Source organism: Dromaius novaehollandiae, chromosome 1 (genome assembly GCF_036370855.1).
Source record: "Dromaius novaehollandiae isolate bDroNov1 chromosome 1, bDroNov1.hap1, whole genome shotgun sequence".
Lineage (NCBI taxonomy): Eukaryota > Metazoa > Chordata > Aves > Casuariiformes > Dromaiidae > Dromaius > Dromaius novaehollandiae.
In genome coordinates this window covers 114124349-114267558 of record NC_088098.1, presented here as the reverse complement: position 1 = coordinate 114267558, position 143210 = coordinate 114124349, and the positions used below count along the sequence as shown (strand labels likewise).

Sequence of the window (143210 nt, the reverse complement as noted above, 5' to 3'; positions counted from 1 at the left end):
TTGTAGAGGCATCTCTATGAACCTATAATTTCAATGAGCACTAAATACATGCACAGCATAGGCAAGTCAATGTTAGCCGAATGGCATTTTAAATGGCTCCATATGCCATTTCAAATAAACTACTTTGTAAATGTACACAATAAAGACCTCAACACTTTGCTACTGCATAATGTTCTCTTCAGTTTTATAGTGATGCAGACTATTACACAACTCAACAACAAACTCCAGTTCCATTTACAAAACACAAAATCATGTATTTGTTTAGAATTTTGATCATTTCCTTCCCACTTGGTTGCAGACTGCGTAAGCTATAAACTCTTTGAGAGGATCTTTTTTCTGCTTTGATGGCACTGAACTCAAGGAAACTCTAGTCCAAAACTGGTACTTCTTCAGTAATAATTAGACATTGATGAGCATGGTTAATCTTTTTTATCTGTAAGCAGAAGTCTTAATTGGTTTAAAAGTGGATGAGGTACTTTCTCTGTACACATGTAGCATTTTTCATTTCATACCACTTCCAGGTTGGGACTGCTTAGCTCACAACAAGCAATAAGGAAAGCCTGAATGAATTATAAAAGGCCATATTAATGAAAGTTGGGAATGTGTCGATCTTGGTGTTGCTAAGAAATACATATTCTCCCAGTGTTGAATTAGACACAGAGCTGTTGAAGCAACTGGAAAAAGAAGGGGAGGAACCACGAATTACAAAAGCTCTTGTGCAGGAAATGAATCCTGAGACTCCTAGGAAACTTCATGCTGTTGCTGCTTTTGATGAACCGAAAGCTGTGCGACATCTGGCTCAGTCTACCTTAGCAATTAATGCAGTGCAATAAGAGCAGCACTGCTAATCAAAGCATTTGGTCCTGAGGCGTCTCATGTCCCTGTTATAACCCAAGTTGAAGGTGTTCATTTCAGACTATATATAATCGAGCCTCCAGGGCTAAGCAACTCTACAGCACATATGGTTTGGCACTTTCAGAAGGCAACAGACCCCCTCAAACTCTGCTTCCCCCATTCAGCTGCAGCCCGTTCTAGCCCTACTGCACTGTCCTGTGGTCCGTTTCCTGTCCATGCGGCACTGCCGGCATCAGTTTGTACATGCCATCATCTATCTTTTAAGGAGACTCAATTCTATTTCTGTTCCTGCTGGTGCTGCTTCTGAGCAGCACCACAAGCTTGCTTCTCTGTCCACCTCCCTACTCACAGCTGGACAATGTGATCTTCAACGGGCTATGGGCTGAGGGCAGAAACCTAATTCTGTGCCTGGGCTGGAGGGACACCTGATGTCTGTCGTCCTGGGCTGCTTTTTCCCTAAGGATGAAGACAGGCAGGATTTCCTCCTGGGTGGGCACTTTGCTTGGGCTCCTCTGCCCAAGGCTGAACAGAATTTCTGGGCCTCAGTGATACACAGGGCCATGTCAGCCTTGGTGTGCCGGGCCAACATCCAGCTTTGGGTTGTGGGAGGTCACAATCAAGTCTGTCTGCTGTGAGCAGACACTGCGACTCCATGTAAGCTTTTGGGAGCTCGTCCCTGGGATCACAAGCGGAGATACTGCCTGTGGCATCTCACCACGTAAGCCCTACCAGTCAGCCATTACCCAGTTTGGAGTGGGCAAGATGACCAAGGATAAAGTAGTGATCATGCTCTGTGAGATCATCCCCCAGACTTACTCCTTTTGAGGAGCATGAAGAAATCATGAAATCCTCCCGCCCCTGGGTGCCTGCATTGCAAAGGCTACTGGCTTCACTGACCTTCCCATCCTGAGCTTAGCTCAAGGAGATTCTGACTACATTAACTACCAACATTACCTACTATTACATGGGCCTTTGTGGATCTCCACAATGTATTTATTGACATCTTAGCATGCTTCAGCAGAAAGATTCGAGACACCCAGGACATCTTCTTCCAGATTCAGATCCAGTAGGTGTTCTGGTATCTTTTTTTCCAAGCGGGCATCAAATGGTTTGCAGTATTTGGGTGCCTGTCTGCATCAGGGGAAGTGGTGCCCACTGCCTGTACTGCTGGGTTTTGAGACCATACCCTCAGCACAATGGAGCCCATGCCTGAGTTCACTGTTCCCTCAGCACATGCATGGTAAAGTCAAGCAGCTGTTTCTTGCTAGGAGAGCCCTGTGTGACTGACTGGATGCTGGTCTTCTCAGTGGCCTCTAGAATGTGGAGTTAGTTAATGACTCTTACTGATAAGGGCCAGAAACAAACTGGTCACCTGGGAGTGGATTGGGGGGCAGGGAATGGGCAATGATGTACTTCAATGTTGATCTTTTTATCAGTGTGGTAAGTGTAATGCCAAAACAAAAAGTGTTTCTGTCACCGTTCTCCAAGGCCTTTCCTCAGAGGTTTTTTCCTGCCTTCCTACACCCTCCTCCAAGATTTGCCTACTCCACTGCCTCACTGCTGAGTAAAGCTTAATCCACATGCATGGGTGAGCATGGTTACTTGGATTACACATTCCTTGGCCCTCTATGATTTAGACTCGTAACCCCATCAGGCATGCACATTTGAAATAGACCTTCCAGGTTCATGTCCTCTGAAGGGGATCTATCTTGCACACACCAAAATCCCTCTGAGAAACAACCCACCAATGGGGAAATAAAGGCTGTTGAGGGGTTGCTTCAAACCCACACTGCTGTTCCTAACCAAACTGCTAAAGTTGACTCAATTTCTTTTTTCCGGGTGTGAGATATTCAGTCTTTCCTGTCTTCCCCTCCTCTCCCTTTCCACCCCCCCCCCTTCCCAGGAGGTAAGAAATGAGAGCACTATCCTCATAATGCCAAGTGATTTTTCAGCAATGCCTTTCTTGAAACTAGATCAAGTCAAAGGAGCTGAAACAGAAGTCAGCTCAGCAGGACTATAGATTTATTTTACCTGCTGTTGTTTGCCTGCTAAATAATTACAGATTTTTTTAACCTTTGGACTGCCATGAGTTTGTTCATCATGACTACATTCCCCATGTGAAAAATGTAAAGAGCCAACTGTTGAATTCACCATACACACCATCGAAAAGCATATGCTGCATTAGGTCTTCTTACTTCTATCCCTGTTGTAAGACTCGAGGCTTTAAGCGATGCAGTCATTACAGTCAATGGAGAAACAGCCAGTGGAGTCAAGCAAATGCGTCATCTTACCCCGGAATTTTTACATTTGGTTACAGGAGTTGCATACTAAACTCTATTGACTGGAGTGAGAGAGGAGACAGCTAGCATAGCTGTAGGTAGAACAAGGAACTGCAGTTATTACAAACACTTCTCGTGGCAGTACAAACAATAAAAATCCTGGTCAGAGAACTATTACCTTGGCCTCAATTGGAGAAAATGAGCACTGTCTGGACTCTGGATTCATCTTACCTCCTTTCCTCAGTCTACAATGTAGGCATCTGCATCTGAGCTGCCTCTCTGTTGACCATCATGAGTCTTAAGGACCCACTCAGTCAGCGTAAGTGTAACCCATAGCGGCATGGTGGACATCTGAAATGAGGCAAGGTAAAGTGGAGTAATGAAGGATGTTAAATCAAGGGGTCACTAGCTCTACAACAAGGACTGTGGTTTGGAGTTTGGAGCAAGATAACCAAATTAGAGGAAAGCATTTAGGAAAAACGGAGGCCTTGTAAAACAATGATAAATATATTATCCATTCATATCAGCTGGCCAGAAAAGTAACCCCAGTAGGTGGATTTATTGACAAAGGAGTCCAGTTCTAGGTTAGAAGATATCAGGAATTCCTATAGGTATAAGTCTTAAGTCTTTTGTCCCAAATACCTAGATAGTGCAGACTGTTTTAAGCTTTTGAAGACTATCTCAGAAAACTTCATTTGACAATAAACCTTTATGGGTACAAAACTGTAACATTCTCCTCTTTTCCAGTTTGCCTTTAAAAACACCACCTTCACCTCTATACCTACAAACTATTAATTAGACAGCTGGTGTGTGAATGCTGCTTATTGCACTGGAGAAGAAATTGTACCTCTCAATGTTAGTGACATGAGTTAGGTGGCTAGTCTTCCCACACTTACTTTGTGGGCAATGAGACAGAGCTTCCAGACGAAGAGTCAGACAAGGCAGACTTAACACTTTGAATAACGTGTCATTCATTGCTGGGTGCCTCAGTTGACATTGGATCCTAAACTCTCCCAGGCAGGCGCAGTCTCTGCACCATGCATCTCCGTATTTGTAAGCACAGAGCATCACAAGCTCTGGGACACTCAGAAAAAAATCTGTCATCACTGAATAGGAGTTGCACTTTAGAAATACAGAAAGAGAACTATCAGCTTTTGCAGAATAGGTGCTAATCACCAGTCTTTGGCATACACTGGTTCCAGAGAACCATGATCATAGTTTCGGAGGTAGAAACGGAAGTGCAGAAGAAACCAGAGACTGACTCACAGTTGCCAAGACATCCCACCTAGCTGATGACCCGCAACAATTTTGCCTTGTACTACAAAATGATTTTGCCTCCTGGTACCTGTTCTTGAATCAGCCACACGGAAACCACACATCCAAACACTGTGCTGCGCTGAGGCGTAGGGAGAGGCAAAGAGAAATTCTTGTTTTGTTCGAGCAGATCAAAACCCAGCTGAAAAAGAAAGATTGTATAAAACATACGCATTATGCTGTCTTGTTCATTAGAGGAACATTTTCAGACTGACACATCATTACTCTACATTAATAAGGAAGCTAAACCAGAAATACTCACATGTGACACCTTATGGAAACTTAGGTTAGGAGACAGACAAGAAATAAATAGAGTAATATGCACTATTTAGTTATCGATGTTTCAGGATCCTGTTTTTAACCTCTTAAAAATACATTTACACATCCCCACCAGTTATCCATGTAATTTCCTTCTAATGCTAGCAAGCCAATAACCTTCCCCATCGTATGGACTGTGAAGATTTCATGAACTATCTAAAAGAAAGGAAAGAAATCTTTGCTTTGCACTATGCAAAGTCTCATTGCAGCCACATCTGGATGACCGCATGCAGCCCAGCTCACCACCTCACAAGGAGGCTATCTCCGAGTTAGAGATGGTGCAGAGAAGGGCAACGAAATGACCAAGGGGATGGAGCAGCTGCTGTAGGAGAAGGTCTGAAAAGGCAGGGACTCAGGTTTGGAGGGGCCTTGTGGGGATATCATCAAGGTTTACAAAGGGATGATGCTGTATGCAGGACTGTTATTGACCAAATCGCTCAGAAATCGAGGGCATCCAGTGACACTGATGGGCGATCAGTCCCAGACAGACAGAAGTATATGCTTTTTTGTACTGCAGGCAGTGAGCTTGGGGAACTCGCTTCCTCAGGAGGTCGTGGGGCAGGCAGTACCACCAGGCCCAAAAAGGGGCTAGAAAAATTCATCAACAGGCCCATAAATAAATGCCAAAGGGACTACGCAAGGATGTACCCTCTAAGAGCCCAACACTGTGACTGAGAAAGCTCAGAGGGTCTGAGGAGACAGGACTGCCGCTGGCACACAGTCGCCTCAAATGGCATCTCCTGCTAGCGCTGTCAGTGTTAAAATGCCGGGCGGACGAGATGGCCCATTAATCTGATTCAGGAGGGCATTTGTCATGTTACAAATAACCTTCAGGGGGAGGGAGAGGGTGTGCAGAAAAAAAAAAAAAAAACACCCTTCCATGTGACAGCAGAAAGTATGAGCGGCAAGGAGAGCATCTGCACTCCTGGGAGCTTCACCAGTGCTGACCAACTCAGGAGCTGCTTAGTTATACCATTAAGGCATCCCCCCCGGGCACTCTCTGCAGCCTGCCAGCGCTGGGGAAGCACTGGAGGCTGATATTTCAGACTGGACTGACAGCAGAGACCGCTGGCAGGGTCATTGTGCTGCTACATTCTCCCACGCTATGTGCATTAGAAAATTAATATGGAAATGAAAATGATGGCAACTCTGGAGTGGGAATAGCCATTGAAGGAGCGGTATAACACTGTGGTGCTGACGTGTGGAATAAAACCTGATGAGGGAGAGGTTAGATGTACGTGTGGGCTGTGGTCCTTTCGGTGAGCAAATTTAAATGAAACGGTGGGCAGACAAATGGCAAGAAAGGCATGCACCTAGATGCCACAGGGGTTTTTACATCCATTCCAGGCTTTGCTGAGCTAATGGTTTGCTTGTCCCCTCTGTGCAGACTTGGTGTGTGACGCGCTGTCTTGGCCCATCGCTGCAGCAGCCCAGTGTATGGCAGCACGGGGCGCTGCTGGCCTGTGGAGCAGCCCTGGCATTCAAATCCCTGTCAGCACACCGGTGCTCCGATGGGATTTGTAACCATGAGGAAGAAGGTGGCTTTACAAAAAGAGCACCAAGAAAATAATTTGCTCTCCTTGTAAGCCGCTGGTCCTTTTGCTGGTGGTGCCTAAAGGCAGTCAGACACAACACCTGCAGTTACTAGGCAACAGCCAGGAGTCATCTGCTCTTTGGGCTTGACCCTGAGGACCTGTCATCTGAGACTTTCTGGCCCTGAGAAGACATGTGAGGGCTGGGGGGGGGGGGACAGCAGGCGATTGCCGAAGGAACTTGCAGAGGACAAATCCCTGCGCAGTGTCTCCCTTTCGGTCCTCACCACACGGCATTTGCCGCTCCCTCGTCAGTGGGTTGTGACAGGACCCCGAGGCGCCCCAGCCAGAGGTGGCCACAGCCTGGGTCTGTCAGGCCAACTCAGCCTGAAATCCTGTAACCGAAGCCTCTCACTGCGCACAGCAAATCTGCTCTCATGTTCCCGGGACGGCTTTCCTGGGTGGAAATGGGCAGCGGACAAGCAGGCCTGTTGTCCCCTCTCATGCCCTGCTGCTCTCTCCTGCCTCCCCCTGCACCAGGCCACACAGCCATGCAGTCTGTGCTGCTTCATCCTGCTAGAGAGAGAGCTGGGCCTCCCTGGGTGTCCATGTATTTGTCTTTCACGGCATTTGTGATGCCGATATTATGAAACCCTACAGGCACTGGAAGCCTTCATTAATGCCATGAGGGAATTAAGCAATTAAGTGTGTGCAAAAAAAAAAAAGAAAGAAAAAAGAAAAAGAAAGGTGCAAACAAACAAAAAAGGTGACTTAGCTCTTAAAGACTGTCTCCAGAGATAGCCGTGGTGCATCTGCTTGCTTTGCCTGCAATAGCCTGTGAGTGTACACATCAGGGAATTTATCAAGGTGCTGGTGCTCTACAGCCACCCTCCTCCAGATTAGGACCCAGCCAACCCTTTGTTTCATACAGCCTGTCTTGTCTTGCATTTACGAGATCATGCAGCAGACAGGCAGCTCCGCACCGTGGGGAGCCCCTGCCACGCTGCCGGCGTCACAGCTACAGGCAGCAGGCGCGATTTCTGCACACCTCTTCTCGCAGCACCTCTCATAAACCTGCCTACGATGTGCTTAATCAGCTGTGGGCAGCCAATGCTATAAAAACCCTCCAGGCCTGGGGCAGGGAGGGAAGAGCGGGGTCCACAAGGACACAAGGGAGAGCTAAAGGAGCCGAGCTGAAACGCTGCTCTGGCTCAGAGGAGCAGCTCTGGTGCAACACTTTCTGATCCCACAGCAGTACGGGAGCAGAGGCCACCAAAAACCTCCAGACCAAGAAGAGACATTTGCCAGGCTGAAGTCAGAGTGTCGGGTCCTGGATGGAGCGGTGGACCTCAGCTTGGGTGAAAAAAGCAGGCTGCTCTGGTTTGGAGTGTGGTCCCCGGGCTGCCCTGAACAGAAGAAGTGTTGGCACAGTTGATTAATCTTCACCCTTCATGCGATAAGGGAGTGTCTGGGGTCAAGTGAACATGAATGGCCCTTTTAACACAAGCAGGCTGGATACATGCATGCAGCAGCACCACCCAGGTGGCATCATGCCGTCTGGGCCATCCTTACAGGGAGCCTGCAGGAAACTCTGCTTGCCAGAAACCTGCAGGGGGGAATCTCCTTTCCACAAGGAAAAGGTGTTTTCCTGCCCTGAGTTTTTGCTGCAGTGCTGCCTGTGGTGGGCAGGACAGCTGGTGGCATCTCTGCCCTTCTGCTCATCGCTCATCGGTTAGCAAGGCAGCATAATATCCTCAAGCAAACAGGGAAAAAACAAGAAAATAAAAAAGGACCCCACCCCCTTTTTTTTTTAAGAATTGAGCAGCACCAAGCTCAGGATGTTGCCCCAGGAGCAGCAGGTAATGCTGTGATTAGAGCAAGGCAGCACGACAAAGCAGGGCATGTGTGGGCTGCTGTGCCTGATAGCTTTCAATGCTCCCAACATCAGGATGACTCACTGTGAGCGGGTGGGAAGACAAACCTGCGGAGGGCTAATAAACCTGTTCGTTAAGTGGAGAGCGCCCGTAGATGGGGTTTTCATTAAACCGCTTAGGAGAGGCAGTGTACTTCCATGGAGCGCTTGCAAAAAAAGAGATACGGAGGCATGAAAGGACAACTGTTTTGACAACAAGCCTGCTTTCCTCCCGGGCCCAGGTAAGGAGCAGTGACTAAAGGGCTGGGTGACAAAGAGCAGTGACTCGGCTGCCCCTTGGAGACTGGGGCAGGCTCCTTCCTGGCCAGGTGCTGCAGCAGCATTTCCAAACCATCCACACCTCCAAGGAACTGATGGCCACCAAAAAAGGGGGGGGGGGGGGGAGGATAGAAGAAAAGGTGCTTTTATGGCAGTTCTTGGCCACAGCAAAAGCAGTGATTGCTGCTTGCTAAGAAGCCATGTCTTAGCTACAGTGTTTGTTAATTCAGCAGCAGCAAGGCCAGCTGGGTTGGGCACAAAACGGCCAGGGCGATTAGAGAGATGTGGGTTTGAAGAGAAAGGGTCAAACTCCTCGCAGGGAATCACGTCATTTCTGGACTACCCACACCTCCCAACACCTGCTGACTTATTTTGGCACTTAGAGCCTCTGCAGGGCTGACGAGCCGAGGCCTGCAGCACACACGGTGACTTGCTCCCTTTCTGGACCCACTGGCTCGGAGGTGGGCGGTGGATCCAGCATTGTGTAGATGCAGCTACAGAGGCATCAGCATAAAGCTCAGGGAAAGGCAGGATGAGCCTGCCGTGCAGGTGAAGTCACATTACTCACACTCATGGCAAACATTGCTGAATGCAGGCCATGCAGCGAAGGCGGACAGAAGAAATGCCAAGAAGGGCAGCAGCATCCAGCGCTGAGGCTGCCCTCAGGCTCAGCTGGGCGCCGTGGGAAGATGAGGAGGTGTGCAGGCATGCACACATGTGCAAGGGGTGTGCGTGTGTGCAGGTGTGCTCCTACGGCCAGCCCGTCCCCTTGCTCCTGCAGTCACGTCTAAGGGATAAGCTTCCTGGTATAGGAGGCTTTCTTCTTGCAAGGGCCCCACAATGAGGGTCTAAGCTTTTGTGTTGCACGCCCCCAATTTCATCCCAGCTCTCTTGGGATTTTTCCCTGTGTCACATCCTCCTCTGCCTTGACAATGTCTCCTATTGCAGCAAAAACCTTTGAAAGACTGGTCCAAACGCCGTTCCTGGGGAGCACTGCTGATCCCTCTCCCAGCACAGACACCCTCCCCTTCAGCCTGCCCCGTTCCTGCCAGTCGGCTCTCCTCTTATGTCAAAAGGCCTCACACTTGTCTCCAGTCTCTCTAGCATAGCTAACAATTTCCTGCGTGAAACCATAGCAGATGCTTTACTGAAGCAGGTAGCTTGAGACAGCCTACATTTCCTCTGCCCAGGAAAATACATAATCTTACGAAGAAATGATGCTATATGGCCAAGTAACGCACGATGGCTGGTAGATTCATAGTCCGGTGTCAGACTGGGAAGCCTGCCTCACCGCTGCTGGCCTCTGTGCTTCTGCCCACGGCCCCTGCATGGGGGCTGCGAGGGGGCAGCCAGCACAGCCCTGCGCTTCTCTGCCTTCGAGCTGTATTTTAGGAAGGAAATCAGCAGGCATAATTATGCCCTGCCAAAGTTTCAGATCAAGTCGAAAAGAACTGCTTTTATTTTTTATTTTTCTGGGACCTACACCTCACCAGAGAACTGCAGGAAAGCATTATAAAGCACCACAATGGCAGAGGCCTGGACTCCGGTAATAAATGAGCATCGATAGCATCTGTTTGGAGTGTTTAATTGGGCATGGTAGGAGGCTTTCAGGTACACTGAAAACACATTTACTGTAATGCTCAGACTGAATTGCCGCAGATTATTTCCTAGTATTTAACCGAATGGTTTGCCTTGGCGTGAAATAAGCTGCTGAATCATTTAAAGCCTTGTGAGTTCTCCTACATGGGGAATACAATTAGCAAGTCAGTCAGAGCAAAACTCGGTTTTAGTGGAATTTTGCCGCTTGAGAAACGGTCGACCGCAGTGAAAACTGAAGGGCCATACAGAGAGGCGGGCGTGCGACTGCAAGGGCTGCTTATGGGGTGCAGGACTGAGCTTAGGTAGCTTCTGACTACTCCTTCCCAGACTGAGGGGTACCTGCTATTTAACTATCTCTTGGAGCACACCGGAGAGGTTGTGAAGGGTTTTTTAAAATTTATTTATTTCTTTTTCTCCTCCTCATCAGGGCAACAAAATTCAGCGTTGCCCACGCCTGGAGCCAGCTCCGTTTTTTGCAGCGGCGACGTCCTTCGCAGCCCGGTGCCGCGGCGTGGGCAGAGGCTCTGGTAAGGCGGCCCAAGATAGCTCCCTGCTGCCACCGTGACTCACGGGGGTGGGAGGCGGCACTTCCTCCACGGAGGCACAGGGGAGTCTGCTGGGAGGATTTTCAGGCAAAAGTGATGATACATTTTTGGTTAAAAAAAATTATATATATATATATATATATACACACACACACACACACACACACACACACATATATATATATATATATGTTTTGCCGAGATGTCAGTGGGAAAGACAAACAAACCCAAAACATGTATTTCCTTCAGAGAATAAAATTTATAGTAGCGAAAACCTAAATGTGATAGAGAGTGTTCAGCTAGTGTTGATACTAATGAGAGAATGGGTTCCTTTTTTTGTTTTTTGATCATGTCCTTTTATCCCCTAATTCATAAAAAATGCGGTATCATATATCTCTTTAGCTCCAAAGGCCTAGATAAATGCAACCAGACAGATTAAAATGAGGTTTTAGTTAACAGACCCTTTCGCATTTCAACTGTTTCCACAGAGGAGCATGTACATAGCATCTGTCAAGCAGTTTCACCAGAAGCCCATAATACCCACTTGAATTTAAAATACACACTTAAGAAAAAATTGCATTGTATCTTAATAACCATGGGGGACTTTGGAGATCATGAACACGAAGAGAGAGGCGGATGTGGTAACATTGAGCATTAGTTCCCTTTGTAAGGCACACAGCGGTTCGTGACCTGTCACGCTGTAGCAGTTGCTTTTCCCACCTCGAGTGGGCCTTTCTGAGCAGAACCCATCAATCATAACAAATCAAATTGCCATTTTATTAATGAAACAAACATCCACTGGAGATAGCTATTTTCACTAACAACTTGCTAATACATTTGGTAAAATACCGCACATAATGCTGGCAGTGGTCTAAGTGATGCTTCAAAGTTCAAGCAAAGGTGCTCTTGTGCGGTAGCAGGGTCAGCTGTGAAGCTGTCAAATTTCACCGCACAGAGAGGAAAACGGGAAAAAGTAGCCAGCATAAGCTGTGCAAAAGTCATCCACACATCCAATTCCTTCCGAATAGAGATTCCCAATGGCATCCCTCCATTTACAAAACCAAACTCAGTGCTGGTAATGAAAGGTAGATATGAGAAAGCGCTCCTGACGTGGTCTGTATGTCCACGTGCCTTGCAGTATGGCTGGGAGATGCATGTGAGCAACTCCTTGTGACAGGCCACGGCAGCAGCAGCACTCCTCTTTCCGATGGCAGCTTGAATGCATCCGCATCACCCAGATTCACAGTCCCTGCTTGGCCTGAGAGTCACTCCACACATTCATCTCACCACCAGCTGAAAATACGGTTTTTATGCACCCCGAAGAAATGTTTCCTAGCCACACATTTTCACGCTGCTGCCTGAAAGCATTTCTGGGCTCTTTCATTTCAGTCGGAGGGACTGCTTTTAGGATTAATAACTCTGGCAACCTGTATTTATTGCCCTTCTCTCGCATGATTTACACAGTCTTTTCAGCATAATGCAGTCAGTGCTCAATTGATCTTGGTTGCAAGCTGTTATATCTAAATCACTTGCATCTTTCTTTTCAACAAATTTCTAACCAGCTATTGCAGCATAATACGTATTATTATGTGGTACAGTTTATGTGTGTAGAATATTTTTATCATCTCTTTAGCTTCTTTCTTTGTCTTGTATGCTCAAGAGAAAAGATGACGGGATCAGGCTATCCTGATGCCCATTAAGAGGTGTCGGAAGCAAAGATTTTGCTGAGGCAGCCCCTACTCAGACATATGACAACAGGTTGCTAAGAGAAAACCTTTATCATCCTTCCCTCTTTAGCATATACAAAGGCTGGGAAGGCTTCAGGGGGTGTGTTGGCTTCTGTCTCTGCACAAAGCTCATCAGAAATAATGAACTTTTAGGACAACAGGATAACCTTGATTGGATTTTGAGTCCTATTTTAGGGCCGAGGAGGGAAGAGATTTATACTTGCATGTCATCACATGCAAAGACCCCTGAGACCAAAAGGAGCAGCAAGGGTTTATTAACTCCCTGCAACTAGGAGGCCAGTGCATCACACTGCTTTCCTGCCCTCAGGGCTGCCTCTACGCAGCCACAGCCGAATGGGAATGAGCTTTGCCCTGACAAAAGCAGCTCCATTCTACAAATGCTGTGGAAAAAAACCTGAGTATCAGCTTTTCTATATCATGCTGCCTTCGTGCATGGTCTCAGTCTGTCGGTGCTGCTTGACATGGGAACCTGGAGAGCACTGCAGGACAAGCCATAAGGAAAGCAATAGCAGAAGTAATGCTTAATGCATAAGTGTCTGTTTGGTTTTGCGAGGCTGGCTTGCCTGCAGAGAGAGGACTCCTGAAAGCCAGGAAGCACCGTCTTAGGGTTCAGCGTGATTGCTGGCACCAGTGGGAAACCTTGAAAATGAAAAATATTGTAGTTTTAATGGAACAAAATACTAACATGATGGTGGAAAGTGGGGAGTCTTCTAGCTCCTTAAACTGTAATGATTACAAAATGTGAGACTCCCGTATCTCTGAATTACTGCTCACTGAGGCACTTGAGTGAATCAGTCTCTGCAAATAGCTATTCCATTTTAACTTCTCAGTAGGCATCCACTACCCCAGCCTCCTGTTCTGGCTCTGAACACAAGAAGTGGCTGCTACTGAATCGTAGGCTCTGACATCTCCAGAATGCCTTTACATGACAACAACAACAAACAGCATCAGTTAGTAGGCGGGGGAAAAAAAGGAGAAAGCATCTGAGGGGAAAGGATGTTTTTGCCTTCCAGTTGCTGCACACGCAACAGTGTTACATCTCTAAGACAACATGTGCAGGACTCGGTGCCAGTACACCGAGATGAACCACCTACCACTTCTCATGAAACTTGATGCAAGAAGGATCCACTGCGATTGTCTAGTGACGTGACGAGGCTGATTATTTGAGCCCAAGTTTAATTTTAGCAGCTGCTGGCATTCAGGAGATGTGGGCAGTTGCATATAGCGCATGCTAATGACAAATAATGGTGTTGGATGATCCTTCACTCCTCTTTACAAATTGCAGTTCCATTAAACTAATTAAGGAAAGCCTTTGGGTATCAGTGCTGAGAACTGCGGGTGCGTCACCGCTTCAGCCCTGTGCCGCCTCCTGGGCTGTGGTCCCAAGGACATTTCTGCCAGTGGCGAAGCCTCAGCTACGCAGGGTCTGGCCTTTGTCATATGCGGTTATTTGCTCCTGGCCTCACGCAATGTTCCCCACTGGGTCCGAACAACAGCTCGTGGAGACACATAATTAACAGGATCATAGAATTGATCCAGCTGAAAAAAATAACCCTAACAAAATGTGTTGCGAGAGTTATTTTAAATTATTTATATATTCTATACATATATATTTATATATAAATATATAAAATTGAGAGGCAGAGCCCACATATTTTTTCAGGGACTTGCCTGAGGTATCTATCTCAGGATGAGAAATGAAGCCAGTGGACCTGGTTAGACAGGTCAGGGAGTTTCTTCGGCTCTGCAAGCTATAGTCCTGGAGTAATTTCCCTGTTTTTCTCATGGCTTCCCCATTACTTGGCACTAAAACACTGAGTTGTGTGATAGTGTAATGGAAATCTTTCTCTAATTAAGAAAAAGCCCTGCTTCTGAAGCCAGAGGTAAAAAGATCATAAATCTTTTGAAACAGTTCATTAAGAAGATGGAATTAACCACAAGTGAGGAGGAAATTTTAAGAAGACACTCTAATTTTTTAATTCATATTATTGATATTGCGATCTTCCATTTATTTCCTTTTAATTTGTGTATGCACATAAGAGAAAATATGCCCCTTCCCTCAACTTGTCATGCACCTACACCTAGGATTTTAAGAGAGAGAGAGACTGAGAGCGCAATGACAAGGTTAGTGAAGAGAAAGCTGCAGAAATATCCTGTCACTGGGAAATGTGAGCACCTCTCCAGTAAATAGAAGAGAGTTTTGTAATACACAAGACATATAGACCCTATAGCTTCATGTATTTTTTCTGCATTACTTCAGTCAAAGTGCTTCAAGCCCACTGCTTAAAATGTCAGAGAACAAATCAAGATCATTGAGAGGAGAGGGTTGCAGATGTACCCCTGTATCACATATGAAAAGCGGGACAGGGAGCTCTTTCCACAATGTTTTTGCCAGGACGAATGCTACTGTCTGACACTTTCCCCCTAGGGAAGAGGAAAGTGTTAGGACTTTAATTTTATTTCAAATAACCATCATCGCTCTAATTCAGCTCAAAGCTCAGAAACCATTACGAACCATCTCCAGGGCATGTCAAAGCAGAAAACCCAAGCGCCTGTTTGGAAAGGACTGGAATAATTTTCCTGTGCTTGTGAGAAAGCCTGGATTGAAAATAAACATTTGCAGCTGATTCACAGCATCCTTTGCCTGGTCCCTAGCAGACAGTTCGTGCCTGCAGCGAGGAAGGTTGATGCCCTGCTGCAGTGACGAAGAGGAGGAGGGATGGGAGCCCACGCGAGGATGCGCGAACCAGCCGGAGAGCCTCAGAAATGCTACGGAGCAGCAGCAGACAGGCAGCTTGCTATTGAGTGTCACGGCAAAATGCATTTCAACATTAAAAATAATAATAATAAAATAAAACAGGTGAGTGGTTCTTAGTTTTCAAGAGCGGTTGAGTCAGACTCCTTGCACACTGAGATCAGACACCCTGAGATCATTTTGTCAGTATGTTCCCCACCTCCACGGAGGCTGCAGAGACCTAGTTAAATAATGAACTAACCTAAATGTTATTTCCCACAGAAAGGGGTGGGGGGGGGGGGGGGAAGGCTGTCTTTAACAGCTAACTTTACCATATGACATTGGGCATGTCTTAGGCTGGTAATGTAAGAGGGAGTTTTAACAACAGTTACAGATGATCAAGGGTCTTTCCCCCCCCCTTTTTTAACATTCTGTTACTTGCAATTCCTTGGCAAGTTTCTGTTACATTATGCTTTTCACCTTGCATACTAAAACTGAATATTTTAAATTATTTCCTTACTTTCAACTTGATAAATCCTTTCCAGCTTTTTTTATGCTCATTTGCACATTTGCATGTCATCTTATTGGATCTTTCTGGGCTGTGGTCTAGCGTGAAATATGACCAAGGTACATGCAAAGTCTTGGAACACATTCATCATTATTTCTCTTCTGGATTTAGTTTTCCCCACACCCACAGCTGTATTATTCATGTGTTTCTTGGCTGGCCGTACCCTTACTAGCATATTTGGATATGAACCCTTGATGACTCTACCGAGATCTGATCCACCAAGAAACTTCCCGCGTCTAGTTGCCAAATCCCCGCAGCAGTCACATGCTCTTCGTGTGCGTCTCCTCAACTCGACACACCAGCAAACAGCCTTTTTTATCTTTTTCCTTTGAAAGCAGCCTGGTTCTAGCTCCGTTCTCCAGCACAGCTTTGAATGTTGGCTTGGCCCCTCTCTTTTGGAGATCAAGAAGAGGATCGGAAATAGCCCTCGAGGGGCCTGGCGCTGCTGCTGCTGACTTGTAACGTGCAGGGAAATGCGAGTGTTGTGCTCGGCTGGCTGCTGGTGCCCCAGCTCTGCGGTACCTGGTCATACATTTCCTTCTCACACCCACAGGACGAGCATCCTCTCCTTGTTCAGGAACAAAATTAGATTTTATTAGAGTTCTGCTTTCCTACCAAGTGTGCTTGAATCCATTGTCAGAGTGACATCAGCTGGAAAAAGCTGGTACTGGAACACAACTTAATTTTCAAGAAGTTTCTTTCCAGCCAAAAGCAAGTCGTCATCGTCCCCTCCCTCTCCCCACGCTGCACAGAAGACCACCTCAGTCCAAAAATGTCAGGCAAATTATAATTTTCCATAATCTGAAACCAACCAGTGACCTCCTGCTTCAAAAGAGCTACCCAGATTAATACCAGATGAAGTTCTAGCTTAATTACTCATTTTAACTGTAAAGTCTTTATACAGAAAATTAGCAAGAGAAAACTAGAGAGCTACAGTAAAACTCACCCATTCTTTGAAGGACAGAGTTGAGCACAAGGGACCTGAGTTTCTTCTCTTTCAGTTATATAGGAACAACGGCTTCAGCATTAGTTTTCATGAGGGTTGGAGGTGGCAATTATCATACTGGCGGGCTGGTTGCATGATGTGATTTTTTTTTTTTTTTTTTTTTGTCTTTCTAGCTGTATTAATTGTATTTTAATATTATACTATGAAAATAGGGTTTTAATTAAAAAGCAAAGCAGCTGCAACACAATATACTAATTTATTCAACCCGTGTTTTTAATGATTTCAGCTTCTGCCTAGCAACATGTATTACTAGGCAAGAACATACTGTATTTCATATGATCTTGGCATAAATCAGGATTATATTTCTTTCGGAAAGATATCAACAATTCCTGCAAAGTAAATTACTCCAGACAATTCTGGCATATACAGACAAGCAGGAAATATATCAAAATTTTTCTTTGGAAAAAGAGTATTCACACTTTATTGCTGAATATGTGATAGGAGGGGTTTGAGAAATCCTTCTCAAAGAGGAGGACAGGTAAAGCAATCCTAGGAGACTTAGATCAACAGTAAAAAAAAAAAAAATCCATTTTTCTTAGGGCAGGAGACTTTTTGTCATGTTTATAGAAATTTGCAGCCTAAAATCTTCTTTAGGTGCAGTTGAGCTTGTCTTTTGGGAAAAGCAGCTTACTTGCTAATACCTATGAACTTTGCTACTCTCAAATCTATTATCGATTTTCTGAACAGCCGCAGCCTTGACAGGAGAACTTGTGATGAGGATTTTGTAAGTTCTGTAGTCCCAGCAAGTGGCCGGAATCTGCAGTGTCTAAGGCAAGCTTTGTAAAGGCAAATTGCTGCCTTGCCACCGACAAAACTGAACACACTGAAAGGTGCAGGAAACAAAACTTTCGAGATATATGCTAATTTGAGAGCTGATAGAAATATCCCATGAAAAATTAGTCTGCACACAGCATGTCTTTAGGGAGGAGGAGAAAATCTGGATCAAATATCGTACAACCTTTTAACTTTATTTTCCACGGAGTGGGGAGAAAAGGCAGGGAAAGGCGAAGGGGAGGTGAGAGAGAAAGGGGGAGAGAGAAAGGGATATCACCACCCGTGGATCCAGCGGCGTCCCGTTGGTCCTCTTCGCCCTGGGTGTAAATTTTAGCGATGCGCGTGCAGTAATTACAACTCGAGCAGGGTCTGACCCTAGGTTCCCGCTGAAAAGTTTGGAGCCAAATCAAGGCAAATTAAATAAATAAATTGTAATGACACGTGTGCAGTAATTACAGCTCGAGTTGGGTGCTTCCGAAGAGGGACCCCGAACAAAGAAATCCCTGGGCAATTATACTTTCCAATCTAAGCTCTCCACCCTTCACGCAGTAGTTTGGATCAATAGTAATATTTAGGTCTGGGGTCTCCTGCTCCTTATTGGGTCCCTAGGTAGGTTGTTTACTGTTGTGGTTTCTGCTCACAGATGTCTTCATTCTTCGGGTCCTGCCCTTATCTCTCAAGGCCCTGACAATTTATTACTTCCCCAGCAGTGACGGTAGGTGTTATTTCCCAAGGTCCAGACAAAGGGAATATGATCTGGACCCCAAGATAGCCCAGACCTCCCAGTCAGCATTGTTTCCGCAGTGAGAGGAGGCCCTGCTCCCTAGGGTCCCGGCGCCCAAGCAGGCCTCACTTCAATGCCTTGACATCCTTCCTCCCGGAGCGTGAAGCATGGGAATGCAAACTGCTGGTAACCCCCTTGTCTTTCCTGCCTGCACCAGCTCTGGGGCCCTTTCTCACTGAACTAGGGAGTGCGGCCTAAGGCTTCAGCAAATTTAGCTACTCATGCTAAGCAAGTTTTATAGAAGTTGTGCTAAGCGGCAATAATTTACAGTCCAGGTCCCAAAGTCTCTGCCCGATCGTGGTCTGGTTCAGCGCAGGCTCGGTGTGTACCGAATGGTTGCAGGGAGACCATTTCAGGGGTCGCAGCAGCTCAGTCCTGTTCCTGCCGGGAACAGATGGCTTGTTCGGGGTTATGGTTTGCTTGCACCTTATGTATCAAGAAATGTTTAAGGCAAAAGTTCACTCATCTATCTGCCACACTGTGTTTCACAGAACTTGCAAAAATTTACTCTTTTGGAGCCCTTTAGAAGTAACTGGCCCCTGAGTTGAAAAGTTGTTGGAGGGGGGACAGACACACCTCTCCCCATTAAAAAAAAAAAAAAACCCTACACTACAAGTGTCACCTAATTGATTTTTCCCTTCATTCTTACACAGCTCACAATAGGTCTGCTGAATTAGTCCCAAGGGCCAAGCTCAAGCTCCTCTTACAGCTTCTTGTTGGATAAAGTTCAAGTCAGCTTATTGATTAGTTTATGGTTACCAAATTTGCTAGCCAAACCACCTCCCTCAATTCTGCCTCCCTCAGTTGTTTTTAGTGGACAAGAGCCAGAAAAGACTCAAGTTACACAGCCAATTTCACATCCTCAAAGAATGTCTTTAACCTCCTTTCGCTGATCTTAATTAGTAAATCCAAGTCCCAGTGTGCATATACAGCCTTCCACACAGGCAAGCTCCTGTGAAGCCCGGCATGCTGGTGTGCAGGCAGGTGTCTCAGCCCTTAGGAGACAGGTAGTTTATTTTATTTTGTGAAGAACGTGGCTTTGAAATTCCAATGTTTCATTCCAGAAACTCACTTTCATGGAAAAGAAAAATAAGTTACAAGTGACTGTTCACTGTTTTTGTCTTAATCCTGAAGTTTAAACAGAACTGCATCCTATGGATGTCCTTACCCCTATCTCATCCCTTGTATTCTCATCCCTTAAGACTGATTTTTTTGTGTGCATTGTTTGCAGTTTTTACTACCAACAAAAGTTTTTTTAAACACATCTTTCTCACTGTATTCTCTAGCTAAGCTTTTTGCAAACCCAGGTCCCATGAAGCAGTTGCTGCACACTCCTTGAAAATGAGAATATTGAAAAACCTAAGCCTAATGAGAGGAGTAGGGAACAGTTAACTGACATTTTCACCCCAAAATACTTCCCTCTAAATGGGAGAATTTTCAGACAAACAACAAATCTGCACATTTCTAAGAAACAGTTTGTTCTGTGCCCTCTATGTTTGCTTCAATTATAATTTAGAGAATTTCTGCCTTTTGCCTTCTGAGCTGGGGATACTGCACTTTCATTAGTGAATCCTGAAATGTAGCATATGTAAAAATCAGAAATACAGCTCCTAAATGCTAATTTCTCCATTTAGCTTGTAATGCAGGTTGCAAAGGTAAGAAAGAAAATGTGTCATAAGATATCAGATCAGTTATTGACGGTGCTATTTATTTCTCTGCTAAGGACTCCTAGCTCATTTAGATCATTAGTAGCAAATACCTGAAGGAATTGAGTAGACAAAATTAAATGTTTCCACAAGTTATCACACCCACTGGAGCTGTTCTGAATTAAACAAACACTTTTCCTGCTTTGTTTCTAAACCATCATTTTAACATTGGCAACCTGTAAGTGACTACAAAGAATAAACTGAATTTTTATTAATACCTACTGTCCAAGAGCTGTTTTACAATTCAAGAACTGTTAGGTCAAAAATAATGCATTTTTGTAGTTTTACCTGGTTTTGGTAACAAAGACAGCTATTTACATGAGGAATTCCACTCATTTTTATTAAGCAACTGCATTAATAATTTGCTTACAATTATGATCAATAATTATCTTCAGATTTTTCCTTTCCCATCATAAATAGTTATGGTGATACCACCTACAAAAAGAACATAACTGAATTTTAAGTGTGTCATGAACTACAAACACAATCAATTCCTCTACTCATCAAGGTAAATGAGATAACAGTTTCATGGTTACAGATGTATCTTTTGATACCACTACCATTAGCATCATTTAATTTTGGTTTCCAGAAGAACAGTTCAAGGAAAGAATAATTATAATTAGAGGCAGACGTTCAATATGTTTCTCCCTCCTCAGCGTTTTTCTAACCTTAGTTTCAAATTATTAATGGCTAAGATGTCAATACTCTAAATTACATGCTGCTAAAATTTCAGTTTGGTGCCTGGTTAGATATTGCGTGCTGTAGACCAGAAATAAAGATGCTGTATAACCAAGTCATAATATCTGTCTGCTATATTCGATCCCACTGTTACAACTCTAGAAACCAATTAATCATTTCTGTCCTTTAATTATTAAGTAATATTCTGTTTAGCATCATCCATAGTATTGCTTTTCGAAAAAAAAAAAAAAAAATTACTTGGTACCAAACCAAGCATCTTGCAGAAGCCATGATACAGCCACATTAAAAGGATTACCTTTAATAATGTGTATGATCTTGCAAAACAAAACATCCCAGTCTAGCTGATACTCCCCAGAAACCTGTGTCAATTGACCTTGTAACATGCTGCTTTCATTATTAGGCAAGGAAGTCCAGCAATATTATTAGGCAACATCAGCTTATTTTGCTTGGGATCAGTAACAAGCTCTCAGTTTGTAGTTACCTATATTGGTCCAGTAAACACTTTGGTCTGAGTATGGTAATCTGAAACTAACCCACACTGACAACTAACTCACACTGACATCAAGATACTAATCACTACAAACACAAAAGGCCCTCATTTAATAACATGCTAAACATTTGCAAGTACGCTTTGAAAGCCCAACAAATTATTGAAATATCCTCAAAAATTATTTTCAATCACATGCTACTTTTGCTGATATAAGTGTTATAAAATCAAGCAATCTGTTATGTTTAAAGACAACTAAGTATTTCCATTTTGTATTTCACAATCCAGACAGATGAGAAAGTTGTAACTGAAGACATATCCTAAGCTTACCCATCCTTCAAAGGTATAGGGACAAGGATTTCTATTTAGACACAATTTAAAAATAAAGTAACAGAAAGATGACCAAATTCTGATTATATTGTTAATAACAGCAATATCAACAATTGCAGAAGCAGGCCCCATGAGATAAGTGGGACTATTTGCACACATGGAAGTCTTTGGAATGTATTTAATTTGTAAGTTAACATGAACCTTACCAATTTAAACACTAACAGCCTAAAAAAAAAATCAATTATTTATAAGAGGCATTATTTTGTTATACTGCTAAGTCAGTACTTCTTTCAAAGCACAATTCTGAGATTTACAATTAAGATTCTAAAGAAAGCTGTCTCAGAGATGAAGTATACTGAGCTCCAGTTTAAAAGTAAAAACACATAGCAAAGTACTGAGTCAAAGATGTCTTCAGAAAACAAGACAAATATTTTGCTTTCTTCCTGTAAATAATTTGTGTTCTTAAAAGTAATAAAAGTGAAATGCATGCATTAACCCTTAAATTGTTTATACCTGAAAGCAATTACAGACAACTTTCTGAAAAACTAACAAATCAACAGGCATCAGCTGTATAACATTTTTATTTTACTATATTGACATTTTATGCACAAATATTTTATCAGAGTAAAAATAGAAAATAATTGTTTCATGTAAAATTACCAAAAAAATGCAAACCACAAAAGAAATACATAATTATTAGCAGAGTATAAGTGTCTTTATTTAAAGAGTAAAAAGTATGCAAAAACCCTTCTGTTTTACAAAAAAATTGGGAATATTCTTTCTATGTTTTCCTTCTGGCAGCAACAGAACAACTCTTGACAATATATTCTACATCTTTTATTTCATTGAAGACATCAAGTTAGTGACAGATTCCTCCCTCAACTGCAGAAAACGTGACAGCAATTTTATACGGTCTGAAAAATTCTTTTGTTACTAAAGAGAACAAGGTGAAAAAGCAGATGATCCCACAACAAAGAATCCAAAGGACCATCATGGCTACTGAAAAGTTTCAAAATAATAATCAAATACATTTACAAATAAAACGTGATATCGGATCTCTCCCCTGGTGGCCTTATGATGTAAAGAGAATATTCAAAGGGATGAAGTAGCAATATTGCCTTCCAATTTTACTGTTAGTTTATCCTACTAGAGCCCATTTTGATTTAGAAAGCTAATATTTTAAGATCTCTTCTTTCTGTACTGTATTTTAACTAAGAGGTTTTAATGAATTCTGCTAAATATAACTAGTAACTTGTATTAGACTTCTGTTTATTAACAGAGCGGTGTTATATAAATAGTTGTTGCCACTGAACTAGCAGCTCCATTTCATTCCTAGTAAGCAAATCTGCATCTCTTTGTATAAGTCACCTTAAACACTTGCCAACTGGTGCAATCAGATTACTGTAACAGCAACAGGAGATTGATGCTTGACCTCTTCTGACAGATGCATTGACATGTTTTGCTCGAGACTTTGAAGATTTTTTTTAAATGGAAAAAAAAAAAGCATACTCAATAGATGGAGTGCTTTAAAAGCTCAAGAATGAAAACAATATTAAGAGTTAATGAAAAGAATCTAGCAAGAAAAAGTTTAATTGGTGGTGATGAAAAAGTAGGCTAGAGAAGTATATGCAAGTACATGTCAATCAAAAACTATCCGCAGATGAATATCCACCTCAAAACAAACAGCTTTGTCCTCAAAGTATCTTTAAAATAAAGTCTCACACGTTCTCTGCTCTCCAACTGCAAGGATGACCATTCCTTTTCAGATCAAGAGCAACAGCCCAGTGCTCCCACTACTCAGTATAATCACATTTTACATTTAGAATCTCACTGTGCAGAAGTAGCTCAATCCCTCACGGAACAAAAGGTTCTCCCTTCTCCACTTGCACTTTGATTAATTGTCAAGTGTTACCAGAAGGCTTTCTAAAAATGTTATTTATAGAAGTTAAAAATTATGCACAGTGATGTAATATTTATACTGTTTAAGAACATGAAGGGGCAAATTCAAAAACATACCGTTTTCAAACATCAAAAGAAATAGTCTAATAGGCATCAGTATAGAAGCTCAAAAACGGCAGCCTGTTTTTACTGCACGTCTAAGTTTGCATGAAGTACTCTCTATACCAGTGTCTCACAGTTCAGAATACATTCCACCTATTTCTATTAATCATCCAGATTTTAAATTGCACCTGGCTCTGGAGCATGCATTTGCTTTATAAGGCTTCAGAAACATCATTTTAAGTTCAGAAAGAAATTAATTTTAAATAAAAATTAGGTATCTTCATATTTTAATGTCAGATTATACAATAATTTGGAAGTCAAACTTCGGTCCTCTGTAAAACTGTTTTTAACTTGCATTTTGTTTCTAAACAGGAAGAGACTATTGACTGTGATTAACTTAAGTCTTCAGTTACTAAGGTTGACTACCACAGGTATAAGCACCTTGACAAATACAGAACTGAAAAATCCCACCAAAATAACCTACTCTTTGGGTGAAGGATATTTTTTCAAGTTTTCAAATCACCCTGACTCGGGGTGAGGTGGGGTGCATTTTTTCTATTTTTGTTTTGTTTTTTTGCTAAATAGCTAGCATTAACAAGTCTTTCAAAACAGGTTAAGTACTTGCCCTCATATATGCATATTATCTACATATTACAACGAAATACTCATAATTGGCTTTTCACCTAAGCCAGATTTAAACCTGGATCTCCTTCTTCAGCACTGATCTTCAGTTTGGTCTAGTCTTAGCTTCCTTTGCTTACAAACACAGAAGTGATTTTGAGAACCTGATGCTTTACAATGCTTACTGTGCCTTTCTTTCAGCTCTGCTTGATTAGATGAGAATAATGAGTACGTTTAACTTTGAAAGCATCAAATTCCATTTGGCAGTTCAGCACAGAACAAAAGAGTGGAAAGAATCACCCTGCTTACTGTAGGTACTTCATTTTTCTTAAAAGCACTGCAAAAACTACTTTGTAGAGCTATGGACACAGAACACTGACCAGTTCAGCCCTTCTCACCAATTCCAGACTGCATACCATAGAGGCCCAGTCTCAAAGTTGCAGAAGTTGTGGTAATCCCTTAACTTATACTGAAATATATGCTGTTAAAAGATCCAAATTTATGGGAGTCCCAGTTCTTTGTAGAAAATCATGCATCGTATTGTACTGTCAAGAAAGAAAAGAAGCTTCCAATTGTGACAAAGTTAAGAGCAGCAACTGCTCCACTTATATATGAAAGGCCTCAGGCTCCCACTTTCAGGTCCTAGTGCTTAATTATCTTTCTCTGTTTGCAGGGATGCTGTAGCTAATGCTACTGCTGTGACTGGCTGTGCAATGCCATGGAGCTGCATCTTGGCCAGTTTCTTCTGCTCGCATTCTGTGACCAACCGATTCAACTCCGCTGCACTGTATCCGATGAGGGTTTTCAGGTCACACACAAATTTGTACACAAACCTCTTGCCTTGCACTTTGCAGATCATGTCTCCATCATAGTAGTATCTGTGAATGAAAAAAAAATATATATCCATGTAAGTTTTCAGCACCTGTAACTTCCATATGCACTCACTAACCTAAGGATACTCCAACATATCCATACGCCAAAAATCGATCTTTTTCTCATCAAGATTCTCATGTAATTTCTTGTATCAAGATAAGAAAATGTTGTCTTCCCCTCATTATTGTCATTTGCCTTATTTACTCTTTTCCCTACTTTTCCAAGGATAAAAAATTCATGTAGATAACAGTTTGAAAATTAACACTGCTTTCTATGCTACTGAAAACAATCAGAAGGGAATGATTGCTCTAAAGATAGTACAACTGTAAAAGCAGGCTCTACTTTGCCTCGTGTACTTCACGTACTGGCAAAACTACATCCTTTGTCTTTATTTACAACTAAAAGTGACTTTTCTTTACCTATGAATGCCTTTTATGTCACAGAAGAGTTATAACACTGAACAGAGATGCAGTAAAGATACAGCTTTTATGACCTACTGTATTCCAGAGACATTATAAATCGTTAGGTAATACTAGTAAGAACAAAAGAAGCTGGCATTTTACAGTTTTATTCTTCTTGTCTCACTGGAGGCACTAATAAAATAAACATTACATTTCTCATTAAGAAAACAAAAGATGGCCATAACTTGGACTTGATAATCTTAGCAAGCTTGTGACAATTTTGGAAAAAATATCACGATTTATTTTCCTCAAAATCATCCTCCAAATACATATGAGACAGCCCAGATTTCTTGACTGTCTGAAAGCCAATCCTCTGAATCACATATTTGTAAAGCAAAGAGGCTTCTCATTCATCAAAGTTAGGTTAAATAAAAGACTAGCTTTTGTCTCCTAGCTCTAGTGGAAAATAGATAAATATGAACCAACCCAATTTCTTCAGACACTGAATTCAGAAAATACCATAGCCTTTGAATTTATTACTTTTAGGAGTCAAGATCTAAGCAGTAGGTAGGACCAAAGCAAGAACAGATGAGAGACACTATGTAGAGAAAATTTGGACAAGCCTGCTGGTTAACACTGTCATCAAGGAAGACACAGAGGTCAGTTATGGAGTATAAGAACTGTCAAAAGAGCTTGCCATCGGGTGAAGAAAACCTGGTCTGTCTGCCAAAGCTGCCCTTTCCCCCTTTCTCCTGTGTGCCCTAGTTATACAAAAGCTTTCTCTTACAGTCCTTCTCCCCCCACACTAACACCCATGCCTTCCTCGACTGCTCTCCACATTCTTCTCCATGCCATTACGCGTACTATTAGCTGCTACCCCACTTCCATGCCACACTTCTCTGTGCCAGCCCTATTTCCGAAGCACCTTCTTGTAACCTGCCTTAAGACAAGTGACTAGTTGCAGGACCTGTTGCTGTACCATGTCCATCACATTCAGCCTCCTAGTGAAGCACAGATTTAGTTACAACGGGATAGATAACTCTGTAACTTGGAGGGTCGGATGGTAACATGTTCAGCTTTGAAGTACAGCCTTGCAGGACTGGGCATACTGGGGAGAGAGGAGCAATGCACTGATTCATCATTTGTGTGGGAAATACAATACAGCTTAGAGAACACTTAAGCATGGGGATATTGGGCAGAAATTACTGCTGAATGCGTAAGAGGACCATACACAGTAAAAGTGGGGAATTGTGAGCTAAGTTGACCTGGGTGAACTTTAAGCATCTGTTGAAAGCCAGACTTTGTAAAATGTGGCCATAGTATGTGTCAAGTGCCACAAGACAGCAGTCTGCATTTATACAACAGGCCAAAATCATGGAAAATTCCCCTATATCATGCTGGAAATACTTGAGGTAGAAGTGAGTAAATATGACCAGAGAATAATTTTGAAAAATACTGTGCTGAATGCAGTTCTGATTACGGTGTTTGCTTACACAAAAAACACAAATATAGAAAAATAAAAACAAATAGTCACTCAAATTTAGAAATTCTTTGTTACTAGAATGTTTCAAGTCGCATGAAAATTTTCTTTCAGAATAAACCAGGAGACAAATTCATTTTCAAGTATCACTTCCCTGCTAGATAATTAAACAGACATTGATTTTAGAAAGTATGCCTTGCAGTAGGTAATAATTCAAAAAAAGTTCTCCTCCTCTCTCTCTTTAAAAAAACCAAAACCAAAAAAACCCCACACCCAAAACCAAAAAAACCCCCACACCCAAAACCAAAAAAATCCCCAAAACCAAAAAAAAAAAAAAAAAACCAAAACAAAACACACACACCTGCCCTGTACTTACCAAGCACTATATGGAGCTTCAGACTGCCTAGTTTCCTATAGCTGGGCAGAAAACCTAGCATCTTTCTCAATATACCAACATTATTTTCTATATTAATCAAAAATTAACACAGTAATTTCAAAACATTAGTAAAAAAAAAACACATTTACATTACCATTTTTGTTTTAATAAAAGTTTAAACACTGACAACAGTGTTTATCTCAGTAGTAGCAAGTGGCATTAAATATCCCCTCCGACACTCAAGTGTTAGAAAATATGTCAATATTGATGCAGCTGCCAAAATGGCAAGACTTTGAAGAATGTGACTTCTGTGATTCTGCGACTAAAATATAAATGCAAAACTTCTCTAATAGTGATTTATGCAAATTACTGTGCAGACATCTGTTTAATATCCCAGTGATAAGAATGTTATTCCTCAGTTCTTCAGCTGCCTTTGAGATCTTCTGCATAGTTTGTTGACAAAAAACAAGAGAACATTACAAAATCATTTACATGATTTTGATGTTCCAGAAATTTTGCACATATACTTTCAGTATACAACTGCACAGATTCAGTAAAACACACTGGGAATATAGGGATGGCATTGCAACGATACAGGCTGGGAACTGGCTGACTGGGGAGCAGCTCTGCTGAAAAGGCCATGGGATCTGGGCCTACAGCAAGCTGACCACGAACTAGCAGCAGCTGTGGCAGCAAAGACAGCCCGCAGACTCCCGGGCTGTGTATGCACAGGAGCAGAGCCAGAAGATGGAGGGAAGGGATTATCCCATTTTACTTGGCACTCATGAGAGCACATCTAGAATACTGTCTCCAGTTTTGGGTCCTCCAGTACAAGACAGATATAAATAAGCTGAAGGTGGTTCAGCAGAAGGCTCTCATGATGGTTGGGGCTGAAGCAACTCTCTGAATGCCTTCAGAGAACTTGGAAGAATTTCCAAATGCTTCCAGAGGCCAAAATAATCAGAAAAAGAAGTCTAAAATTCAAGTACTTGCATTTTGTTCCCTAGGCACATCATCTACAGTGATGTAATAGCACAAGTTCCTTTTATCAATGTCAAAGTACAAAATCATGATGGAATTAAGACAGCCTGAAACATTTCAATTTGTTCAAATATAGAAGTTCACTGTATGGGAATCATAACACTGGTTGACATTTATCTGTTTATCAACTGTATTTCGGAATTTAACATCTGTACCGTAAGAATAATGGAATGAATCAATGAATGTCTAAACTCAGAAAAAGTTCTGTTATGTATAGAAAAAAAAGTTACATATAGGAAGTTATTAATGATTAAATAATTACAGACAAGTGTCTTCTTTATACCATAACATAAGCTAGAGGTACATAAGTAAACTGTAAAATATAAAAGTTAACAAATCAGAGTATTCACACATTACTGTTTCTTTCACCATTAACGAATACTGTTTGGCACATTACTGAAAACATAAATGCTGAAGATATTCCAAAATGAAAAAAAAGTTTTAGGAAAGAGAGTTACAGAAGTTAATAATCATGTCACGGTTCAATAAACTTAAGAAAACAAATATTTGAAAATATTCAATAATTATGGTATTATTCCCCTACTTTTTTTTTTTTTTTTTAAATAAGCCTACCCCTAATGCTACTGAGATCTGATGGAAAAAGTAGCTTCAGAGAACTCTGTTTATCCCTTTACTAAAGAACATGCAAGTCTCACATTATGACAGTCAAAAATAGTCAATTAAGTGGAAGCAAAACACTTCATATATGAACAGTTTCTAAAGTTGCTTACCGCAGAGCCCGACTAAGCTTCTCATAGTTCATAGTGGGTTTGTTTTTGCGTTGTCCCCATTTTTGGGCAACCAGTTCAGGCTGATTCAATTTAAACTCTCCTTCATCACCAACCCAAGAAATACAGTCCCGAGCATCTTTGTCAGTAAGAAGTTCTAATAAAAACTGCCATAATTGGATCTGGCCATTGTTTCCTGTTGAAATAGAAATAATGATATCCATTTTAAGCAGTCCTTTTTATGTTCCCATCACGGCTAAAAATTCTCAGCCACCACATTAAAACAAACCAGCACAGAATGTGCTCACAGAAGAAAAACTTGCACTTACTTAATTTCTCCTACTTTACAAAAGAACAATGACTTCCAAGTTAATAAATACTAATTGATTCAAAAAGAAAATGAGGAATATGGTAAATTAAGATTTCTCATATATACATTCTAGAACTTAAGAAGAAATTTATATAAAGTTAAACATAGTCATTTAGAGACACACCCACCCCTGAAAGGGAACAGACTTAGTGAGAGGTGATTATTCCTCTTCAGACATACATACATGCAATAGAAGTTTTTGTTTAAAATATTTTAATCTCCAGGTTTCTACTTGAAATACTACAAATATCAAAAAAACTCAGCTTAAGCCAATACGGTATCTTCCACGTCACTAAAATTTCTATTTTACTTGAGTATCTGAAGTTAAATGCCTAAATTCTCAATGAGGTGTATGTAGCAGACCTGATGTTTGAAGGGAGAAACCCACACCACCTTTTCCACTGACATCAGTTCACAAAGTCTTGGCCAAAGAATCCTGTTTCACCATCACAGACTACCACAGAATTTAAAAAAAAAAAAAAGTGGGGGGGAGCAGGCAGAAAGAGAAGGGATTTAACAGAACAATTCACAAGAGTGGAGAGAACCTGAGGGGAAATGGCAGCAAGAAAGCAATGCAATAAGTTATTAATGAATCAAAGAGCATGCATGAATAACAAGAATTCTGAAAATAACCTGCAGTTTTAGTGTGCTGTTTTCTAGAAGGTGCATTAATTTAACAACAGGAATCTGAAACCTGCTAAATTCTGAGGTCCCCAAAGGAAAAGAAAAAGAAAAAAGGAAAAGAAAAAAGAAAAAGCAAGCCAAAAGGGCCAGTAGTGGACTAGGCTAGGATTCTGCAACGTAGTTTGTTTCTTCCACCTTCTGCAAACAAAAGTGGAAAGATGTTACAAGCTTGAGTAATGCTGTAGAGTGGCTTGAAAAGACAGACTGCTTAATGATAGGAAGAGACAGACAGTTTTCTGCGTCTCATCTACTGTGTAGCACTTAGGCTAGCCCCACCTGCTCCAAGTCAGCAGGACTCAAAAGCTGTGGGACCACCTTAGCATAGTGTTTATATGAGCTAACCACCCTGGCAGGTTTGCACATGCCAAGGCTATACTTTGTAGATACAATCTCTTTGTGCCACATGGATTTTTTCTACAGTCATCATATTCAAAGTGACAGATATGTGTCCTGCAAATCTGTAATTCAAATTAAGTAAGTGCCTACCACCTTTGCATTTTTAAATAATGGAAACAATACCTGTTCTATTCCCAGGGGAACTTCTATCTTCCCCAGAGATCCTTGGAGCTCTCTGTACTTTAGCTGCCTTTGCACTGCTGTTTATTACTTTAATGGTGGTTGGGGTAGCAGGCTGTACAGATGCTGGAATAATTTGCACAGCTGTAAAGCAGAAAACATTGCAAAACATCAATTATAAATTGCTGGCAGAGAAACATCAGATGCATAGGCATATATTATTTATTATTTGTATTATAACATCTAGGAGCTAGCTTTTTTCTTTTGCTAAAAAGAGACATGCAGTATTAATAAGTCATCATACTAAGAATAATTTAAAGATGTTTTTACCTCTTACAGTGGAAACAGTGGTTTTAGAGTTGTAGGAGAGATGCTAAATTATAGGTAAGGCATTAGCTTCTGTCTATTATCACGAGTATTACACATTTCTGTGAAAGAAGTCTCATGCCTGTATTTTCCTCTTCAAGCTGTTCCCACACAATCTGCCCTAATGCAGTTTTTTCTGTAGTCACTGAACAACCCTCCAAACCTGCTATTCAAGCAGCATGAAATATCCATTTTCAAGCATGAAATATCCGTTTACTGCAATGGTGTAAGAGGGTGCCAAGTCCACACTCTAAATGACTTTAACTAGACACATACCAAGGATGTAACACATGACCTATCTATACTGTACATAAGCTGTTTACAAAAACAGATCCATTTTACTAATGGATGATACTGTACAGCAACCAGAAGAATGAGTTTCAAGTAACCTGAAAATTACTTTCACATAATTTTCTCTTGTACCAGTCCTAAGCAAGTCTTCTCTTTCAGGTTCCCTTTCAATTTTTGAAATGGTTTTCTTCTAAAAATCAAAACATTTTAATAAAGCTATTCATTAATGCAATACGTAACACAGAAAACTCTCAAGGTCTCAGGTATATATCTTAGAAATCTTGTGTATAAATAAATACACACACAATGTGTGTGTCCATATATATAGAAACCAGAACATAGCAACTTCAGTTGTTGAAGACTAATGCTTTTCATCACAATTACAGAACAGAGTGGAAAACCTGTAATCCAAAATGAAAACTACAATGAACCTTTCAGTCAGTAACAAAATACCTCAAACCGAAAGTTTTGCTTTAAAGCTTAAAATACACTTCTCCCCACAAAAAACCTATTCTCTCTAGTGTTTTTCTAAATCTTGTATCATCACAGTGCTGAAACCAAGGATTCCATTAACAGTTAATTGTGTAAATCAACAAACTACTCACGCTGATCAATAGTAACAGTTGCTATTTCTCCAGAGTGTTCTTGGCTAGCCAACACATCTGAAAATAAAAAGAAAAATAGTTACATTTTTATTCAACCCATAGACTTCAAGTCAGCTGAAGGTCAAAAACTTTTATATTTCAGAGAAAGTTAAAGAAGCCAAAATCTGATAACTATTTGCAAATGACATGCATAATCCATGATCTTATGAGTAAAGACATTTAATGTTTGTCATTCAATTTTCAGAAATAAACAGATCTGTTGATGCTGAATTCCAAGGTATCTTTTCAGTTCTTTATCCTCTAAAATCTTTAGAGATATAATATAAATTAATACCAAGACTCAAGATGGAAATCATTTTTAGCCTGCCTAACTATATCCAACCATGGTAGATCTGAAAGCATATTAATGCACATACAATGCATTACTCATGAGCTGTGTTGTGTACAGTCTAAGGATTTCATTATATATGCTTAATACTATTCACATCTGTTGAGACAGAGGTGTACATTAAATAACTCAAAATCAACATTTAATTAAAAAGTTGTCAAAATCAGAAGATGCACAAACTAAGAATCTTCATTAGAAACAAAGAATGAATTGTAAGTCACTGTTTCCTCCCTATTAGTTATGAAGTTTGACAAAGGATGGGCAAATAATGTTTAATATAGAGACAAGCTTCATAACAGCAGGCATTCTCACTAATATCTCCTGTATTCAGTGCCCTCATTTTTACTGCTAATACTAAGTGGAGGAAAAACAACTGTTCACCATCTGTCATCTTTAAGAAGAAAAAAAGGAAAAGGGGTGAGGGAGTAAAATCAGTCACGAAAAAATCTTCCATACACTTTCGAAGAAGCTCCAAATGGCTCCAAAGAATTTCTCCCCGTGGGACTCGCTGGAAGAAGTCTTCTTGATTGAGGCTACAGAGCTCCCGCCCGGGAATGCTGAGCGCGTTGAGGTCTATGTCAGTCATGCTGAACTCCTTCATCACCCACACCACCCAGTGGAGCACCTGGTCTGTCGACCACTGTACGGGATCTAGGGAAAGAGAAAGAAGAAATGCCAATACATCCGTTACATACTAAAAGGAGCCCTCCTCATCGAGGATACGTAACTATTCCGTACCATAACTGGCAATGAGAACTAAATGCAAGCAGCTATCACCTCACAGAATTCAAGCAAGCTTAGCCTAGAACTTGTTCTTTTATGTAACTTTCTGAAGGCCTTTTTAAAGCTTTATTTGGGAGTTCTTGCTATTTATTTTTTTTAAAAAAGGGCCTGCTTCTAGGCCAGTCAGTACTGGTGTTCAGTCAAAGTCCACTGATGATACGTTTTCAATTATGCAATAACTTTTATTTAAAATCAAAGTAATGAATGTGAAGGATTAATTGTAGTTATCGAGAGCAAATCTGAATGGGTGGAAAGTTGACTCCTTTTAAAATGATGATAGATTGGTGTGGCTTGATGGGGAGAAGGAACAGGCAAAAAAACTGAATTTTTTTCAGCAAATGCTTTTGCATCAGAACTATGCACTGAATTTCTCAAAACATAAAACATCATTATTTTTCTTTTTCCATAGGTCTTTAGTGTCAAAAAGAAGTTTCACACACACATCAGGCTCCTGTTCCTCAAATATGCTGATCAGCATGTGATTATGGTGAAATATTAAATTCTAGACTCAGGCATGTTATCTCAGTTTCTAAACCTATTTAAAATCACATTTAAGAGATCTGCACAATGTATAAAAACAACAGTAAATGTAATGTACGGTATCTAGCAAGACCATATTAACTAAGCCATTAAACTAACTTTACATATAATAGGACCCACTGCACACCTATCTTCAAATCAAACAACAAAACATCAAATTTAGGGATTTTTTTTGACATTTCAAGAGAACATATCATGCACAACATTTAAGTGCCAGTACAAAATATGTAAAAGTATAAACAAGTCACACCATACAGGAGCACATAGAAGGGGTAACAAATAATCAAGTCTAGATATGTGAAGTAAAGGATTTGCCAACTCAAGACATTTTAACATAAATCTATTGTTTCAAGCTGTATTAGTATGAAAAAGCTGAAAAGAGTATGGGTAAAGGGAAACTAAAGCAGGGATATTTATTTTCACTGTCAAAAGTGAAAGACAAAAAATAGGAGCAAAACAGTTATATTTTAAATTAAGATACCCCAAACAGATGTCACCTTGACATGTTTTTATTGTAAGCAGCAAGGAAAGCAAAATTTTCTAGGTCTACAAGCGTTATCTAGGAGCCACAATTTCCACTTTGCCTAATAAAGGAAGATAACATTGCATCATTTTTCATTACTACTATCTAAAACTATGCAATGTAATCCTTTGAGAAAAGCCAAACCAAAGGGTTTTGGTCTTTAAAAATCTTAACAGGAAATGCAGTGAGTTTCATCAAAAATCTGCTAATTTGCTCTCTGACAGAACATGATCTGCAGAGGAACACAAATCATTATTTTCCCTAACCACAGTTAGGTTTCCCAAACCACAGTTTGTGTTTTCTACTGCTCCCTTTCTTGACTTTATTTCTCACATCAGTTAATAATCTTATTCTTCCTAGGGATCTTCACAATGATACCAAACTTTTGAATTCCATTAGCAGAAATGCCTTTAACAGCTGAAAATTTGTAGTCTCTGGTACAAACCACCAAAAATATGTAACAAAGGGAAAGCCACAACATTTTAAAGACCTGTTAAAAACTCATTTTGAATTTACAGCAAAAGAGATAAACCTGCAGGAATGTAAGGAGGGAGACATCAAGGTACTAACTTCTTTGGTGGTGATTATTTGCTGATCAGACTTGACTTTTAATACCAGTATACACTACTTTTTGGATTCGAGGTCAATAAAATGATTAGCAATTTCAGAAAATGTTACAGACCTCGACTACACAACTCTAAAGGAAGCTGGCCTCTCCATTTTTTTTTAAATACATGTTAAAAAAAATCAGCCTACTTTTTTGAGGACTAAATAAAAATTTTAAGAGCATTTTACATTCTCAGGAACTTCTGACTGCATCACAACATAGAATTTAGTGGTGCCCCATTTCAACTCAAGTCCATGCAATGGACAGACAGTCTAGCATATTTTTCTGATATGAAGTGAAGACTATGGTTATAGAGATCTCTGTCACAACAAACTAGTATGATTTTCCTAGAAAAACTGCACTCCCATGACACAGAAGACGTTAAACTTCTAAAGCCACAATTGTGTGGGGTTTTTTTTCCTCTTTTTAAAGCCAGGCAGCAAAATTAGTAAAATTTATTCACAATATTACTCAACGTCATAACAACATGACCTTAAATAATTTTCTTCTTGTATTAATGGGACAGCATGGGGACAGATTTCATGGGCTATTGATAATGTATGACATCTCTAAAAGCATTCTGCATCACACCCTTAATTAACAGACATGATAAAAGCTATTTTGGAAATGCTTGCCAATGAGATCAACAAAAAGCATCAAAAAGCCATTGCTTTAATTATCAAAAATAATTTGTCAACAATTTTAACCTATTAAGTGTCCTGTGACTTCACTGGCATTTTTATTGCTTCCAAGCATCCCCTTTGCCAAATATACTCCAATTCTGCAAATCTGCTTACGTAGTACAGCTTCATGTGCTGGACACATCTTGACAGTACATCTCAAAGAGTCACAAAAAGCAACTCAGTTGCATAACCTCCTGAATACAATATAGCCCTAAAACTGCAGTTACAGCTCAATCTTGAACATACACTTAAAAGACTTTTTCTAAGGTAACAAGAAATTAGTAACCTGCTCAGTGGCAACAACACCAGCTCAAAAGAGAATATGATTTACTTCACATTCAGGTAAGATACAGGTATCTTTACGTAAAGATACAGATATCTCTACATTGAATTCTTAATCATGTTTTTCCACTGTGTTCAAGCCAACATTTTGCTTTCCATGCAAAACCCAATTTTACAGCATGCTCAACTTGCTGCAGCCTATCAAATAGTTTGATGCAGGATCTTTAGATTAAATTCCTCCCCTCTCCAAGTCCTGAGTGCTGTTCAAATTCAGATCCATATTTGAAGAGTTTTACCATTAACATACACATTTTAAAGAGAGGAATAGGAAGAAAAATGATTTCTAAAAACTCCAATTACAAGGAAGCTGTGGAGCGAACAGCACTATTTTAGTAAAACTACTAGAAACATTGATTCTACTTCTCTTTAGCCTACTCTTTTGCAGAAATATTTGCATTGCTTTCACCCATACAATAAGAAGCCTTCTCTGAGGTACCAGAGCACTTTAATTATATAGCCAATGTTAAGTAACACACATTTACTAAAAAAAGCAAAATTCCAAATGAACAAAAGAGCATTTCCCCTCCAACCCCATACACACACAGAGTCATGTACTAAGTACCATAGGGAATTCCAAGGCGCTCTTGCTCCTTTCGATAGCCTTCCAACGCTGCAGCCCATCGTGTCACTTGTTCAGAGGTCTCATCTGAAATTGTTGTTATATGTTTTGTTCCATCCAAGGTTATTACTTGAGCTTCTTCAACAAGGTGAGCTTCAGCCTCAGCATGATGAGCATCTGGATCAATCACTACTTCCACAGTCTCCACAGGCTTCACAATCTCAAGGATGTTTAACTTGGGCTCTATCCCTAGGTATAGGAAGAACAAACATAAAAGTTAAAGATAACAATGCAAACACAACAGATAAATATTGTTTTAAAACTTGCTGATTAAAAAGTGTTAGCAAACTTAGGAAAGAAGCATGACAAAAGAAACATCATTTAATTTCTGTAAGTACCTTTTTTTCAGTAATTTCAGTCATTACTGAAGTACCTACTTTCAAGTACATACTTTACAAGTGAACACAAAACTGTCCCTCCTTCCCTCCCCCAGTGTTCTAGTTTCATATTTTAGATAGGTGAGAAGGATCACCTATCTTGTTCAAGATGCTCTGTATACCCTTATGTTGAACAAAACACTTGTTCTTCAGAACAGAAACACGGTGCGTCAGGAAAAAATAAAAAAGTACTCGCCTCTCTTCTCCAACAAACAGGTGTTAAATTCAATCTTTACAGTATTTCTCCACTTTCTCTGCAGCCTACATACCCAAGTTAACATTGTTGTTCAAAATGCCCTGTAGAAGGCAGTGTATTTAACAGAGCATGCTTCAGATTGATTTTAAGTTTAGCTTTATCAGCTGTTTATTTTGTGGTGTTAGGTCAGTCACTCAAGACATCTTCAAAAACTGCTGCATATGTCTGTATCTATTGTGCAGCAATGAAGAAAGCATTCAATACAGATACTAATGCTTTATATCACTGCCATCTCTGTGGTCTTCTAAGGTGGCATTTTGCCCTACTTGTACCTCACCAAATCTGACATTGCTTAGAAGATTTTTCCAGCCATGTGAGAGATACCTTCCCTTCGTCCCCTCCCCAGCTCCAATGCTATTATAATATACTAAATAGAAATCATTTCTTTCCATTTTTGTGGCATACAGGTTGTTTGTATCATTTCCATTATAATACCAAGAACAACTATACTTCAACAGATCTCTGTCAAACATATCTGCACCTTCCTTCAGCACTTCCGGGAAAAATCCTTGAACAGGGTATCTTCATCTCTGGAAATGCTCAAAACCCAACTAGACAGTCCTGGGCAACCTGCTGTGGCCGACACTGCTTGAGCAAAGGGATTGGACAAAACAACCTCCAGAGGGAAAATCTGTAAACTCTTTAAATTTAACATGACTTTGAAAACCTTGACTAGAGCTAGATATTCATTCAGCAAGCTTTGCGGGACATCACACGACCAGAACAATTTCAGTTTGATCTTGTGCCATAACATACTACTTCACATCCCTGCTGTCTGATCTATATTAAAGCTTAGCACAACAAGGTTGGTTCTGGAGGTGACACTGCCATGAAAGCTAAAAACACAACCTATTCACCACTTAGGAGGAAAAACAGAAGTAGCATTGAATAAAGTCTTGTCTTTTTCAGACAAGAACTCCTATTGATTTTAAAGAGATTCAGCTTGAGAAAAATGACAAAGAGAACAGTACAAAGATAGTAAGTACAGTTTATTCAGCCTTGAGCTTTCTACACAAACTTGCGAGACACATGGGATAAAAAAGGAAAAATACAACTCTGGTAGTACAACACTGGTGGTAAAACCACTATTTTGCTGTTATAGCTACTGTTTCATTCTGGTCATGAACATTTATGTCAACTGTACTTCTCACATTAGTTGATTTCAAATCTAAAAATGCATGGTAGGAGAGAGAAGATGTCAGTTAGAAAACACTCAGTGATTGTAGACATTCTGATTCAATAAAAGGTTTATTTTTCTTCCTGATCAGAAATTTCCTGAAGATGCAAGACAAATGCTGAATGGAAATGCTACACTTTCTAATAAAGAGACTATTCTCCAGTGACATACACTCAAGCCTTCATGGATGAATTCTATTTAAAGAGAAAATAAAGCACTCGCAAAAAAACAAAGAAATCACTGGGAAAAAAAAAAATCACAGCACATCTGGAACCCATCCTACTCCTGACATTTTAATTCAGAAAGATGGAGAAGTTTTCCAAATAATATTTGAAGCACAACAGCCCAAATTTTGTCACTGTACTCCCATTCAACCTTCCTGAACAAGAAATACAGACAAGTAGAGGCAGACTGTAAGCCAGGGCTTCCATTCACTTGGTTGCATTTGATATGAAAGTTTGATCTGTCTGGCACAATATCATACCTGTAATTACAACATTATCAAAACTAACTAAAGAAATCACAAGCAAGAGGAGTGCCATTTTTGATCTTCCAACTAACTTCAATTCTTACTAAAATTTGTTGGACAACCTGACATTTTAGGAAACAAAACCAAGCTGAAGAATAATGTAGAGCTTTGGGTTTTGCTTGTTTGTTTTTAATGAAATATACAAGATGACCTGAAATTTTTTTTGTATTACATTAACATCTGGACTCCAGATCATGCACTGATTCTTTGTGCATTACACAAAATAAAAATTCAATCTCTACTCAAAAAAGTGAATAAGCTAGGCAAGATTGTCAGTCTTACCAAGAATCATGGAGGAAAGAAAAAAAAAAAACCCAAACACCCAGACAATGGATAAGCAGAGGTGGTAAAAAAACCATTCAGCATCCTAACAAAATAGCTCCAACTCACTGCCTACTTAGTCATGCTCAGGTGAAAGCATTCAACAGGCCTCACAACTATAGGTCTCATAAGGGGACTTGGAGAAGAGGATAAGGTGATGACTTCATATTTTTGCTATGCATGGAAAAAATGGAAAAGTGTTTACGAGAGCAACAGACTGCAGAGATGAAAGTTGACATGATCAACAGAATGATGGCTTAAGTGGACACTTCTCACCAGTAATAGGCATATAACTGATAAAAGCACATGCTATAGGACAAAAATTATGCTGGCTGAAAGAAAGGAATGAAAATGCACTCTCTACAGCAAATTGCAGATAACACTAGCAGCAGTGTAGTGAACAAACATCCAGTCTGCCAGTCAACAATAGTCAAAAACAGGTATTCCTTATTTTGGTCATTTGCTCATATTTCCGTGGCTCTGTCATATTCTGAAAAACTTGACAACCATCCTGCTGAGAACCATGCTGTCTACTGTCTGTTATGTGGCCAAATAGGGTTTATGTTTGCAGGGTTGACAATTCAGCATCTTTTCCAAGCAATAGAAATAGTTTAAGACAAGTAAAAGTCTCCTCAAGTATGAGAAACTTCTGGTGTTGCCCCTCTACAACCCTAATTTAAGAAGTGCAGTAATCTCTGCTCAAAAATCCTGTTTCTCCTTTAAAGAAATCCATTTGAAGTGCATTTAAAACATAGCTCCACATTCTAAACAGTCTACCCTGAAGTGACACTCAAATATGAGACTCCTGAGGCTCCCTATTTTATTTACTACTTAAGCAAAACATAAAAGGAACATGTCATTTTAAATCATCTTATACAGACCTAGTTCTAATTTTGATTACCAGACTGCAAATATTGGAGCTACTCTGATCAGATGTTGATGCAACAGAATTCAAACAAAAGATTCTGTGGCAGAGAGAGCAGAGGGAAAATAAAATAAAAGGGATCGTAAATATGTAAATTAGTAATATACTAATATACATAAGTAATATGAAATTAAGGATGTGAAAATAGATTTAGGCAACCAATAAGTGATTGACTAGATGAAGAAACAGACATAAATATAAAGCAAATAAGTAAGAACACTTGCATAGAGCAGCAAGTGTTTTGACTAGGCCATTAGCTTATGAAGCAAAGACTTGTTTTAAATTCAGACAGGAATGGATAAGGGAAAACACTAAAGGTTAAAGTTGAAGTTTTTGATCTTCAAAGAATAAGCAAAGAGAGTAACGAGAAAAAGCTTTTAGAAAGAAACTGCTATTGCTCCAAAATAATTCACTGTCTGTCAAATAACTACATGCCAAAAAAAAAACCAACTGTGAATCTACTGCTTTATCCATAATGCAAACATGGAGATCAAAGTGATGAGTCTCTATAGAGGGATCCGCTTACAAGTAAAAATGTTGTGAAGTAACAGTCTGCCACCTACCTTACTGCAATGTTAAATTAAAATAAATTCACTGGATTTGGCTGCATCTCTTCTCAAATCTCTCCCTTTACCTACTTTATAAGAAAACAGATGACCACTTTCCACTGTGTGGAAACAAAGCCTGTTTTTTGTTTCAGATTATATTCTAAACATTTCAGGAAAATATTATGTTTCACACATGCCTTGAAGTGAGTTAAGATTTTATATTTTCTGCAGCTTTATTTCTGATAATTTGTAACATTTAACTGAAAAGTATCTTAAAAAGCTTTTATAAATTATTTCTCATGATAAATTTACAGCCATTTTGCTTGGCCAGCACAGAAATTGTAGAACTCAGTGTCAGAGAATCTCACACATATCAGAAGTATAAAGAGGTCCAAAAAGGAGAACAAAAATTCAAAAAATTCGTGGCCATCAAGATTTGTAGATGTAGCCTCCAGCACAAGTCCCTTCACTGCTAATTGTCTGAAGCTAGAGAACATACTAGAGTAAGATCGACCCTGGTTTTGCTCTCTAAATACACAGCCAGAGACAATGCATTAGTCAAACTGCACCTTTAATCTAAACCAACATGGTTCATTATGCTGATGAATCCTTCCTTTACATACTAAAAATTAAAGCCTAGTTATTGCAAAAAAACTCATTAGAAACCACAGTCAAATAAGGAGCTACACACTTAAAACAAGACTCAGACTTCAGACACCTAAATCCAAAGAACATCTCATGCTTCACCACTGCTTATCCCTGAATCTCTGTAATTACCTGTAGCACAGCTGTGTACACATGCTCAGAAATTCTCAGCAAAAACTGCTGATACTAAGCTCTTGCCTTAGTCAAGTATTCAAAAAGTAAGTGGAACTGTGTCTGTCCAGGAACACATTAACTCTACAGGAATGCTCTGCGTGTGTGTAACATACTCTGACAAAACTGAGTCCAACACAGACAAAGCAACTACAGACACTCTCATTTATAAACACTGCCTTGACAAGCTTAAGTTTGTTTTATTCTGTACCTAAATGTCTTGAAAGCCAGGCTAACTGAACTACCTGTTTATATACCACCCACCCAAACAACAAAGAGAAAGTAAAACTATACCACACACCTGCATAATTCAGGTCTCCCCCCTCCTGCTTAAACCAATGATGGACAGAGACCACTGTTCCCTGCTCTCATTCCAGCCCTTTGAATTTGTACCTCCAACTCCTATAATTCATCTGCAAAAAGCATGGTAAGAACTTCCATTCAGCCTTGTCTCTACTCTGGTGATTAAGAAGACAGAAGAAACAGAAAAGATTTCTTCAGGTGACAGACTGCCAGCCAGACCTTCCACCACTGCTCTTACTCACAGGAAATTAAAAAGTTAAAAACAAGTTTAACCAGAATTATAATGTTGCCTATACAATATTTCTTGCATAGCAATATTGTTTTGCAGTCATTTTGACTGACATACAATTCTTCTTTCACAATATTCTTTAATCACAAATGCAATAGCATGTTTCTTCATTAAACAGTCATTCAAAATTACTGTAGTACAAACAAAACAGCTACTCAACTTCTTTCAGAGGAGATATTGTTGGGGGAAGTTCTTCCGAAAGAGACTTCAACTTAAGCCATACACCCAGCACCGAGAGTTACAACTTGCAAAGTTTAAAAAAAAAAAGTCGATAAAGATTAAAGTAAGCAACTAAAAATAGGGTCAGAAACAATTTTACCACATTTCAAAAAAACCTGCCCAACTTTGGACTGCTTTAGCTGGAAGCCATGTAGATAGTGATGTTCATTGAAAAGAACAAACCTGAACCAGTTAGCTAGCCTCAACTTCTCGACAGCGTCTCCTCATACCCATTGCTGGTTTTTAGCATCTAAGCTACACTATCTACTGTAAAGAAACTACATAAGCTAAACATTTGACCAAACAGACTACCAACATATAGCCTAGCATCAAGATTCCTGTCCTCAGGAATATCAACCCTTACAGTTTAAGGGTGACAAAATGTTAATGGTTATATCAGTCAGACAGGCAGGATAAATCCTTAATCAGCTATAACTTGCTTCTGGATAAAAAGAGACCAAAATATTTGCTATGGAAGTCTTCAAAATTAAAGCTTCTTTCAAATTCTTTGACATACAATGCAACACTGTTACTCAGATCTCCCTGTACTTGTAAGAGGCTTATTTGAGAGCAGTGTAGAAACCAGGCTGCACTCAAAACAAATGTTGTCACAGTGGCAGGAAAAACATATACATCTCCATTCTTCAAACCAAGAGAAAGGAGTTAAGCTAAGACGGAGTGGCAGAATGGTCTTTCTAATGAAACAAGCAAGGGAAGTTAAAAAAATACCTCCCAACCCTTAAAACACTAAGCAATAGCAGCAAAGCCCACCTACTAAATGTACTGCAATCTGTTGACTTTTGTGCTGATACGTAATCCGCCATAACTTTCATTATGATACTTTGGATGAAATACTATAAAGAACTACACTGAATCATATTCCAGCTGGTGTTTATTCCTCTGTATTTATAGATAACTAATCAAAATTTGATATAACACTTGAACTGACATAACAAATTGCCTCTCAAAAATTAAGAGAATCCAATCCACAATGAGGATTAACATCACTGATTATTCCTTGCTTAATTCTGTAAAAGACAACTGAGGGGAGGGGGTCAATTTGGGAGAAACCAAAAATCTTTCAGATACTTCATCCACAGAACAGAAAAGGAACAGGGGGGTGGCATAAGAAGCTTTTGTTTTCCTATGGCTCCATATCCTAAACAACAACACAAAACTCCCTTTTTAATGGGACACTGCAGTCAGAGTAACAAAACTTTCTCCCTGGTAGTGATCTGACCGTTTCTTTAGTTTATCTGTATGTCATTTGTTTTGTGATCTTCTGCCTTGCCACACTTTACTCAATTTGAATAGTCACATTTCTTATGAGCTGCTTAAGTGTTAAGTATCAGGACTTGAAAAATATCACTGAGGACTGTTCTGAAGTTATACAAAAGCATTTAATATTTAGGTGTTTATTTTGAAGAGGGAAAAGAAGAAAAGGCTCTTCGGGCTATTTGGTCATGCACCTCAGTTTTACAATAAAAATACTGAAAACATAGGAGAAAATGAAGGATATTATTGAAAGATCCTTATCATTACCTGCATCCTTGTGAAAACTGAAGTCTGAGCACTGCACATTATAAGCTACTGGGCATGAATTAAGAGCAGTTATATATGAGGAATTTAAAATTCAGCCTAGTACTTGTCATTTAACAGCATTAAATGTAAACCCTTAGCCCTACCAAACACTGTTAATACAAAACATAAAGGCTTTCTTCAGTCTAATCTATTCTGAAACTACAAGAAAACCAGATGTGCTCCCCAAATTTTGCTAATCTGCTTAACTGACATAACTCAAAACAGAAAAATCAAAGATATCCTACTCCAGTAGGAACTTGTTGCCATTGCTTATTTGCAAATACAACAAACATTAGAACCACTTATAGCTGTTTCCAGAGTCCCATATGCAGTTTCTCAGTGAGTGACTGCAGTTCTTTCACACAGACAGATGAAGGGGACACAGTAGAAAAACAGGGCACAAAGCAACAAACAGAGCTACTAATTGCTGAGGATTGGACAAGGTGAAATCCTCATGTGCCTGACACAGCAAACAAATAAAGACTATGTATCAACAAATACCCACCCAACTGGTTAATGCTCATCTGTGACAATGGTTCATTTCAAATTCTCATCCAAAGAAAACAGGTAACAGATGGTGAAGCCAGCCTTTCATACCAATTTTCAGATAGGTGCATGTACTCTCATAAGCCAGCTATTCAGGAAGTACACAAGCTCACACTCCTCATTAAGACAGGACTGTCATATAGCTAGATAAAAATCTTTTGCCTGCTCAGATGCTTGGTCTGATACGAATAACTATTCGCCCTTAATGAAAGCCTCATACTCTAGACAACTACCACTATTTGACTCAGGTTTTTTTTTCTTTACTGTGAAATCAGTATGAAGTTATTGTAAAAGAAAAAAGACGCATCAGTCCACCATATTTATTTTAATTACTACTACACATAACCATGGTATACAATGGAAAGGACATTCTGAACCTACGTGACAGTTCAGTTATTTTCTTCATATTACTGCTAGAAAGAGTAGAAGATTGATTTTGATCACAAGCACTCCAGCAATATTACTTTGTCTGTACAATAGACAAAATTAACTACTTACCTTGCCTAGATATTACTTGCACACTGAGTTGAACTGTTCCATCTGTTTTTACTCCTTGATCAAAAAGGCTGCGATCTGGATCCAGCTTGAAAAAAGCAGGAAAAAAAATGCATTAGTCTCAGTTACAAGAAATGTTTACTTTCCTTCAGACTTTATAAATACTTAATATCTGCAGTGAATTTTCTAAAGAAGGGTGCAAATATTTTTATCACTAGGTAGACACAGTACACAACACCACGAACTTCATCAGAATTTGAAATTTGTCACCCTGTTCTGATTAAGATGGTGTTTCACCTACAGGGACGTTCTCTCAGTTTTTAACATCTTAATAAATATTCTTGTCTTAAAAGTAGTATTCTTCCTGTTATTTCTGGAAAGGCCAAATATGTCTAACTACAAATAAAACATCCAACTGAACACCAGCTGAAATACTTGTACTGTTTAACGTGTGGTGGTGCCTGTAGAGAGTGTGGCAGGGGTGGGGTGGAGGAGTAAAAGAAAGAAAATTCCATTGTGGGGAAATCAGCAATCTTTTTGCTGTAGTCCTTCCAGTACATGCTGATCAAAGATAACTATCTCAGCTGGCTTTTCCTTTAGAATCAGATTTCCTCTGAAACCTTAGATCTTGCTACATAGGCAGTGCTAACACCAATTTAAATTAATCTTTCAGTCTTTCTGGCATGGTCTTGTAATAGTTTTCTGTCATTGCATAAGGTTCTTCCCTTTTGCCCAACAATCTTAGTGTAATTACATCACTCAATTTATTTTACTCAGATATATGAGTAAAATATATATATATATATATATTTTAAGCAAAAAATAGTACTTATATTCTTCTCTGTATTATACAGTTTAAAATGACATCTCATCTGCAGCAACTACACAGAATTCACTGCCTGATGTCCAGAGGAGGCAGGGAAGAATGTCAAAAGCTTCAATTTCTACTGGAAATCATCTCTTCCCCCTACCAAATTCAGTCTTTTTTCTTCTGTAAGACTACCTTTTTCCATTCTTAACCTTGTTAAAATGGAAATGATGGTTAGGAAAGATGGTTAGGGTGGGGAATCTCTAATCCCACTTTTTAAAAACATGTTGAAAAAGTCTAATTATAAATTTAGTTCACCTAAATAAAACTTAGCTTTCTTCCTTTTCCATCAGCAAGTTACTGACATGTACACATGTACTTCTCCATAACTCCACTGTATTTATTTCTAATGAAAGTGACATTCTGCCACAGTCTGAACAGCCTATGAGAAAATTCCAAAAGCAATACCAACAGAGCTTTAACAAGACCACAACAGCAACCTGGTTATCCATCATAATTTAGAAGTCTTAATTTTTTCATAAGGGTGTACTTGCAAAACTCCAGGATCTAAAATACCATCCTTTTTGCCTTGTTAAATGCTATTATATTGGTTCTGAGAAGTTACTGTATAATACTACTAATTTTTGAAATATTTAATATGCAATATGAAAGCAATTAGAATGATAAGACTAAGATCTAGAAACAGGAAAGTAATTTCTCAGGTTTCACTACGCCAAAATTTACTACAGATCAGATAGTTGCCCCTTAAGAACTTTAAATCTTTTTCACTACTATCCAAATCATGAAAATCTCAAAGTTGTGCTAAATATACCATTGATTTTTCTGGTACTCCAGAAAACTGTGAAGGACCAGTAAGAACACAAGGACAATAGAGAAGGTTACCAAGCTTTTATCTACGGCAGCTCTATTAAAGCTTTAAATGAATTATCACAAAATAGTACATTAGTACAGAAGTTACGCATCAGTCTGGGAACAGTACAGTAACCACCTATTTCAGGCTTTTGACTGCCAAGAATGTATCATTATGGTAAACTTCTTGTGTAACGTTTTGCTATTTATGCACCTGAAAACTATAAAAAACAAACTTTCTCTCTTTATTCAGAGATTCAAAGCAAGATTAGACTCCCAGAAGTTCAGAGAGCAACAAACGATGTGAGCTACCTTAGGAACTTTTACTTAAATAGTATTGCCATTGCCCTCATGCTCCTAAAATGCAATGATATTCTTTCACTTGGAAGGGTCTTTCTGCATTCGAGTTTCCCCTCCATTCTCCCCTACACCTCCCCATGAACCCCTTTGATCTTATATGATCCATGAAGTCTTCCAATTTTATTTGTACTGATTTAGTGTGTGCATATTAAATAGTCAGAAGATGATGAGGCTGACACAATTATACTCTTAATTGTAATTTATATACCAAACGAAGCATGAACTCCATGAATGGAAGAAAGGGACTAAGTACGTAAAATGCTTCTCAAAAAAGAGTGTAAAACCTTGAAAGTAATTTTCCACAGTCTTTCAATTTACCTGGATATCTTGCAGACAAATTTCATGTGCATCCAAGGAACACTGCAGTCTGGGTTCCAGCAACTTCTTAAGATTTCCAATTGGTTCATTGATGTCAATAGCTTGACTCACAAATTCTGCTGTGGTATAGGTTTGCTCAACGATGCTTAAATACCAAATGAATACAACAGATCATGAAACACCAGCACTGAAATTGGTCACTACTTTTCTTAGAGACAACTGAATTCCACTACCATTGTGCTTACGTCTGTATTTAAGTGAACTGCTTCATGAAATGCATGTAGTTGAGCCCACCTCAAGTATGTTTTATCAACCAATTACATCATTAAACAGTATAAGCAACTAAATAATTAACTAAATTTCTATATAACATAACAATTGTGTTGGATGAGGTCAGTTGTAAAAGCTTTCTTGTTTCATTCAAAGTCCCTACATATTACAAAGATGTATGAACAGAAGTATCTTCAAACATTTCAGTATCACTTGGAACTTTGTATCCCACTGTAATAAGCTTTCGTTCATCACTTCTCAAATTTACTAGTATTTATAATCTTGCCTGATCTAGAAGTGATTTAATGTCTTTTTACACCAAGTTCTGACAGTTGTATTGTATCTTTATAATTAGTCAAGATGTAAAAAATAAGAAAAGCTGTAACTTTGATCCATATGGCATCATACACATCAGTTATGGTTTATATTCATTCTAAAAATTTTAGTGTTTCTTCTTAGAACACAAGTGCATACTGTTAAAACATGCTTTTACTAAATATATCCAAGTCTTTTTCTAATTTTTTATTAACATTCAGAGCTCTTAATGAATGCAGTGTTCCTACCACTAGGCACCATGTTGCACTTGCTCAGTGCAGCTTTATCATCATGATTCCCAATTACCTACTCTTATTAGGCCCCTCTGCAGTTTATCTTTGCTGATTCTGGCTAACCCATGCTAATTTTGCATCATGTGCAACCTCTGTTGCCTTCCTATTCATTCCTTTTGGATTACTAATGAGCATAAACAAACAAACTCTACAATGGATTCTATGAAGGAAGATCTTATTCAGTTATGACAGTAGTCAGCTTCACGTTAAAAATCTTCATTTTATATGCTCTTCAAAATTTTGGCAAGATTTGTGCTGGGGAACAAAGATAGTTTATTCCTTCGATCATGGCAGAAAAACTCTTCAGTTGCAAATCATTTAAAAAAAAAAAGTCCGATTTGAATTTTAGATTTGTCTGCTGTTTGCATTCTCTCCCAAAAATGGCTTATTGTTTCTTCTTAAAGTAAATAGCTGTTATTTGGGGGAAAAATAAATTGTAATTAAACAACTTTTTAAAGTTATTCCTAACCTAAAAATAGTGCCTAAACAACTTGATGAAATGTCTTGGATAGTTAAAAAAAATTTCCAAGAGGTTTCTGAAAGTTTTACTACTTCCAGACATTGAGTCTGGAATCTCAATTAATTAATCCTCAGATCCCTTTTGCTTTCTTCATAATGCACTCCCCCACCCCAAAACACATTATGCTGGTAAACTGAAATGATTAATGCTATCCATTAAGAAACAATTATATTTTATTAAGAAACAAAGTATAATACACAGAGTACTTAACAGAGGAAGAAAAGGCTGCATGTGTTGAGTGAGGATAATTTACCTTGTTTAACAAGGCTATGATTTCAAATTGCTTGATAAGGAGATAAAGTGTCAGTTATGACCCCCGTGATTTATGGAGAACACCACTAAGGAAAATCAGAACTAGCAAATAAGGCTCTTTAAATGCTGCACTGCAAACTGTAGCAGTTCTAGGGCTGGTTGATGTGCAGCTCAGATGTCCCATACAGCAGAGGGCCTCACTGTCTAGTAATGGATGTCACTTTTTAAAAATTGTGGTCATAGTCCACAGGGAAAGAAACAGTCCCTTTCTGACCTCTTTAAGCATCCTGCAACCTGCATCGAACAGGCACAAACTAGCTTTCTAACAGGGGTAACTGAAGAATGGGCTAAGCTATTCACTAAATGCTTAAGCAGAAAGCTTGGGATAGAGTTGAAAAAAGAAAATTCTCTGAGGTAAACATATCTGCACAGTAACCTCTTCGATACACATTTCTCTTTCTTCCCTCCTCAAGTCTCTGCAGTTAGGCCAAACACTGCAGAATAATCCTTACCCAGCTCTGCAGTTCACTTTTAAGATCAATTTCTGAGGCTGCAATAAGTCAGCCAGAGAGATCACTAATAGTATGCATAATCACTAGGTGCATACTAGATTACCTGAAAATTCCAGATTTTAGGACTGATGTCTCCAACTGGGCTTTTAGAACTCTCTAAGTACTATATAATATTCTACATTAAGTGATTAAATAAATCTAGGCACTGCTAGCACTAGTGAAATCCTCATTGAAGGAAGAAATGCACTTCATGTGATAACCTTTTTCTATTAAAAATAGCAAACTTTACATAGGAAAGGGGTAGAACATTAGAATGGGAAGTTTCTGTGACACTTGGAAAGAGTTGTGCGGGTGTGGAAGACAGTGTTGAAAGCAGAACCTCTTGAGAAAGCAATGGGATAAATTAACAGCTGAATAAAAAGAAAGGGAACAAACAGCGAAGTTTGGCCCAAGAAAGATCAAAGAGAAAAGCTGAGAGAGACTGGAACAATGGAGAAGTACAGTCAAAAAGCAGGAGTGATGTCATTTATCTCTGTGCCAAAAGAAAAGGCTTAAACTGCTCAACCCATGTCTTTACTTCTGAATATCAAATTATTGCCAGCCAGGTATCCATTAGTTTTGATGAAAGGTAAATGGGCTTCAGGAAAAATCACATTTAGGTATTAACACAGAATAACTGTTAAAGCAGTAGCATACAGAGCAGCAGACACATAGCAAACCCACCCTAACCTTGATGCAAGTGAAGGGGGGAGATTTTTCAAGTAAAGGAACTAGTCACCTACTAAGTTAGTGACTGACTGATGAATGATGACTGCTAGGCAGGGAACAAAGAGGAAGAAAAATACCTCCTGTCATGCAGAATAATTGTCTGTATCTTTTAACCAGTCACACAAGCTTATGCATACAAGTGACAACCAGAAGGAACTACAGAAACTCGTAATCTTGCAAAAGACATCAGCGACATGCTATGGCTGTCATGCACTAAAATGACTACAATATACGGCACAGGCATTCAGAAATCTCATTTTTATAGGACTCGTATCCCAACAACAATCATGAGAGTTGGCCTCTTTCAGTTTACACAGATGGAAATTAGAAACTACATGGATAGTCAGTCTGTAAGAATATATAAGTAGCTCAGGACAAGGAGAAACTAATAAATGGTTCAGAATCAGTCTTCCAAAGCAAGTTCTTAAAGAGTAGGTCATCTACACCTCAGCTATCTTGTCCCACGCATTAACCGCCTCTCTGAGCTATCAAAAATAGTGTGAGAATCAGGAAGGAAGCATTAGGAAGAAAAATTAGGTTGAGGTAAGTAAGGTAAAGAACATCAGATTTCGGTATCTATAGTTTCAATGGACCTGTAATCTCTAATATGGAGAGAATATCATTTCTACTGTACTGAAAAAGTGACCTTGGGTAAGAGTAAAGCAATTGACTGGAGAAACTGAAAAGTTCATTTCACTTATGGAAGGATATGCTGGAGCTGTATGGTTCACAGCAAGTACATGTGGACATATTCCTACAGACATTAAAGTTAGGGGAAAGAGAACTATGAAGAATGAAGCAAGAGATAAAGCGGTTTGGGATTCAAGCAATTAAGATGAAGGCAATGCCCTACATTGCTTTCCTATAGTGGCTACATTTCTACTTCAATACAACCATTTAATTAGATAACGAACATAAGAACAGAAGAGAGCACACAAAATGGAGAATGTTGTTTCCACATTTTTTCAGCTTTCTTGCCGGATAAAATCAACAGCAGGAGTGCGGAGGTCATACTGACCCGGTTACTTCTGCTAGCGTAAGGTTATTTTCTGCCTAGCAAGAAAACACTTTTACTTATTTCTTAACACTGGCCATGTCTGAAGCATTACAGAATAACTAAATAAGAAATCTGAATAACTGAACTTATTATGTGCAGCCATAAATCTGAAACCAATTAAAGAAAGAAAGAAAGAAAAAAAACAGTTACAATACAACGACCCAAAAAGCAAAGACAGTACATACCTTTCTTCAGTGCATTCTTGTTTCTCAGTTCCATCAATTTCTATTTCTATCAGCTCCTCTGCATCTCTCTTAGTCATGGCTAAAACGTCTTAAGAACAGAACTATGAACAGAAAAGAATTTTTTAGGAAGTTACAGGCAAACAAAACTAGATGGTGGTTGTGTCCTATCAAACATCACTTAACCAAATAAATGGACAGCATTTTAACTGTAAGAATTCACCTTAAAAAATATGAAAAGCTAATACAGATTTCACAAAACAGATGACAATACTTGTTCCTTAAATGAATGGAAATCCAGGACTATAAATGGAAATAAATACAGAGCCCAAAGCCTGTTTTACATGGTTTACATGCATCCATGTTTATTGGATACCTTTGGAATGGGTTGGCTACAACTTTTAATGGCTGGTTTCAAAGAACTTTTGAAAGCTCTTTGAAAATGTTTAAATTTTGCTGTCCATATTCTGGTACATATCAGCCTCCTAGAAAGGCTGGAAGATGCTGCTTATAAATTCAAGCAGTACTTAAAAGGGCTGGGCTAAATTTCTGCTCCTTGACATATGCATAAGTCACTACAAAAAGGGATGTGCACAGTGACAGAATTCACTGATGACTGAGAAAACTGAAGAGTTGCAGAAAGAACTCATGATCTTGAGCAACTTAAGGCTGAAGAAATTTAATAATGGTAAATACAAAGTGACACACAGTGAGTAAATATTATAAGAACACAGCAATTGCAAGCGTATAGAACTAGATAAGGCATTCTGGAGTCCCCTGTGGATTGGGCTCTAAATGGGCATCTGGATTAGTAACCACTCACTCTCTTTATTAAAAAGTGTTTTTTATTTTTAACTGATGAATTGTTTGACAAGGTACAGAAACACAAGAAAGCATACATTAACACAATAGTGTATAAACACAGAATGTGCTTGCATCTTGCATGGCTGTACTACAGCCCTGGTTACCCTGCCTGAGAAGCAGGCAGCACAGGCACAGACAGCACACATAGAGAGGAAAAAGATTGTTCCACACAGCAAAAGAGCAAGAAAGGGAGATGACGGGAGTGAAAAGAGGAAGAATCATATTATGAAAACACGTAGAGTCATTAATAGTTCAGAGAAAACCAACGGGGAAGATTATTCAGTCTATCTTGCATGTGAATAGAAAGAATCCTGATAATATGACCAGACAGCAAGTTTAAAGCAAAAATCAATGTCACACAAAGTCTAATGAAACTTGTTGCTACAGGATGATGCAGAGACAAAAGGCGTACACAGGTTCAAATGGGACTAGACAAATGCATGCAGATCAACTCACCAGGAGTTAGTATGTAAAATAAAATAAACGGGGAAAATCACCCTAAGTGTCAGCGCTTAAACTCTCCACAAGGAAGATGCCTGACTAGACCAAGTACAGCAGCTGCCTGAAACTAGCTAAATAAATAAATAATTGCAAAACATGCAAGAACTAGTTCTGGCATCTGTTTTCTTCCTCAGAGCACTGAAGACATATATTGTTCATGTTAAGCTTCCTGGAGCTTTCTCTGAAGACTAGCAAAGGAGAGTACTCAAGCAGCCTGTTAGGAGTGTTAGGCAGTAGCAATACTACAACACCAGCATTTGCCTGGAGGAACATACAGAACTGTGCTTGAGTTGTGCACATTACAGCCTGCCAATTTCTTTTTTTTTTCCCCAGCATATGAAGCCCGAGACCTGTTATCCAAGACAGATTCTAACCATGAGATAAAGCCAGACACAGACCTCTGCTAATGTAAGAGAAGGCCCTCGTTAACAAGGCTTTTCTCCCCTCTGCATGACAGCTCACTGCTACTCTAGTATCTTTGGAGTTCTCCTCTTGTTGCAAACTCCCAAGTGTAATTATTCTGTTAAAATCTATCTTTTCTTCCCTTGAACACAAGGAATTAGGCTAGGGCATTGTGAGAGAAGCACAAACTCTACTAGCAGAATTAGCATTTGTTATTCTACCAGGCTATTGTGAAGTGGGGACAATTACTGGAGCCCATGTGCATTATCAAGAAATAATCTTTTAAAACCACAGCCTCTGGAGATATTTGTGCTAGTTTAGGAAGCTCCCACTATAACAGGGATTCAGTTGCACATGGAGCACTTGGTACTACCCATTCGCGTTATTACTCTAACTGACAATTACCAATATAAACTACTGTGTCAATAGATAACAAAGTAGACAATTTATCCTTTTGGATTTCACTTTCGGAAATAAACAGTTGAGTAGGATTTAAGGACATGCCAGGACTCAAACGTTTTCCTCCCTTATCAAGCATCAGAAGCCAGAAAGCAAATCCAAACTAGGGAAAGCGATCGTGCAGCAGGGCAAGTATCTGGGCAAACACCAGGAAGCAAACTAAACAGGACCACAAACATCCTCTCAGGCTTTCGGCCAGAAAGAAGCATTACTGATGGCAAAAGCAGTTTTTGAGAGAGCTCAACATGAGGACGTTGCCCCAGAGCACGCGCGCATCTCGCCCGGGCTGCCGAGCCCGAGCCGGGCCGTTACCCGCGACGGAGGAATTTCCCCGCGGGGCCTCGCGGAGCCGGCAGCGGGGAACTGGGCTCCCCCTCCTGCCCTTGGCGGAGGGCGGCAGTGCCGGAGGACCGCGGGCCGGGGCAGCCGGGGCCTCGGGGGGGAGCGGCGCCGCCGGGCCAGAGCCCCTCGCCGCGGGGGGCCACCGCTACGGCCGGGCCGCCAGACCGCTCCTCCCCGCGGGCCCGGGTCCCCCCGCCCGCTTCCCCCCTCCTCCCCGCGACGCCTCGTCGTTGTTTGAACCCGAAACGGAAATGAGCCGCGCGGCGCCGCGGAGAAACGGAAACAAAACACGGGCCGTGCCGCCGGGCCGCGCCGCGCTCACCCGCCGCCGCCGCCGCCGCCCGCCGCGCCGGCCCCAGCGGAGCGGCCGCCCAACACCCCGCGCCCGCCGCCCGCGTAGCTCCGCCGGCTGCTGCCGCCGCTGCTGCGGCCGCCGCCCCTTGCGCGCCGCGCCGCGCAGGCCGGCACCCGCTGGGGATCGGGCGGCGAGGCCTAGTGCAGGAATCGGGCGGGGAGAGCGCGCCTACACAGCTCCCTCCCGCGCACAGGTGCGGGGACTACAGCTCCCGGCGGCCCCCGCGCGCCCGCCAATCAGCAGGCGCCCCTCCCAGCTGGCGTCGTTCGCGCCCAGCCGTTTCCCCTCACCCGGAAGCGCTTCGCCTACTTCCGGTGGTAAGGGCACGGCAGCCGTTGCTCTCGTGACCCTCTCCCGCCGCCTGCAGTGAGAAGGTGAAGCGGGGCCGCGCCGCCAAGGCGGCTGCGGCGGCTCCGTGCGCGGAAGCAGCGCTTAGCGGCAGCGAGGCGCGCGCCGCCCCAGCGTGCTTTGCGCGGGGGGGAGGGGGGCGGCTTCCCGGCGTGCCTAGCGCGCGCGGAGAGGCGGGGCGGGGCGGGGCCGGCGTGAGGCGACGGCGGCGCAGCCAAGGTGACCGCGCGTCGCCTTGCGCCCCTCGTATTGTTGTTGTTATTATTATTGTTATCTGAAATCCCTGTTTGTCTCGGTGATGCTGCGGAGCTGGTCGCCGCGTGTGGTGGCGGGTTGCTTTTTGAGTTCAGGGACTGCTTGAGCGTTGGCTGCACGCTGGTTTAAATAACATTTCTGCTTTAAAGGTTATCTCTGAAAGTGCTTTCTCTACTTAGGTTGGAGAAAGACCTAATTGTTTCTCTTTTACTCTTTCTTTTATTTCTCTTAGCGTATTCATCATGATTCTGCAGCAAATACTGCGGCTTTCTTCCATTTTTCGCTCTGCTGTTTCCATACACTTGCGCAGGAATATCGGCCTCTCAGCTATTGTTTTTAATAAGGCAAAAGAGCTTGATCCAGTCCAGAAGCTCTTCCTGGACAAGATCAGAGAATACAACACAAAGAGCAAGTAAGTAAATAAAATTGTCTTAAAGTGAATGGCAAACTGAAAAGAGATGTTGATTTTGATAAACGTTAAAATATGTTAGTTTTTTTGTAGCCTTGTCTCTAAATACTTCAAGGTATGCTCCTGCGTCAGTAAGAAAGTTTCCAATAACTGCTGGGGTCACCAAGGGAGAAGACGTGAGTTCTTTCAAAAAGGCATTTAAATGTTTTAAGTATCACACTGATAAACTTATCTCTCTCTACTGATGACGGAGGGAAGCTAGAAAGAACAGTCTCTTGAGCCTAGTTTCACTTGAACAACTTCCCTGTAAGTGCCTGTATAAAGCTGTGTAAAGTGTTTCAACTAAATACTTTAGCTTTTAAAAATGGGTGAAGGTTGGCACAATTGTATGCCCTTTTTTAGCAGCATAATACTGATGATGCAGCTTTCGCTGTCAGACTTCCTGGGTAGAATGATAGTTAAAGCAGAACGTACTCCTAGGTTAGAAGCTAAATTTGGAGGAAGGATCTGAATCTAGCTCTTGCACCCTCAAAAGACACCTGAATCCACTCAAAGGCTGGCTGATATGTGGTGATATTTCTTCTCTTTGTGATGGTGTATGTTAGTGTTAGAATGTATCGAGGGAGAAGGTAGGCAGTGTAGAAAATGGAAGATGCAGATTTTTTTCTCTGGTTCAGAAGAAGTTGCCATATTACCTAGTGCATTGACCATTCCGAAACAGGTTTCTGGCTTGCTCACAAAAAAACCCAAACCAAACCAAAAAAAAAAAAGAAAAACCACTGAGCAAGTATAATTTTGCTCCGAAACAGGTTTTTAGGCTGAAGTCTTTTGTGAACAGAACTCTTGCTTTCTTGCAGCACTTAAAGTGTCACTGTGATAGGCTCATTCCTGCATACCTGATAGAAAAGGTACAGTCCTTTTCCCCTAAGAAAGTGAAATAAAATAAAGTTGATGCGGCTCTCTTTCTTGTTAGAGAGCTAAGGCACTTGGTTAAGTTTTTTGCACACTGTGGAAACATCAGCATCTTTATTCTTACCTGTGTACGTGCTCTGCAAATAAAAAAAAAATGTGTTCTAGTCTGGGGAAAATGGAAATTCTTCAGTCAGATTTTCAGAAGCTTCATGGAAATGATGTCCAAGGGCAACCGAAAATTAATGGAGGGGTGGTTTAATTAATTGGGAGGCTGGTTCATTAAAAATCTAAAGTTAATAAGTTGCTTCATTCAAATTGAATCTTAAGCTCTTGTAATGAACTATTTTAACAGGAAACTAAGATTATAGTCATTCTGTGTCATGCTCAGACTGTTGAAGCAGAATGTGATATGTGATGTAGCTTGTTTAATTCCTGTCTTGGGAAGGAAGTAAACCACTTAGCCATGCTGGAAGAAAATGTGGATTCCCCCACCTTCAAAACAGCCTGCAGAAGCATGTTTTCTGTGGCTTTGCCAACCATAAGTGATATCAGTGTTGGTATTGCAGAGTATGACTAATCTATAGAGTTACTGTTTTGTATTCTAAGAAATTCCTGTCCGAATCTATCTGAATGCAAGGTCCGTTTTGTTTGTTTGTTTAGTATTCAAATCATGTTCTCTTTGCAAGAATAAAGTTAGTCAGAAATAGCAGGGGTCCAAATCACAAGTTTGTCCAGAAATTGCACCTGGAACAAATCAAATGAAAAGTCCTCCAAGCCTGGATACTCAGCGTTGTTTTGTGTGTCAAAGAGCTGCCACTGTGGCTTGGATTTTAATTAGCCATAGCAGAAAGCCTGTACTTTCCCCTGAGAACCTTGTTTATCTCTGTGGTAAGTAAGCCCTACAGCATGCCCTATTTTGATTCTTGGAAACATTTTTAATTGTTTGCTTTAGTTGGTTTTGGAAGCGATTTTTAATTCATAGATGGAGGTGACAGTGTAAAACTTTCATGTGACGTTTCAGAACTGAACTGTTAATTGGAACTTTTTATTTTTTAGACAGACTGGGGGGCCTGTTGATGTAGGCCCTGAGTTTCAGAAAGAAATGAATGAATCACTTGCCAGACTTCGACGGATGTATGGTGAGGGAGACCTAACCAAGTTTCCAGAATTTAAATTTGAGGGTGAGTAAATAATCTTACTTACCTTCTAATTACAAGTAAGGACATATGTGGTCATTAGCAAGTTTTTTAAGTTAATTCCTATTTAGTTTTTATGTGGACCGTTAATCTCAGGTAAGATGCCCTCCGTGAATATCATTGCTTTTGCGTGGTCAGCATCTGACAGTCTTTCTCTAGGCTGTCTTAATTAGTCTTCACAGACCCTGAAGAAATAGCCCCCTGAGGCCCTCCTCTTGCATTTTCTTTTATTCCCCAGAAGAGGTCAGCAGACTGTCATTTCAAGTTCAGTTGTCTGCAGACTGTATTTTGTAACTTCTGTAAGCTCATCTGGAAAGTCAGTGATTAGTAGACGAACACAGAACTGAACTTTCTCCTATTCATGATTACTTGTGACTAAATTATGTGAAAATGATTTTTCTTCAATTATTTGGAGGTGATTTTTGTTTAACTGCGCCAAGTTTGCATTAGCATGTTTTTATATTATTATCCAGATTGATTGTGACATGTTTGTTCTGATGTGTTTATCTAGAATGTGGAGGGACTGCACCAACTCTGTCTGCCCTATGAGATAAGGCAAGCTTAGTTATTTAAAGACAGACTCATTTCTTCAGCTCTTTTAGTTCTTTTTTCTCTTGCTTATTTACAGATATACAACTATAAAAAGCACTAACCCCTTTATAGTTTGTACCTTTGCACCAAGAAATCATTTCTCAGAGTTTTTAGAAAGTGGAAGCTCTTTTGCTGAGCAGAGTTGACACTGTGCCTTCCATTCTGTTTATCTGCTATAAGACACTAATTAAGAGAAAAGCACACCTCAGTTACTTGTTCTTGTGTGAGAACTATGTTGGAAGTAATAAGGTATCATTTTGTCCAGTAATGTTCTGGTTGATTTCTTCAGCTTCTCTATTGCCCCCCTGCCCCACCCCCCCTCTCCCCCCAAAAAAGGTGTTTGGAACAGTGACCTTCGCTCAAAGTTGTTTGGGTAGAATGCGACTAAGGTACATGTCTTACCCTGTCAGAATTACTTAGATCATCTTCACCTTCAAGGAGCTGTACATAAGCTTTTTCTCCAATGTGCTTTATTATTTAATGCACCCCTCCCCAAACATCTCCTGGCACAAGCAAAATTAAAATGAGTTGTATGCTGTACAACAGCTCATTTTAGCTCACCAACTTAATTCTTAGTTTCCTTTCAATAGCATATGAATTGTGGTGTTTTGAGGCTGAAGTAAGAAGAAACTAATGTGGCTTTTCTTCTCTTTCTCTCTCTTACTGTCAGAGCCCAACTTTGAAGAGACTCCAAAGTGATCACTGCAGGTTGTCAAACAGCAGTGTACTTCTATGGAGGTGCTGAATATGACGTCAGTTGTAACTCAATAAATGTGTTTCAGGTTGACTTCAGAAGTGTGAATAAGTTCTTAAGTTTATGGTGATTGTCTTTATTGTAGTCAACATGATTCAGTAACTGAAAGAGTTAACTGAGAAACTCTTGCTAAGTTATATTTTAGTACAGAGACAAGTTATAGCACTGATAATGAGACACCTAGAACAGTTTTGAAATTACTTATTTTCTTGATTTTGTTTTATCCAAAAAAGCTGCTGCAGACGCAGTCTAAACCCTGAATCTGTGGCATAGCTATGTAAAAGCGATGGCCCTCCACAGCCAAAAGTGTAAGCACAAGCACAGTCACTTTACACTTTTATGGAAGCAACTGGAGCCTGAAGTTTGTGGGGTTTAAAAAACAAACCACAAGCTGAACAAGCCACAAACACTTCATAGTGTCAGGAACTATTTATTTGTAACACTTCAACAGTCAGGGTCCAGATACAGGAACTTTGTTGTGGTGGCTTTTTTTTTTTTTTTTTTGACTTCAAATTACATATGCAGTCTACTGAAAGAGGCATGTACTTCCTTGCAGAAGAGGCATATGCTGTAGGCATTTTGCATTAGACAATAATATAATACTGGAGCCTCAATTACAGGAAGCTTTGTTCTGTCAGGATAGCAAGTTAAAATCTGCATAAGGACTTACGCACTGATGTATGGCTTTGACATATTTAATGTAATGTCAAGGCACTAATAAAACTGGAGTCAGGACTGCAGGAGAGTTTGAGCCCTTCAATCTTGGTGGAGGCGTAAGTTGTAAGAAATACTCTTTAATAAAAAGTCACCTCTGAAAGTATTTGGAAAGACTGGTCCAAGCTGTAAAAGGAAATCTGATACTGCCAGGTGTATATATGAACAGAAAGAGCTCTTCACACAAATTGACTTTTATAGTCTGTTTATTTCTATCTTTAACTTAAAAAAAATGCAACTAATACACAGTGGGTTGACTAAACATTAGTTTCTATTTTCAGTGTGTAGTACATGGAAACTATTTACAGAATGGAAGTCAAAAGATCCCTTTGATATTTTGTATAACAAGTAGTCATTTGCTGTCCCTCACAGAGGCCGAAATCTTCTAAATAACAAAGGATTTGGTATGCTTGAAATCCTAAAATGAAGTAAGCAAGGTGACATAAGTAATAGTTCAAAGACTTTTAGCAGATTAACATTCAGTGGACATTTCAGAGGAAACCAAGGCATACAGGTTAAAAAGAGGAAGTGTGCCTGAAGCATTGTCCATATTGGTTAATGTATTTTCCTTTCTGGAAAGGGCAGTCTGCAGAATTCACTCTTACATAGAATAGAGTTAGGACCATATTAAGAAGAATATACTCAACAGAAAGCTGTTTAACACTTCAGTTTTTTTTGAAGTGAAGCATTCATTAAATTGTGAATTTAAAGTGAAGGACTTCACTAATTAAGATCAGTAAACAGATACCATTCTGAGCAACTAGTTAGTCCCAGTAATTTTCTTGCATGTATACTAGATGAGGAAATAAACTTATGCTATATATTACATTCTGTTTTTTAATTAAAGGGTGGGTTGGCTTTCAGAGAGTTTTTAAGACTAGTACTGTAGCCTTAAACCATAGATACTCAAATTAAGTTGTTCCTAGCTGAAGCTTTAGTTGAAGCTCCATTCTTTTTGCACCAGTTTGAAAAGCCAGAGCAATGCACACCTGCTTAAGTCCTTTGAGCTCTCTCAACCATGAAGAGTAAAAAGGTTCGTAATAAGTTTGACTTCAGTATTTAGTCAAGCCTTTTAAAACCATATAAGCCTTACAGGAACTAGAGCCCAAACTCCTCTCACTGCTGCCTTGGAGTTTGTCACACTGTTGGTTTCTCTGGTTAGTTAATATACACAAGAGTGGAAGTCCTTCTCACAAAGAAGTATGGCATGGCTAAGCAGACAGTAATTATAGAGATGAGATCAAATGGCATTCTCTCTTTTTAGCTGGCCTGGTGCAATGATGGGGGAAGAAGATGGAAGACGCCAATAGGACAGGGAGATGCAAGAATGAGGTATAGCATGAGCAGGTAGAACATCTGGTCAGTGTAGTAAAGAAAACTCTCAAATTGTAGAGTATATAGCAAGATGCTGTAGTAGTATGGCACTTAAACAAAAGGAAGTCATAAATAGATAAGGTATCTCCAAGTACTGGAGGCATGTAAACTTGGGGATGGGTAAACTTTCCTTGTGTCTATGATATTTTTGCAAAGGAGTTTTGAACAAACTAAAACTTCTTTAAACACACTACTGAATGCAAGATACTTGCCTTTTCACTTGTAGATTGATAGTTGGACTTCTTTCTGTTGATAGAACAGGATAGGAAGGTAGGTTAAGTAGTGACTTTTCTGGGTTTAGTTTTAGCCCTTTGAGAACTTTGTGAATGTAATTGTCTTCATTTCTAATAATCCTAATTTTTTGAGAAGAGAAAGAAACCTACAATATGTATAGATATTATAATACCTCCACTGAAAGCTTTTTAGACAGCTGTCACTGTCTCATGAACTGCTGCCAAGTTACCTTCCCTAGCTTGTCATTTTAAGGCTTCCAGTTACGCTGTCTAGTTCATGACCACTATAAGAAACAAAATATTTTGAAGTACTTGCATCTGTTGCCCTTTTTTTTTTACCTGCTATCACCTGCAAGTGATAACGTAAGCTTTTAAAAGCTCTGCCCCCACCCAAAGCAAGGCCAGCCTTGAGTAAAGCATACAAGTTTATCCTTGTGGGGCAATACTTGAACAGACTGAAGAATTCATAGTAGAAAGAGAAATATCTACTGGGAATTTTAAGTGCCTTATATAAATCTATATCAAAGGAGTAGACCAGATGACCTTAAAGTCCTTTCCAATCATATTTTTACAAAATAGTTCTCCAAATAATATGCAGATACAGATATGAGTAAAGCTCAATTTGGCCCTCAGCATCTCTTGTCCAGTTTGCTTTTGGAAAGGAGAAAATTGCATGCCCATAGCTGAATTACAGGGTAAATCATAACTGTCTATAAAGATTTATTAGTACACATTTGTTAGTAATAATGTTTAATTCATTCTCTGACCAGCACGCTGATTCTAATGAAGGAACCAGTCAGTGTGCAGGATCAGGTTTATTGCAATGCTCAGGAAAGAAGCCTGTACAAGAATCATATAAGAAGGACTTTAACAAAGAATCACAGTTACTAAATCATCAGAAACATAATTGAAGTTTACAGTGGCTGGTATAGCACTTGTATAAAACATCAGGATACTTACTGGGAAGAGCTTTCCTCTGAAAAAGAAGAGAAAAATTAAAAAAGGTTAGCACAAGAACAGTTTCCTTAGCTGTTTTAACATTATTTGAAATATTTGCTCACAGCTTCCTCAGCTCTTTAAGTTTTTTTCTAGAAAGAGTTGCTGAATCAAGTTTTTCTTTGTGATAGTGAGTTTAACAGAAAAGCAGATTAGGTTGCTTTCAAAAGTAATTTAACTTATGAGTGATCATGAACTTTAACAGCAGCTCTGTTGGCCGGTCACTCTCGGGCAGCAGACTTGCTCAGACACATTTGGGCATCCCCCTTCTTGCTTGCTGTGCTGAACTCTACAGGCACTAGTGTAAATGCCGTGGTGAAGTTGCTCCGTGTCAGCCACATACTGCTGTAACCCTTAAAAGCAGGTTTTCTCCTTGTGTACTTTCACCACGACCCAGAAGAGGGAGCCGGTAAGTTCACCTTGGTCAGAACAAGTGTTAGCTGTTCAAACCTTAACCTATACAAGTTCACTGGCATTGTAGTTTTTGTGTTGCCTTTCTTCGCAATCCCCTCTCAAACTAGGACAAAGAGGCCCTAGAAGCCAGGGTGCTGTTTGGTAGCCTTAAAGTCCTGAGCAGAACTCTCGGTAAGCAACTGCACAAACATCACCATTCGTAATGTATCTTTTGCAGTAGAAGTGGACAGAATAAAAATGTCTGCAGAATAAAGCTAAAGGTGCAATACTCCTCAGCTTTAGTACCATGGATTTAGGGCCTTCATGAAAAGGAGGACATGTTACAGTCAGCAGAAATACAGCCATTTTCTTCAAACAAAGAAAGATAAAATTTGTTTTACTTACTTGTAAAGTAACCCTTTTTTTGGGCATAAAATACTCCCAGGCCACATAATGCCATTACCAGAGCCACAAATACTACAGCAGCAATTATACCGCTGACATTAAGGTCATCTGTAATTACAAAAAGATAACCCAATTTTATAAATTACAAAAGTTCCATTGGCTAGATTTTCCCCATGATTGCTACAGGCACTATTTTTATTTTTGCCCAAGTTGTATAAATAAGTTACAAACAATTAGATGTCAATGAACAGTCTGAAAGGCTGAAACATTAACTTCAAATCCTTACTCCAAGTCAAAAGTAGAGCAAGAATAAGAGGAGTCGAGAGGTACATACTCCTTGTTTTATCTTTCCTAAATAAGTACTATGCAAGTCACATGTCTCTAAGGGTCAATATCTTGAAATCTCTAAAATTTAAAGTCTATTTGAATAAATATTTTCATATAAGGGTAGTTTGACTAAAATAATCAAAACAGCTGATGACAGTGTCAGGACAGTCCTGAAGAACTCTTCATGCTGATGAGTTATTTAGAATTGAATGCTTTTTATTTTAAAACAAGAATGCTTTTTACAATTCAACACACTAAGGCCACAAAATATTTTAGTCCAGATATCTAAAGTTAAATTCTACATTGTGCTACTGAAAAGTCTAGTCATTTTTATTTTAAAGGTGGTGAGTCATGCCCATTTCCTGATATAATAAGGCTCAAGACCTTCAGGCAGTCATCCGTTTTCAGAAGAACATCAATAAGCAGAGGTATTTTCATAGGTTTGTTATCTGACCAATTACTTATTTGAATTGTTACTTTAAGCATTACAGTTGGGGATTTTGCCTCAAAGCTTATCAGTTTGTGTGTATTGGTTGACAGCAACTTGGGACTGGATGAGTATTTCCACAACAGAGAAATTCTATCTTGGCTGCTTGTTATATCTTGGCACTTACTTATATCAAGCAGGAGTGCATTAAAAGCCTTGATAAAGTGATTTTCAGCTACCTTCTAAGAAAGCACCAGACAGCTCTTTTGTGGAATTCCTTGAGAGCAACTATTAAAGCAATTCTGGTTAGGATCTTTTAGAAGCTTCCAGTATTACATATTTTTTTTTTATATATATATATATAAAATATATATATGTACATATATATACATATACACACACACACACACCCCAATTTTCTTCCCAATCAAATGTGCAAGAGCTAGTTTTTATTTTGCAGAAGCATCCATACATTTTGGGTTACCATGGATTCTGCCCTTCCAGCCTTTGCTAAGTTCTTTATTAACTAACAAATACTACACTTTACCTACATTGTGCAAGTAGAAGAGAAAGAGGCAGCAGAGTTTTTGTTTGGTTGGTTTTAAGATACACCAATCTTTTCAGCTTTCTTCTGAAAGGTATAAGTCATTATTTTCAATTAAAGTTAGAAAAGTGTTTCTGATCTGTAATACTAAGGTCTCACAGGAATTTACTTCAAAAGGGAGGCTATTCATAAAGAAAGAAAAAAAACACAGCACAGTGGACTGGTAGATTATGCTGTACAGCTTCCACAAAAGCATTCTGAAATAATAAGGACCTTATATGGACACTATTTTATGAAATTCAGTGTTTTGCAACTTAAAGGCTGGCTACTGCAATAATTCCAAGGTACTCAACTAACTGCTTTTCTGTAAAATACATTAAGATCTGTTTGTGCTTAAAAAAATAAAATACTTCAAGTAGTCACAGCAAATACATAGCAGGCACTCATAACAAGAATATCTGATTATGGCATTTTGGGGGAGGAATTGTAAAAGGATATAATTCAATCTGGTCTTAGCTTTCTAGTTGCATCATGCAGTAAAATCATTCCTATTGCAAGACTGTTTTGCTTTGACATACCAACTTGCATTCGCTTCACTGAGCATTTCTGAGATAATCCAATCCCATTAGAGGCTTCACAGAAATACTCTCCAGTGTCGTTCTTTGTAACTGTGTTAAATAGCTGTTAAGACAGAGTCCAAAACCATTATCAGAATGGAACAAAAATTCAGAATTTCCTGTTGGATAGAAATTGAAATGTCAGCAGTTGGTTTTTCCAAAATCTGAAAGAAAGTGAGAAATCCTGATCTCAGTTTGGCTTCACAGTTCACTTCCCTAATCATATCCCCTGGTCCTTATCTTCAGCTACTGATGCATCTGGAAGACCCTGTTGGACATTTCAACTAAATGGAAGGGTATCTACAAGGTGTTTCTTTTTGAGAAGATTAGTACTTTCCAATAAAATTCGTTTTTCTAGACCTGCTTCAGTTTCAGAATCCTTGAAATTAAAACATTTTCTTCATTTAATGAAAAATGAACCATTTCATAAGTCTTCCCATTTAAAAAGCAGACCATTTTACAGAAATTGCACTTTCTATGAATTATTCCAATTGAAAAAATGCTGAACTGCACTCCTTATCAAATATTATTGCCATGAAAATTAAAGGGATCAGTTCCAGTGTTTCTCTGTAGTTTTTTTTTCTTTAATAATTACACCCGTTAGCTTTTTTCCCTTTAATATAACCTATACTTTAAGACTAAGATTTTTCAGAAGTGATTACTGATTTTGAATAGTTCACCTAATTTCCAGTGTGCTGAAAGATCCACAGCACCTCTCAAAGATTAGGTACCTTTCTGTTTCCAAATTTGATCATCCACAATAATAAGGTTCTTCTAGAATGACATTTTACTTCTGAAAGATCTTAGCTTACAATCCATCGTGAATACTTAAACAAAACAACAACAAAACCACCTTAAAGAAAGATCAGCTAAGGAGGAAAAGAAAAAAAAGAAAAGGCTAATTCTGGAGAAAAAACCCACTACCTTATGCTTACTTACAGCCTCTACTCACTCTTATTGATTTCACCAGTACAGGACTGGAACCTTTAAATACCACTGAATTTCACAGATTCTAGACTATCCTTAGATCTGTGCTCCCTATTAAATTGTGTGAAATTCCTATTTTTGATTTTACAGAGCTGTTGAATATACCTCTGTTGAAATACTGACAGATCATTTTTACCTGGAAGTGGTTAGCTAAGTGACAAGGTGAAAAGTGTCATTTTTTTCTGGATTCTGCTCCTTAATCATTACTGCAGCCTTACAATCCATGCAGCCTTACAATCCACTCAGTTTATTTCACTCAACCTCTAAGGTTTGCCATGCATCTGGGGAAGAGACTATCCTTATGTATTTGTCAGTACATATTTCAGCATGACATTCATCTTGGATTAAGACCACTGTGCATCACTGTACTAAACATTAAAAAATCAGTCTTCTTAATAGTTGGTTATTACAGTCTTACCAGAGTGCCTGACTTTTTATTCATGGTGTAAGTTATATTTGCTGCTCTAGCACCGCCTGTTCCTGTCTTTTCCAGCAAGGCAACGCCGTTTTTATACCACTGGTACTCGGATGGAGGAGACCCTTCAGTTTCTTTGCAGCTCAGTTCCACTACTGTTCCAGTCATTGCGGAGCTGGGTACCTCACATACCGGAGTGGTCGGAGCAACTGCAAAAACGAAAGTTACTGTCACATACATGCTATCTATATGACAACAGTTTGACAGCCACTGATGACCAGAAAAGCACTTGAGTACATGCTTAACAGCTTCCACGTTAATGAACTGAGAGGGGCTCTGGAGAAGGGCAGAGTTCTGCTAGGTCATTCTAAGAGCACAGCAACATTTGTGAGTTGCTAAAAGCAGTGGAAGACAGGAGCCTAGTCCCAGCCTCCTCCTCCACGTGCTGCACCATCCTGTCTCTGCTCTATACACTCTTCCAACCCCAGGTAGTTTGTTCCAGCCTACTTCCTTAGTGGAGCCTCTTGCTCCTGGACAGAGGAGTGATGTCTCAAGGAATCCTGAGTCCAGCATTTTTTCCATTAGTATTTAAAAAGTAAAAGTGAGGAGGAGGAAAGAAGTCTTTTTGTATTTAAAAAAAACTCTGCTTTTTAAAAAAAGTGATTGTCAGAAAGTATCATCAAGTTTGACTGGCCACCATCACAGCCATTGTGCAAATCCCAGGCCCAAAGCAATTGTCTATTAAATTTACCTTAAAAATTAAGAAACAAACAACCCACGAGTCAGGTATTTTATTACTCTTTTTCCTCTGTAGCTCTCTGAGCAGTGTGTAAGGAGTTCAAATGCTCTCTCCAGGTTTTGTTGGAGCATTCAGAGAAACTTCAGTCAGGTTCTGCCATGCCTATTCTTACTTGTCTGTTCCTATACCAGTCTCTCTGCCTGCAAGTACAGATAACCCTTTCTGCATCCCAGATGCAGGACTCTATTCCTTCTGCCATAAAAATAAAAGTCTTTTCCACTTCATATCTTTTATTACAGAAATATAATCCAATTTTTCCTGGCTGACTTTAATAAACCATGCAGATCTATTCACCGTTAGTTTTCTTCTACATAGCTTCAAGTCACTGCCCCCTTTTCCCCCCTAAAATTATAAATACTTTAAGGTGTCACTTACTTTTAAACTTAAAAGATTCACAACAAAGAACCCTAACTCTCATTAACTTTCAATAAAAGTGCAAGAGAGACACACAAAACTTCAAGCTCTTAGATTGAATATAGCTTCTTGAGTTAAAGCAACAAAAAAATTCTGTTGAGAGGAGAAGGAGGAAGAAAAAAGTGCAATCACCTCGTTGTTGAAGCTGGTCAGAAGTTCATAAATGTATCTTTTATGAAGAATTCTGAGACTGGTTTTAATTAAAAAATAATAGTTTTCTGTAGATAAAACAGTACAGACATTTTCAAAGCAAGTATTTTCCTTCCTTCCTATGAAGGAGGAAAAAAAAGCAAAAAACCCAACACACTACCTACCTCTACCACTCATCCATCAGGAGAAAATGGGAGGGACAGTGTAAGAGTATGCTTAGTATTCACTTTTTTCCCTCCTTTCCCAAACACAAGATTAAAAAAAAAAAAGTTAGTGTCTCTCCTGTAAATAAAGTCCACAGATTGCTAGCTGGCATTGCACAGACACTGCAGCAGTTTCTTCTGCTAAAACAGGAGAAGACTGTAGCATCTTGGAATGAATTGCTGCTTAGAAACATCTGATAAGTTAACTGTTGACAGATACTGCCTTTCCAGTGCCAAATACCATGATCAGCATATCTAGATTCTCAGCAAATCACATGACATCAGTTTTGGTAGAAATGGTCATTTCAGCATGATATCAAAACTTAGTAAGTACACTGATTTATAACTACAATATACATTTATATCCATTTAAAAATAGTTATTGTTAGCATTTGCAAGCAGCCAAAAAAGCCATATTCCTCAGTCCTATATTTGCAAAACGCAGGTGTGCATTTTACAAAGTCCTTCTATGAACTACATTGCTGTGTGTGCGTGTGTGTGCGCGTGTGTGTGAGAGAGAGCGAGAGCGAGTGTACACACGCATGTGTGTGTAAGACCAACCCAAAGAACACCCAAAAGGCACACGTTACATGAACAACCTTACTTTTAACACCCCCTGCCATCTTTCCATTTCTTTACAGAAGCCCAAGTAGTAAAGTTTGTTCATACCCAACACTGTGAGCATAATAGTAGCCTCTTCCAAGTGTTGGCGATGTTCACTCTTCGCACTAATTTCACAGCGGTAGGTCCCAGAGTCCTTTCTGGTCACATTTCTAATATGGATTCCTGTATTCAGCATTTCTGCTCGGTTTTTAAGATCACCTTTAAGAGTGAAGAAATGGGTATTTTCCAAAAAACAAAGCAGGGCTGGCCTGCCTCCCCTTTCCCCTCCCCCCCAGGAGAAACATCTGTCTCATCAGCTTGTTTTGAAAGTCATTTATGAATTATTGTTCCTTTAGTCAGTGTTAGTTATCTATCACCAAGGAGCAATATCTAATTCCACCTCCTGAGATAGTAAGAACCTTCCACAGACTGATCCACTTAATCCAAAAAGCCCTGCTCAAAACCCTACATCTTTAACAGTTTCTAATTGGAAGATGGAACACTTTCTGCAGACTTTTCAAGAAAACATGTAGAGCAGTAGTCAAATGAAAAAATTAGATCATTCTCTATTCAGAATGATGGCAACCACTGACAACTCCCTTATAAAATTGAGTGAAACCACAGCAAAGTATTTGGGATTTTAACGTGGCAAGAAAACTTGATGAATTTAGCAAAGATATTGTCATCAGACTTCTTGTAAAAAAGTGATGAGGTTTTGTTCAGTCTACAGCTTTTTGTGAAATTACTTGTACATATAGAACCAGGAATTCTAATTACTATACAGGAATAAAACAAGTCCACTAGCAAAATGAGTACATCTTGCTAGCTCTGCAAGCTAACAAATAGCTGTAGCTTTGTTTATTGTGTACAAGGTACCAGAGACCAGCTTTATGTATTGAGGAAAATATGGAATTAAGTCATTTTAAGAACATATAAATAGAAATTCTACTTCTAAAAAGAATAGAAGTAATTTAAAATATACTTCAGAATTTATATTTTATGTATAAAAAAATTTCTGAAGGATCCTGTAGAGCTGGAGGCTTAGACGTGAATAATGCAGCAATATCTTCGTAGGATAGGTGTGCAAACCTTGTACTAGTTTGGAGGGTTTAAAGTTCTCCAAAAATTAAATTACACAGAAACATAAAGAACATGCAGTGCCATTATTTTTAGCCTCAAGTTTTATTATATTTAATTTCATTAGAAAGGTGATTAACCATTGAGGATTAAAAAAAGTTTAAAAAAGACAAATTTTTGTGGGGAGGCATTCTTTTCCTCAAAGGAGAGCTATTCAGTTGTAAGAGTCAAAAAGCATTCCATTCACTTATTTTCCCAATCTTATTCCCCAAGAAGGGGCCAAGATTCATATCAGAGATGACACGTTAAGCTGATCTAAGTTTGCAGTACTGTACCTGTAAATTCACCATTGTAATAAACAAATGAGACTCCTCGAGACTGGATTTTCTTCCATTCTATTCTTAGACTCATCTCTTTTGAAAATTTGTGCTTGCAGCTAAGAATAGCCTCTAGGAAAAAGAGCAAAAGAGAAATTAGGATTTTCAGTATTGTGTTTGCTACACATTCAGGCTCCATGAAGTTAATTATCCCTCTTCAAAAAGACTCGAGCAAGTGGCAAGAGCCAAATCCACTTCTCGAAGTGATGTCATCAGACCTCCTCCAGATTTACACAAATGCAGTGGGGAACAGAAGTTAGTAGTGTTTCCATACTTCAGTGGCCTTTGGATTAAACTCCACGTGTTGGGGACTAGACATTCACAGGCTGGATGAGCAGAGATAAATATAAAACCAGTAGGTAGTAGGATGTAACTATTTTTGTCAGTTAGCAGACCATGATTAAAAGAAGAATCTGAGCTCATTATTGTCAATATTTTGTGAATTACTGTTCTGAGTTCAGTAGCAATAGTTTGACTAATGTAAAACTTAATTGTACCAATGTAATGGGTTAAGTGTTCCGCAAAGTAACTTAAATGTTTAGTTACAATTTCATATTGGTTACCTCTAATTCTTCTTCAGTTCTTAAGTAAACAAGGTTCATATAATTGTTAACTTTGTCTGTTCCCTCAGCTTTCCCTGACTTACATGGAGTGGGCATGACCAATCAAATTTCACACAGAGGCCAAGGTCTCAAGGGAGCGTTAATGATTTTTTTATTAACATTGCAGTAACTGGGTAGGGAACAGACTTATACTAGTGCTCCTAATGAGGAAGGGGTCACACTGGGAACTCGGCTCTTCTTTCCCCCCACCTCACAGCAGGGCATCAGCATATGCAACTGGTAATATGCAGCTCAAACTAACTGTGGCCTATGATCAAGCCCATAATTATTACAAGGGAACTGAAGAAGAGGGAGGGAAGACATCACATACTGTATAGGTGAGTTACTGGGACACAAACCCGAGGCTTCAGTAGTTCTGCTGCCTGTGGAACAGCATGATGGAAAACAGAGTTATTTACTGCAAAAAAATAAATTAAGTCAAGGTATTAAGAATGAGAATTGTTGGGAGACAATCAGAGGAATGAATACAGCCACACATCTGACTGGCTCTGAATCTCTCCATTAGTGAAGTAAGACTTAATATCTCCCAGAAACATCCGTGTAAGATCATCTATCTATTGAAGCAGGTCTGCATACTTGTCCTCATTGTCAATTGTCTTTTCTTTAGACTAGGAAGAACTGTGCCTATTATAGTTAAAGCACTGGACCCTCTTATATGCAAAAAGATAGTAGAACAGGTTATGCAAGTGACACTAATCAGACATCTATCAACACCTGAGGGTTTTTAATAATTTTCAGGCTGAAGTATGGCAACAGGGGCAAGACCAAATGGCAACAAAATATTGGTCACCAAGAGACAAAAAGCAGCATGAGGGTGGTCAGGGCCCCAAATTCTTACAGCATAAGAGAGTCGAAGTAGGAAAGCAGCCCTTTTTTACTGTAGGCCCGGAAGAAATGGGTTAATATAACATGACTGAAAGCAGAAATAATTTCTGTGACTTGGATTTGTTTTATTTTTCCAAACAAGGTGAAAGAAGCCAGTACAATATTGGGCTTGCTACTTTTAGACTGCCCATCTTCCAACATAAGACAGAGTATAATTGATCAAAGATCTTTCATTTTTCATGATGTCTGTCTAGTTTTCAGGACACAAACTTCCACTCAATCTACATTAACCTGCACCCTCATTTCCAGTCTCAGCAAGCAAGGCTGAAAGGTGATTAAAAGCTACCAGCAGGTCTACCCATTCACCCTTTGAGTCCGATTTTCTGGGTCTGTTCTGCAGAGAAACAGAAGGCTACAAAGGGACCAGACCGGTAACCCTGGTGATGTCTTATACAGAAGAAATGTCCAGACTTGAAAGAAAAGTCATGAGGCAGGAGGGCGTTCTCTGCCAGAAACATGTTATACGCACACACAGGCTGCTTTGCAAAACATGCTGTGCACTCAGGAAACCCAAGGTTCCTGACTTCAGGTTGAGTGGATGGGTGGAGGCTTCCTGAATCTTAAGATTTGCTAAAGTTTCCTTTCCATTTTGTTTTTGTATCCTTCTAACAAAGAAAAACCATCATTCAATTTCAGCTTGCATTTGCTGCTGGCCTTGTGACAGTTGGCCGAACTCATGAGCTAGTCTATATTACCTAACACAGACATGGCTCAGTTGAAGTGTTCTCAGCTTAGCAGGTCATTTCTGCCTTCAATGAACTGTCCCTTTCTTGCATGCCACATTTTTTCATTTCAGAAAAAGCTAGTATTGATGCCACTCCCATTAACTTTATCCAGAGAGAAGGAACAGATTGGAAGGAGTGCACTCAGAACAGAGGCAACATAATAAACCCCTCCTTATTTACAGTTCGTCTCTCCTCAGTGAGTCTATTAATAAGAGGAAAAGCAGAAGCATTTTCCAGAGCAGGGTTACTTGATTTCCATTAAGGCATACTCAGAAGAGGCTATGCGTCAGCACAGGCTCTACCAGGCCTGGAAAAAAACAGTACATCATACTTGTAGTTATTTTTCCATGAGTGCTCAAGAAAACTAGGGCCTCTGGGATCTTGGAGGGGTCTGGACAATGTTTACTTTGGATTTACATCTGGCCTGGAGGCTATCATTTGATTAGCCCTGCTCTAGAGTAACAGGAGTTAGAGAAAAGAAAAAATGCATTTCAGGTCATCTGCGTTTACTTGGATAGCTGAGTCCATCCTTCAGCCTCTAGCATTCCTGTAAGTGCTGTTACATAAAAACCAGAAGAGAATTCAACACAGCACCTAAGCTATGTTAAACTAGTCTCACTATCATACAAACAATGGAAAGTAATAAAGCACAAGGTATATATCATACAATAAGAAGTTAATTAAGCTTTAATACTACCTGAAGAGCTTATCTCTCCTCTTGCCTGTACTCAGCACTAAAGGTATTCTCTTTTCTTCCCCAAGAGTAACACGAATACTTTACAGGAGCCTAGCTGACAGCTTCAAGGCAATAATGAAATATTGTGGTGGCCTTTGAAGAGATGAGGAGACCCTAGAGCTCAGCGAGCAGTTCCAAATTCCCATCTCTCTCCATTCAAACCAGATACAAGGGAAATAAACGAACCAACCAACCTTGCACACTCACATACTACTAGGATCTCTTTCTCACCCATCCAGCAAGCATCACCAAATTTTCCTCCCTGCCCCCCTTAAGTCCTCTAGCCCAATTATGAGGAGAAGTCATGTGTGATTTACACATGTATTAAAAATAGCCACTAAATTATAGTTACTGTCAATGGTTGATTTACAATTGTTCCCTATGTATAGCCTCACTTCTCTGTCATAAAACATAATTAGTGCTTCTCCTTTCTATCAGTTCCCAACATTTTCAGTGGAAGGAAAGCAGACAGAAGCTATCAGGACTGACAAACAGGCACAGAATCAGAGAATAGTTGGGGATGGAAGGTACCTCTGGGATCATCTAGTCCAGCCATAGGTCAAGTAACAGAAAACAGAGACGAGACCAAGATTACATGTAGAGCCAATGGAGAGAGTAGAAGCAGGAATGAGGAATACAACCCTAATGTCTGCACTGCTTCTGTTTAGGTAGTTTGCATGTATTATACATATATTTAAGCATAATGATGCACATACTGTACCTTTAAACTCCTCTGCTTTTACATTTTTGTTATCCGTTTCAATGGAAATTCCAGTCACTTTATGATCTGCAAGGGGACACAAAAAAAGGCCACAATTCAGCAACAAGCACTTACTGTCATAGGTACTTCAGCACTAATAATCAGTATTTTCAAGCCTTCTTTACACAGAACAGAATGAATGCTGTCTACCAGAGACAGCGCAGGACTGAGAGTCAGAACAACATAACTGGCCATGTGGGTGGCCTTGAACAGTTCGTCTTTTCCTCTCTATGCATTGGAACATGTAAAAAACTGTAAATGTCAGGCTAGTGTGATAAGTTCTATATAAGCAGTACATGTTTTTTTTATAATTTGGCAATGTCTCAACCTACTGTTTCTTATTTTCCATTGTATTCATATTGCAAGGCAGGCATGTTTACTGAATACCAGCATATACTTCTGCTACAGTACTTGTATCTCAAACTCTTGCCCATATACAGAGAATGAAAATACTAATCAATGTTTCTATAGTTTTATAATCAAACAGAAAAAAAGACTATGCCTTCTTGGATTTCTCCTGTGTCTTGTTCCAGAGAGAACAAGGGAAATAACCACTAGCTCTACATCAATCCACACCAAGCTACCTTCTTCCTCCATTGCCTCTCACTATACATACTCTCTGCTTTCAGACAAAGACTCTATTGTCCTTTCCTTATTATTGATGTACAGAAGAGTCTGTAACATGTATCCTCACCACTACCACGACCGGCTGCAAATTTACCAAGTGGTTAAAACTTTGCTTAAGGACAGCTAAAAAAGCAACTGTCTTTGCACTTTAAGATGTATTCATATGTTTTTTCAAAAGCATTTCAAATTCCATTGGGTCTATACCAGTCCTGAAGACACCAGACATTGGCCTCATGGTCTGTTCCCTCTGTCCACATCAGCCAACCAAACAATTGCTACAGTGGTGGTGAATAAGGGCCCCCTCAATCAACAATATTCAGGAAGATAGCTTGTTGAAAGACAGTGTAATGTTCTTTTAACTGATATAAACTAGTCTTGCTTTATTCCAAAAGAGGCCATTTAACGTAATCCAATTTTACCTTTCATGCACGCAGACCTCCTTTTTTCATCATCACAAAATTAGTTTCTCTTCACCCTACCTAATGGGGGGGAAGTTGCAAACACAACAAACAAAAAAACTACAACACCCTAACAGATATGCATCCAATTTTGATCTGAAGACATGAAGAGATTAAAAAAATTAAAAACCCCACCTTCTGCTTCCTAATATTTTTTTGATAGTTGATTATTTCTGTTCAAGTATGTACCTCACTTATCACTTGAGCAAGTCTATTCTGTTTTTCAGCTACAGGTTCTTACAGCTCTGAGTTAGCATGCCATTTTCTCTGTATGAGGGCATCAACAAATCATCTCTTAGTTTTCTGCTGAATAAAGATCAATTTGTGTCATTCAAGTTTGTCACTGCAGAGGGAATTCTCCAAACAAACAGTTCTCGTGGCCCTTCCATCCCTAATTTTTTAAATTTTCAACATCCTTGAGAAAAGAGACCTGCATGATCCACAGCACTCCAACTATGGTCCTATCAGTGCCTTTAACCATTGCTTCACGACTTACAGAAGCCATGATCGTGTTAGTTGAGTCCCCAAAACTGCAGCAAAAGCTCAGTTGCTCATTCACTCCATCCTGCATTCCTGTTCAGAGCTGCTGCTTTTCAGATCGTCTCCTTGCCCAACCTGTCCCCCTCCCCCAACTCCAAGTGTATGGCCAACATTTCTGGCTTCTAACAGAATATGGCTTCACATCTGGCAAGTGAAATTTCCCATGTGCAGGTTATCATAAGATTCAAATTCAAGTATGCAATTACCCTGTTGTCTTTACCATGTTTTAATCATACTGTCACCTTTGTGTCACCAAAAAACAGCATCAGTAGATATTTATAGTATGGAGGGAAATATGAAGTAAAGACAACAATTCTAGCAATGCTCTTTATGTTTCCCAAGAATATTGAAATAGCAAAAACATTTCCATTTCACATAATGCTTTGGGATTTTTTTTCCTGCTCCATAGAAAAGAGAGATTGCTTTTGAGGGTTTTTGTTTGCTTGTTAAAAAACAACAACAACAACAAAAAACACTGCTGAAACCAGAAGAAGGAACCCCTCCTCCAGCATTTCCAAATGGAGCAGTTATTCCCACTGTACATACAAAGGCAAATCTCTGGTTTTATCCAAGTCTCCCTAAGCTTGCTTTCAGGTTTTATTCTAGACCTTTTTCTTTTTAATCTATTAAGCCCTATTTAGATTTATGAGTAAAAGTAGAAGGCTATTTTTTTCCCCGGATCATGTTGTTTTGGAAGCAATAACAAACATCATCTATTGGTACACTGGACGTAATTTTTATCCACTGAAATAACATCTTCCTTCACATTTTCATGATGGGGGTTGGGAAAGCATTCCTCCCCAACCCCTTGAGTTTTTGACAGTGGCTAACACTTGTTTTTACTTAGGTAGGAAGCACTTGTTTTTAGGACTCAAGTGTGTGGGTAAAGCCACTTATAAATTATTGAAACATCAAGCTTCTCTCTAACTGGGCACCAAACAGCTCAAACACCTACAATTCACAGACATATTACATACACTTTTCCACAGACCTGAAAATTCTCCTTCTCTTTAATACAGAGGTCATGCAGCTCACTGTCATGTCCTAAATGTTCATAATCTGGAACCCGCAATAAGAAATCATGTTTTATGCCCTCTGGGGCAGGATCATAGTGCTGACTTCTCACTGTGGAAGGTGCCATGAAACTACTTTTTATACTTTGTAGCTGAAGCTTGCAATTGCACCAGGTCTACACATATCCCTGTGCATCAGGAGAACTAAAGAGTGCCTGAAGAGCTTAGTATGCAATGCATTAAGTACAAATCATACCAGAAAAATTCACACTTCCATACATACCCCCCCCCCCCACACACACACACACAAATCACACATACATGTTTTCCTTCAAGAAACGGAAGGGTCTGATCCATATGCTGCAGAGACAGCTGACATTTAAAACCATTAAATATTCTGATCAAGCAGAAAGAAAAGAACTCTTTAAAGCTAGAAAGGCTCTTCCTTAAAATGCCCTTTTAGAAATGCCTCTGCCAACTCTTCATGCTCCAAGACAAACTTTGGCTTTTAATTCGCCACATAAAGTGCAGCAATGAATAGATGACGTTACCCTACTACTTTTTGTTCATCAAATGCTTTTATATGCAGACTGAAAAACCCTACTCTTACCTAGCAGTAACTTTATCTGTTTAGAAGTTAGCCCACAAAGTACATACTGTGTCTGAAAATCACTAATGCAGCTGTGAACTGATACTAGGTGGCCTGAGCAATCACAAGGAAAAGCATATTAGTCAAATCAAAGGAAACAGTGGTGCCTGCAGGAAGCTACATGAGAACAGAATCCAAACAGAGTTGCAAGTACAAGAGAAAAAGAAGTCTCCTGGGATTTGTTTTGCCCCGTCCCAAACATCAGGTGGTCTAGAACAAAGCTTAACAACGGACCTCAGAGGACAGCGTAAGTTTAGGAAACTGATGTCCCAAGAACAAAGCAAGAACACAGACAGTTCTCTTATCCAAGTCCCTGAAAGCAAATAGGAAAAGAGACACTGGATTGCTGTTAGCATTCTTCAGACATACCCCCAGGGTAAGTCATCATGGACATGTTTAGATGCTGGTATGAAACTCTCAGCTATGTAAATACGTACCATTAGGTACTGAAATGATACCTAGAGCCTTGCCATAGTCACATCATCCAAAAACTTGCATATTTTGACTCTCCTGTTGCCTTCCCCCCCCCCTCCCCCCCAGAGAAGCATTCCGTAGACAGCAGCCAGCATCAGATAAACAGGGTGGGGAAGCTATCTAACTTTGGACAGAATTGGTTGTGACTCACAGGAAAGACTAACTCCCATTCTCCTTGGTAGTTCAAGCTATGGTCACTACCACCAACAGGTTACCATCCTGCTCACAGCAGGGCTGGCACGCTAGACTGTGTTCCTCCAACAGTTATCAATGAGGAGCCACGGTTCAAACCCACCACTCTTGCCAGCCTCGTTGCTAACAGCAGTTGGAGTACACAGGGAGACTTAATCTGTTAATTCTGCTTTGTTAATGCTAACCTCCAGCAGAAATGCTGGAAAGGGATCAGGGATACTAACAGCCTCCATTACCACCAGAGTCTCCAGAGTATCTGCCAGAGCCCTTAGCTGACCTCTGAAGTTGGCAACTTCAGCACCAAAATGTAGCCCAAAACAACTGTACCTGAGGGACAATTAAGTAAAGTGATCATTAAGTAAATACAACATAAACACAGCATTAAGACTCCAAACTTTGGACAAGAATTAGAAGAAGTTATCACACATCATGAGAAAGCCAGCTCAACTTCTGTCTTATTTTGAATTACAGTCTTAAAGACTAATAATAGAACAGGATGCTGCTTTGGGCAGAGCTTATCTGATTGACAAAAAATAAAAAAGCATACCTTCAGCCACAGAAAACAAATAACAGCAGTCAAGTCAGAAGAAAGAGTCTGTTCAAACCCAGATGTGAAAAGCAAGTTTGTACTTTAAACAGGCTTTGGATGACTGCACAGAGCACGTAACATGAGAGAAGCCACATTTTCTGGCTGGCAACTTAAAAAGGGCATAAAACAGGAAAGAGACTTAAGGATGGGATGGCTGAGAAGCTCTTTATGTGATAGCTTTCAGCAGTGCTTCTGTAACATTTTAGAAATTGTTGGATTTAAACACAGCATGTTTTAGTCATTCAGACACTGGAGTTGCTGGAACTCCCAGAGAGGTGGTAATACATGCAGTTCCTGATAGGCATTTAACTTACTACCCGGTGAAATACTCAGTAAGTGTTTAAAACCTTACAGTGTAACTGGGACATGGCCCTTGCAGATACTTTTATTAAGAAAGAATACTTACGTGTACATGGTATAGAAAGCCTACCTAGGTTTCTCTAGTAGCTTGAAGAGATTATATTAACTACTAATTTAAGTTTTTTTAAACCCTTGTAAGGAAAATTGTTCTATAATATGAGCAGATGCAGTGCTGGTTTACTGGTACTGCAAAGGAGCAACTGTAGTTATGTCTGTGCTGCTAGTGTTTCAAGCTGCAAAAGCAATTTACAGCTTGTTGTTTAAACAGTATTAGAAATGCAGTATCTTGGTCTTGATTCTTGGAAATGATAGAAGCACAGCAAAAGAAAGACTTTCAGATATTCAGAAATAGCAGAGAACAAGGTGGGTGGGTGGGGGGGGAATGAAGAGTCACTAGAAGAGTCACAGAGCCTAACTCCCATGTTGTAGGCTGTGCCTTTTCCATCACCATATTTGTCAATTATTCCATGAAAAGCCTGGCAGTGCAACTCAGCTTGCACATATAGATGTTGAATAGCTTCCCCTGCCCTCCTTTTTCATGAGCCCTCACTTAACTCCTGACAAACTTCTTATTCACAAAGAAATGAACTCGTTTTTTGGATTGTGGAGGGAGGGAAGAAATAAAAAGCTAAATCTGATATTTGGTTTTATTTCTCTTCTGTAAAAGCAGGTATTACAAAACTAAAATTCCAGCTCTACAGCTGGGTAATGCTCCCCTCAGCCCCAAGATATTTTTGCTCTTTGCATCCCAGGCTGAGAACCATGCACAACAGGGTAATCCCCCACTCCGTCTGCTCTCCTGAACAAAGCTATGAATTTGAAGCTGGTAACAAAGACAACGTTCAGATGATAGGCTCATTAAAATACAATATACACACACAGTAAATGTCTTGCTGGGTAAGTCATTAGATACTCTCTTTGCCTTATTTTATTAAAAAAATCTCAAATTAAGAGCAAAGGCTGTCAGATTTGAAACATTTGTCTACAGATGCCCAAGCAAGACAAAGCAGTCAACTTTTAGGATAACATGTCTGTAGGATGTCTGTCACAACAAAGCAAGGTGTCAACCCAACACTGTACTTTAGAGGAGTTTCTTCCAACAGAAAACATGACAAAAGTTGCTTGAGAAGAAAACTTAGGCTGAAGTGGCAAAGAGAGAAGAGTTAAACGGTAGAGCTGGTGAAATTCAAATAGTTTTTCTTGCCTTTAGTACCTATTACATTTCCAGAGGTCTAAAAAGTCATTCAAAAATGTACTGTATTACTTAGATGCTTCATAACCATAAAAACAATTCTCCATGCTCATCTGTTAAAGACAGTAGGTTTTTAAATCAGTTTTTAATAACTATACTCCTTCATAATGGCAGGCAAGTTAAAAAAAAAAAAAGAAAAAGAAAGGGAGAGAGAGAATTGAGAACCATGTTTTCATCCATCGTGGTGTTACTTAAACTGAGGAGAAGTAGTTTTGCCAGAGAATGACTACAAGCAGATATTCTGCTGTATTAAAAAGCTGTATTAAAATGCTGGTATTAGATGATCTGAGGAGCTCTCAGTCCTGCAGGGGAAAAAAAAAGTTTTGTTAAACGCTTCAACTACAGAGGAGACTACCAAAGAAAGAAGTTTTCATTCACTATGCCAATTTAAGAACAGCTTAATCTCAACTTTGTGCGTGCTGTTTAGTACAGTCTGTAAGGCTACCACATCATCTGATGTTGTTCTCACTTTTACTTTCAAAGTATTTTTTGCTCAATTTGAAGGTGAAGAAAAATGAGACTATACAAAGTTATCAGTAGTAGTCTTAAAAAGAGTTTAAGATCATGTTAACGATCCATTTTAGAGCATAGCCCCAAGGACAGCTGGCCCTGGAAACACAACACTAAATTCTGGCAGAGGAGAAAGTAGGGAATAGAAAATGAGTGGTACAGAAGAAGAATGGAGGATATTATTTAGGTCGGCCTTTCCAACAAAACAGAACACCAGAGCAAATGAATTCCAGATAGACAAAACCGCCACCTGAGTGGTTTCAGCAGTCCCAACGCTGAAAGATTGCTGCATGAAATGATGTGGGACATTCCAAAAAATCTAATATATGTAACTCATGTAATAAGCATTTTGTAGGTGTTTTGCAAACACTTCAAAATATAAAACTCCATTCCCTTCAAAGTCTTCCCCCTCCTTCTCTTTTCTATCCACACAGAAGAGAAAACAGCTTGAATTCACAGTTTCAAAGGTTCAGTATGTGGTGCAGACTTCTGGAGCTTTCTGGATTGTCTATCTGTTGGGAGATGTTATTAAACAAATAAATATTTATAGCTCTCACTTTCACAAGACTCTCAGGACTCTGCTACTCTTCCTGTCTCCATGGCAATGCAAGGGGAGTTGCTGAGAATGGGGGATGGAGTTTTAAACTAGTCAGGCTCTTACAGAAAAAGCCTATTTTCCAGCATGCTCCCAATTGTGCCCAACATTGGTTTCCACAGCAACTCAGCCTTAGAGCAAAGAAAGCTTGTAAATGCAATGAAAGCCTGTAGTTGCTTTGACTGTTGCTTATTTTAAGCTGTATCAGGATCCTGAAGTCTGGTGTCTCCTATCACCATGTTCCAAAAGAGCATCTAAAATAGGCTGGGGGGGGGGGGGGGGGTGTAGAGGGCTCACTTGTCATTGCTGTGCTGTCCTACCCACCTCATATCACATGCTCTAGTGGGGATTTGAAGAAATAAATTTCCACTACTAGGTGTTAGGAATTCCACAAAATAATTGCCTGTGCAAATATCTAGATAAAAGTGTCTTAGAATGATTACCAAATTTACAAAACAAAGCTAGCCCCCCCAGTGCAAACTGGCATGTTCTACTTAAGTCAATAGTTGTACATCAACTACAGTTTACAGTTAGTTTACATCAACTGTAAATCAATCCTGAAACATAATAAAAAAATAAATAAAAACCACATATGTACAAGACAACAAAAATTCTGGCTCACAATTCAAGAAACAGAGTTTCATGTTAAACTTCCAAAACCTGAATAATGCTTAAGTGGCTTTTGCTGAAACTGCCGAGCAATTTGAAAACAGCAAACATTTTCTAAAAGCTAGGTCATGTATGCATCTACATACACACACACTACATATACACAAAAGTCAGAACACAGATTTAGATCACTTTCCAACTGTGCCATTCAGTCTTAGTTACAATTCCAGTAAACACCATTTAAAACTGCAGCTTCTGCCTGTGCAATGCAGTCATTTAAGCTCCCTTATTGTCGGATCAGTTTCCAAATGCTAGGAAAAACATCAAGTCTCTACAATTTTACCTCACTGTAAGCAAATGCTTTGTTCTAGTCAAGGAATACCTCTTAAGTGAGTGGGACTGACTGTTGAAGTCAGAAATGCATTTTCCATGCATCCCCAGTCTATTCTCAACTTTATGGCAGTTTTTCTCCAGCAGGTCTTTTCAGCCTCTTTTTGATATAAGCATTTCTACACGGTATTTTCACTGCAAAGAATGAATATACGGAGGATGAGCTCTGGCTTCTAAAGGTATATGAGTAGCTAATTAATCAGAACTGTTCACTGCAAACAGGTCCCAACTGGTAGACAGGCTAGCTAACTAGACCAACTACCCCCAAGTGTGTCATTTTCACTTAAACATAATAATCAAAATTAGATCAACATTGTCAGCTGATGTCCCCCACTGAAGGGGATGATCCATATGTAACTTGGTTTTGTTCTCTCTGAAGCAAACATTGACATAAAATATACTGCTATGCTAATACGATTACGGTCTAAGAATAACTCCTTGGGGTGAGTTCTTAGGAAGGCTTTGCACAGGCTTCCTTCCATTCAATTTCTGCTGACTTGGGACATGCCATGACTTCACTCTAGGTTGTGTTCAAATTGGGGGGGTGGGGGTGGGGAAAGAGGGGGAAATATTCAGCTAGAGACTTGTGCAATGTTTTGTGAATCTGGGATTTTTGAGAAGACACTTCCAATAACTAGGGAAAAGGTCTGGTCTACTTGACTTCCCATCTTGTTTGAACCATGGGACTGCATCCTATTAGCAATAAGCAGCACTGAAGTTAATATTTTTAGTTTTTTCCTCCAACCTAGAGACCACGTTCTTTGCTAGTATGAACTGGGAACAAGATGACCACTGCTCTCCTGGCCAAGAGAATTTGGTGAACCCTTCCTAATCAACTGCACACAGTGTGCCAAATTAGCTCATCCCATTTTCATTCATGCATGATCCCTTACACTGCAAAGTTTGCTCAGAAGTTGCTTCTGGCAGGAGGAGATGGACAGTCATAGATAGTTGACAGCTATCACTTTCAATCAGCATTATGGTTTACAATTAATATGCATCAGCAGCTTTAATTCTATAGGCCTTTACTAAACAATTCAGTTCTTCACTATCAAATTTTATAGAAGCACCTTCTGAAATATTTGAACAAGACTGAAGCCAACCCTTCAATTCAATTCAGATTACTAAGTATCAAGAGGAGCTGGAACAAACAGATGTTTTGCATGCTGAAAGGAGAGGGCTGAATTCAAGAAATCCTCTGGAAGCTAAAGCCAGGAATAATAGGTCACAGTATAATAGGTGCTAATTTTTCCTTAAAGGAGGTGGGGGGAGGAAGCTAAAAATCATCATCACATTAAAAGCCACACACAAGCAAAACAACATATGGGTATTCAGATTAGAAAACACTTGGAAGAACAACACTGGAAAGTTACACAGGAAACAGGAATAAATAGAGTAACTCTGTGCTTTATTTTTTAAATCAAGCATAAACCTCAAATCCGTGATCATCACGGATATGTTAGCAGCCATATCCTCAAGAATATCTGGGTAAGGTTAGCTAACAAACAACTCTGCTTCTTTGCTTCAGAGGAAGGAAAAGCTCAGTAAGTGAGCTAACATTCATAACTCACTGGTTTGCTGCTACGTGCAATAGGACTGGATGGTCTTGTCAGCAGATAACTCAGACTAAGAAAGTACCAGCTATTTCACTCTCACAAAAATAAAACAAGAAAAAAAAATTGCTGCCTGGAACATTACCTTATCAAGTACAACTGAGTGTTTAAAAGCCTAGTGGTTAGAACTGCTGTATCTGGGATACTCTACAGATCACATAAGATACAATCCTATCAAAAATGACCATTAAATTTCTAAGATGCTGGTTAGAGTCAATAGATCAACATATTTCAGGAAACCATGACTCCATAAAACTATAAGGATTCATACACAGCATCTAGCTGCAGGATTGTAGCCTTAACTAAACAGTAGCATGACGCAGTAGATAACTTTTGTTTTTCAGATGACTAACCCCACCTCCTAACTGAAGGGTTTTAAATTACTTATGTTTATATATAATGTTGGACATACTATTTTAAATAGTATGATTGTAAATAGGGTTGCTAGGACTCAAATCTATATGTTTTTGCATACAAGCTACACAGTTAGCTTTATTGATTTTATCTCTAGTTATAATTTGTCCTTCTCATATTTTAAAACACCTTTCTAAATTTTGGACTCATGAGAATGAGCTCTATCCCCTACCCATCCTATTCCACTTCATCTAAGTTGCTCTTTTCTTTTGGGGGGCTGGGGGGGGGAAGTATACATGAATATATGCAATAAATTGTTAAAGGTGCTAAGATGATCCAAATCCAACTTTGATCCCCACCTCCTGGATAACTAAATGAAGCTAATGAGAGTTGTTTGGAGTTCAGAAACACTAAGCTGATCATGAATACTGACATACTCACAGCTTTCCAATATTAAGTGTAAAAAAAAATTTAAAGGACATTTTATTATACAGATATTAAGCTCAATTATTTTACCAGTAGACAAAGTACCTGCATTAGAGTTATGACACTTTTACATGGAAATACAAGTTTCTTTGGACTTTTTTGGTTGAAGACTTGCTTGAAATGGTAAGAAAATTAGACTTCTGTACAGCTTTGATGTTCCCTAGAAACATTGAAATTGCTTCAACTTGAGCAAAGTGTTCTGCACCTGTTCATGCAATTGTGTATACAAGAACTGGCCATCCCACTTCCTCTTTTGTTTACTTTTTTTTTTGAAAGTTTTGCATAATTTTTTTTTAAAAAAGGTTTAAATGCTTGAAGAGATACCAGTTAATTCTCCTCTCAGAAATCAATGCATTCTCCCAACAGCTATTTGTTAGAAAGCTGTTGCGTATTGCTCTTTGACAACTGGGCAAAACCTCTGTAGCAATGTGTTCCCTCCCTTCTCCCCACAAAAAAGGGATGCTAAAGGTTTGAACATAGCGGGAAAGTGAAAAGCAACTACTTTTTAAAAAAAACTTGAGGACTTGGGTAAGGATACAATAAGAACATTAATGAAAGAAGAAATGCATAAAATATGCAGAGAAAGGTGAAGAGTGAAGTTGAAATTGTTTTTTAGTAATGTCTTTATGTACGCTGCTGATTCTCTGTTCATAAACAGCTTTCCCAGACAACTTTTATCGTCTGGAACATTATTTACTGAAAGGCTCCAAAGACAAGTGATACAAGTACAGTTAAATATGCATTCAACATTCTGGAAGTCCCCCCGTGCCATCATTTCAGTAACACTTAAACTGAACACGTAAAAAGAAAAGAATCATGTTTACTTTTTATGCTTAATACACTTCAGAAGACTTCTGTATCAACTTGTGTTGTTGGAATTAAGTGATGTCCAGGACATAGGTCTTTTCTAAATAAGATAAATAAAATAAAAATTAGATAAAATAAAGATAAAATAAAAAAAGAAAAAAAAATTTGACTTAGAGTTATGTGAAGGCCTCTCACAATGCAGGGCAAGCAGCAAAACTGTACACTAACTCAGCCATAATAGTTGCCTCCTGATGTCTAAGCCTACTATCATTATGGTACGCATAACTCTGCCTCCTCCCCCAGGCACCAACTTTGACATTTCCAGTGAATCTGAAGTATCTGAATTTGTTTGCTTTACTAGTCACTCCAGTACTACAGGAAACTCATCTTAAAAATCTTATAAGCCCTTACTATTATTTTCCTGTTCTAAACTCTTCCCCCTCATTTACATTTTCAGATGCTGTATTGCTCTACTCTGACATTGAAATACTGATTTCCTTTCTGGACCCTTGCAAGAGATCACAACATTTGAGTGCATCAGTAAGTCATATTACACATGGGAGGATCCTTATGTTGGTCAACAGAAGGCAACAGTAGCATCGCAAGATACAAAGAACACTCAAATACTGACCAAAACAAATACACTTCACCTTTAAAAGATGATTATTAATAGGAATGCTTAGACAGTTTGTACAGAAGAGACGTTATCCTCTGGAAAGACTTGATAGCTTTTCATTTGAATGACAGTAAGTATTTTTATTGTACTTTACAGGGACGCTGGGGAAAAAGACACTCCTTCCTCCTCTCCAAAAAGGATCTTGTGATAGGAATTCTTTCTCTAGAAGAGAAAGAAAGAAACAAACAAAAATCCAGCAGAGGATACATTTACCACCTATGCTTGTTTCTGAACAGTGCTAAGCAGATACGAGTGATGTCTTACTTTGGTATTCTAATACTTTCACTTTAGAGATAGTCCTCCTCTGTTTAACTACTCATTAACTACTCCTACAGACTTAGGAGATGCAAACATGTGCAACAGAGTAAGGTTGCTGATGTGCAGTATAAGCTGCTCTGTGGTTATGACCTAAGTCTCAAGCAAATAAATACTTGCATTGCAGTCATTCAGTCTTCCAGGCCTTTATCTAACAGAAGTTACTGAAGTGTTCCCAAATCTTGACTTATTGTAACATATTTTAATTGGCAAGACATCATGTTGATATTTGTTTGATTGGTATTTAAAGAGTTTTCAGTGATGTCACATGTATTACAGAGAAGCGTATATTTTTGTCTAGACTTAACTGGTACACAACAGCCTTACACACCTCTCCTATAGCATGGTTCGGCTGACTTGCCTTTTAAACAGAAGTTCAGGCCAGGCTCTCAAGCATGCTCAACACCTTAACACCAGTTAATCGTACTTTTCAAAGCTTTGTAGTACGAGGCTGAGAACATTACAGTTGATTCAACTGACTAATATCCTGAACTTCTGCGCTTTGAGCCAGAGCCACGTGGGCTCCCAGCCAGCAGTGTCAACACAGACAAGTCTTGGGCATACTTGGGCCCATACTTGGGGCCTCTTCCTAACCCCAGCACTCTCAGGAAGATTTCTCTGTTTTTACCTGGGAAGCAACTTACCCAAATACAGAAGCATACGGATACAGTACTGATACCTGCGACAGCCTGCTCCAATCCCAGTTGCAGGAGTGTTCACCAGCAACGGTTTGGACAGCTATCGAGCTTACAAAGCCTGAAATCCCAGTCAGCCAGTCTGAAGAAAGCGGGCATACAACAAAAGCCAAACAGGAAGCCATGATGTTTTCAGAGAGAATTTCTCATCTTTGTGGTTGACTAGCTTAGAGATTGGAGAAAGGGGCAGCACAGGGAGAGGGGAAACAGGCCCAATAGCCAGACAGCGAAGAAGCAAGAAAACAGAAAAGGGATTAGAACAGAAGAGAGCCCTAACATGAACCTAAACATACCTACCTGTTCTACAGGTAACGATTCCAGATGATGCACTTTTACTCATTTTTGCTGATATAGCTACTAAAAGCTTCAGTTATGAACCAGGGCTGCCCAGTGATAGGTACTGTCTATACATTCAAGTGGCAAATTGCTAACTCACCTAACATTTATTTACGCTCTTGATTTCTGCATGCTGGTTACTCATGTGTTCATGGCAATCATGAACACTTTCTTCAATCCGACAACCCAGCTCTAGTCAACATGAACAACTGCTTACTATACCGCCTCCAAGAGTTTCTCCCAATTCACATTGGCTACTAACTTTCTGCACTTTGAAATACAGTACATAATTCAAATAGGAAACCAAAAGGACTAATTTGAGCAAGAGTCACTTCTGGAGAATGCATGTTCCACCATTAGCTCCAACATCATGCTAGCAGTTTGCAAGCAGCAAATACAGCTACTATTGTCAATATTACCTAGCACTAAAACAACCCTATGTAATATATCACTTTCCCTCCAGACCATAATACATTTTGCTTCCCTTTTTGCTTTGAACTGACTTGAGTGCACACTTAATTCTTAAGAAGTTAATCCAAACAACAACTATGTAAATATATCTAATGAAATTTGATACCTGTAGGTGCTATTCTTTCCAGGTCAAATCTGACTGTTCTTTACTTTGTTTAAAACAATCAAGATCAAGTCATTGCTATTATAAGTTTGAGATTTCCATCTTGCACTTACTAAAAACTATTAAGTTTGGATCTTTTAAAAACAAAGCATTCAAAAAGGCTTCTTATCAGATTTTCCTATCATTCTTTCCTCTGCAAATGACCCTTGAGAGAAACTAGATGTCTCCCTTAATTCTTGTTAACTAAGTTGTGTTACAGGCTTACTAGTGGATCTACAACTACAGCTGTTTTATTACTTGATGTTGTTCAGAAATGGCTATCTTCCCCTTCTTTCCTCTCCAGAATCTGCTACACCCTCCAGCGTGTATGTTAGAAACAGACAAGTCAATAGGACCATGTAATCAGTTGCTAAACTTACTTTCTGTCTGTTACAAGAAATCATATGAAAACACTCAGATGCTCAGTGATACACTGCCAGCAAAAGTGACATTACTCAGAGCCCTCAGGAAAAAAAGTGGCTTTGGAAACACAGGTGAGGGCAGGCAGGCCCAAGCACTGGCAATCACCCACACACTGCTTCAGCTTCACTTTCTCATTCTTTGTCAACCATACTCATTTCCCTAAACATTAATATTTAGATGAAGGAAATGATTCATTTGTCTCTATTACAAGCCACCATGATATGTGCTTTAAGCTTCCTGTGGTGGAATTAAAACACAGTATTATACAACACTGAGGAAGACGTGACGGACTTTTCTGTAGAAGTGTTTGGTTAAAACTAATAGTTCTTTGAGAAGTACTCAGGATGTAAAGGACATGCCAGTAAGTAAAAGATTAAGAAGCTAGCCTTAAGTTTACAGGTGGGGTTTGGGGGAGGTTCCCCCACCTCTCCAGAAGAGCAAAGTGAACTAGCAGGAAGAGAATTACCAGTAAATTCAGTAAGTTCAGTTTAATTCAGGTAAATGCAGCCTTCAATTCCTGCAAAAGATTTCCTCAGTTTCTTTTAACCATTCGCCCCATTGTAGATTGGCCACCAAACCAAGAAGAAAGCAGTTGTAATCCACCCACTTACCCAAACTTTGTGGAACTATTGCATATGTTATCACAGTGGAAAAAAACAGCAATAAGATAGTCCACCAGACATACATCCACAGGGACCATATTCAAGACAATTTGTTTTGTTTTGTTTGAAGTCATCCTATAACTTCATGTGAACCTTAATTTAGTCATTCCATATGGCCTGGAAATAGTCTGCAATGATAAATAAAAAAAAATCTCTCTCATGTTTCAATAGTTTTGTTACACAAAACTATTTATACTGCTGCATAAATGTTTCTCCCATATGTTCCTTTATATAAATTTTTACATTGCACTCATCTGTGGCTTTGTTAACAGAAGTATGACACTAAGCCTTATTTATTCAAGGAGAAGTATTCCTAAAATGGATTGCTAATGTTAAGGAACTGATTATGAGCATAATTTATTTTTTTCAGAAAATGTTCTGAGAGAGAGAAGGCTTTCTAGAGTATCGATGGAATCAGTAAGTAGGTCATAATATAAACAAACTGTTTAATCCCAGTTTCAGAACTAAATTATTAGTAGCTCCTGTGCCCCAAACCCACTGACAACCCAAACCTACTCTTTATCTGGCAAGGGAGGCTTGCTCAATGCTACTATGGAAGATTATTTGTGTGTATACCACCATCTTTAGTGAAGAAATAACACTAAGATTTAACTCATGTGAAGTTGTATAAAACAGTATTTTTATGTTGTTTGTTCAGGAACATTCTTCTCTACTTTAAAAACGTCTCATTCATTCTGACCAGTCCTCTTGCATGACAACCAACACCTGAGAAGTAACTACAGCACTGGGATGACCCTTTGAGGGAGCCATATGTAAAAAAAAAAAAAAGCCCTTCTCTAACATTTTTAGCTCACTTCTTTTGAAACTGGTCCACACATTTTTCCCCAGTAACATTTGAGGTTAGCCAATGGATTCAACTAAATTTGGTAGCTCTAAGCCACAGAAGGTGTAATACAGAAGATTCCACAAGTTTTGTTAAGCCAGTCAACTGAAGAGAATAGAAACCAAAATTCAAGTACTCACAAGTTCTTACCTAATCATTTGCAAATGTCATTAGCCAATTTCCACAGCAGAACCTGGCAGCTTGCATGTTGCTGCCATAACAGTCTGTAGTAAGAAATATAGATATCATGCAGGAAATACTGGAAAAAGAAAATCTAGGATAATTTATTTAAATAGCCAACCAGAAGACATCATCCAGACTCAATTAGATCTGCTAATCATAGTGCTAGTTTTAATTCTTGTTATTAATGCCAGATGCCCTATGGTTGTATGGCCAGATGTCCTATGATATAAGGAAAGAATTGTTACAACTTTGAAATTGAAAAACAGGACCTCACAAGCCAAGAAACAGCAAAAGCAGGTCCTCCCCTTGCATACTTCTACTTGAAATATAAGAAAATAAAGGGGAATTGCGATTCTCTTGATGTGCCAGTACATCTCCTGTCTACTGTATGAAGGAGACAGGGAGGACAATCAATCACTCTCATTTTTAATTTTGCACATTCAGTAGCAGACCCAGCAGCAGGGGCCAGTAATCTGAACTAGGGATGCCACAGGGTAAGCCAGAGAGCAGCTCTCTGCCTGCTCACCACTTGGCAGGTAGAGGAGAGGGACAAAGCCCATGCCACAGAAGAACATAATCTCTGGTGGGTCCTTTCTCAAGTAGAGACCCTTTTCAAAGTAATGTGCCTAGGTTTAAGGGAAATAAGAATCGTGGCCTTCATGGCATTTGAACAAGCCACACTAACAGACATCCTAATAAGCTCACAGCTAAAACTTCCTCTGAGCCCGAAAGATCAGATCAACAGGGTAGAATTGCAAAGACTGAAAGGGCAATAGGCTAGTAGAGAGCAGGGTTTCTCCCATCTAAGGACAGGAAGGTCTTCCAACTTAGTTCTCTCAGAAATCACACCTAAAAGCTTCACAAAAGGATCAGTTCATCATTATGTGTAATTCCTCCACAAGTATCTCCTACTATTAACAAGAATAATTTCTGTGGATTTTCCGACTGGCTTACAAACAGAGCACATGAGTCATACTCTGTAGGACTGTTTAAAACACCTTCCTAGGTAACATCAGTTTAGCAAGCTCGAACAGACTGAGAATATATGATTGGAGATCTCACAAAATCCCTTACTTCCCTTTAATTTAAAGGTGAAAGAAAAGCCTTAACCCAGAAAAACAAAACAAAACAAAAAAAACACTATTTCTGTGGGTCATCAATATCTCCCTTAACAGGTGCTCACTGAAGAGAAATCCAAGTCTTGCTTACCTCATCACTACTCTTGACAATGCTGACTCACTAAGACCATCTTAAACAGATTTTTGGCAGCTAAAATATCCAACAGTCCTCTTCCCCTATTCCACAACCTAATGCTCATGTTCTTCAGGTACCAACCACTTCTTTTTCTTCCTCATTAGTTTCTGCCCATTCCCACTGCTTCTATAAATAGCCTGTTGGGCCTATATAAGAGATTCCTCAGCCCATACCTGCAACTTGGATGCCAATATTAGTCATATTCTTGCTGTGAATATACTCCAGCCATAGGAGCAGCAGCAGAGTCCCAAATGCCCTCTCTGCCTGGATTTCCCCTGGCTCACCTAAACAATCAGCATCTGCACACCCACCTACAGTCCCTATATTCATGCCACAACTTCTCAGCACCACCTTGCTAATAAACTGAGCTGCCCTCATCTGGTGTTTCTCGGAATTAGAGACAGGAAGAAGAAAAGTGGGAGACTGTCAATAATTTAGGAACCAGACTTTGATCCACTGTGTTGCTTCTAGACCACCCTCCATCATCTCCACACTGGTCAAAACCAGCATTGCCAACAGACACACCTAACCAAATAGCTGAGCAGTCCGAACACACCAACGTCTGTCACCAAAACCACCGCAGCATTACTTGTCCTGATGCACTCACACAATTAACGACAAATAAAGAGATCACTTCTTTTGATTTCTGCTATGAAGGAGAAAAAGTCTACACTGGTCACCCATCTAATAAACCAACATTTCCATAAAGTCTCATAGAAGTAAGGTGGAAAAGAGAGAAGGGAAAAAACCAAAAAACACAGCAGCAGAACTGATAGAATATATATGTCACTTCCAGTCTCTCTTCTCAGGATTCATTCCTTTTCTGCAGCCAAGGCATTTCCACACACACAGAAGTTCCTGTTAAGTGAGGAGGAATGAAAATTAAACTGCAGAAGTACCCAGCATCAGCACCATCCCATATCCACAATAAACAGAAGGCACCCTTCCCAGCCTGGTCCCAGTTGGTCACTGCTCATTAGCAACACTGTGCTGCAAAGTTCATTTCAAAGTATTATTTCCACATACAGCCTCCTTCCTAAAATACCAGCAAGACACAAGAAGTATGCAATATACAACGACAGGAGCACAGTAAAGCATGATCTGCAAGAGACAGTCTTATCACATGATTGCCACCTTTAACACTGTATATTAATTCACTGCTTCTTCACAGCTATGTGGCTCCATGGTTTGTTTATGCTTTTTTTTTTTCCTCTCTTGTTTTCATGTGCTTTCTGAGAGGGCCAGTTTTGCCAAGTTATTTTAGCAATTTTCCCCCCCTCCAGTTTGTTTTTGTTAATGAGTTAGACAGCAGAGCAATAAAAGAACCGGAAACATGAGTCTGTCCTAGAGCTGCACCATCCAATGCTAGCACCAGAGAACACACTCCTGTCACTTGCAAAAGCCACCAAGCACATGAGCGAGCTGCACAACTCGCATCCCGAAGTTTGCGTCCCTGCAGAAAGCCACGGGCTTGCTCTAAAGCAGGCCCTGCTTGAACAGGTTACATCTGCGTGAAAACGAAGAGACACATGGAAGCAATCAGCGCAGAGCCCCCCTGAGGGAAGCGCTCGCTTTTATTCCGCTGCCGGAGGCACGATTTGGCTCCCGCCCCTGGGACGATGGAGCAGAAGCAGCATCTCGCCGCCCCCGCGCCCTGCCTCGGGTACGGGGCTGCCACCCCTGCGCGGGGAAGGCTAGAGGGGCCACAGCACCCTGCGAGAGGAAAAATACATACATACATACGTGTGTGTGTGCATGCATTTCTGCCTGCATGGCCCCCGAGGGAGACGCGCGGGCAACTTACAGCAGAGGACCCCCAAGTAACTGAGCAGGAGCAAGCGGAGGCTGCGGCTCGCCATCTTCCCGGCAACGGCCGCTTTCCTGGGGCGGGAGCGGCTAATAAGCGCGGGGCGACGCCGGGGGCGGCGGGGCGTGGGGCGAGGCCGGCCCGGCCCGGGGGGCGGTGCGGGGCCGGGTGAGGCGCGCGGCGGCGCCGGGTGCGGAGGAGCTCCGCGGCCGGCGGAGCCTCCCGCGCTGCGACGGCGGCGGCAAACTTTGGCCGCGCCAGAAGACGAGTTTCCTCGCACGCTTTGTCTCTCCGCGGCGGCGGCAGGAACAGGGGCCCCGCAGCTGGCTGCAGATTTCGGCTTTAATTCGCCGCCTGCTCCGTCCGCGGAGCATGATGTAGGCAGATCACGATGCAGCAGCGAACGGCAACCTTGGCTTCGGCTCCTGGCACGGTCCGGCTCGTCTGTCTTCACCTGCGACCAAAAAACGCCCTCCAACGCTCCCCGGCTTTTATCACACCAAGTTCTTCATTCTGTTTGTGGTTTGTTTGTTTGCTTGTTTTTTTAATGGGGTATTTTCATACGCTCGATGAAATTTCTTGCAAAAGAATAAGCTTGGGCTGTGATTACACAAAGCTTAAACTTCTTAAAGGAGAAGATCACTATCACTGTACCAAAGTCAAGCACACCCGGGATGAAGCGAAATTAGTATAAAGAGAAGTAGGAATAGCAGGGTGGTATCTCAGGGTAGCTCTTTCAAGTTACAGGCTTTAAAGTCACAGGGAGTCCTTGGACATGTACAGCTAGATTGGACAAAATACTATATATTAGAGGGGCATCCTTACACCAGTAGAAGATAGAGTACAAAGTGACCTTCAATGTCTTCCTCATTGTTAGTTTATGCTAGTTTAGAAAATTCTGGGTTAAATACACAGGAGGTCTAATGCCCTTTATGAATCAAGGAAAAGTACCCATCATGAAGATTAACAGTACACGGTAGTTTCTAATCACATCTCAAAATGTATTACGATTGATGTAATCTGCTTTCATAACAAGAAAAGTATTATAAGTATTTCCCTGGTAATCAGAGAAGCAAGATTGGCTATATTTTTAGTGTATAGCAAAAAGAGGAGAGTTTATTTGTAAATGAAATCTAATGGAGCACAGAGAAGCAGAATGCCATGAAACTCTTCATATCAAAATCTTTTTAAGCTTTTCTTCACATGCAAAAGGTTATATAGAATACAAGTAGTATTTCTGCAAAAATTAATTGTGCTATAGTATAATGGTAACACATATATAATAAAATCAGAACTATTCCATAGGCAACATAAAAAACTTTTTATTGTGTGTGGCCCAGCACATCATAACTTTAAGCATATAAAAAGATTCATTGATTTCTGCAGGATTACTTTATACTACTTTTTTAGTAGTATAAACACTATGTTGCTATAAAATTTAAATATATGGGAGGAGCCTGGTGGAAAGGGTATAGAGGTGGGGATGATAAGAAACGGCAGTATTGAATTAAATTAAGGGATAATTCATTGGCTAACTACCAAAGCTCATATAATGACAACGAATGGACAAAGCAAATTAAGAGATGAATCATGAGAGAAGATAGCCCATTAGACAATGGGATGAAGTTTAGCTGCAGTAGTCTTTCCACCACAGTAGATACTCAGCACTAATTGCCCAGATATGTAGAATAGTATATAGGGTTTAACTGGGATTTCATTTGCATGACTCTTATACTACAGTAAATCCATTTAAATTCTTTGGATTTATGTAAGCATTAAGTAAGAGTAAAATTGCTTGTTCACTGTTTTGTTTCTCTGGGAGGTAAAGCAAGGATCTAGTGTATAAAGTTGTCTCTCCAGCTTTCTATTTATTACCAGTTTCACAGTACTTTCACAGTTTCTTTCCATTCCCCTTTTCTATTTCAGCAAAGACTAGATCACAGCTTCCCTGCCTGCTTTATAGAATTGCAGAAAACAGCAGGAATTAAATATGAATATTCTCAATACATTTACAGAAATACTGGAAAAGTGGTTGTAATGCATATAGTTCATTTAATGTGCATACATTTTCTGCATGTAATTTGCTGAACAATAATATTCTTAAAGATACTGTAAATACTTTGTTAGAAGAGTACAAGATTGCTATCCTATGCTTTTAATAGAATGTTAGTGTTTTTACTTTAGAAGTAGCAAAAATAATTTAATTAAAACAGCACAGAGAAACCAACATGAAAGAACTTTTCTGTTCAAGATACTCAATTTAGCAGTTACTCTGGAAGGGCTATCTATAGAGACTCCTTTCTAGAATAATAAGAATAGTCTATAATTAGCATCCTAACACAAAATGCAGACCAAGAATAGCTATCTTATTTTGTAATAACTATTCTAGTCAAGTTCTTTCCATAGAAAAGCCTTTAAGGGTTGTGTGGAAGTGCAACAGGGTTTCAAGACTTTGCTGCTTGTTAGTATCAGCAATTCAGAAACCAAAAGATTACAGTAATTTCATTAGATAATATTTTAGATAAATCTACAATTTGTATGTAATTCTTTCTCCTTTTAATGAGAATCGCTAACCACCTGAGGAGTGTTGAAGACAATCTGCTCTAACATTATAAGTTTACCTCTTGCATTATGGTATCATCGTGTTAAACAGCTTTATGCAAAAGAATTTTTGAACGTGAGTTTGCAAAAACCTTTGTGAAACAGTATAAGCCAAGACACTGAATCTTCACTTTGATCACTTTTAATTTTTGTTAATGACATGATGATGAAGGTGAGTACAGGAAATTAATATGTATTAAAAATTACTCCTTTTGCTGTTTTCTCCTCTCAGATAGATTTATTTTTTTGTGATGGGAACAAAACCAAATCACCCTACACCTCTTTTGCTGCACCTCACATGCTGATTTCTAGAATAACTTTGAGCTATAATAGAAAATTGATACAACAGATCAGAGCTACTGTATTTGGTTACAAAGGTGTTATGATGCAGTACTCAAACACATTACAGATAGATAAGAGAGGAGGATGATTATGATTCCCTTTCTTAAATACGTGTGTATTATGGGGGAAAACTTCTGACCTACAAGAAAAGAACTGTCTATTTAAATCTTACTCTTTTAAGTGCTAATTCATTGCTATGTAATCACTCTATCATGGCTTACAAATGCCAAACTAGAAGGTAGTCATGGAAGAGCTACTGAATGTTCATCTTTGCCATTAAAAAAAAAAAAAAAAAAAAAAAAGCTTGTGCTTCTGTAGCGTACTCCACCTGGGCATAAACCTGACACATTCCAAGTTTATTCATTGAGTTTAAGTAAACCAACTCCTGTAACCATAGTTTCGTGTAAGTAGTTACATATTTTGCAATACATTAATGATGTGGTAGTGTTCATGTATCTATCTGTGAGTAGGGGATCTGTGAGCATGGAAGATTTTACTTTTCCCTTTTCTTCCTGTGCCTTTCTAAATTCATCATCTAGGTTCTTTTTTTGTGTGGCTTAGCTGATCTGTAACAACAGGTAGGTTGCTGATGACTGTGCCTAGTTATGGTGAGAGGATTGGTGGGGAAAATTTAAGATCTGGAGCCACTGAGAAGAAAGGATAAGATGCACAAAGGAGCACCCTTGAGCATAAGTGTATCTGTGTCTCTACTTATATGCAGAATAGTAGGGCTGATCGTTACTGGGATTTTTATCTAAATTTTGATCGACATGTTTGAAAATGATTTTTCTGTGTTTAGAGAAGAGGAAACAAATTTTTTCATATTTCTAAAAGAGAAATGTTGTGCTCGCGGTGATCAGAGATGCCATTGGAGACTTGGTGCTGTAGCCTGTAGGTTAAATACCTGTTACACCTTTTCCAAGTGTATCAAATTGCTGTCACGTGTGTTCTAGGAAGTGGCGGAGAGTGGAGCTACATGGCTGCAGCATGATCCTTCTGGTGTAGTCCTGGGGACTGGGATGCGACAAGGTGATGGAAACTTACTCATGAAATCGCTAAAACAGATTCTGTTTAATCAACCAGATTAATCACCAAAACGTGTATTTCCTGTTCCCCAAACCTTGCTTCTTTAAGTCACCAATCAATAGGCTACGTGTTTTTCTTTGTGCCCAGTCTAACAGCCTACAGTGCATTGAGTCCATCAGTTTGAAAGGCCTGCTCTTTAGTATGAAGGATTTTTCAGGGCCCTGCAGGTGCTACCAGCCCTCAACCCCCCACCTCAGGCCTCCCCCAGCCCCAGCCCCAGCTCCAGCCCCACCACAGCCCAGCCTGGGGCCATCAGTCGCTGCCCCGTGATGCTGCAGCAGTGCCAGCTCCAACCTCGCCATGGCTCTGGTCCTGCTTGGCCATGGGACCCCTCGGCCCCAGCCCCACAGGGTATTAATTTGAGAGCTGTACATTGCTCTGTTTACAGCAGGACTTGTCTCCTTTTTCTACTTCTGTGGCATTTTGTTATTTTGTTTTGCTGTGTCATGTCATGTGTCAATTACTTTAACTTCTGGCTGGAAAAACATGATTTAATTGGCAAACTATCCGCTTGTTTTGCACTTCTAAACCGAAAACTGTGAGCAAGTGTAGTTTTGAGAAAAGATGAAAAAAATAAGATTTCAAATGTCCTTTTTCTCCCACAAAACTGTTGCTGATGGCTGTTTAAAGACAGAGGCAGTATGCTGTAGATTAGCTGCATAAAGAAGTGGATTAGAGTGCTGTGATAGAACATTATGTTTCTATCAGACTGTCAAAATATTGCATATTTAATATGGCAGCCAAACTAGAACCAGGAAAGCCAGAAAATGTGAGGATAAAACAAGATAACAGTAATAAAAATTACTTCTGTAGCTTTCTTCTGTGAATAAAAAATTGCCCTGAGATCTGTCATAGAATTTAATCTTTGACTTGCAGCATATTACTGCCTTTTTTTTTTCAGCTGGATTTACAAGATTTCTGCACTGAGCAGACAGCTCAGTAGCAATCAAAGGTGCATTTCTAAAAGAAATCCACAGAAGTAGTTGGCTCTGTAGAATGTTTCCTGATTCAGCCTAAGCAAGAGTGGACAATATATCAGCCACGATGATGATGATGGTAGACCCAGAATTATTTCACCCTACTGTTCAAAATACTGTGCTGCTCCATCCTAGCATGAAGAATATGCCTCTTAACATGTAGTTATACACTGTGTTGTCTTACTCCTGCTTTATAACCAAGGAAATTGGTGCCTCTGGCCATGGATTACTGCTATCGCTTCACTTGTGCACATGAATCAGTATGCGAGGCTGTACTTTAGGCCGGACGACTAAAATAACATGGATATGTTGTAAAGTGCAGCACTTCAGTACAGCTCTGCAACAACTGTGTATCTACAGCGTATTAGTGAGAAATGACCACAAATGGCAAAGGGAGGGGCAGGAACTTTCAAGCCAGTTTTGCTTTTGAAGACAATTTATCAACCACCTCAGAGTTGGCTTTGGAACCATGAGGGCCATGAACAGTCATGGTTTGTCACTTATAAATTAATGTGGGGTCATGCACTGTGGGGTAAGAGCGCTTCAGGGGTTCCTACTGCTGCACAGGGCAATCTCCCATTCTCTGCATGTTACAAAATAACATCCACGGTTTTCCTGAAAGTAAGGCAGCTGTGTGAAGACTGATGCCTTGTAATTATTTTTGGACTGTTTTTCTCCACTTCTGTTACCTGTCTCTTCTCTTTCCCCACAACCTAGCTACAAACATGCTCAGTATTGTGACACACTAACAGCCTTTGGAGCTCAGCCAAATCTTTCCCAGCGTACTTTTCAGTCCGAAGCCCTTTGTTTTTTGACACAGCTCCATTTTTGATCCAGATCAATAGCCTGGGGATTAAAGCAGGCCTGTAAGTCCCCTACAGGCTGCTGACGGGCATGTTTGGCAGCTGAAAATAATCTCCCCAGCTTGTCCTTGGCTCAGTCTGCACAGTTCTAATGGATCCAGATTTTTTTTCTCCCTCACACAGAAGCCTCAAGTAGAAAATAGAAAAATGATATTGCAGTTGTGAGCCAGATGTGGCATCATAAATCAAAAATATGCATAAAGATTGACTCTTTAAATTAACCCCAAATTTATGCCACTATTATTCGTCTCTTTTCTTCTTTTGTCCAGAGGCTGTAGAGATGCCCTGGAGAGAAATATACAGAAGCTTCAGATGTCTTTTGATTTCCACTGGAGGGTAAAGCTCCACAGCGCATCACTCTGTCAGCCAAAGACTGCCAGAACACAGACGGCTATGACCACGCTCCCTTGGTGTGCTGTGCATTGCAGGTCTCAGATGGCTTTTTATCTGATTTGTGGTTCCAGAATGACACCAAACAGGTTGAAGGAGGGACTAGATATGCTACCTCCATTTTTCTGAAGAGTAAGCTGAATAAAAATTGCATATGCTTGTACAAAGAAAGATTCAGAGATTAGGAAGAGGCAATTTAAAACAGAGTGACTGTAATAATAAAAATGCAGTATCAAGAAAGATTTCACTCTTGTCATTCAAGACCTCCTCTGAGTGAGAGATTAGGATTTATTTCTGTCTTTCCTTCTCCACTTTGATCTTCCATTCTAATAGATTAAAATGTTATTTTCTATATCCTACATTGTGAACTTTTGGGTTTTTTTAACTATTTAAAATAAAACGATTATATGATGTGGTGATCATTGACAGCATGATTCCTTAAGCCATAAAATAAAAAGTTAATAGAAGAATTAGCATAGTTGAGCTATAACAATATAAATAATAATAGCATCTTTGTGCTTTCTGAGCACCTTTCATCTCAAGGCTATAAAGTGTCTTCACATACAAGTATGCAGTCTGCAATATGCCTGCTGTGCTGAAAAGTAATAGTATTTGTGTTGTGTTTAACTTGTTTTAAAAATAAAGAAGAAGGATGATTGACTTGCTGAAATTCTTAATCTATCAAAGAACTTCATGAAGGGCACGAATAGCTGCAGTAGTCATATATCTGGTTTTCTGGATCAGAGCCCAGGTGAACAGGGAAGCCAGTGTCAGGTACTGAACCAAGAGAAATCAGTCCTCCTGGTTCTCCATCTGGCTTCAACAGAAGTGTTTCCATGGTGGAAAATTCTCTGTAATTGCATCTTGCCAGTATTAACAAATTTAATTTTTTTTAATAGAACAACATTTCTTACATCCTTCAGCTCCTAAAGGCACTAATTCAATGTAATTGTTTAACATTTACATCCTTGATGGCTGCTATATCTTTGTCATTTGGGGATCCGGCTGAACACTACCATCATCAAAACTATAAAACATAAAACAAATTCTGATTAAACATATTTTAACTTTGCTTAAGCAATATTTTTTTTTATGTGGGCAGTTCATGCTTTGCCTAAATCTTTTGGGGAGGAAAAGTGATAGAGAAGTTCGTGACTGCAAACTGGAATTAGCAGTATGGAGTTGGAGTAATAAAGGAAACTTGGCTGTTTTTGCAAAACGTTTCTCTCTCTCTGTTGCTCAACCAGAGCAAAGAAAAATTGACTAAAGATCATTTCAACCAGGGACCTTGCTGTAGTCAGAGATGGTGTAAACTCAAGACTAAATATCTGCAATCAATCCTACATGACAGTAGAATATACATCTTAAAGCCATTCAAAAACTGCAGCTAGCAAGGACTTTGTGTGGTCAGAATGTGTTTCACGATCTCATCAATAATGTTTTTTTTCTGGGAGAGCTTTAAGGTTTTGTGTTTGGCTGATAGATTCCTGGGTGATTTGAATGAGATCTTCCAGCTTGAGCCTACTGTTCTTGTGCTAGTTGTTCTTTATCCCAGAAGAGGTACTCCTTCCTCTGCCTGGACTCCATCTTCTCTCAGAGATACACTACTGTTTGCCCAGCTCATCACTTCCCCAGTCCTCCAGCTTGCCTAGGGACAGGCCTGTAACTGAAGCAAATCTTCTCCCACTCAGCTCCAGCTTACATTGCAACTAGTGCTGAGCCATCTTTGTTCACCAGCAGCCTCACCCAGCTACTGGAAAACACAGGGACCATGCCAGCAAGGTGCAGACGGGCTACCTGATCAGACCTGAACCCATCGGACTGGCGCGCTCTCCAGGGATTTCAGTAAATGCTATAATTCAAAATGATGAGACTGTATGTAAGAAGTCCCCTTGCCCCTTCCCAGCAAAGTGACCGACGCCACCCTTTGCTGGCATGACTGTGAGAGCGTCGCCCTACGCTGCTCCTCTCCCCCGGGGCCGGTGGGTGAAAAGGGTCGGGGCACAGCAGCCGCAGGGCTGTGACCCGGTGACAAGAAATTCCAATGACTTCTGATTCCTCCAGGTCTGTCCTGGGATGCGTTTCAAGGCATTCTGAAACGCAGCTGCAATGCGAAGAGTTGCAGGTGAAGGATGGTGGCATAGCGAGATCCACTCGAGAAGGGGGCGGGCAGGGAGACTGCGGGCCACCCCCGCAGCACAGCAGAGGTAAAGTACACCTGGGTGTGTGCGCAAGGGGAGTTAAAAGGCAGGAAAGAGCAACCCCCTCCTCGGTTTGCTCCCCGGGGGGGCACAGCGGGGCGTTTCGGCGGCCCCGCACCTCGGGGGCGGCTGAGGGGCGGGAGGCGCCGGGCAGCGCCAGGGGGACGCGGCGGGGCCGGGGCTGGGAGCAGCGCTCCGCCGAGCCCCGCAGCAAGCGGGCAGCCGCGCTCCCGCCCGGGCGGCGCCGCCCTGTGTCGCCGGCGGCCGAGGGCGGAGCGGCGGCGCTGTTTCCGGCGGAACCAAGGCGAGAGGCGGCGGGAAGATGGCTGCGCCCTGGGCCGCCCGCTGCCTGCGGGCCGGACGGGCCGGCCGCCGTGAGTGTCGGCTCGGCGGGGGGGGCTCGGCCTGCGCGGCGCCCGGCCGTTGCCCTGGCTTGGTGGGGCCCCGCCCGTCGCCCTTGGCGCCTGGGCCTGGGGGCGCCTCGGTGCCGCTCGTCCCTTCCCCCTCGCGTCCGGCTCCGCGGAAATGGCAGGGACGAGGGGCGGCCCTCGACCTCGGCGCGGCCGTTGGGGCGGTCGTTGGCGGGGCTTGTGCTAGGCCAGAGCGCGCGCCCACCTGGCGCCGTTTCCGACCGTTGTGCCCTCCTGCTCGAGTGAGGAGGGAGTACCGCGGCACGGGTGCCGGCACAGCTGGTGCTCTTAGTCGACGTGTCCGGGGTGGGACCTGTGCCGAGCCTCTGCAGTCGGGAAAACGTACTGAAGCTTTCGTTCCTTTAGGGGTTTTGGCCGTGGCTTTGCTTGAACATTGCAGTTGCCAAGGGTGGGCTGGCCGGGAGAGCTGCTGAGATGCTCACCTTAGTGCATGCTAAGAGTGATGCTTAGATTAGCAGTGAAATGTCATGTTCTCCTTTCTGCAGAAGAAGCTAATTCATATCTTACAAAGAGGCTTCGGAAGCTCTGTATTGCTTGCTCTTAAACCGTTTCTTTCACCAGGGTTCGTCACCACACCGTCTACTTCTCGACTGACCTCAGATGAAATTATCCAGATGCGTAATAAACTCTTCACCGAAGAGAAAGAGAGACAGTTATCGCTTTATCCACGCATTGAGAAAATTGAAGTAAAATACGTTGGAAAATCTCACCCTGGCAGTGTTTTTGTAATGAACAAAGCTTTGTCTACTCCATACAATTGTGCCATGCGTAAGTGAATGGACTCTTAAACTGAGGTTGTGCCATTGGCACTTCAGTTGGCAGCATAATTCATCAGAGTATTTGCTGTCCAAGCTTCAAATGTTAGTGTTGTTGTCATCTTAGTGGCCAAGATAAGTTTCATACAGCCAGAATATTTATATTTGCTAAGTTTAAAATACACATGTACTAAAATAACCCAGTAGGAGCTGAGCTAATTTTTATAGTCTCTGTTATAGCTCATCCTCCTGGTCCTTTACAAAAGTAAAACTTGCCTTTGTTGTTACAAATGCAGGGGTCTAAACTGCTGGCTTTGAGGAGTAATGTTAATAACTGTGTAGTTTTTTTTCACTTTCTTTAGACTTAAGTGAATGGCATTGCAAGAAATCAGTACTAGCTCTTGTGGATGGTGAAGTTTGGGATATGTATAGACCCTTGACCAAATCATGTGAAATTCAGTTCCTTACTTTCAAAGATGAAGATCCAGAGGAAGTAAACAAGGTGAGTCTGTATGTTACACAATTGCGGGTGACTGATTATGATCATGAGAGCCTGCGTGCCTCTTTCAGTTCCATGTCCATCCACTTCCTTGAGTTTTGTTGTCATGAAGGTTTAGATATTTTTAACCATTGGTCTGCACATCATGGTTATAGTTAATTGGATCAGGGTTTTGGGCTAGGTGGTGTGCAGAAACCCCTTTCAACTTATGTTATTGTATGATTCTATGACTTAAATATCTCTGGGGAAACATCTGGCTTGTATTTTAAGTGCAGTTTTGATTTTGTTGATTGATGTTTTAATTATCTCCAAATGGAAGTTTAAATTCTAAAGAATGTAATGGTTGAGTAGATGGTTAGGTTTATGTCTAATTCTGTTCTTCTGCAGCAAATAGCTGATTTCTGCCTGGTATGGGTTGTTGGCTTCTAGGTAATGAGTCTGTGTTTTGAAATTCTCTTCATAGGCCTACTGGCGGTCCTGTGCCATGATCATGGCATGTGTGTTAAAGCGAGCTTTCAAAGATGAGTACTCGGTGAATCTGGTTAAAGGTCCAGAAGTACCAGGTGATACAAATGTTTTATATTTGACAGTCTTGTATCTTGCTGCTTCTTAAGTGTGTGTGTAGGAAGTAGTGTTACAAAGCAAATCAGAGGCTCCTTCTCCAGTGACTGAAGGTACTTAGCATTTGTATGTATATTAAATGCTAAATGCTTGTCTTAGCCTTTAGGTGTGATTGGTGTATTCAAGTAATCCAAAATTTGTATTGGATTATGTTGTCAGGCTTTAGACTGTGTTGACTTACTGACCTGTGCATAAACAGCTAAGATATGTCTGCTCTGAAAGGGACTGGATGGACTGGAGAAACCACAACAGTCTTTCTTCCTAAACCATTCTTCCCTGTCAGTCAGCATGCTGAGGACTAAGTCTGTGTTCTTTTGCAATTTATCCAAATAGCTCTCTGAAGTAGTAGATTTTCACTATGCTTCGAAGATGTCAGCACTCTTACCCAACCCAATATTAATAGGAGGGAGGGCAGGGCAAGACAGTCTGCAGTCCTGGATGCTCCATTGAAAGAGTAATTATCAAAAGAGTAGTGTGATATATCAGATTTCTTTAATTTACGATAGTCAGGTTGAATCCAGTTTCTGTGTCAAGGTACAGAAAGTTGGTCGGTGTGGCAACTGGATTTCAGAGTGCTTTTGACTTTGTTAGTTACTTAGGGACACAATTCTTTTTTTGTGAAGTAATGCGAGGAAGGCATTTAGGTGTGATATGTTTCTGTGTAATTTACCCTAATAACTCTGCATAATCTTGTGAGCACCCAAGTTACTAAAAAATTGCCATGTATACCTCAAAGTTGGAAGATTACCAAAGTACAAATAGTCTTGCTCATCTGTGCTCTGATCTAAAATTTACAAAAGTGAGAAGACACAGAGAAGAGAGAGGTTATTTGACTAATAAAGCCTGACTTCTTAGGCACTTGATGTATAAGAACCTGGTAGGTTGCTGGTCAGTTGATCACTACTGATGCCCTTTTTAGCAAAATCAGAATTTTTCCTGATTGTCTGGTAAGCATAGAGTGAGTATTTCAGTTGACCAGGATTTGGAGTAATCTTGCATACTAAATTATATGGTTATAGTTTATATATAGAAATAGTGTGAGGTTTACTGGGTTCATAAGCTTGATTTTTAAGATGACCATAACTAAATAAATATACATGAAGAGATAACTGAACAAACAGATCTTATACTATTTCAGAAATTTCAGTTCCTACTGCCTGTGTCATGGATAAATATTTTACTGTAGCCCTAGTGTTGTCTGATGTCTCTAAGCAAAAAGTCTTCTTTACAACTGAATGGTGCAATTTTAATGTGTGTTGCACACAAAGGGAAAAATGTGAAATGCTGTCAAAGTGGGGTTTCATCCTTCCCCCCAGTTTTGAGAAATTAGGAGAGTTTTGGGAAACAGCATAGATCATTATTATTTTTTATGGGGATGTATATTATAGCATCATTAAATTTAAACTAATTTGGAATAAATATTTTTCATGCAATGAAATGAAAATCATACAATTTTAATCTGCCATTTGGCTCTGTAATCACAGCTGAAAACTTATATTTTATGATGCGTTTTTTGTTTTTCATTCTGTTTTTCTTCTCATTCATTGATATATTTAGAAGACTTTGTATTGTGGCAATGAATTAGTTTATTACAAACCTTTTTTTCTTTTCTTTTTACAATTGGAATTGCAGTGATTGCTGGAGCTTTTTGCTATGATGTAATTTTGGACAGTAGACTCAATGACTGGAAGCCAACAAAGGTAAGCACAATACTGTAACTTCTCATTTGAAAAGTTGTAGCTTACATCCTTGTCAGATTCTTCTTTTTTTTTTTTTTTTGGCAGGAGGAGTTGGGTCTTTTTTTTGGCAGGAGGAGTTGGGTCTTTTTTTTGGCAGAGGGTATATCTACACTAGTGTTTTATTTTAGATTGGAAATATGCTTTCAAAGCATATCTCCATACTTACCACATATTGGTTCTCATTGCAGTGTGATCTCAGAGCATGCAAACTGGATTCCTTTCAGATAAAATTAAACCAAGAGATGTGCTCCAAATACTTACGTATTTTTAGGTCTGTGGGGCTAGACTAGCTCTAGTTGAAAATAAAATTCCAAAAACTTGCTTAGTGTAGCTTTTGGGACCTCAGTGCCATTTGTATTTCTATACATATCTGCCCTTCCTCAACCACGCTTACTTGGTAATGTAGATGCAGCCATAGGCTTATAACATTTATGTGAACCAAACTCTATGAAAGTAAAAATGTGTGTAATTTGTGTATTTTCAGTGTTTTTCAGTGCTTTACTATAAAATTAATTTATTGTTTAAGAGACCCGTGAGTGCATTTTCTTTAATAGCGTATATTTCATGCTCTTCAGTAAATCTCATCTACAAACTTTTAAGTCTCATAACTGTTTAGTGGTCTGTGTGATCATGAATATTTTACTTTTCTGGTGCCTATTCTTGTTCTCATGCCCGCATATTGGGAGAAGTACGCATGACTAACAAAGCAATATTAATAAAATGCAGAATTTTTCTTCAATATGATCTTGTAGTTGAAGTAACTTAGTTTGAAATAATTCTGAAGTGGCATTATACATATGCTGCATAGTTTCTCCTGATAACACTTTCTTATTTAGTGACAAATCAGAGTATGTAAAGCTTAGGTTTCTGGACCAAGGCAGTCAGTTTCTGTTTATTAATTATTCAGTACTTCTTTCTTCTTTTTCCATCAGAATAGAGGTCATTTATAAATGGAATCATGACTGTGGGAAACAAGATATGTAAATGAATACTTAACAAGAGCAAGTTTATGTATGTACATATTGAGTTGGGAGAATATGTGAAGTTTAACTCAAATTAATATATGTTGAGTCTGATGGAAAAATGCCTATTGATTTCACTGGGCATTGAATCAGTCCGTTTAAACAGTGATGATCTTCAGCAACAGGTAGCTGATAAGAGTTTTAGTTCTATTGCGATGTTCTTACATTTAGGGCCTATAGTAGATGATCCTGACTGCTGTCAGTGCTATTTGTTTTCCTATGCTTTGTCTATTAAGTATGGCTGAGAAACAGTGGTGACAGTCTTATATGTATAAATTTTTTTTTTTTAGGACAACTTCCGTTCTCTTACAAGGGATGCCAGTATGCTAATTCATAAAGATCTGCCATTTGAAGCACTGCATGTTGAAGCAAAAGTAGCATGTGAAATGTTTCAGCATAACAGGTGAGTGTCTGAGTTTGCCTTTCTTTTAGAAAGGCACTTAGAAGTTCAATTAAATCTCTGCTGTTTCATGCAAGTCTAAAGTAAGGTGTGACAGATGAAGTAAGAAGGTACTTCTTCCACTACTCTGAGCATGTTTCCATTCTCTTGGTCATACTAGCTGATCTCATTTTTAATCTTCTTTTCAAAGACCAACTCCAAGCACCTCTATTGAATGTAATGTTGTAAAAAATGGAAAGTTAGTTTAATATGAATAAATATGAACATGATTTTAAAAAACGCTCTTGATAGAAATCTTTAACTATTCTCATAAGAATTACATGTGAAAGATGAGGATTTGTTTAATCCTTTCTTGTCTTGTTCAGATACAAAATGGAAATGATAAAACAGAAAGCTTCGCAGAACACTGAAGGAATTGTAATGTTACATAGGTGAGTAAAACTAAAGTTCCATTCTGTAATGATTTACTGAAATATTTAATTATATTACAAGTAGTATCTGCAAATGAGAAGGGTAAGTTGCTTGTGATAGTTTTTAAATTTAAAAATTGTTTGTATTTGTTATTTTCTGTACTTTGTCCTAAGTTTTTTATACAGGCATGATTTTCTGATAGTTAACACTTGGTGGCTGTCGGTAAGTTTCTAAATTTTTTTAAAATTTATAAACATGGTTAGTGCTATTAAGTCTTACTGCTTTGAATGCTTTTATTTAAACTCTAAATGAATCTCTAGAGATGGATGATGTAAATGAAATACAAGCCAAATACTTGTTTAAAAACAAGTGCCAGCATTGTCCAGTGGATAGACATTTTTTTGCCAGAGGTGTCAAGCTTTTCTTAAATGGCAAGTTACTGCCCTGTAGCATTGCAGATGAGAATGGAACTGGCTGCTGGGATGCAGCCTAAGATGTAAAATTCTTAGGCTAGAGGCAGTAATCTTGTTGTAGCTCAGGTGTAATAAAGGGGTTTTTGACTGGCTTAGGCTTATGTAAGATACCAGTTCTCTAGGTGTCTGAATTGTTTTCCATTTGATTTTGGATTTTATGTCTCTGTAAATGAAAAGATGTCTTTGCAGTGATAGTTCTTTAAATTTTAGAACAGTGTTATGTCTGTTCTTCAGGCCTTCTTCCCCTCCTACCACTCTCTACTTTGAGTATGAAGGAAAATGGGCTTAACAATTAATTCGTGGAAGAAGAATATATTCTAAAGATTCATTTGCTATGTCTCCCTTTTGTCTCTCACTTTTTTTAATTGATTTGCAATTTCCCAAAACATGAAAAGGAAATGCCTGTGCAGGTGATAAACAGTGTACTGCTGGAAATATATGATCTTGGAGATGAATCTTTCTCTGGCATATGATAGCGTTATACCACTAGAAAGCCAACATGGCTTCAAAGATTTGGGTGAGCCTAGGACCTTTCTTCTGGACTTGAGGTTTGAATTTTCTAAATTCATTTTAGGAAACTGCTACCTATGCTTCTGCTGCAGAAACCTGGAAATGAGGAACTGGAGATTTGTCTAGAATTGGTTTGGGATTTGCATGGATTTTCTTTCATCATTTTTACAGTGTTCTGTAGATAAGAATTAGCTAATCAAAAATGAAAACAAATGGGTAAGCTTGTAATTCTACTAGAATATATTTTTGTCATAGTTTTTTTGGCTCCCATCAGGTTTGGAGACTTCGTTGATGTTAGTGAAGGCCCTCACATTCCGCGGACAAGTTTCTGTTACCAGTATGAAATAACATCAGCCCATGATCTTCAGACTAACCAGTCTGAATTGATAAGGAGGTTTCAGGGTGTGTCCCTGCCAATCCATTTAAAGGTAACTAATCCATTTAAAGGTGACTAATCCATTTGCTACAGATTTTTCTTCTTTCTTTTTTTAAAGAAAGGGCATTTGACCTATTTTCAGATCTTTTTTATACAGTGCTGGTAACTGAACATAAGTCAGAGGTAATGTGAACAGTAATAGAAGGTGAAGGCTGAGGATAACGACTGCTTTGGTTATTTGAGGTTCATTTTCCTGGGAACTATTTTGAATGTGAAATCAGAACTTCGAGTGCATCAGTGAGCCCAATATTGAAAGTGTGGTTTTGGTTATGTGGTGTGTGGATTTTTTTCTAATTTTTTTTAATTGCATATGCCGGCTAATTGTTTACCTTGCCTGCTACTGTTTATTCAGACTCAGGGGGGGAAAAAAGTAGAACTTAGAATTTATACTGATGATAAGTGATGTCAGATCATAAAATTCTAGCAATAATCTGTTTTGAACAATGGCTTTGCAGAACTGTAGGTGGGGGGAGGAGTTCATTTTCTTCCCCCTCCTATAGACTTGCATGATTTTGGCCTAGGGTCTAGAACATGTACTGTTACCTACAGCAGGAGAGTTTTCAAGGGACAAGTGGGCACTGGGTTCCTTGCCTCTGCTTCATGTACCCTTCCTTTTCCCTCCCTCACACCATCTGAATTCCCATTTTTGCCCATTAGCTCCTCAGTGATTCCATAATGTACAATAAATGCATGCCATCAGCAAACATGGATTCAAATCCTCTTTAATCCCCTAAAGTGACACAAGCAAATTGGACACTTGACCCATAAGGTGTAATTTCTGAATTAAGGATTGTTATGTTTTTGTGCCATCATTCCTATATGTCAGTGAAAAACTATTCTATAATAACTTTTTTCACCTACAGTAATGTCATTCAATGTCATTAAATACAGGCTCACCACACTGTGTGGCACAAATTGCTGGAAAGGTCTAGAAGACTGGTAAGTCTAATCAGTGGTGAGGTATACCTTACCAAATATGAAGATTCAATATCGTAGTGTAGAATTTGAATAATTAGAGACGGGTAATATCTTCAGGAACATTTCTTTAATTTTAAACAGAGGGTAACAGGTAAAGAAAAGTTGGATGCACATGATAATATCTTAACATCTTTGATAATACCTTAATATCTTTGTATTAGAGAGCATACTGGTATTTTTTTTATGTCTGTTGGTTATTAAAATGCATGTTCCTATTTAATAAAAACATACACTATTCAATTGATGCAATCTGTACTATTCCAAAAAACCCAGAACAAATTATACCAGTGTCTTTCCATCTATGTATGACTCTGAAGATGTCTGCTTGTGAGAATCCCATATGCTCTTTGCAATAGCCCCTCTAAGCTGTCATTAAGTAATTATCACTTTAAATTATATTAGAATTTTTCAGTTTCATCTCTAGGATTAACACTGGCATTTAAAATTTTACACAAACAATTATTTTTCCTGTTTTGATCATGAATATAGAATAAGGAAAAAACCTTCAAATTGGAATAATGTGCTTAGGGTTATCTAGATACCTGGATAAATTTAAGTAGAAGTTTTCTGCCACAGATATAAGAGAACACAAGCAACAATGTTTTTTATAAGTAAATGCGTGATTGAAAGCTAGCACCACAGGGTGAATCTAGGTGGAAGTTACTGGAGGTAAAAAGAAAAACTTTTTCAGTAAACTAGATAGACACACCTACTTCTGATTTTTTTTCCTCTCTGTTTAAAGCCTGCATAGAAAATTTGAAAGTTTCCTGTGAGCATTCACCCATCAGAAAAAGTGTTTCCAAAGCTGAAATGGAGTCATCCAAGGGAAACTTTACACTGATTGAATTAACCTAAAACAGCAAGTTTGTAAGATAAATGGAACTGAAAAATACCATATACCACATATAACCAGAGACTCACTTTCAAAGCATGGCAAAATGTAGGGAACTTGCTAAGAATTAAATAACAAAAGTTTCAGAACCTTCAAATCAAATATTTTACTTATGTGTCAGCAGAGAGGAGAAAACACCCTGTATATTTACTGAAATCAGTTAACTAAGAATGTACTCAGAGCCTAGTCCAAACAAATTTAACAGAAAAGTAGCATGAAGATGCTTCAAATTCAGGTCAGTTTGGGGGACAGTGATATATGTTGTTGTAGGCTGTCCATTCTTGCTATAATGACAGTTTAATGGGAGGATTTCCAGGATGAAGGAGAACTGAATAATGTTAATAAAAATAACAATCAATGTGTTTCTGCAGATCACTGAAGAAAGATACTTGGAAGCAGAAGGTGGTGGTAGTGAAGCAAAAGATGGAACTGAAGAGGGAAAAACTGTATCAGTCTAAGTTATCTTTAACCTCTAAATGTACATAATAAATTTTTTTTACGTGACTTATATGTGTTATATGTAAAAAATATGTTGGTTAATTCAGTTGACTTCTCTGGAGTTAAATTAAAGATAGGTACAAAGCCAATATCACACATTTCAGTCTGTGTTAATTTGAATTTTCAGCCACTGTTACGAGGCACAAATTTGATCTTTTCTTTAAGTGAGTAATGAATGTTTTATTTGTGGTAACTCATCTTGCAATTACCTGTGTTCTTATCTTAACAGCAATTGTATATGTTCAGATGTTGCACTCTGTGATTGGTGGTTTGACCTATGGACTGTAATTGAACTGATAGCTGATAACACCATCTCCTCTATCCTTATATAATTTCAAGACCATTTGTTTGGTCTTCCATGAAGTAAATACTGCTTTTGTGAACAGACATATCTATTTCTTGTTGGAGCTTCATGATGAAATTCCACTGACGTCTTTGTTTTCTGCAATAGAAACTCAAGACAAAAAAAAGCCCTTACAGAAACCTGTAAACATTTACAAAAGATTATTTCCTAATTTTGATTTCCTGATGAAATTAAAATTAAATACATTTTGGTATTGCCTGTTCAGAAGATTCCTTTTCCATCGATAGAATGCAGCATAAGTGCCATTGATATACTAGGACAAAAATCTTAAGTTACACGGGATGATAAAGGTTGAAATGTTCTTTGACATTAGTATGTCTGCTGTACAAGAGCAGCTGATATCACTTCTAAAGATAATTTTCCAGAATAGTACCAGGACCATTATCTATAACTTGCATCCCCAGTATAAGAAGACTTATTAGGCATTTCCATTTTTTTTTTTGATATTTAAGTATGATGACTTCAGGTAATTTCACTAGGGGGTTCTGTTAGATGGTGTTCTGACATTCTGCATTTTCATCCCTAGCTCATTAGAGCTTTACTCTTTAGACCAGAAGAGATTTTAGTACTGTTTGAACTGCAAATATTTTATTTGAATTTTATCCCCCTTCCTACTTCTGCCATTAAGTACGTCACTTGTTTCCTAATCAGTTGATACTATAGTTTTGCAAGAGCAGTGTAACATTTCAAGCGAAATACATTTAAGTAAGGAAATCTTACCTAGCTGAATGAAATGGTATACTCATAACTATAACCAGGTAAGTAAATAAAAACTAAATGTGTAAGAGCACAGAAGAAATGCAAATGACAAAAGTAGCTTTTGGTGAAATTGCAAAAGTCTACTTAAGATGTGTTAAAATGTTTGGTCATATGTGTTTCTCTGGTTTGTGCAATCTTTAGCTGTACAAATTTACTGGCATATAATTAAGCTTGAAGCCTGTTAGTATAGCAACAGGCTATAGTATAGTTTCCTGTTAAACACAACACGCATTTAAGTATATTCCATATCCTTGCAGACTTTGATATTGAAAGAACTGATTTTTCCTTATTAATATTGCAAATGATGAGGCATTTACCTCAAGTTTTATAGTAATATCAGATGCTTAATTCTTTTAAGTAAGATACTTGATACTTTCACTTTTTCACTTCAAGAGTATGCACACATATTCTTTTTATTTTCTTAAGACTATAAATGATATTTTTACTGAACTTCAAGTATTTGTATTTTAAACCTAACCTAATGCAGTATTTGTTTTGGACCAGTTTCTTTTCTGCTACAAAGAAGATACTGGTTACTGTGTTGAGGAACACAGAACTTGCTTTTTTTTTTTTTTTTTTTTTTTTTTTTGAGGTGTCTGCTATCTCTGTTTTACCCAAGACCACAGTGGAATTATCTAAGTGGGAACTGATCTAGGAGGGCTCTTCTGAAATTAAGCTGCTGCATCGCCAACCCACGCAGTTGTCTTACCTGTCCTGCATTTTAGGAATCAAGTTCAGAAGTACCACTCTTGCATCCTATCACCTGAAGAAGGTCAAACTCTTCCTCTTAGGAATTTTTTAATTTTAACTGGAATTCCATGTAACAAAGCTCTTGTGCAGGGGGGAGGGCTTTTACAGTATTCAATGCTGGAAATGATTTGAAAGGAATATAGCTGTGCTGAAAAATCTATTTACTTTAGTTTTATATAGAACCCCCCAAAATTTGTTGTTGCACTTTGTGTCTGTCTTTCTTCCTCTCTTCATCTACCTTATCAACCAATCTTGGAACCTGTTGGTCCATTTCAAACAACAAATTCAGAAGGAGGAGTAGGGTGTTAAGAGGTTTCATGAGTCAGTTCTTGCACGTTTCATGCAGGCTGAGGCATAGGGGTTGCTGTGTGAGCTCACGTTACTGGGTACCAGGGAAGCGCTGTTCTAAATGCTTCAAAGTCACCCAAGATTAATCTTGGGAGGTCAGCTGCAAATTCTAAAACGCAGATTGATAAGAAACTGGTCCTTGTCAAGTTTGGTGTTCAGGCACTATATATAAGATTATTCAACTAAAAATTGATATAGGACATACTATAAATTTCATATATGTTTATAGAGGTAGGTGATGACAAAATTTAGCATGTGTTTGCTATTGCCATTTTTTCACTGCTAAAAATTGCCTAGGAAGATAAATAAATTTGGGCCTTTGTTAAAGCTGCACTAAGTGGGTTTGCATTCAGATATAGCAACAGTGAAATGTTTCCTATTAAGACATAACACTTCAGCTATCACATTGAAAAATGTAATTTAAAACTTCTTACAATTTTTCCCTCTTAAAAATTGAAATTGCCAAGAGTGGATGAATTTTTTTGTCAAAACAAACAGTCGTCTTCCTTTGGGAAGAAGGACAAAATGGGTTTCTTGCAACAAAATGGTAAAAAGTAGTTCTGTTTACCACTTTCAGCATTCTCTGTAAAGAATGAAACAAGCCTGCTTCTTTCTGTAAGTTTTCAACAGCAACCCCATTACAAATATCATCCTAGCCTGAAACAAAAATTTTATCGGAGTGTGTTGAATTTAGAGGTGAAGTTGGTTTTGAGTTTTGAATTGTGTGTGTGTGTGTATTTTTTCCCCTAGAGCTCATAACCTTTGCATGGTAAATTTTGGAGCTCAAAGCCAAGGGCAGTACAACTTAGAGAATTTCCCTTCCCTAACTTTCACTGATGGATTAGCGCTCAGGCAGTGCCTTTCCCTTGGGTGAAACGGGAGGTGCTGAGCTGGCAAAGGCGGGGGTGGGGTGGGAATTCACGGCGGAGGCCGGCGACCCTGCAGAGCTCCTGCCGCTAGGTGGGAGCAGTGGCCCAGCCAGGAGCGCGGCTGGCTTAGAAGGCTGCTGCTTCCCAGCGTGAGCAGCGAGAGGGGCACTCTGCGGGGACATGGCCCACTGAAGCGGGGTTTAGGTGGGATGCGCTTGTGCAAGTCCGGAGCTGTGCTACTGAACGTGATATTGAGACCTGACACCTAAAGTTTATGTGCGATTAAACTTGTTTTTTCCCCTAGGAGTTCTGTCTGCTAAAAGGTGGAGACTGGCCACGCTTCTGCAGAACGTGGACCCAGCTCACATCTCAGCCTATGGGGACTCCAGAAGGTGGATGTTCCTTTGGAAGAGATTAATCTGGAAGTTATGTTTGAATGTGCCAAGTTTCTCAAAAAATACAGTGTTTCTAACAGTTAAAAATCTGAAAGACAATGATGTCCACTTCATTCTTATTGCCAGTATGATGGTGACTGTACTTCTCAAAGAAGCGGGAGATAAAGATTTAGTCCCCTCTTCTGCCAGAGAGGGATTCAGAGCTGTGCTTTGGAGGGAAACATCTGTGGGTTGTTTTCGGATGGGTCATAAGGTACTCTGAGTAATCCCTACCCAGTGTGTATGAAGCGGTGCTGCTAGTAGAAAAAGGTCTTGAAGAATCATTGGACTAGCATGAGAATAAATGAAAACAGTGCTTAGTGACCATGGCTCCCACACAGCTGCACAGAGATCTGGGTTTTGAGTACTGGGATCAGGGCCATTTCTGTATTTTACCATTAAGTCTTGAATGCAAAATGCTGCAACTGTCTGCAGAAGAAGAGCATTACAATAGCTATGCTACGGTGATGCTCCTTTTTGTATTTTTGGCCTAAAGATCTCTGAAATTTTGCTGACCTTTGGTCTGGCTGGTGCCAGCCTCCTGCTGGTCTTGGAGTCGAAGCATTATGGTGAATGATGTGGATTTAAATCCTGGTTTTCCATTTTCTGTGCAAGTGCAGCAAATGTGAGACTTGCGTATTCAGAACAATCATCATCATACTACCAATATCATTCTTCTTTAAGAAGCTCTGCTTGGTTTGTCAAAAAGAAGGATGAGGAAATGTTCTAGACTTTGGGTCTTAGTGTGATGTCTGAGCCTTGCGAAAAGATCTTGATTTCAGATGCCCTTGTTCCAATTTCCTATTCATTAAAGTTAGCACAGTGTGCTGGCTGCTTTGGACCCTGCTCTGACATATAGCGGGAGCTATAAAGCGAGCTGTGTACGAAACTTCAAGCTATGGGGTAGCATAAAATACCAAAATGAGCTTGGGTGTGAAAAGGCCCTGGCTGTGTGTGGGTTCTGGATCTGTGCGTGCTGTACTGTGCACTGCAGGTCCTGGCCCAGTGTTTGCCTTTGGAAGTAGCTGAACAAGACCACTGAGGTCAATTCAAACAGAAAAAGAGGCAAGAAAATCTCTATATTGAATGCTATAGTTCCCAGAGACTACAGGGATTAGGGAAGAGTAAATGGATAAAAGAGACCCCCAAAATAGGCAGAAAACCCTTCTTGGCTATTTCTCCTTCTTATTAGATTGCTTTTTGGGTTTAAAGAAGCAGTTTTTACTGTATCCTTTCAAAAAAAGAAATTCAGGGCCAGCCAGAAGTAAGGAAGGATCTAAGAAGATGCTGTAATGGCATAATGCCACAGATGCTGGAAGAAGGGGAGAGCTGGTAGTTTTAGGCCAATACATACGAGCAGAAAAAAAACCTGGTTGGATTCTGATTACAGGGGAAGAGGGGGGAACTGTAGCCTTCTTCCTTGTCACACATCTCAGTAGTAGCTCCATAGCTTTTTTCATTCAACTTATGCCTGCTTCTACCTTGATTCCACCTTTGTATTTCTTTCAAAAAGAGGTAGACCTTTTCCAAATCACAGCATTTTTGCTGTTAGCCTAGGACTGCCAAGCATTCCCTTTTAATTTTAGCTTTAACCAAATAGGAGTCTTCATACCAAAGTTAAAACTAAATGATATTTTGGTCATGAGGTATAGCAGCAGGAGAGTTGAGCTAGGTCAGTCCCAGCTTTACATACGTATTCTTTCCTGGAGGGAGAGTATCTTTCCAAAGAAATATTCTCTACTCCATGTTCTTAGGATTTTGAAGACAGAAAAGACAATTATCATCTAGCCTGACTTTCTTCATAACAGAAAGAATTAAATTTCATAGAGTTATTTTTTCTTATCATGGAAGTGAAACTTCTCCCTGGGAAACTGCATATGTGCAAGTATTGAAAATCCTAAATCATCAGCAGACATTGAGTCCCTAATGACAGCACTAGAATGAGATAGCTTCCCATTCCATTATAACCTCTGGCAAGCAGTAACCTCTTATTGCTATTTGGTAACTAATCTAATGCTATATCGCTTAGTTCGTCACAATACTTCATTATATTTGAAGCCAGTGAACTTGCTAGTGCAGCTATATTTGTTTTATTAAGTTTTTTAAGTAATCCAGACACAGGAACTCAATATCATAAGGCATTTGATGGGAAGAATGGGTAGAGGACACTTCTTGAAGAATACTAACCATCTGAAAATGGTAATGCTATCATGCTGTGGTCTTTCATAAGATTTAACCCCAGTCATGAACAGCATTAACATTTTTCAGAGTACAAAGAAAACCTATTTTTTATAATTTACATTAGTAAATACTAATGTAATATCTACAACTTATTTTATCTGTTTTCTGGGGAATCAGCTATTCGGAAAAAAGATATGTATAAATGATATAATCACCATATTTATATCAGCAATTTATTTCTTAAGCTTACAGGTCACTTCTGTACATTTTAAGGAGAGAAAGCATAAAGGAACATATAGATGATTCTTATAGCATGACTATAAATCAGGATAGTGAGTGGCAAGACCCATTTTCTTCCTTGAAAATGTACCTTTTATTGGTATGTGTCAATATAGGATAGAAATCAGTAATCTATGCTGGGGAGTGGTAAGGTGGGGGAACTGACAGAGAAGTTGCCATATCTACTGGTCATTGTTTCAATAATGTATAATTCACCATCACTGAAGATAGTACTTTACTGCAGACACACAGCTCTGCTATTGATTAAAGCCTCGGAAGAAAAAAAATAAAAATCCCTTACTGGCTGCAGGTTTTGGGCACTGTGCAGTGAATGAGACTTCTTTCAATCAATGAGGACTCAAGGAAATACTGAATAACATTTTCCTTCTGTGAGCACGATCAATTGACTTAATAAATGTGATCACTTAGTTAATACTCCACTTTAATCTATACAGCCTGTGGGGTGATTTAAGTTGTGGAGATGACCTCGGTACTATCTCCCGAGTTCTGAGTTTTACAGAAATCTTAGCTTTAAAATTGGCTTCCCATGTCAGGCAGCTAGGACTCTTTGCCACATAGTGGTAGTCCATAAATCCTGCAACCACATCAGGGCAGCTCTGGGCTTGCTGCCAGTTCTCTGATAAACTCCCCAAGGAGGAGAAAAAGCAGCAGTGACCTGTGAGCCTGGGACTTCCTTGCCAAGGGGCTCAGGCACCACCATGACTTCACCGAGAGAGCTGATACTGCCAAACTTTGCCTCAAATACATGGTAAAATCAAACTTTATTGCACTGTTTCACCTTGATCTCAAAATAAAATGTCGGGATTTCTATTGATTCTCCTCCTCTCTTTCACCACAATTTTCTCCCCACTTTCAGAGGTAATTTTCCCACAAAATGAATAGGAATGTATTTCTCTTTAACGAACGGTGCTTTGCGACATTCAGAATCCCCTCTCAGAGTTGCGGCTCTGACTTTGGAAGGGATGAAGCTGGCTTTTTTGGGTGGGCATGGGCCCTAGCTATATACATCCCCAGGGAGCTGCTGAACAGAAAACACTTATGCCTCTCGGCAATTCTGCCTGAGAGGAAAATTTGTATTAAGCGAGACTGTTTTATATGTGAGACTGTTTTATATGTGAGGCCATTGATTCATAAGTGCTTGTGGTCTCAGGGTGCTCTGTAATTACATCTCATTCTTAGGGGTTCACAATCACAATACTGTGAACAGAAAGGGGTATACTTATTGATGCAGCACAAATATTAACCTTGTTTCTTTTCATAATGAATGGTAATTACTCTTTTTATTTGTTTTGTTTCTTTCCCCACCCCCCTATCAAGCTAAAGTTTCATAACTGAAGTATTCATTAAGCAGATTTAATTGCCACATAAGACCAGGAATTTTGAAAACTGGTTCTGTCTCTCGATTTTTGTGCAACTCTGAGCATTCAGTATCTCTCTGCTATTTTGTTTCTTCCACAAAATAGGTATAATAATACTTTTCTGTCTCTCACGTGTTTTTGTGAGACTTTACTAAAAGTTTGGAATGCACAGGTGATCCTAGAGTAAAATACATATGTTTTCATGTTCTTCTAATGACCCATTAATAACTGCCAATAAAATCCTAGATGAATATTTTCTGGTATTTGTTCTCTTGCATATAGTAGAATTCTGTAGAAATGAATAGAATGCACAGTTATACTGGCCAAATGTTTAATTCGTCATTTTTCTTTCCTAAATAAAACAAAGAAATGAAATATTTGTATGAGACGTAAAACCAGAAGACCTGAAAAGCAATAAGGCAAAATAAAAATAGGTTGCTGAACTCAAAATATTACAGATTCTAAGGATCTATTGATATACAAAGCTGCTTTTCCTCTCTTTTTCCTGTGACTTTAAACCTGGCAAACATTTTAGCAAGCATGCCTATATGCAGAACAGCCCTGCTTTTTACATGTAGAATGAAGGTTTTCCCAGCATTGTAATGACTGATTCATGATTTCTGCTCTCCTCCCACAGCAGCAGTTTGTTCCATGTGAATTCTGGTAACAGGCATCATACAGTGCTAATGCTAACATGTAGGAGTCAGTTAGAGGTAAAAACCCCTATCACGATTAGCATTAACATCGTACAGCCTACAGAAGAGCTCCACAGCCTGGTGTATGAGCCATAAAGAACTGAAACCACCGTTTTTCCCCCCTTGATTTACCTATTAAAAAAAGAGAGAGAGAGAGAAATGCATCTAACAAACTGTGTCAGAGAGAGAATACGTATCAGAGGAAAAAAGAGAAAAAGAAGAATTGTAGTTAAATACAAAAGAAACATCTGCTGTATATTTAAAAAAAGTCAAATCTGTGATTATTTTAAAGTTACTTTTACAAGAGAGTTAGAATACATTCACTATTCTTCTTCTCTGAAGGACTTTTCTTTCCATCATTCTATTTATTGCTTTTGTCTTTTTTGTTTCCTTATTTACACTGAGCAGAAGAAATATTGGAAAAGAAGGACTAGAGAACAAATTCTACATATCACACATAGCACAGTTGCACCTGATTTTGAACCCCTTTAGAGAACAGTTAATGAAGACTATTGCTGAAATGCTCAAAATAAAACTCTGAAAAGAACATGTCGTCAAGCAAAAAATTACTTGTTTTTATTTTTACTAAAATATGCAAAATATCACAAGAGCTGACTGTTTAACAGGATATGAGAAACAGAGAGGAGAAATCGTCACAGTTTCATCAATATGCAGTGTTTGTGATTAAGCAACAAATATTCCTTTGGATTCTGGCATTAGCGAGCACTTAGCAGAGAGAAAACCTGTTTGATGGATTCAGCTTTCAGTAGGACCTATATGTGCAGCTCCCATATGCTCTTTCCAGTAGATTGGAATGAAATTAATGGCTATAATTTTTTGTGTATTAAACAGTCCATTGTTTGTTAATCACTTCTTAAGATTAATCAGTCACTGATGCTTTGACCATAAAGTTAACAAGAGCACTGAAATTTTTTGGTCAAAGGTGAATGTATTTACTAGTTTTATGTCTTCTTTCAGCCTGTTATTAGCCCTCTTCTGAAAACAAACATGGAAAACATAGTTTTGGAAATCAATAATTATATAAAGTATATCAAATATCTGCATAATGAGGAAGAAGTGCACTCAAAAGAAGAAAGGTTAGACAATCCTCATTACATATCAGATCATCTGAACTTTTTTTTTTACAGTTTTCAATTACTTACATCAGTATTAAGGATGGAATAGTTGAGGCAGTCATTCCAAGCAGGCCTTTTTAAACCTAAGTAATGCTCCAGTTAGTTCTCTGCTAAATCTGCCTTAATTGAGATATATTTTTATTTTTCCATCCTTTTAAAATAAAGTATCATCTCCTGAGCAGAGTTCAGACATGGATGAATCTTGCTTGCTTTCTGTTTGATCTACCAAGAAACCACTTTTTTTTTTTCTTAAATAACAGTAAGTGTTTTTAAAAAGTAACATGAAAAACAGCAGGGGAAATGGGACATTATACATGAGACATAATTTTGGAGATCTTTTTGTATGTAAATTTAAAGAAACTTATGAACTTTTATAGCTTCCTTACTCTTACTAACACATGTTTTAAGAGGAAGTTAAAATGTCATAGTAAGACTGTGATCTAATTTAGAGATTTTAGGGAAATTACCTTTCGCTTTGTGCCACTGTAAATGAAACCAGCCAAGTACATGATTGTGATATATAAGTGGCAAACAAAAATTCCAGGGCGAATATAAAATTTTGGTAGGCAGAAAAAAGTGGTCTAGAAATTTCCAAACCTCAAATTTAAAATGATTCAGAACTCTGTTAAGTATTCAGGCTAAACTCCTACTGAAGTCAGACACTGAGGCATGTGATGCTACATTTGCATTTGTGGGCAATGAAGTGAACAGTTTCTAAACCTCAATACTCCCAAACGTTGTGTGTGCATATGATATATGTGTGGGGGGGGAGTGAGGGATGCAGGTCAGGGGAGGAGGATGGGAGATGCAAGGTAAAGTACTCACTTTGGGGTTTTCATTTTTCTGGAGGAAAGCAACCAAATTAATGAATACTGTGAATAAATGGCCAATCTGAATTCTATGTGGATTGGCCCTGCTTTGAGCAGGGTTTGGATTTGATGACCTCCAGAAATCCCTTCCAGCCTAAATTATTCTGTGATTTACTTATTGCGCTTTAATGTGTCTAAGTCCCTGACTTCTTATTCACTTGCTGTCATCCAGTGGCATACATTTTCTTGAAAGGCTTGATGCAAAATGCCTGTTCCTCTAGTGGGAACTCTATGTTTGACTTGACTGAGCTTTGCTCAGGACTATTCTAAGTAGTAGGACAAGAGTTTCACTACAAGAAGATACTGCAACTTTGAAGTCTGTTACTCTGAGAATATTTGTAGATAATTTTTGTGACCTTGCATGATCTTAAATGTATCCCAGGTTGCTATCATTTGCATCATGTTTTCCAAAACTAATTCTTACATATCTTTTTAGGGTTTGCCAGGTTTTGCTGAAGAACAAGGATATTTTATCTGTGGTTTGTAGAAGCAATTTGTGGTCGATGGCACTTTCCTCTTCAGTCTGCCCTCTACTGCCTTCAGTTTTGGAGAAGGGATGTCTTGTAAATGGATCATTTTAATAGATCTGCTAACTGTTTCATAAGAGAAGCTGCATGGGCAATGTACTTGCACATACACAGTCCTACAGTACTGTTGGGAAGTGAGGGGCTGCAGGGAGCAATTGCTCGCTGCAGGTTTACTTCAGAGAGTCAGGTCTTCTGGGCAAGAGTGGGTAAATGGGTAGCCATAACCACCAACGAGCTTTTCGCTTTGGTGCTTTTCTATTCTCCCTGTCTAGGCCTTATGTAATGGAATAGTTTTGCCTAGGTTGGCACCTAAACATTTTAATTTTCTGTTAAAAAGATGCACAGGGTCTCTAAAGCTGCAAGCTGTTTTGCTTCTATGTGCTAAAGGGAAAAAAAAGAATCATACTTTGTCAGGAAGTGGTGAGGAATGACATGTGTTTCCTCTTGCTGAACCTTTGTAACAGCCTTTTGTACAGCTGTCTGATTTCCATTACATGAACAAATACATACATTGCTGCCTGCCTTCTCTCACAGCTCTAAAAATGTCACCTTGCCATGAGTGGAAATGATGACCATCCACTCATGCTTAAATGCAATGAAATAAAATCCCCCATTACTTTCCTTGCAACATTGAAAAAGAAAAAGCTCGTAAGATCTGGTATGATCTCCTTCTCCCTCTTCCTCTTTCCAGTACTCTCTTTTCCTGCAGTTAACACAGAGTAACACACTTCTCCCTATCTCATCTGCTGATCTCTTTGATCATCAGCTCTGTGCCACTCATCTGCTTTTCTGTCCCTTCATCTGTTCTAGTCATCTCAGAAAGATAAGGGTGTTTTAATTTCATTTTCAGACTTCACCTTCGAATCCACTTTCCTTGCTATTGCCTCCACCAAAACTATCCATATCAGAATTGATCTCTGAGGCTAGATGCTCTACCCCTTGATTATTTTATCCATCTTTGGCTGTAAGCCACATGTGAAAATTTTGTCCCATGTTAGCTTCTTGTGAATGTCCTTTCCAGGTTCTCCTCCCAGCTCTCTGGCCAGTCCACCAGTTTTCTTCTCTCCCATCTCCGAGAGAGTCTGTAGAATTATTGTTGTCTATTTTCTTTATAACAAAGACTCACAGATCTGTCCCTGCTTCCGAGCCTTCATTTAATCACTGACTTTGCCTATTCCTGATATGTCCCTCTGGATTTCTTAATAGCAGTGTTTGACTTAAGCCAAATAAACTGCACCACCTATTTTTTTCCTCCAGTGCATCTCTGCTTCGTTCATTCTCTGTCAGTGTCAAATTCTTACCATCAACTTTTTTGTCAATAATATACAGAAGTAATCTATTCCACCAGTGATGACCATCTCAGTAGCTGCCTTACTGCACTTCATCTACTCTTGCTCACAGTTTTTCCAGGTCACCCTCCTTCAGACATTTTCGCTTGACGATTCCTTTCTCTTGTTTCAAATACCTCCTAAAGGTCAAATTCTGCTATGACAACTTCAAGAAATGTGCTAGTGCTTACTGAAGAGTCTGCGAGGCAGCTGGGATAAACTGAGAAGTTGGATGATTTATTTTGACTATAAGCAATAAAAATAAAAATAGCAAACATATACAAAATTTTCTCTGCTCCCATATACAAGTGTATTTCATTTCTTTTCCATCCTTGTAATTTCCTGCATATGGGGTAGCCTTTATCTCCATTTCTGTTGCAGTACTAATCCAACTGGTTGAGACCTTACTGAAATTTGTGACATTACCAAAAAAAAAAAAAAAAAAGGCTAATAACTTCACAGAGAATAATGCATAAAACAGCCTTTGCAGTCTGTCTTCCAGAATGTGTGAGAGTGGACATCACATTCATAGCTTTCTTTTTATTTCATGTATTTAAAAAAAAAAATTCTGGGTTATTGAGGCACTTCAAAAGTCTACTCGAGTATAAGTAGCTTATTTTTCTCTAACCTAGAAGGAGTTTCTTCTGTCAGTGCAGTACAAATCATTAATCGATTCATCCATTACTTAACCTATATTCAGATTCCCTTCAGAAGGAGCACGGCAAGTAGAGTTCAACTTACCTAGTTCAAATGCCACAAGTGCTCATTTCCCCACCACTGCATTTATACAGGGTTGTACAGCACCTCAGGGGTTTGAGTGGACTTACACTGATCCATTGTTGGACTACAAGTATCCAGCTCATTAGATCATTCACAGGTTTATTAGCCATCTTTGACTGCACGGTCCAAATGATGAAATTCTTATTTATCTGTCAACTAGGGGGGATCCTTTGCGATGAATCTGGAGTAAAACTCAACTTTATGTCTCTGGATTGGTGGCAGAAGGCCATGCCAGCTCTGACCCCACTTGTAATATAAAATATTTATGAAAATCAAGTACAGATTAAGACAGTAGTTCCAACTCTGCAAGATTTGGCAGACAGTTTGGAAAAGATAAAAGCAAGGTATTTTCCAAACAAAAAAATTTAGAACTTTGCCTTTTGGGGAGCTACACCTCAACTTGTTTAAGGCGCAAACCCTTCCATTACACAGCCCCTTTTCAATAGGAGAGTATGAGAGAGAAGAGGTAACCCACCAAAGCCAGAAGTCTGCAGTACTCACACACAGGCATGTATACTCACAGACATGGCCTGGGAATCAGACTGTGATAGACCCTGATCATTACACCTTGAAGTCAAAGGATGGAGAGGCACCTTGACCTCAAGAGGCTTTGAAACAGCTCTGGTAAGCCCTGGTCTTTTAACTCTGAATAAAAATGAGACAGAGCTCACAAGCACACCATCAAATTAGCTGCTGCAAATTTCCTAAGGGCCTGATTCCAGGAGGAAAAAAACCTGAATGAGCTTGGAGGTCTTGACAGGACTGTGCTGAAAAGCAGATCATGTGAACAGCTTTGTAGGGGACCTGGGGTGGGACTCATGTCATCCAGCCGTAGCTGTATAAAAATTAGGTGTTCAGCCTGTGCTATCCGTGTATCCTCCCTTTATGGTCAGTAGAAGGAGAGGTGGGCACCGGCCAAATAGTGACATACCTCACCTATTTTATATCTTTCTTAGAATGTGGCTAATTGCCCCTGGAGGTGCCCATATCCTTTCACTTTTCAAAACTAAAATTTGGTATACCATATATATGAGAGTGGCTTTTGAATCCTTCTTCCTCCACAGTCCTGAAAAAATCCTTTTTGTCATCAGTTGTGCATAAAAAATAAGACCAAAATGAAATGTAGCAGTTTCAGAGATTTTTTTCCCTTGATTAGCAGAAATCTAGTTTTGACTGAAAAAAAAGATTAGGGTTGGGAAATTAATATAATTAACACATTCCCTAATTCTTTTAATTATCTTCAGAAGGCCACTACATGTAAACAGTACACTACACATCCATTTTCAGACTCTATATGCGTTTTCAGGAGTAGTCTAAGTCCTCTATGTATATTCACAGGAAAATTTGGAATTTCTCAAAAAGTAGAAGTATTCTTTTTAAAACAGTTAGAAAAATACTGAATTGAAGTCTCCTACTTAAGATACTGCAAGAGATCCAAAGATGTGTATGTGGATAGAAAAATCTTTTCTCTGTTGAAATCTTGCCTCTAAAATAAAATATTCCCATTAGCTCTATTTCACATTGTAGATCAAGTAGCTGGAAAAAGTTTTGCAACATATTTCAGCTTTTTTGTTTGTTCTTCTGTAAATTAAAGATTATCATGTTTTAAAAACCTAATAAAATAAATGATTAAGTTTAGCTATTGGATGCCAAATTTTAGTCCAGAGCAAATTTTTATGGCTAAATTAAACCTCAGAGTTTTCACCAGATAGGTATCAATGCTGAGCATGAAGCTGCTGCTTTGTCAGTACAGATATGCATTTCAAGAAAGTTATAAACAGTTACTGTTTGAGCTTTTTAGACATTTTCATTTTAAAAAGAATGAAAACAAACCGTATCCAAATGACATAAGCCTAAAAAAGAAAGCATTTCTGGGTTGCTTATCTATGAAATGAGGATGAGAACTGGTCCCATGTCCAAAATTATCTGTTTGTCCAAAATGAAATGTCAAACTACCCTGTACAAACAGTTACGTTTCCCCACTTCAAAATTTCTCTGGCAGGCTGTAGGCAAGAGAATATCTGCATCTTAGTCATAAATCTCCTTGAAATACATAGCTGAAACATTGTAGAATGGATATTCTTTATAATACGGTCTTCTAAACTATCCACCTCCAAACAAATTAAAAAATGGACAAGTGCAGCCATTAGAAAGCACCAGCATCCCCCTGTGTCCTCCTAGATGCCCCCTCTCCTGGGTGTGCTGTGCTGTAAGTTACGTGAGGTGAAGCCACCTGCAGAAGCAAATGCAAAGGCAGCAAGGGGACTGGGTTAGTATTTCCTTGAGACTGATTGTCTGTATGCAATTCTGGATCGCTGAAGGTGTATTTCTGTAAGGGTGCCTATCTGAATATTTCTGTATGTGCATAAATGTTTGAAGTTTAGCCTGTCTGACTCTTTAGGCTCTCTGTCCTGGGGCCCCTTCCCTTGGCCTGCTCCTATCTCCTGCAACATATGATCTTCTCATTTAAAAAAAGAGCACACACAAAAATAAACAAAAAAGCCAAAGAACCAAACTGAAAAACCTACCTGCTATGAGGCAGTTTCTTTACACAGAGATGCAAGCAAAACCAATGCAGCAAGAAGGCCACAGACTTCCTTTGTTCCATCTCACATGTTAACCATGATCACTGAGGTTGGTTTGTATTTTTTTTTCTTCTAAAGAGAGAGAGAGAGAGAAGGAGAGAGAAAGGGAGAGAGAGAAACAAAGCAAACAAAAAATTAAAAAAAGCAACTCAGGCAGCAGCAGTTGCCATAGAGGTCTGTTGATCTGGCTGGTCGCCTGATATCCCTGCAGCACAAGTTAGGTGAAGAAAGCCCGCTCCAAACAACTTGAGACCCTTTATAAGTCATGAAGGTGACTCATAACTAACCGACTTGCCTTGCTTTTAGTAAATCCCCTGCTTTCCTTTTCTTAGAAGAGAACTTGAAAAAAAAAGAAAAGAGAAAAAAAACAAGGAAAACAGAAAACTCCAATCAAACTGAGGATTTTTTTATAAAAACACCATGTACTTTCCTTCCCTCAGACAGCTTGGCATCAGCCTTTGAATTGAGTAATAGTAATAAATGCAAATGAATGTTTAGTAGCGATGGTACACTTAAGCAAGTTAGGGGTATGTCTTGTGGGACAGAGAGAGTTCATGGCACATGTCGTCAGAGATCTAACTGGAGAAGGAGTTCACTGTGGCGAGCCGTTTCTTATTCTTCTTTACTCTTTCATCCAGAGCTGTCCTGCATGGATTTGTCTTATTACAATTAAAGCTGGCGTATCCTGGTGGAAATAAAAATACATCATGGAGAAGGATAAAATTCTTCTTGTTCTCCAAACATGTGCGCAGGCACCTGACAGCTGTAGCTGGAACAGTTGCAAACCTCTAGAACTAGAGGCAAGTCTTAGCCAAATTTTGGTGTGTATGGAAGACTAAAACAGCGGATTGCATTACCCTGCTGTTAAAAGTATATGGCATTTTTAACATTCTTGAAAGACTGCTGAAGAAGACTTGAAAGACCTGTTGATCTGAATGTACAGGAGATACAACTTTAATTCAGCCCTTAGTTTCTGAACATATTCCCAGAAAAATCCAGTCTATGTGAATTTCCAGCAACGGACTATCTGAGGTGCGGCTGCTACCTGGTGATTTTGCTCAGACAGTGAGTGTTCTGTGGCCTCACAATACTACATTTTCACCACTAATAACAGAATTCCTTCTGCCTCATATTTTGAACATTCAGTGATATTCTCCAAAAATGTCGTCTTTACAGAACTCCTTAAGATTGCTGAAAGACAGTAGTTCAGTGTGCCAACCGCTGAAGTGTAAGAAAATAAAAAACTTCTGACGAATGTAATCTTATACACACCAGTCTTCTCTTTGGTTTAGGAGTGTAAATAAAAATGTCTTTGTTTTCAATGCCATTGAGCAGTTAAGTTTTAGGTGCTTGTCCTCGGATCCTGCACTCACTTGATTACATCAGACCCTCACGCCTCATTAAAAATATGGGGGATTCTGGCTCCCAGGGTTGCAGAGAGACAATGTTGAAACTGTGGCAGGAGCCCTGACGTCTCCCTGACACACACCAGCAGCAGCAGCTCTGAGAAGTGTGAACTGCTGCGGGACCCCCGGTGGAGTATGAGTTCCAAGGTGCCCCACTCTGGGGGCAGTGCCACTGCCTCGGACCAGCCAAGTGCTGCTGCAGGAGATGTCTGGATGGGTGGCAAGAGTACAGTGCTGCCCTCCCGATGGAGGGTGGGTCATGTGGGTCATAAGGAGCCGGGACTTCTCTTGCGTCCCAGGAAAAGGAAAACCAACTGAGCAGCTTGTGGCTCTCCCACTCCTGTGTCAAAGGGGGCTTTGCTTACTTGGCCCTTGCAGGTGGGTGCAGGGCCAAAACTGTTGAGGGGAAGAGGTGAGAGGTTCCATTTCAGTGAGTTTAGACGCTGGGATTTTCTTAATCCAGCCTGATTCTAATACAACATTAAAACCTTATTTTTTTGCCCTGAACTCTTTTTTTAACATGCATTTTTATTTGATTTCAGTAAACATCTGAAACTTATATTCCTAAAGAGGTGAGGCTTAAGCAATGTCACTGCATATGTGTATGCATCTGTCAGGCTCCTCTCTAATGACTTGAAGTCCTGGATCAATTTGAACCCACATTGATAGACGGATTTCTCAAGGATATGGAACTCCTACAGTTTTTGTGAAAACAAATGAGCAGATTATTAAAGTCCCCATTGTAGAAAGGATGGCAGTGAGAGTTCAGTTCCTATTAGATATTGCGGAAGCCACATGGGAACTCAATTACAAATCCATAGGCAACTGGATTTTGTTCATTCTACTGCTCACAAAATGACTTGGTTTATAGGGAATTGCATTAACTGAATGAAAGCGTCACTTAATGCATCAGCTAATAGAAGATTTTGGGGTAAAGAGCAAATAAAACCCTCAAATAGCTAAGAACAATTATGTGTGTATAATCTGGCAGGAAAGTTGTCTAACATTGTTGGTGCCTAATTAGGAGCAGCCTAATTAAAGCTGTGTGCATCTGTGTTTGAAGGCAGGCAGCCAGTCAGCATCAAACGCCTAGAGAGGCCTGGTGGCATCGCTGTGGTCCTGGGGCACAGACTTGTAGCCTGGGAGAGGCATAACCTCCCATAATATTTCAAAGTTTCTGAATATGATTTAGGTGGATACATCAAGAGACACAAAGAAAAAGTGCCTTGCAAGGATATCTAAAAGGCCCTTTAAAAAGGCAATTTAAAAGATTTCAATCTCTAAAAAGTATGCCATATATTTTAAAAGTCCTAGACTCTTTCTAATTGTCCGGCATACAGAGAAATAGAAATTCCCTAACCGACATTTGTAAAGATGGACAGGTTTCCTGCCTTCCATGATGCTCTTTAGGAGATACAGCTGACCAACAGAGGGCAATATGTTCATTCAAGCAGTAGCTTCTGGTCCAAACCTTACGGAAATGAAGGAGAGTTTTCCCTTTGAGCTCAATACGACACTGGCTAGTGGCATATTCGATGATATCCTCACCTGAAATATTGGATAAAACTCCTAATGTCATCTATCAGAGACAGAAACAGACCGCAGTTTGGTCTTTATTAGAAAATGAAAAAGCTGGAAACACCAGATTTATTTATAAGTGTTTAATGACAAAAGTATTATCTTCAAATAGAGCTGTTACCGTTCACAAGTAACTATGGGGATTTAAGTTATGGGTCACTGGAAAATGTAATGACAATCTAGACACAGCAAACTTCTCTTTTAATTACTGGCGATTTTCTTCAGACTTTCCAGAACCATCTTCTTCTGCTTTTTGAAATAAATTGTGCTTTAACTAAGGAGTTTTCTGAGCTGAAAATTCCAAAATTGCTAAAATTAGGCTTTGTAATAAAAGCTGATTGTAAACTTTTATTCTGAGTACACTTATTATACATTTATGGAAACTGTGACATTTATTGATTGTAGAAAATAGTTTTGAACAATAGGTCTTAAAAATATATAACATTTCAATTGCCAAAAATTATTCTATGGCTTATCAGATTTTGTCACACTGCCATAAAAGTGTCTAAAACATAATTTGAGATGGACGTTTGAAGTTTCCCAGAGTATCTCTTGTGGTTCTCCTCCATCTCTTCACAATAGCCTATGGCACTGCAGCTTGTGCAATCCTGAGTTTTAATGGCAATTGAGTCGCATTTTCAGCAGAACAGTCTGTTGTTGTGGGCATCAGAATTCTGCCTGTTATTCTTTAAGTGTCTGTCACATGTTTTGTGATACAGAAATCCTGCTGGTGAGCCACAGAGGAGCCAGAACACGATTGCTCAGATCTATCTTCCTTTTCTGATCCAAAGCTCGAGTCCTCAATGCAGCTTTAAACACTGGCAAACACTGCCCTCCCCATTTTTTGCAGTATATCTTGTCTGTGCAATGGTGATGGTACTTTTTAAAGCTGCCACGCTACCAAGCTGTTCGGGGGGACCTGCTTTCCAGAGGGCCTTGTGGCCCCTGTAGGAAACTAGGCCTTGAACTGTTCCCTGAGGAGGTGAGGAGACGCGGCAGAAAGAGCTGAGCTTGTGGTCCTCCCCAACTTGTATGTCAGCCCTGATAGTGAGATTCCAGGAGGAGTTGCCAGGGAAGCAGGCTGCACAGACGTCGGAGAGCTGCTTGGAGATGATGCCAGTGAAAAAGCTAGAGGTCAAATGCTGAATATGGACTCACTAAAGGCTCTGGAAGGAGGCAGCAGGGACTGAGAAAGCTGCCCAAAAAGCTCCATCCTGGGGGATGTGGTTCCTGCCACTTCTTTAAGAAAAGGAAATGACTTGGTCCTAGAAAGTAATGAAAACCATAAGAACTAGTTAGGAGGACTTCAGTTCAGAAAGGGAATGAATGCTGTTGTAAACTGCTGATTCCTTTGGGATTATCTTTACATAGCAGAATGGGATCTGTTTCTAAAAGACCCATTTTAATCTATCCTGGATAAGTCTGGCTGTGACTGAGGAAAACCCACTCATAATGACAAGTTATTGCACATAACTGCTAACTGCTCTGAGTTGTAGCCAGGTATCAAAGAATAAAGTTTGGATTTGTATCCTAACAGCATTTCTTATAATGGCACTCTCAAATTATAGTTGCAGCTCCCATAGTTTCTTTGTCATACCTTTGATTCTTGGGGGAGAACTGGCACCTTTTATTCCCAGACTTGGGGTAATTTTACTGTAGAGCAGCCTGTGAGATAGTCCTTTATTTTTATTCTCTTTAGCATCCATGCTTTGTCCACTTTGCTGCTGGGGAGAAAGGCAATAAAACATGAACCAGAAATTATTTGGGTAGATGGAATTTCCCTTCCCATAACTCTGTTGGTGGTAAAAACTTGCTGTCACCTTTTCAAGTACAGAAAACCGGAGGGAATATGACTATTGCCACAAACCAAAGGGCTTTTATCAGAGGACAAGGTAGTCAGATGCCCATATGCTTTTATCCAGTGCACTTTTGTAATTCTCAAATCTTGCTAACATTGTAGAGGAGTACAACGTCTTGAGCTGATAAAGCTTATTTGTGATTTCAGCACACGTACAGCAGCTGGTTGGATTTCTGCTATGTGTTTTTGCAGATGGGTTTGGTCCACTGCTCTGCTTTGTAGAAATCTTTTGTAAGACTCCTTGGTTTATTCACAGGCACTCGTTGCTCATACCACAAGTGGTCCCCAGCAGATGAGCGACTGCTTGACTGAGAGCAGAGCCCAGGCTTGGCGCAGGACTCCACTGCCTGAAGACACCTAGGGAAGGGCTGGGGGATGTGACCACTGCAGGAAAAACCATCCGGGAGCTGTGGTGTGGCGATGCTCCCACCAGCATTGCGCCGATGTGGCACTTCAGCCTCGCTCCCCCAGCGGGTCCCAGCACAGGGCACACAGAGGACCAGTCTCCGCTGGGCTTGGGAGGAGGAGAAGGGAGCCCACATGGGCCCTCCACTGCTCCAGTCCAACGCTCACCAGACCTAATTTGTCTGGAGAGATAAATGGTAGGTGGTGATGGTGCTGAGATACAGCTGAAGCCCCCTTCTGCATCAGACCGTATAGGCAAGGCTCAGTCCATGCCTAAAAGCAGCAAAGGTGTGTGTGGGAGGGAGTGCTTAGTGAATAATAAAATAATAAAAGATATATTTGGGCAGAGTTCAGAAAAACTGAATTTGCACATATTTCTTCATAGCTTCTTAAGAATTGAAAAGAAAGTATTTTGCCAAAAAAAAAAAAAAAAAAGTAGTTTGGAACACAGGAATCGAGTTTTGGCCTTAACAAATTGTTTTGGCTGATTTTTGCTGCTGATGTCAGCACTGCAAATTATTTTTTTCTTTTTGCTGTACCAAAATACGGTGTTAATAAATAAACATTTAAAAATGGTTTGTTTAGATAAAAAGATTGGAATCTGTTTCTGTATCACACCACCTGCAGCTCTCCTGATTTTGTATGTTGTATAGGAATACTAGTTGTGTATCATTTCTTTTATCCTCCTGAATCCTCCTCTTTTTCTCCTGGTAGTAAATAGTGACACTCTCTGAATGTTTCAGTTAATTGTAACCGGGCCCTTTATGCTTTACCCTTTTTTATATTTATTTGTTACAGTAATTTGGTAAATCCCTGTTCAGTCTATTCTCTGTCAGATGCGTACTGTTTAACTAAGGAAGCCCTTTGCTTCCTAGGAGCTTTCCTGTTCAGCTATGCAATATAGCCCAAAGTTGCATTAGCAAAGGGTATCCACTGCTGAAAATACTACTGTGGAAGTTAATCGCCATAGAAGTATGCTTGGTCTATGTTTTAAAGAGCTCATTAAAGATGAGTCAAAGACTACATGTAAACTAATGAAGGAAAGCATTATGTTTCTACTTCTTTTTCCCCTCCGCCTTGACAGGAATGGGCTAAAGGGCCTCCCATGACTCTGGCTCAGAGAAATGATCTTCCAACATCCCTTTGCTGGACATCACAAATCCCTCAGGTGTTTTAGAGGGGACCCAGAAGTAAGTTAGCAAAGAGTCTCGACCTAAATCGAAAAGAGAAATTTTCCTCCCTTCCTAACCCAACTGTTGCACTTGCACTTTCACAGAGACAGGGAAAAGAAATCAGAGTAGTGAAGAAAGCTCTGCCACTACTTTCAGTGTTGCAGAACCTCCTGCTGCCGGCAGGTTAAACGCTCTGTTTGTACACGTGGCAAGTCAGGCCCTGCCTACGTGGCTTTTGAAGACTACCTTATTCCTTATCATAAGCACCCTGGATAAGCAGGGCAGCACTTGCATGATTTTTACATGAGCTACAGCAAAAAATGTGTAGGTTGTACACATATAAGTGCCCACAAAGCACAGAGCAGATTTCAAATTCTTCAGTCCTTATTTCCTCATGACAAATCAGAGTTACATTTTTGGGAATCAGAAGAACATTTATGCAGATTATTTATCACTTAAGCTGAAGAAAATTGTCTCACTATGGGATGTATTATTTCAGAAATTTTACTTTATTTCTGAGGGTGGTAAATATTTTTTATGCATAAGCCAGTGAGGTGAGGAGAAAGAAACTGTATTTTTCCTAGGTCTTATTCCTGTCTTTCCCAAGATAAATAATTTTAGTTATGAGGTTGGATTAAGGGAGAGCTGATTTAAACAATAACAACAGTTTGAACTTGTAAAAAAATTAAAATGGGATACCAAAGATGCACAGGGGCATATCTTAAGCAAGAAAGTGGGAAGCAGAACAGTAAGAGGCTGCAGTTCAGGATGTAGGAAAATACAGGGCTGAGTATCAAGTAAACGAAAGGCAAGCTTAACCTGATGTTTCTTCACAAGAGAAGAATTGGCAGTATTTTATCGGTATGTACTGAAGGAGGGGCTATCTGCAGCTATTTGTGAGTGGCCACTTGAAGGTCATAAGTCCTTTCTGTGAAATAAGGCCTGTTTTGCTTTTGAAGACTGTATGCATGCTCTCCCTTTCTGAGTTGCATCTGTGTACCAGCTAAATGATTTTGCTTAATCGTTTTGCAGTATAGTCAGACAGAGTGGGATAGGGCCGTCTCATAGCCTGCGGCCCCTTCCAACCTGACCTTATTCTATGGCTCTGAGTGCTGAGTTCTGCTCACGGTAGAATATTGCACAGATAAGAGGATTTATTTGGGAGGAATTCAAAATTAGGAGATAATAGACAAACATTTTTGTTAAATTGAGCTAATGGTATGCATTTGGGGTTTAGGATCAGAGTTTCAGATTTCTGCTCTGCTCTTCCTATGGCTTAAGTTGAAGGTCTCTGTGCCATCTTGCTCATTTTGGACTGCAAAGTAAATATTATTCCCATAAAATATTAGGACATTTTTTGAAGTGAGTGGGTGTTTTGAAAAGCCACTATTTGCAATGCATTCAGAGTTACTGAGAATCCCACAGTGCAAGCCTTACTAGATTTCCAGACTTTCTCTTTGTCTTGATGGCTAGGGAAATTTAGGTAAGTATTATGAAGTTGTATAGCCTTATTCAAAGCCCCTAACTTGCTGCAGTTCACATGTCACTCTAACAATCTAGCAAGAGGTTTCAGCAAGAGCTAAATCAGAAATCCCTACCACCTGCTGAAAATTTAGAGCTGGATCTGAGCTCATGGCACAGCTCTGTTTCAGCAACCTGCTGTGCTGTCCGATTGAGAAGAAAAACAGATGCTTATTCCCTAGGCTGAGACAGTATGCTAACACTTAGCATGAAAAAATTTTCTTTGCAGATGTTAGAAACAGCAATATCCTGAAGAAGAGCCACTCATGAAATGTCCACAAATATCTTTACCACATCCACAAATACCTTAATAAGTAAAAAAAGGATTCCTAAAGAAAAAGCAAAAACCTTGCCACCAGCCATGGCGTTTTCCCATTCAGACTCTTCTTCTTTGTTCTAAGTCCTGCAGGGTTACTAGTGTGTAAATATGTCACGTGCTGAAAGGGTTAATGGATTTTATCTGCCTCGTTTATACTCACAGGAAAACTACTTAGGCCGATTTCCTGTAACATAGAGAGCTGTATCACAACATGACAGTTTTATGGCAAGAAATGGAAGGAGCAGCTCTGTGAGAGTGTGCTTCAAAGAGAATAATGTGGGTGGGGAATTTTTACAAGCGATGCACAGCTTCAGAAATTTCTGAAGTCGTCAGTCGCCAATCAATGATCTCTGTTTCTGTAAAGTACATGGGATTTTGTGCTTTTTTCAGTGTGATGCATATTTCCTTCCCAGAATTCACTGAATGACAACACTGATTGCTACTACAGAGACCTAGGATTTAAAAAAAAAAAAAAAAAAAGATTGCCTGGTAATAAGTATCTATGTGACAGAGGGAGATGTGTTGAAAGAAAAAGTGCATGTTTGGGTGTCTTTTAAGCTCTTTTATGTTGGTTAGTTGCTAGGAAAAATGAATAATTTTATAAATGTAACTCTGCTAAACATATTGTAAACATGCTTACAAGATTGCTTTTTCTTTTTAAATGTTAATAAGATTTATTAGTGGCAACAGCAACAGGAACAACAGTAACAACAATATTAATAATTTCAGCGTAACTCATTTACTGACTAGCAATAATTAAACATTCTTAACAATTAAAAGCACTGGCTTTTCAACAAATGCTTGAAGAGATAAGTAAAACAAAAGCAACACATAAATAAAACAACCAAAATGGAGAGGGCTGGTTTCAGTGATGTGACACACCTCTGAGAAATGACTTCAGGCAGGATAGGGACACTCCTGAAATGCAGGTGTAGCTGGGAGCAGAAGCCCCTCAGGCAGAAAAGGTCTCGCTGTAACCAAGCCTAAAGCTTTCAGGTTGCCAATATAACGGCTGCAAGGAAGGCTATATATATACATGTGAACATTTCAGTGCCACGAGGAGCTCCAGGGCACCAACCCTCAACATCCTGTAAGTGGCGAAGTGGGGAACCAGAGTAAGGGAGCCTTGAGGGGCTGAAGCTTGTTACGAGCATCAGACTGTCTGGAGAAACCCACTAGTAATTGTGTGCCTAAAAATCGTCTCGTCAAGTCACATCCAACATAGCCTTGAAAGGAGCAGCTGCGGTCTCAAATGGGGCCAACACTTTTACTCTGAGTCACGGCCCCAACTGATTTCTCCTCAGTTGGAGGAAGACTGGAGAAGGACAACCCATCTTGTTCGAAGGGGAGCAACACAAGCCTTCACCAAGAAAAAGTTACAACCGCAGTTGTAAAGGGGTGTTCTGTATTTAACGAAGAGCACGGTAGCGCTCAGGACTGGATACCCTGTGGTTTTGCTCAGGTAAGCAGTGCTTCCTCACAGGTCCAGGCCAGTTAGGCTAAATAGGATTACGCTTGTGGTGGTGAACTGTAGGATCTGGACCATCTCTTCCCACTACATTTCCGGAGCTGGAGAAAAACCAATAAAAATACCCCAAACCAGAGTGTAACTCCACAGTAAAAACATGAACAGGAAAGCAGCATTACACCTAATAAACTGGCTAACAGCGTAACAGTGTGGGAGACTATCTGCATCCATGCAGAAACGTCGTCATGAATGATCTGTTGTACTTTCGAGCTAACTCATCAGCCTCAGTGTGGCTAATGCAGGCATATGAATGCTCCCATGCAAAGCGAAGCTGGAGGTGCGATTCGGAGAGCAGCCGGCTCAACATAGTCGGAGGCCTGGGTAGTCTTCCAGTTCCTCACCAGGGGATGGTCCCCGGGGCTGCTGCCAGGGCCAGGCAGACTGCGGGCGGGGAGCTGGATCTCCAGGGAGTCCCCGGCCACCAGGGGTGTTGGAAAACCCCGCAGGGGACTTCCTTGCTCTGAAGTGCAAAACCTGGGAGCCAGAGAAGCTCTGGCTTCAGCAGAAGGTCTGCATCTCTCTGCCTAGCAGGGAACATGAAGCTCTCCGCAACTGAGACCTGGACCCTGGCAGACCCTCCAGAGGGTCTTCACTGAGGCATCCTAAAAGTCTTTAACTTTAACTTACTTTAACCCCACAGTTGCCCTGCAATTACTAGTGGAGCAGTTCAGTCTTGAGGCGGTCCTGATGGGAGGGATGTGGTACTCTGGAGCTGCAAGCCTCAGAGGTCCAAGCTCCCAGCAGAGAGATGAGCTGGCAGGAAACCAAGGGGAACACCACTCGCTATTTGGTGAAAGTCTTTTGAAATAGAAGTGTTTGTATGAGGCTTGAGGTCATCACAAAAAAAAGCACTGTGGTGTACAATTCTCTACTGACTTTAAATGATGTCTCTAGGTACAAAGACCTGAAGCCAGAAGCAAAATGTCAGTACACTGATTTAGAAGTGGCAGAATGGGTTTTCCTGTTCCTTCGTGTGTTCTGTAATCTAGGATCATGTTTTTAGTATGCGTGTGTGCAACTATGAGAGCACGCAAGCTTCCCTGAGTGAAAGCTGGAGGTCTGATGCTATTGTAGAACCCAAATCCGAAGTGGTTAAGAAAAACACCACATTTCCCAACACTTTAGTGCTGTGCTGTACCCCACCAAATGCAGCAACTTCATTCTTTCATCTGTCTTTGTCCTCCCCTTCCCCACTTCTCCTATCCTTCATGAAGAACTGGTGACAAAGTGGAACAAAGAAGGTTTGTTTTGAGCCACAGACAACTTCTGTCACTTTTGTCCATGCAGTAGCTGACAGCTGAGCACAAACGGAGACTTGGGAGGGAAATTTTCCCTCCTGCCCCTTTAAAACATGAAACAACTGTGCTATTATGCATTAGACACTCAGAAAGAGATAAATTGTTATGAATAACCAGTCATGTTCACAGTGCAACAGACTGAAAAAACTAAAAAAAAATTGCTTCTCAGGGAAAGCAACCATTTTGGAAAGATACCTTCACATCTTAGGGGGTCTTGAGCTATTAAATTTGGCTTAGAGGTTGAAAGATCAGTTCATACTTTTCTTATTCTTATCTGTGTGCACCACAGCAACCATCTGGCTAAGAAGTTTGCTACCAAAGCAGTGCTGATGAGATGAAAAGGGATGATATATGCAGACAAGATGAGACAGGCCCGTATCTGGAAAACCCCTTTAACAGGAAGAAAGTTAGTTTGGGAGAAGGAAGCTGCTTGCAGATAGCAGCCAGTTTCCTCAAGGACTTTCTCTCTAAAGCAGTAGCTCAGCCTGCTTTTGGAGGTTTCAGACCAGCTGCACGTGCATGCACATGTGTCCCCCCGCTCCCCCTCAGCTGAGGGTTTGCAGTAGGCCGCCAGATGACTGCCTGCCATGTGGGCATATCTCACAAGGGCAAACATAGAGATGAATGATTTTCAGGAATGATAAGACAATATGAGCTAAAGGACAAATGGAGTTGTAAATTATTCTTTGATCCAAGCAGGCATACATGGTTACACACACACACACACACACACGCACGCACGCACACACACGCACACATGCACACACTTATTTCCTGAGTCCCTAAGACTCCAGTGATTACTCCCTTCCTATAGGAAGTATCTACACTCTAGCATAAAACAAAAACGTTCATGTCTAAGTATTACCTGCTTCCTTGAAAGTTCATCCTTTGAAAGATACGCATGTGTAAAGCAGAGTCCACAACCAACAACCAAAAACGTATCTAATACTTTCATGCCCACCACATACATATCATATCCTCTTTTCCTAGGGACATAGCTTCGTATGCAAAACTTTGAAACTCTGAAGTGACTCATGAAATGAATGCAGGCTCTGTTTATGCTTCCTTCACCTTATTAACAAAGAATGCCAAACCACTGAACGTTAGGAAGCATTTCTACTTCATTTCTTAGAAGTTTTTGCTGTTCCCCTTTCTAACGAAGGCCTGCCGTTATAGTCGTATGTCAAGAATGATTCATATAATACAAGATAAGTCTATATATGCCTAACTTTGTGTACTTTCAGTTATTCATAAACTTTTACACACTCATTCCGGTTCTAGATTTTATTTATTTCCTGGATAAGGAAGCACGTTCATTTACTTATAGAAACACTATTTATTATTTATTATATTGCATTGAATTTTATGCATAACATTTGTCGCCTGTGCACTTGGGTGCTTTAACTTAAATGAAAACAGACATTCAAACAAGAATTCTAAAAAACTGCTGGTCAAGGTATATGTATCTTTATCTCCTATATGTTATATCACAGGTGGATGGCTTTGTCTTATGCTTACTCTGACCTAATTTGTTTTAAGTGATCGTCATTTTTGTATTAACTTATGTGCCTTGTTGCTGCAGGTGGCAAAATCTACCACATTTCCAGATATTTGCCAGCACAGGCTAATGGGCTTTGGAAAATCCTGGTAATAGATACGGGGTATGTGCAGGTATAACTATAAAAACTAAAAGTGAGGAGGTTTGGATGCAGTGGAAAAGTCAGGCCATGCTTGAGACTTGCTGCATGTGGCAGTGAACAAGGGTGTTCGTGGGATGCTTTGTTTCCAGGGACTGAAGAATCATTTTAATCTCTCTGCAGAAGGAGGATAACAGTAAAGTCCCTGTGGGCTTGAATGTGAGCACATTTGGACCCATGACATGGGATTCATCTCATGTAGGTTAGACTTTCACAATACAGATATCTGTGTCTGTGATGCTTGCCCTGGATTCTCTCTAAGGTCAGTGGGAAGAAAGAGACTTTTTTTCATCTGGCCTATTTTAGATTTCTACTTCAGAGATGATTTGTGCCGTAGAAGACTCACTTATCTCCATGACTATACAGGAAATCTATACGTTTAGCTCAGATGATGAGGTCTGCTTATTCTAGACATTATATTTGGTCAGGTGAATCCTATTCATAGTGCCCAGGGCAAGTCAAAGCGCTATCAAAAAAGCACAATGAGGTAGACTAATTTCAGCATGCTCCTCAAGCAGGGTGATACAGCTGTATTGGTTGAGACCCAGCACTGGTTAGCAATATTGGCAACATGAACGCAATTGCAAAGTTTTGTGGAGTTACTTGAAAAGATTTAGGCTGGGTACTTAATTTAAAAATTGCAGCTTATTACTTAACATATGATATTGCAGATGAGCACTTGAATTTACTGTGACATGATCCAAATACAGCCATAAGATTTCATGACTTTAAAAAAAAGTCTCCTCAAGAGAAAACATCTGAAATCCAATCATCAAGGTTATTAAATGGGATTTATCAAGTTGCAGTCTTGTTTGTGAGTGGTGCAGATATATAATTTCACTAAATGTATGTGTAAAGATCTGTCTTTGCCAAAGGCTGTACATAAGGAGAGAGGCTGGACATCTCCTGGCACTGTGAGGGCAATTTTGGCAGGCAGAAACTGCAGCTAATGGGTGAGTTTCTTATTTATGGAGTGCAATGTTATAAAATTTATCTTGATCTAAATGCCAAAGCTTGTTTTATATGCAGAAGTCCAAATGTTGATAACCATATTTGAATTCTTAAAGGCTCGTCATCTTCCTATCACATCATCAGTTCTGCCTAAAGTTACTAAAGATTTACTTCTTATTAGTCCACTCCCTTCATCTAGGAAAGCCACAGAGTAAAAAGTAGTGATAGTGAAGGAATCAAGTCACAGCCACACAATGCCTTTGGGGAAGTGCAACTTATATGCAGTAACTGTATTTAGACATACATCTAAGGACCTACTCTAATGTTGCATTCCCAACTCCTGGTAAACAGGCATGGCAAAAGGTGCCAACTTAGGACTTGAACAAAGGAGGGAATCACCCGGATGGTGCTCCATAACCATCAGCTACAGCAACGTTGCGGCTGCTTGACCACAGAGGGCTTTGGCTGTCCAGGTGTTTCTGTCATGGTCCTCCCAGGACAGCTGAATTCATGAAGCAGGTGACATTTAATTTGAATGGCTGCATAAACACATCCATAGTACTCTGAATAAAGGGAATGCTGTTCTTTATGTTCTGAAATGTAGACGAGAGTTACCCCTAGCACATGCTAGGCCCAGAGTGCTGTGCCATGAAAGAAGTTGCCTCCCTTGACTGTCACTAACACTGTACAGTCCTGAAAAATTCTGTTGCTACCCTCTTTAAAATGGGAAATAGCACTTAAATTAGTCAGATTTTTCAAAACAGGACTGTGCTGTGACCACAGCATTTGCAATGTGAAACAAGATTACTATATCCTGACTGTCTTCTGAGATATGCACATACAGAGGGAAGAGGAAAGTAATTATTTTCAAAAAAGGTCTAACTTGGATTTCAACAAAACTTGGGTAGTGGGGTGAGCAATCAGGGCTCAGTGAGGTAAAAGGATTTGCTGTCTGTGCTCAGTGAAAGTGGAAAACGTTTCATTCCAGTTAATTATATCTTGGCTTTGCTAATATTTGGGAAGCTCAGTTCCTCCTAAGTCTACCAAGTAAATTATTCTGTCAACTAAATGCCTAACACAGGTGTAATATTTAATTAAAAAATACAAAGATAAAGCTTTCTGGGTGGTGGCATGCTGTCACTGATTTTTTAAAATCGGTATGAATGTTACAGTTTTCAGTTGGAGCAGATTTGCTTAAAAAATCAAACAAAATTAAATAAAAGTGAATTCCATAATAACATCTGGAATGTATAACTAGATGGAACACTGAAGGATTGGAAAGCCAGTTTTATTGGAGGATGTACTGCAATGTTAATAAAAAATAATGATTACCTTATTAGTTGAATGGATTCTTAAGTATGGTTGGTTATTCAAACACATCTTAATTAATGTTTTCTGTTCTTAATATTGAAGCCCGTAGGGCATCTACAATAGAAATAGTAAGTATATATTTTGTTTCAATATTATGTAAAATTAATAAAGATCCACTGGAGATAATTCATGAGTTTATTCATGCTGGTCCCACATCTCCTAATGTTGTATTTAGGCAAGACTCCCACTTGCTTCAGTGGGAGCTGGATCCAATGTATGAATACAGAAAATTCCTACTGTTTCTAAGAATAAAGCAATATATATATTGGACATATATATATTTGCAAGAGATATATGCACTTTCTCAGACATATTGTGAAAAGTTAATATTAAATTTAATTAAAAGTCTTGTGTAACCTTATTTTATCTTTCTGGTGACTATTGCTTATATTCTCTGTTAGCCTATGACTCAACAGCTAGATGAGTGATTTAGAAACAGATTTCTCTATTTGAAGTAGACATCTCATGTGTTTTTCTTTTATTAAACTTGACACTCAGGTAATATCTTTTATTCAAAATTGAAGATTGGGTCCCAGAATGAGACAAACTACTCTATTTTGAGTTGAAAAGGATATGGAGTCTTACACAAACGTCCCCTCTCCATGTTTCTGTTCAAGAAATGAATCTGATTTTTGCAGTGGTCTGCAGTCATTTTAAGCTGAAAATCTCATTAAACGAGTTGGTGTGGGTTTGTCTGATATATCTCTTGGGAACGTTACAAGGAAAATCTAAAACTTTTCTCACTTTTACACCTTCCATTCTGAAACTTCATTGACTCAAATGAAGTTACTCAGGGTGCTTACCCACCACAGGGGAGAAGCAAGCTCCCAAACATAACTTTTGCTTTCACAGAGGATAAAGTGATTACTTCCCTTGATTTTAGCTGGGTCTGTAGGCCCATGACATTTCATTATGTTGACTTGCAGCCTCCAAATCAGTACTGATCTAAATTCATACTGTAATATTGTGGCATGAGCAATCTATTACTTAAGAATTCTTTTTTGGATAAAGTAATGGTCATACTCATATTTGACTTAAAACAGACTTTATTTTTCTAGCATAATACCCCTCCCGCCTCCACCAGATTCCCATGGGTGTTCACAGTGGTTTAAGTAAAGCCATTTTTAAAGCATATGTCTTACTACTAACTGAGCAGTTTTGTATGCAGGCAAATTTTAAGGCATAACTAGAGACGTAAACTGTCAATATCTCCTGGCAGAACAGAAGTGTGAATGGTTGTGTACACAGAATAAGTGGGACTCTGGAACCAACACGTTTAATGTGTTGGAAGAGAGTACAACTTACCTGCTCTCTTTTTATGATGCACTGAACACAGTGAAAGTAGTGATACTTGCTTGCCTGTGTTCTGACTTATAACTTAATTTTTTTTGGTTAGTTCATTTTTAATTCCTAAAATACTCTTCAAGTTCTCTTAAGGAGCATGTCCAGATAAAATAGGAGGTATTTCATCAACATCCAGTGTTTGTAGAATACTTCTTGTCATGGCATTAAGTTGTCCATTGCCTGCATCTGGCTTTCGTTCCTTGTACACTGGTAGAATCCTACCTCTTTCTTCGACACATGGTTTGCTGAGCTTTGGAAACTGTTGTCTTAATCACAGAAATGCTGATAATAGTACTTAACTTCAAGTGAAAAAGTAATTCCCATAAAGCTAACAGGACCACTCAAAAATTTAACGTGGACTATTCTTATATCTGTTTGCAGATTCAGAGCCTGAAGTTCTGCGGGACTTATGGAGCTCGTTGTGGTGCACAGGAGAAGACAGGGAAACAATTTTTTACAGCTCTTGTAACACACACTTGATAAATGCCATTACCTAAAAGACATTTGGATCTCATTTTTGGCCTGGTACCTACATTTGTAACCTACATTTGTAAGGAGTCACCTTTTGACATTTCAGGGCCACTAAATCACAGGCAAATAGAGGAGGCAATAGTCACAAGAGAACCATTATTTCCTCTGGAT

General features: G+C 39.6%; 4 protein-coding genes and 1 long non-coding RNA gene across 13 annotated transcripts; 3 read left to right on the top strand and 2 right to left on the bottom strand.

Annotated features, from left to right (window-relative positions):
- Window positions 1–22032: 22032 nt before the first annotated feature.
- Window positions 22033–54359, bottom strand: GABPA (GA binding protein transcription factor subunit alpha). Of its 3 annotated transcripts, none has more exons than XM_064523650.1 (10): window positions 54105–54359; window positions 51218–51318; window positions 47046–47190; window positions 44693–44777; window positions 36251–36496; window positions 32667–32861; window positions 31823–31879; window positions 30564–30704; window positions 28994–29186; window positions 22033–24969 (listed from the first exon to the last, which is right to left on the bottom strand). In XM_064523650.1, exons 2-10 carry the CDS (start codon window positions 51292–51294, stop codon window positions 24741–24743), a joined length of 1368 nt encoding a protein of 455 aa, XP_064379720.1. In that variant the 5' UTR covers window positions 51295–51318; window positions 54105–54359; the 3' UTR covers window positions 22033–24740. The 3 variants fall into 3 exon arrangements, with proteins under 3 accessions (XP_064379720.1, XP_025952000.1, XP_025952001.1); XM_026096215.2 differs by lacking the exon at window positions 54105–54359 and adding an exon at window positions 53753–54026; XM_026096216.2 differs by lacking the exon at window positions 54105–54359 and adding an exon at window positions 52930–53737.
- A 42-nt stretch (window positions 54360–54401) lies between these two features.
- On the top strand, window positions 54402–58635 carry ATP5PF (ATP synthase peripheral stalk subunit F6). 4 transcript variants are annotated; one of them, XM_026096221.2, is made up of 5 exons: window positions 54402–54511; window positions 54973–55152; window positions 57118–57242; window positions 57769–57812; window positions 58519–58635. In XM_026096221.2, exons 2-4 carry the CDS (start codon window positions 54983–54985, stop codon window positions 57804–57806), a joined length of 333 nt encoding a protein of 110 aa, XP_025952006.2. In that variant the 5' UTR covers window positions 54402–54511; window positions 54973–54982; the 3' UTR covers window positions 57807–57812; window positions 58519–58635. The 4 variants fall into 4 exon arrangements, with proteins under 4 accessions (XP_025952006.2, XP_064379751.1, XP_025952007.2 ...); XM_064523681.1 differs by having other exon boundaries at window positions 54432–54454; XM_026096222.2 differs by lacking the exon at window positions 54402–54511 and adding an exon at window positions 54567–54704.
- An 869-nt stretch (window positions 58636–59504) lies between these two features.
- On the bottom strand, window positions 59505–92817 carry JAM2 (junctional adhesion molecule 2). Of its 4 annotated transcripts, XM_026096219.2 has the most exons (11): window positions 85555–88704; window positions 84922–85004; window positions 73348–73413; window positions 69616–69729; window positions 68270–68422; window positions 66038–66243; window positions 64594–64696; window positions 62718–62825; window positions 61884–61899; window positions 60903–60936; window positions 59505–59734 (listed from the first exon to the last, which is right to left on the bottom strand). In XM_026096219.2, exons 4-11 carry the CDS (start codon window positions 69689–69691, stop codon window positions 59702–59704), a joined length of 729 nt encoding a protein of 242 aa, XP_025952004.1. In that variant the 5' UTR covers window positions 69692–69729; window positions 73348–73413; window positions 84922–85004; window positions 85555–88704; the 3' UTR covers window positions 59505–59701. The 4 variants fall into 4 exon arrangements, 3 of the variants coding, with proteins under 3 accessions (XP_025952004.1, XP_025952002.1, XP_025952005.1); XR_010392362.1 differs by lacking the exons at window positions 84922–85004; window positions 85555–88704 and adding an exon at window positions 92710–92817 and having other exon boundaries at window positions 61691–61899; XM_026096217.2 differs by lacking the exons at window positions 84922–85004; window positions 85555–88704 and adding an exon at window positions 92710–92817.
- A 47-nt stretch (window positions 92818–92864) lies between these two features.
- Window positions 92865–100043, top strand: LOC112980967 (uncharacterized). Its single transcript, XR_003258563.2, has 3 exons — window positions 92865–93234; window positions 96609–96684; window positions 98851–100043. It is a non-coding gene; the product is annotated as an uncharacterized LOC112980967 (long non-coding RNA).
- A 1379-nt stretch (window positions 100044–101422) lies between these two features.
- On the top strand, window positions 101423–110926 carry MRPL39 (mitochondrial ribosomal protein L39). Its single transcript, XM_026096206.2, has 10 exons — window positions 101423–101546; window positions 102165–102371; window positions 102721–102860; window positions 103321–103420; window positions 105111–105178; window positions 106530–106642; window positions 107005–107070; window positions 108308–108461; window positions 109361–109408; window positions 110711–110926. The coding sequence occupies exons 1-10, from the start codon at window positions 101495–101497 to the stop codon at window positions 110795–110797; spliced, it is 1035 nt and encodes a 344-aa protein (XP_025951991.1). The 5' UTR covers window positions 101423–101494; the 3' UTR covers window positions 110798–110926.
- Window positions 110927–143210: the final 32284 nt, after the last annotated feature.

Excerpts from the sequence above, each read along its gene's own strand:
- GABPA (XM_064523650.1), bottom strand. The coding sequence starts at position 51,294 with ATGACTAAGAGAGATGCAGAGGAGCTGATAGAAATAGAAATTGATGGA. Across the intron at positions 44,778-47,045 it reads TTTGTCTGCAAGATATCCAG|CTGGATCCAGATCGCAGCCT; the intron begins GTAAATTGAAAG and ends GCTTTTTTCAAG. Across the intron at positions 24,970-28,993 it reads AAGCTTAGTCGGGCTCTGCG|ATACTACTATGATGGAGACA; the intron begins GTAAGCAACTTT and ends TTTCATTCACAG.
- ATP5PF (XM_026096221.2), top strand. The coding sequence starts at position 54,983 with ATGATTCTGCAGCAAATACTGCGGCTTTCTTCCATTTTTCGCTCTGCT. Across the intron at positions 55,153-57,117 it reads GAATACAACACAAAGAGCAA|ACAGACTGGGGGGCCTGTTG; the intron begins GTAAGTAAATAA and ends TTTATTTTTTAG. Across the intron at positions 57,243-57,768 it reads TCCAGAATTTAAATTTGAGG|AATGTGGAGGGACTGCACCA; the intron begins GTGAGTAAATAA and ends GTGTTTATCTAG.
- JAM2 (XM_026096217.2), bottom strand. The coding sequence starts at position 92,764 with ATGGCGAGCCGCAGCCTCCGCTTGCTCCTGCTCAGTTACTTGGGGGTC. Across the intron at positions 68,423-69,615 it reads TTACAATGGTGAATTTACAG|GTGATCTTAAAAACCGAGCA; the intron begins GTACAGTACTGC and ends TCACTCTTAAAG. Across the intron at positions 62,826-64,593 it reads AGTGAAGCGAATGCAAGTTG|ATGACCTTAATGTCAGCGGT; the intron begins GTATGTCAAAGC and ends TTGTAATTACAG.
- MRPL39 (XM_026096206.2), top strand. The coding sequence starts at position 101,495 with ATGGCTGCGCCCTGGGCCGCCCGCTGCCTGCGGGCCGGACGGGCCGGC. Across the intron at positions 101,547-102,164 it reads GGCCGGACGGGCCGGCCGCC|GGTTCGTCACCACACCGTCT; the intron begins GTGAGTGTCGGC and ends TTCTTTCACCAG. Across the intron at positions 102,861-103,320 it reads ATCCAGAGGAAGTAAACAAG|GCCTACTGGCGGTCCTGTGC; the intron begins GTGAGTCTGTAT and ends TTCTCTTCATAG.